Genomic DNA, 118,657 nt, shown 5'->3' with positions numbered 1-118,657 from the left:
CTCTGGCCATGGAAGGTTGCTGCAGAGGCTTGGACCTGCCTTTTCTCCAGGTATACAGTGAAGGAGGCAGTTGATGGACAAGAAGATGCATTCTGTCAGGGCAAGCTGGCAGGAGGAAGAGGTCTGCCCTGTCCATTTTCTTAATCTGCCCATATTTGTACCTGATTTATAGGAAACATCATAGCACACTGCCAGCTGTAGATTTCCTCATTTGGCCCAGGCTCTGACGCCATGCTTTCTCTTCAGTGCTGGATTCTTCTTTTTTCTTTCTTTTTCCCCACGCCATCATGCTTGAGTTCTAACCAGACCTCATTTCTAGACTGTATCCACAGTTACCACGGGCTTTTCTTTAGTCTTTGTGTGGTGGCAGGCAAGTGACACCCAGAGGGGCAGGCCAGAGTCAGGTCCAGGGTATTTTGAGGTTAACCTCATGAGTGTGCCAAGGGTACAGGAAAGAACCAAATGCCAAGGACTCCCACAGGACCGTGGCCCTGCTGGGGCACACTGTGCTAGCGGTGAGTCACGGTTATCCCAGCCCACAGACGAGCTCTAAGGTTCCGCTGCTCCCGGAGTGGGTCGCTGACCCTGCTCCCGGCCTTCACAATCTAGAGGGGCTCTCAGTTGCCCAACTTTCCCATCCATAAGCTCCCTCCCAAACCACCTCTTCTGTACCCAAAAGGGGAAAAGAAAGCTGGGCCTGGCCACCCGAGTGAACATTTAGGAGGAACACCAAGCGGGCACCTTTCACACGGCACGTCTTAAACCACCAGGGGCCTACAAAGATGATCTGCTGCTGCTATTCCCTCGCAGGGCTGAGAATGGTCCTCAGCACGTGCCAGTTCCTGGTGGATTTGGAGATGAAAACAGCATCCCTAACTGCTTTTGGGACAGCTGTCCCACACATGCAGCGAACACCTGCCAGTCATCTAACCCTTCCAGCACAGTGGACGGGTCACCTTTACCTGGCTTTTCTCTCCCCTGTCGGGTGTCTGTGGTAAGGATGCATTTCACACTGCTCCTGCTTTTCTTGGCCGAGTGCACACAGCTGTCCCTGTGGTCATCAAAGATGCTGCCTCACGTCACCAGTCCCCTAAAGCAGAGACACTGCATAGTAAAGCCAGAGCAGACAGCAGACCAGCTGCTCTTTTTTTCAGCTGAACCTGAAGAGTGTTGCCTCCGCTCACAGGGACATCACTCCACTCCCCCACCCCACCCATTTCCATGACCTCTGCTGTCACTTGGGAGAAATGATCGTGTAGACATATAGAGCTGCGTCTTGGATCTGTAGGCCTGCGCTCACTGGACAGGAGCAGTGAGCATCCTAAAGGGGCATTGTTTACCGCTGTCTCCCTCACAGGAGATGGTGACAAATGTGCCAGCGCCCCTCATTTTGATGCCTTTAATTCTCAGGAGGATTAACTAAGGGAAGGGCAATATCTTACCTTATCACTGTACCTCACGTCTTCCTGTTTTGAGAACACAAAGAAACATTACTTCTGAGCCATACTAAAATACACCCTAGAAATGAAAGCTATGCAGGAAGAGCTTGATTTTCAAGTTAAATTTAACCCCTACTTTGAATACATACCTGGCCATGCCTAAAGCCTAGAGCATTTGAACCCTAACAGATGACAGGTGAAGACCTTGCTTCACGGAGCCCTCCCGCCCCATTATAATAATCCACGCTCTCCCTCAGTATATTTCTGAATCTGTTTTTTTAGGTCTGGTCCTTAAGATTCTACTCTACAACAGGGACTGAAACCTAGACTTTTCCAAACTCAGAAATATGCTAGGTTCTCCCCCTTTGCTGCTTTTCCTACAGTTTATTTTGTTTCAGTCTAATTTTCCTTGTACTTTGAAACCAGTACAACTAAACCCCAGGAAACAAGTTCAAACTCACAAAAGACCATAAACTGCTGGTTGCCAACAGCAGATTTTTTTTTTTCCATGAAACAATTTGCCAGTGTTTTTCAGAAATGGAAACTTCCCCAGAAACGGTAAGCATGCCCTTTACCTCAGTACTGTCTGTACCTGAAAGCCTTCATCAAACACTCCAGGGAAAACTGGTTCTTGGTGCTGGAGAGATGGCTCAGTGGTTAAGAGCACTGGCTGCTCTTCCAGAGAACTGGGGTTCAAGACTCAGCACCCACATGGCAGCTCACAAGTGTCTTCAATACCAGTTCCAGGGGATCTGATACCTTCACACCAATGCACATAAAATGAATTAAGTATCTGAAAACAAACAGGTTTTCACGGAGCTCAGGCTGGCCTCGGAAACCTATGTTGCTAAGGATGACCTTGAACTCATTACCCCCCTGCCTGCCTACTGTATACTGGGATTATAGTCATGTACAAACCCCACTTGCAGGTTATAAGGGCCAAATCTAAAGCCTCCTGCATGCTAGGCAAATACTACTATCTCCAGGCCCCATAAATGCAACTTTTTAAGTTTCAAAGTAATTTTGGCAAACACAAGACATTATGTAGTATTCATTCATATATAACTTTTTATTAAGAAAATGAGCAAAATACATTCTTTCTTCATATGTACATTGCATACAACATAATTCTACAACTTACATTTGGCAGAGATCACTTATTTATTCACAAAGTAGTAATAACATGTACCAAACCTGGAGTCCAAAATTTACTTTCACCACAAAGAAGTCCTAGAAAGTCCACAAGGATTGGATAAAAGATAAACCAGCGAGGCTCATGTAAGTCCGGGGATGGACGATTGTAGAACTCAACAGAGCCAACACCCACATGCTGGAAGAGATCAGCCGAGAGCTCACACACACTGCCCTTGCAGGTAGCTGGTAACGCTGCTGACTCTACAAATCCAACTCCTGCACTGTCACAGGAAGGGGGTGGGTGGGGTGGAATGCAGAGCCCAACAAGGTGATTTTCTCCTCCCACACCAAGAGGAGGAGTCTAACCCCAAAACAGAGGTGCCAAACTTGGAAGCCTTCTGGCTCTCTAGCTGGTGTTTACACCTTGTTTTTTAGGCATCTGTTTAGCATGATAAGGAGCTCTCATTCCATGGAAACCAACGCCTCATAGTCTGTTTATATTGTGTTCCTTTTGCTTTCAGCCTTTTAGTTTTGAGTGTGGGTTTAATTATGTGCATATGAAATGGTCATCACCAACAGGAGTCTACTCATGATGTTCCATATGCCTGTGACGATGCCTAACTATCATAAAAATTCAGTCTTAGGTATACGATTTCTACTAGAAACACCGTCTTTCCCCAAAGTTCATCACTAGAGATACATAAGGAGACTACTTTTCAAACTTTATGGCAAGACAATACTTGTGGAAGATAAGCAGGGATAAGCTGTACACTTGCAACCTGGTCCTACCTGTACATCTGTAGCAGAAAACAGAAAGGATATTAACATTTGCGTAAAGGCGCTGGAGAGATGGCCCAGAGGTTAAGAGCACTGGATGCTCTTCCAGATGTCCTGAGTTCAATTCCCAGAAACCACATGATGGCTCACAACCATCTCTAATGAGATCTGGTGCCCTCTTCTGATGTGCAGACATACAGACAGAACGCTACATACATAATACATAAATCTTCAAAAATTAAAAATAAACCATTTGTCTAAAGGCCTTCCTTGGCTTTGTTCATTTTGATAATGAAAAATAAGGGGAAAAAAGACTAAAAAAAAAAAAAAAAACAAAAAAACAAAAAAGGTTAGCCACACCTTTAATCCCAGCATTTGGAAGGCAGTGGAGGGTGACTCTCTATGAGTTACAGGACACTCTGGTCTACAGAGTTCCAGGACAGCCAAGGCTACATAGTGAGACCGTCTCAAAAAGACAAAAGGAAAAACAAAAAGTGGTTTTATTATACTTGGTTATGTCCTAACTTTCTGTAATAGGCATAGTTTTATAATTATAAAATCAACAAATGTTATTAAAATTCAAAAAGGTTACTTAACACTCCCTAGCTTTCAGATAAACTGATGCCAGTGTGTCCAGGTCAGATGCCCTCAGTGGAAAGGGCCAGCTGCAGACTAAGGTAGGCATGGGGAGATGAAGCTGTACCACCCTTCTCTACTGCGATCAAAGGCATATGCCACCACTGTGATCTTTCTTAACCTAATTTCCACCCAAACTTTGGCCCAGAAGCTCTTTATCAGACAGCATCTTAATTTTCTGGTCACTAAGTACTTCTAACTCAAAAAAGCAAAACAGCTGACTTAAAAAAATTAACATTTGTCTCATGTGGATTATAAATCTGTCTTCTCCAGAGATGGAATACTGCATGTTCTCAGGACTAAGGTAAGAAAAATGTCCTCACTGGGTGGTGGTGGCCCACATCTTTAATCCCAGCACTCAGAAGACAGAGGCAGACAGGATCTCTGTGAGTTCGAGGCCAGCCTGGTCTACAGAGCTACACAGAGAAACTCTGTCTTAAATAACCAGGGAGGGGAGAGAGTGAGTGAGGGAGGGAGGAAGGGAGGGAGGGAGGGAGGGAGGGGAGAGAGTGAGTGAGGGAGGGAGGGAGGGAGGGAGGGAGGGAGGGAGGGAGGGAAAGGCCCTCACTTAACTCCCCGTACTCTTTGGGGGCCACAGGGTCAGCTGTGCGTAGCTTTAAAGCAGTGGTAAGGGAAGGAAGAAAATGTCTTTACTTCAAAAAGAAAACAAAATCTGCTCACAGGGGAAAAAAAAAAGTGCCACATTATTCTGCAACCTCTAAACTGAGCAGAAGGCTAGACATAAAGGATAATCAATACTATACAGTCTAATTGATTTCAAAAGACATTGCACACATGTCAAAAGGCAGACAAAGAACACAGCAGTGTTGGTAATGGTTAGCAACACTGTTAATGAGTGATCTCTGGAAGCTTATCAAACACATTTTTCTCTCATGAAACAATGACAAAAAACATTATGTATCGGGGCTTCCGATTCCTGAGTGCCCCCTGCTGCTCGGCCTTCCTCTCTGTGTGCCTTCTGCATGTGTTTCTTCATCCCAATTCAAAAACAGATCTCCCCATAGAAATTTGCTCATACATAATCTCAGATTTTGGAGTTTGACATTTACCATTAAGTGGGCTGGGCTGACAATTACTTCTCTGTGTTCTCACAGGCATGACTGGCTTTTATTTATATGTGCAATTAGGCCAAGACTTGCGAAGGTACAAGAGCTCTATGACTTCAGAGGCAGGCACATTAAAAAGTGAAAAGCCAGGCATGCCTCTGCTCTCAGTAGCCACTGCACCCGAGAGTGTACAGACAGCAGTCAGTCACTGGCACATACAGGCCACCATGGCCTGAATGGTTCCGGTCACTGGGTGCAACTGAGTCTACAGCTTTGACAGCTTGAAGGGAACTGCAACATATTTTAGGTTCTTTTCACAAACTTAATCTGCATTTTACAGATGTGTAGAACTCCTAAATGCATAAAGTTATCAGAAACCCACAACACTCAGGACAAATAAGTAGAACTGCCAGGATTGGAGGATTCATTTTAAGGCAAAAATCCTGTCAGCTTGAGTCTATATGAATCTAAAGTACACAATGACCACTTTCTTCCTATTTAGGGGCTTAGTAAATGAACACCAACCTAGTAACATGAGCTAAGTTTAGGACTTGCTTGAGATCTGCTGACAAGGTAGAGAAATAAAGTTCCCAAGAGTCTCTGGACTCTCACTTGTACGCGTGGTCCCACTGCATATGGAATGTACTATGTCTCTGCTCTACCAACCAACTTGGCATCCACTAAACAGGAAATGAAACTGAAGAATGATGTCTTCAGGCTGATTTTCTGTATGGTAGCCAGCTCAAGTATGGAAACTCTTTGATGGGCTTGAGGCTAGCATGCAAGATGGGTCAAGGCTATGTTGGAACAAGGGCCAAGAGATGACAGATAACTAAGCAAGTCGTTTGGAAGCCTCCAAATTACACATTGAAATGTTTCTAGTTTTTTCCCTGTTGGCTTACCAAGGGACTAGTCATATGTACGGAACTACTTACCTAGTTCTAAACTTTAAAGATTACTCTAGGCTGTTTTAAGGTCTGTATTTGCAAGAAGAGAAAAAAGGTTAATTACCTAGGAAATGCTACTTTCCCAAGACTATTCAGAAGAACACAAGCTTTGACCCCCTTTGATAACTTTTTTTTCTTGAGCCCTGACCCCACAGAATTATTCTAGGTTAACAATGAGAAGCTTTCTGCCTTTCTTAGGTTTAGGAACTTTCAAACTCCTGTTTTTTTATTTTTCTAGTACACTTTCGTTCTCCCTTGTAGCTCTCTTCCCGAGGGTGACACTTCTTGGGACAGTGTACGTGTATGTGTAACAGTTTACTGGGACTCCCTGTGTAACACAGAAAAGGAAGACATCATTTCATAACCCTTAGAACTGGTCCCCTTCCCTACCTGACACCTCAGTACTGCCGCTTTCTGTTGTTGATCCCAGAGGCCGGCAGATGGCATCCACATAGAGTTGTTTCCAAGCAAGCCTGGCAGTGTTTGGGGACAAGACTGCACATTTCCAGATCTGATTTACAAACAGCTGGAATGCAGAAGAGAAATTAGAACCATCCTTCGCTTTCTGTGCTGAGAACTGGATTCTAATTCAAGAGCTGTAGCTTTCAAAAAAGACAGTAACAGGAATTTTCCAGGAAGGTATTTCTCTGTGAGTGCTAGAAAGTTTAACTAATTTACTGTACCACCTAAGGACGACCTAGGTTACTGTCTGACGATTTTATCACTGGCTTTATGGCCGAGAAAGCAACTCAGTCGCTTGGGATTGAATCTTAGTTCATACTCTTCCTCATTTAATTTGTATGTGTGTGCACATGTGAAGGTCCGAGTCAACTGTGGGAAACAGTTCTCTACTGCCATGGTGTGTGTCCTGGGGGATGAAGTCAGGCTGTCTGTCAGCAAGGCTGTCATCCCACCTATCCTAAATCCATAATCCTGATGATTCATTTATATCACTTCATTATTTCTATTTAAGGAAATATGGGTATCAATTACTTAGTGGCAATAAAAGCCATTTCTAATATTCAAACTGTATCAGAAATTAACCCTCCCGCCTCAAACCTTGAGAGGGGGGTCTCACTATGCAGCCCCAGCTGGCCTAGAACTCACTGTGTAGATAGACTGGCCTTGAACTCAGAGAGATAGATATCTTCTTGTTTCTGCCTCTCAAATGCTGGGATTAAAGGTGTGTACCACAACACCACAAGCCAATTATTAGGACAAATTTTAATTTCAACAGAAAGTCAATACCTCTGATGGAGGTAGAAACAGAAAATAGGCTGGCTAAAAATACAAAACAAGAAAGGGCAACAGCAGATTTAAAGTGTGGTAGCACACTGATCTCTGTGAGCTAGCTTTCTTTCAGAACCTGTATTCTGCTAATAGTTCTGTGACAACTGTTTCCAGTATCAGGAAAAGAAACTAAACCATGCCTCGCAGTGAAAGCTGCCAGAGCTGTGATCACTACCCACAAATGAAAATGGAACACACATTTTATAGCAATATCTAAATGTTATTACTTCTTTACCAATATATATGTATATATACATTTTTAATCTCATTATTCTCTTATCATAAACAGGAGCATATATGATTTACAATTATTTGACTTTTTCTTTTTAAAGCAATACAATAGTTCTAAACACTGCCATAGAAAAATCTAGGAAGTAATGAATAAAATTAAATTTAGCCAAGGAAAATAAATGGAAACACAATTCACAGTAACTGGTGAGTAGAATGGATTTAAGGTTAAAAAGTCATCTAAAAATAAAATCTGAGACAGCATTTATTATGAAAACAAGAGCATCTGGTGATGAAATCAATAGATTGCAGTAACTCCACCCCAGAAACAAGCAACTATCCATGTTATTCATTTCTACTAGTCAGCTCCTTGTAATTTCAACAAACGTAGAAACTGACCTTCAATTGATACCCTATATAGAGATTTTATATAATACACACACATACACACACATATATATACCTGAAATATACTAGAACCTTTGGATAGCCAAGTCATCTCAACATTAAGACAAATTACAAAGACTAAACCCACAGTCAAAAGCCACATATAAAAATTAGCATTATTTGCCTAATACAGAAAACAAAAATTGCATTAAAGAGCCAACAACTTAATCTGTAAATATTGTCATATATAGACTTCTATGACATATCTCCAGCAACTATAGCATTTTTTTTTTTTTCCTTGTAGAGCCTGCATATCCTAAACCACAGACTAGCTAAACTTGGTGAAAATCCAGGCAAGAATTTCTGCAAAGGGATGAGATTGTAGACAAGCAAGGGTTTTTAAGAAAGCAAATGTTAGGAAGGGCATTTTTAAAGGGCTTTGTGACTTTGTCTAAAGTGCACACTGTCATGACTTCCTCTTAAGAAGTCACATTAAATGAGAATTCCCAACTGCCATATACTATCATCAGCTAAGAATTTCACACTATTCCACTCAGAAAATAAATGACTCACAATTATCCAACAAAACAATTACAAGGTAACTCTTATATATATCTATATATAATTACCATGAAATTTAATATAACCCAGAGAATAGTAATCAGGAACATTCTTTTAAGTACTTTTTGACTTATTAAGGAACAATCTCAATGTCCCACTAAATGGGTAAGTTCCTCAGCTAGCTTTTCTTTGTACAGATTTTAAGCCTATTTTGTCACATGGGACTGTTACTGTCTATTTCTATATAACACTTTTTAAGGCAGGTGTGGAGAGCCAGTGGAATGACAAGCTGCCAACACTCACACACAGAATACACATTTCACTCAATGTGGTTTCATAAAGAAGCAATGTACTGCGCCTTACATCTGACATACTTTTCTACAACAAACCAGTGACTTTACTTTCAATGTTTTCTGTTTTTACTCCCTGGACACAGAATGGTCAGTTTTAGTAGAAATGGAAACCATATCAAAAAGGGTGACTTTGATAAAGGTTAATATTGTTTGTCAGCTTGAACAACACAGAGGTGGGAATCCAACTCTAAATTACTTTGTGTATGTAGAAACACGACATAACTCTGAACCAACTGGCGACCAAGTGAGGTCTCATGCTATTTCATAAATAAAATGGAAATGCATTTGTGAAATGACTTGCAATTAAAATTGCTACAGAATACAAGAGTGAAAGTAGCATCAGGTATCTACAGCTTATTTCTGATCGAAAGCCATATTCTCTGCTGGGAAAAGGCAGATGGAGATGGAGGGAGGCTGAAATTGAGGATTATGTCAAGGGAACAGTTTCCCACTAACTAATGTGTCTAAAGCTAAATGTTTTAATTTGGGACTTAAGCTAGACTATGAAAGAAATTTTAAAGTAGTCAAGCACACATATTTGGTTACTTAAATATTAACTTTATTGTTTAAATTATAATATTCTGCTGTTACTCTTTACTAAATAAATATCTATACAAGTTCTAAATCTGGGTTCTGATGCGAAATGTTGTGAGCAACACATCAATCTTGGTTTTGGACACAAAAAACCCTCCACTTTCTGAAATTATCCCTGGAAGTGCCCAACTAAGTCCCCAAGGCACAGATTCTAACTTGACTAATCAGCCACGCCAGTTATCTCCTCAGTTAGTGACAGCATCTCAGGCAACTAAGTGGTTTCCTATGATCCAACCACTTAAGCATGGTAATGAAAAATGAAAAGTTCCAAACTAAATAAAAGTGAAGGAAGATGGAATTAAAATAGGCATTATAAAAACAGAAAAAGCAGTGATGAGGAAAAAAGAATCACTCAACACACACACACACACACACACACACACACACACACACACACACACACACACACACAAGGGTGGCAGGCAGGCAGGCAGGCAGGCAGGCAGCAGAATTCCATTTGGTTGTACTGTAGAGCTGCCAGAGCTCGAAGTGCTCGGCTGCAGATCTCATATCTTGGCAGTTTCCAGGTGAAGCTCTTTTTGCCGACTACTGATTTGCATCTGTTTTCGAAAAAAACGAGATCCACCAGGCTACACTATTAGTGACACAGTTTATGTTCTTCACTGTTACTCAGGGGAATCACTTTAGGGAATTGCAAAAGCCTTTGAATAGCATGGATTTACTCAAATGTACATTTAACTGATTATTCTGTATTTATATAATTTGGCACCTGCTAGACTATACATATTTTTCACAAGATAAAGTATTGACTTACATGTTTCATAAATTACTACTGATTGCTTTGGGAGGCTTATAAAGCTAAAAAGCCACGATTCTATCCTACAACTGGCAAAAATATATTCCCACTCATCCTTAAAAGTAAAACCATTAAGTAAAGACAGAGGAAAAAGACATGTCAAAGTCTCATTCCTATACATGACGCTTTTGGAAAGTACAGGTCAGTTTCATAGTCACTCACTATTAATAGCTGGCACGTGGATATTCTACATTCTGCTTTCAACACAGTGTGTTACCAGATGCAAATGGCACATACTTTGAGCAAATGTGAACACTAACTAGCCAGATGTGGGTTTCTCCCGCTACATTCCACAACACCTAATAGGAAGGTATGCTCCTCTGTTCCTGCACACACAAAAATGGAACAATGAAAAGGGTAGTTTGTTGTACTTTTCTGTCTAGTGAAAAACTTTTGGTATTATTATTATTATTCCCTTTTGTCCATTTAAAAAAGCCCAGGTCACATGCTTCCTGAAATTCTTGACAGCTGTATGCCATAAGACAGCCACAACCCATCACCCATCAGAACAACAGGGAAACATACTGGAAAAAAGTGAAAGCACAACTCTGGGACCCATTTTCCCAGGTAAAACTGCGGCAAAAATATAACTCAGAGGAGGATGAAAGTGCTGGTTCTGCGTCTCTACCAGAGGAACATCATATCCTTCCAAAGTCCCTCAAAGACATCAATGCAAACAGTGAGCAGGACAGGACCTGTCCTGCTGGCCGTTTGTGGGAAACATCCTCAACTTTCGGGGTGATAGCCCTGGGTCAAATTTTCGTGAGTCAAAGCCAATGGCTACTGTAATATCTACTACAAAATATCAATACAGAATACCAATTCTGATCAGGTGTCTGGGGCAATCTTGAGTTTTACTTTCTGGTATGAAAACGGAAGCCCTCCAACCCTCTATCCTTTAGTATAATACAAGAAAAGTCAATAGTTACATGTATCAGCTTAACATAAATGCACTGTCCCACAGAGACATACACCTGTTAAGAATGAAGATGTGAGCCAGTGACACCACTTACAACAGTTGTGATGTGAGGAAAAGTAAAAGGGAAAGAGGAGAAAAGGTAAACAAAGGCCAAACAACCCAACAGTAAAACCCAAATTCCTACAGCTCCAAGTCTACTAATAGTGCTGTTTTCCTAACTAAAAATAAAATCTAAACAATTGGAAAGCAAAAGCAAAACAAAAAACAACAACAACAAAACAAACCCTAGTTTTCATTAATACCTGTTAATTCTTAAAAGCTAAAGAAAAATATACATAATTAAATGGGAAGTATATCAATTTCACTTTATTAATCTAATGCAGGAATATGAGGAGAAGGGGATTGAGGTCAGGTACGAAGGACAGGGTTAAAACTTGTGATAGTAAGGATCCTTCAAAACTCTGATGCAGTCCTCGGTCACTGCTGTGTCACCTCTGCCCACGCAAACACAGAACTCCGAATCCTGTCTCCACTTCTGAGCCCAGCAACTCCTGACTTGACTCCTCAGTTTACAGAGTGATGAGGTCTACCAGATTGCCTTTCGGAGGAGTCATGCTGTCAGGAAAGAAGTTTACTAAGGTGTCAAAGAGCTGAGTTCTTTGCGCATAGGTGTGATCCACATCAGAAAAGCCTGGAAAAGAAAACAAATTTACATATTATTTCAAAAATTCAACACAAAACAGAAACGTTAATGTGACCAAAATCAGGACAGGCTTCAAAACTAGCTAAACTCTACCAACGCGATCCTGGTTCTACCAGCTCACACTTAGTGCAATGGTTCTCAACCTGCCTAATGCTGAACTTTTTAATAGTTTTTCATGTTGTGGTGACCCCCAATCATAAAATTACTTTCACTGCTACTTCATAACTGTCATTTTGCTGCTGCTATGCACTGTATTGTAAAAGCTGTGCTTTCTATCGTTTTAGGTAAACTCTGTGAAAGGGTTATGACCCTCAGGTTGAGAAGCCCAGCCTTGGGGAGGGATGCAGACGTGTGATCTGGACACTGTCAGCCTCCTTGGCACCCAGCACCCACTTCCTCACAGACATACATCTGTGAGACCCTGTTCACTCCAGACTTCTGTGCAGATAAAATGCAACTACGTGAAAACACCTAGCAGAAAGATTGTTATTTCAGTAATTGATACTGATTTCTCTTTCATATCTCCCTTGCTAGATTATTCTTTCCTCCATTTATATCAAGGGACATTTAATTTTCATGTTCATACCTACCAATCCCCAATTCTGGTCAGTTTTTAAATGATTCCAGCTGTTTCTGACTTCTAACATACAAATTAAATACTTCTATGAGAAATGATTTTCCTAATACTGAATGGCTACCAGGGACAGGTTAGCCCTGTTGAATGCCATCAGAAAAGGAACTATGGCTGTGATAGTTCAGGAAAACACAAATTGGCAAATTGGACTGATTCCACATAACTGTTTTAGATCCAATTTGTTTTAATCTTGTAAAGAATAGAAATAGAACATAACATTGTCAAGGATACCAGCTTCCTGAAAGGAAATAAACAATGCCTTGAGAATAGTTCATTCCTTTTTATTTTAAAAAAATTACTATTATTGTTTTTTTTTTTTAAGTTTGCAGGGGAAATGTTTCTTCCTTTGAGCTCAGCTTAACAAAGCCTATTATCATATCACAGAAACAAATAGAAGGAAATACTGCAAAATACTAACAAAGCTTACTTGATAAGGTGAGATTATAGCACTTTTTCTTTTATTATGCTTTTCTGAATTTTCCAAATTGCTTTACTTCCAAAACATTGCAAACATACAGATGTTTCAAAAGTACGATGAGTATTCAACTCAGAGACTTCATTTTAATGAGTCTGTTGGGTGAGGAGACTCTAAAGTCTGTATCTATTCAGTCTTATACCATTTAACTACATGTGTAGGGTAATGGTCCTCGGAAGTATCTTTACTTTTATCACATTTACCAATAAGGAAATCAAAACCTACACTCACATCAGGTGGACTATGAAGGGTCCTTAGAATTCTTTCATAAGGACAGAGCAGATATATACAGCATAGTATCACAAAAATATTTCAAAGCCACATGATTAAATAGAATATGCTGTACAGTATGTGTTCACACTATTTACAAGTCCAGAGTACTTATATGCTTATATATGCATATAAATATGAGCTCTTGATTAAAGACTATATTTACAAAGTCATCTAATCACCGAAATGTACTTGTAATCCCACAATCAAGACTTGCCGCACCATTGTGAATATTTATACAGTGCAGAATGGCAGGACATTTGAGTTGCCAGAAGCACATCCCCAGCAAAGTCTGCCTTCTTGTTCCTGGTCTCATATTATGTAACTGACATTTCAGGTTCTGTTTGGAGCCACAGTTTTTCGAATTATGTGGTGTTTGATGGTAACTCCACCATTTATAGTGGCCTGGAGATGCAGTCTAGTGTTTCTAAGAGTAATTAGCTGTGACATGCCTTTCAGAGACAGGAGGCTAAACAGGCTTCATTCAGGCAAGGGCTTTGGTCCCCCTGCCCATGAGTTCAATGTAAGGATTCACTGAAACTCAATTCTCTGAGATTCCCCAAGAGTAATGATTCACCTTCACTAATTCATTGTCCCTGTGGTTATGAAACATAATTACTTTGAATAATCAGAATCAATTATATTAACTTCTCTTTACAGAGCAGTGTCAGGCAAAGACACACCAGGTAAAGCAGACTGGGAAGCCACGTAAAGAGAAACTCAGGGTTAATCTCAGTAGTACCCCGCCCCCCATACAGGTAAAAGGGGTAGGAGCCCAGGACACTCACTGACAATGCAAAGACAGACGCAGCAGCTCGGGAAGGGTGCTGCTGATGCCATCCCTCTTGTTCTTACTTCTACTGCTCTCTACTAACCGTGACTGAAGGCAAGGGCTGCTATAAAGGCATGGGGGTCTACTAGGAACGAGCTTTGTTTATACTGCTAGGAAAACAAATTGTTTTTGACAAAATATGTCTTCTGGCAGGGAGCAGGGAAGAAACAGAAAAAGAAGAATTAAGCTAAATGGTAAAATATTTGCTGACACAGTCCCAACCTATTTAATCACTGTCAAGAAATTCTTGTTTTAGTGGCTAAACATTAACCAAGACAGGTCAGTGTTGACCACCAATAAATAAAATAACGGCCCTGGGCTTGTGGTATCCGGACACATCAAGGCATGAATGCTTTTAAACTGATGGCAGGCTCACAATTTGGTTATCACTATATATGCTTCAAAGGTTAAAACCCAGAAAGGCATGGGCTTTCTTTTCTAGCAATGTTTGTACTTAGTTTCTCCATTTATCAGGACAAGGCTGCCATTTTTGGCAGCCTAAAGACATATGCACTAAAATGGTGTTCATAGTGCCTGCTAATCTAGCCTGCACAGTCCAACGTACTTGGAGTTAAAGACTGCCAATTTTCCATATTTTTTTCCCTTTCAGCTTGATCTCAAGCTATTCCGGAGTCAGAAACGAAGATCAGAGTTGCCTAAATCATTAAAAAAGCCTCAATTACTTGTTAATAGAAAAGAGAAGGCAAAAGTCCCAAGGAACATTGCTGTTCTTTCCCATCCCAGGGCATAGCACCAGAATCACACAATTTATGTTTTTGTTTTCTTCTGAGAAGTATTCCCTTTTACCACAAAAGGACAACCCCAAGGGTCATTTGATTCTAAATAAGAGCAATGTTTATCATGCACACTGCTGTACAACTCTTGGGTAAGTACTAACAGCACTGGCATCAACAGAGTTAGTATATACTCATGTAAAACTGCACTTCACAATGACAAGTTCAGAGCTACAATTTCTCATGTTTCAAAGATCACTCTTTGAGGCCAAAGAATCTTGAGTTCAAGCCCACTGTGGAACTTTAAAAAAGTACAATGCTGTCAAAAGACTGACACTACCTAGCATGAATTGTTCTAACAAAAATATCCCTGAAAATTCACCATCATAAATCTCTGGGTTCTGAACCTCTATTATAGACTTGTCAGACTTACTTTTATGATAGCCGAGTTTAGCTGCATGTGTGTGTGCATGCACGTGCGGCATGTGTGTTAATTTAATGCTTAATTAGCATATAAAGTAACAGGCTTCCTTTTGGGGTTTTGGTGCATTCTGGGCTTTGGCTGACAGCCACTCCTCTCAGGCACCTTCTTGCCATGTTCCTGCCTGTGGCCTTGAGCCCCCAGAATTTCCCCTTCAACTTCTACATCACATGTGTTCCCTGGCCTCTCCCCACCCTCACTGCACCATAAAACACACACACACACACACACACACACACACACACACACACACACACACACACACACGGAATTAGAAAGCTGGGATCCACCATGACAAACATAGTGCTTGTCTAGAGTCACCTCACTTAGTGTAACATTTTCTAGTTCCACCCATTTTCCCGCCCGTTCCACTTTTCTTTCTGGGTGATTAGAAGGCCATGTGTGCACGCACCACACTTCCATCATCTCTTCATCCACTGACAGGCATTTAAAGCGGTCCCATTTCCTGCAAACACAGCAGCAATGGAAAGGGATGTGCTGGGATATAGAGTCCAGTGGGTACAGGCACAGCAGCCACACAGCTGGGTCACAGTGTAGCTTTATTTTTAGCCTTTGAGAAGCCTCCATACTGATTTCCACAAGTCCACCAATACTGAAGAAGGATCCTCTTTCCCCAGATCCTTTGCCAGAGTTTGTTTCCATGTTCCCTTGAGGACAGCCATTCTGAAGACTGCAGTGAAATGGAGTATGAAAGTAGTTCTAATGTGTACTTTCCTGATGGATAACTATATTGAAAACTTTAAAAACATTTATGGGCCATTTGTATTTCTTTTGAGAATTGTCTGTTCAGTTCATTGTCCCTGTTATTGATTGGCATCATTCATTCATTCATTAATTTAGGTTTTTGTGTATATGTGCTTAAATTTTTCAGTTCTTTATACATTCTAGATGCCTAAAATACAGCTGGTAAGGATTTTCACAGTTTACTATGTTGACAGTGTTTTGCTCTGCAAAGGCTACTTGATGTAATCAACTTTCAATTCTTGTGACCATTTCTTATGCTATTGGGATTCTAACGTAACTTTAGTTACGTTAATCATCCATTAATACCATTCAATTCCTAGCACCAGATCTTTTCAACTTATTTATTAATACTAAATAAGAGTACTTCTTCTTAATGAAGTTTAAGGGGGAAAAATCTTAAGGGAACGCGGGGAATTAATTTATCAACCATTAACAATTTTCACTTCTAAAGAAAAATTTATTTACTTTTAAAACATTTCAATCCCCTCTCCTGACACCTCCCCAAAGAGCAAAGAGAAAACAGGCCACCCAATTAAGTGTTATTCCAAAGCAGTGCTACAAAGACTGGTTTATTGCCAATGTTTCTACTGCCATCAGCCTGCATCGGGGCAGATGAACTGCAAACTCTGTAAGCAGGAACTGGCGGACAATGCCCGAGAAGCAACCTTTTAACAACTCCTAGAAACTGCAGGTACTTGTTTGAACGTGCATCTCACCTAATGATACATACAAGAGACCAAAATCCAACCAAATGTTAGTGCAACAAGTAAACTTACCTAGAGCTGTGAAATCTGAGCCAGATTTGAACAGAGCTGAGGCTAGGAGTTGAAACTGTAAAGAAATACAAAAGCAAATTAGCAGGCTGACACACTTAAGAAAAATAACTTTGTGATTTTTCATTTATCAAAGTCTCTGTTCTTACACATTCATTGCACAGATCTAATACCAAATATTGGCAACTATACCATCTCCTCAGAGAACTCCCTCACATTCTTCAAGTCTGTGTGCAAATCTAATTTCTACTGAGGCCTATTATGACGAACCTATTTAAGACTTCAACTACCCCAGTTCTTACCCGTATAAATTATGATGTCTTTTAGGCCCAATCCCCTGCCCCTGGCTTTCTGACACAGGTCTTATGTAGCCCATGCTGGCCTCGAACTCACTGTGTTGCTGAGGGTGATCTAAAATGCCATATCCCCCTGCCGTCACCTCCCCCAAAAGCTGCTCCATTACACTTCTTAGATTACACACTAACAACCAATTTATTATTGCAACAGACTGTAATTTGCTTACTTAAGATGTTTATTATCTTCCTTAAAAGGAATTTAGCATCTTCTGGACAAGGATCATTCCCTTTACAAATGTATTTCCTATGCCAAGAATACCTGGCTATGTAAATGAGAACAATATTTTAGAAACATAAAAGAATTGTATAATTAGTACAAAAATATGGTCTATTAGTTGAAAAATTATTTTCCCCATTCCTCTATTATAATGTCCTTTATGAAAATGACAGGGTTGATTTTGGCACTTTTTTTCCTCAAGCCTTTTTAGAAAAAAATAAATAAATAAAACATCATTTGTATTAGCATATGCTAATTACATATTATAACAATGTTTCATCGGACATTTTTATACATGTATAGTATATAAAGCATATATACCTAACCTTTCTAAGGTCCCCTCTCACTGCCGTTCATGCGTTTTTGTTTTCTTTTGTGGGTTCTTGTTTCTTATTATTTGGTGGTTGTTTGTGAACTACTACATTTTATTAGTTTTGAACAAACAAACAAACAAACAAAACACAGGATCCAGAGGGGATTATTTAAAAAATCATGGGCTCAATTTAATTTTAAGTTTATTGGAAGTTCAGAACCAACAGTCTAGAGACTGAAGGGAACAAAGAATCATGTTTTGATTTACAATGGTGGGCAACTGTGACTGTCCTAATACCAGTTATAATACAATGATGAAGATTATGATAATTTCTATATCTCAAACATAAAATACTTTAGGTTATTGAGAAGTTAATTTATGAAAAATTAAGAGAATTAATAATGAGAAAATATATAAAGCAGGGAAAAAAAGGACAACCCAGACTGCTGGGTTATAAAGTAATTTAAAAGTTAAACCTGCTCATCCATTTTGAAATCATATTATAGTCTGGTAGATCCAACATTTCCAATATCAAGTGTTTTCTGCGTTTTGTTATACAAGCAAACAGAAGAGAGGGTAAGGGCACAATCTTAGTTTGGAGATGATTCTAGTGTTCACAAACACATACCATCTCACTAACTTCTAAGGCTAAGCAACCATTGCTTACACTTTTAGAAAATGCAAAGGAAACCTGCATCATACAAAATGAGGACTCACAGAATAGTAGAGCCAGCCTCCAATACTTTAAAATAGCTGTCTGAACTTGCAATAGCTCCCTGTCCTGATTTTTCCCATTAACTCTAAGGACAAACTGTTTTATTTGACCTACTTACAGCTCCCACAGCTGAAATTATTTACTCTGAAATATTTTGTTTTGGTCTGGTTTTTAGAAATAAGGGGAAAATAAGTGTGTCCAGCTATGGTGATTTTATATAGGACTTGGTGAAAATCTATTCAGGACTCTCAAATGCACGGTGCAACAAAAACGTCCATTGATGTATTTTCACAGCTACATAGTGCAATAAATCATGAGATCATTCTGTTTCTCAGAAAAACTATAGTAATTTCCCACATTTCAAATAGTATCAGGGATCAGATAAACATTCAAAGAAAAACAACTTATTGTCCCTACACAGAGGGTTCTAAACTGTAGTGTGTTCATTGTATATCCAAGAAGAACTGCAACCAACACTGAGCGAGAGAGAGCCAACATATTTCACAGTAAGCTCTGAGGGTTTGGTGTGGAAGACATGCAGGCTGTATTGCCTTAAAAACACAATGATCGTTGTGCATGAAAGAATCTGACATTAAATCAAAATCCTGGTCAACACCGAAGGGAGAAAGTGCTCAATGTTGCAGCTATGAAGCCAAAGCAAGGCAGCATTAAACAAGGACACAGGTGTAAGGGACAGCTGTGACCTTCAGCGTCAGCTGGGAGTAGAAGGACAAGATGAGGGCAGCTGAGGTGCTGCTAAGTGAGAAAAGGCACACGAAGGACTCTGAAGCGCAGAGGGAGACCGTAAGATCCAGTGCAGACATGTCCACACACTGCATAGGACATGTGCCTGTAAGAACAGAAAGCTTGAACATTTGCTTCTACCTCAAGGAACAAAATCCCCACACTCATTTCTCATGCTTAGGAATTAGCTGAACGAGGTTAGTAGTCCATAGCCAAGTTATACTGCTAGAACCTTCTTGTAAATAAATATTAACACTCAAGTATTCCAAACCTACCTCCCTCTCTCACTCCTTTTTCCATACAAAAAGAAGTTTTATTTCTCTCTTCAGACACAAGTGCATATCGAACCATTGTATACAATCCTTGATGATCTATAAAAACTAAACCTAAAAAATTTCCTCCATAAATACAGAACTAATGTCTAATTTAAATTCTAATACCTAAAAATTCTTTTTGAATCAATCAAATGCGCCTGCTCAGTTTCCTTTATTTTCTTCCTCTTGGATGGAGGGTGTTATGAGAGATAACTTGTGACTTAGATTAGCTTTTAATTAGGACCCTCCTGCCTCAACCTTCCTAATGTTGGGAGTACAGGCATTCAGTAACACATCTATCCGGCTCTGTCTGTTCACTTCTCTCTCTCTTTCTCACCCCCCCCCCTTCTTTTTTTCTTTTTTTCTTTTTTTCTTTTTTTTTTTTGGAGTCAGGGCTTCTCTGGGTAGCCCTGGCTGTCTTGTAGACTACCACACTGGCCTTGAACTCACGGAGATCTGCCTGCCTTTGCCTCTTGGGATTAAAGGTGTGTGCCACCATCATCTGGCTACCTATTGCCTTTTTATTTCACACATTTTTATTATCCTCACGATCAGAGCATCAAATCTCTTCATTTTCCTTTAGGCACTCAAACTAGGAAAACATTTAAAAGAATAGCCCATCCCTGAATTTGACTCCCATCTTTACCTCTTTTGTCTCTTCTGGGTCTGAATGATCCACAGTTATATAAAGATCATTCTGTAAATACTTCAGAGCACTAAGAGGATCCATTTGGGCCTTTTCTTCAAACCTAGAAAATACAAAAGAGGGAAACAATTACTTTCAGTTATGAGAAATGAGACTTGAAGAAAGGTAAACTGCTTAGAGATGAGCTATTCTGGGTATCCAAAAACCTTGTGTTTGAGCATCAGAAGAATAAGAATTCTCCCATGCACGTTAAGAAGAATAAGAATTCTCCCATGCACGTTACAGATGTGTCAAGCCCATAGAGATGCAACAGAAATAGAATGTCTGTGCAACATTTTTTACCTTCCCCGTGAACAGCGCTGTGCAGAATGGCAGGATGGCTGGGTGGATAGGGCTGAATTCAATCCTCAGAACTGACTTCCCTAAGTTGTCCTCTGTCCTCCACACACATAGTGTGTAGTGTGTGCACTCACATACCAACTTTGAAAGACCCAATGTGTCACATCAAAACCAAGTAGACAAAGACTAGCTTTCTTAGACTAACAGACCAGACTTTCTGATGACAGTTTTGACAGTTTGGAAGCTGAAATAAATAAGGCACTTAACAAATCAATGTCGTTAATTTAAAAAATTTATGTGAGTGTTTTGCCTGCATGTATATATGTGTACCACATGTATGCCTGCTGCCCAGAGGCTAAAAGGTGGCACCAGATGCCCTGGAATTAGAATTACAGACAGCAGTCCAAGTATGGCACTTTTAATAAGTACCATTTACACATGTTAGATTTCTTTTAAGTTGAATATTTACCTTAATATTTTAATTTTCCAACTTTTCCCATGATCCCCTACTTCCTCTGGAACTGATGGCCACTTTCTCTATGATGATTATTGTTACATACATGTGCATCAATATATACAAATAAAGCCTGCTAATTTCTTTTAGTGTTGCTTATACGATTCCAGGGCTGACCGACCACTGGTGTAGGTGATCAGCTCGGGGCCATCCCTGAAAAAACTCATTTCCTCACTCTCAGCATCCATTAGCTGCCTGCAGCTCTTTGTTCCCCTTTGTTAGCCTTCCCATTAGCATTGTGGCTGTTCAGGTCTTGTTTAGGAAGCTATATATTGTTGAGGTATCATGGATGTCATTTCCTTGTTATTCCAAGGAGACACACTCTCACAGAAGATTGCCTGGTCATCTGGCTCTTACAATCCCCCGCTCCCCCTTCTTCCATGATGTTCCCTGAGCCTTAGGTGCAGAACTTGTGTAGCAGATGTATCCCTTAGGGCTAGTCACCCCACAATAAGTTGATCTCTGTTTCTACAGCACTTATTGCTAACAATAATAGAAAAAAATACAATAACAATAACAATTAGTAAATTGCTTAGTAAAGCATCTGAAATGTGCTTGATATTATTAGGTATTTTACACATTTCATTTATCCTTAAAATAACTCTCATAATATGGATATATTTTTCACCATACCATCTGTAAAGCAAATAAGAAATTAAGCCCTCCCCCCTCCGCTAAATTGTGTCAAGATAAGAGCTAGTAAATAACAGAAGCAGAATCAAATACACATGTGAACAACTGCACAGCTGAATCTTCTTAAGTTAAAGAAAATCATGGTGGTCCATGCTTTTGATCTGGCACTCAGGAGTAAGGCAGATGAATGTCTATGAGCTGGAGGTCAGCCTGTTTTACAGAGTGAGTTTCAGGCTAGCCATGAGACCCTGTCTCAACATACATACATACATACATACATACACACACACACACACACACACACACCAACAAAAACAAACCCCAAGTGTTTCTATCTACTTAGTGTTTATTTGTGACAATATAACTATACAGATGTTTATATGTGCTGTCTTTGAAAATGCTATGTAGTTATACAGAGTACTTAGTTTCCTCTGGGTAAGGAAGATGATGAAGACCTTTCCCAATGGGGTTCAGGTTGATACTGCTTCAATGACTATTTCTACTTTAGGCAAGGACAAGATTAAATGTGAAACATTATTGTTCTCTTGTACCAGGTACTGCTCAGATAAGAGACCCCTCAGCAGAGGTCATATTACCTTACCAGTTTATCCATAACCGATGCAAGTATTGGTACCTGAGCCATAGGCAATTGTCTTAAGCTTGATCAGCAGTTTATCAAGTGGTTTGGCAGAATCCTTCCCAATAGGGTCACTCTTTAAAGAACCCTCTCTTAAGAGAACCAAAAGATAGATATATAAGGATGTGGTGGTTTGAAAGAAAAAGGTACCCAAAAGGGAGCGGCATTATTAGGAGGTGTGGCCTTGTTGGAGTAGGCGTGGTTTTGTTGGAGGAAGTGTGTCACTGTGGAAGTGGGATTTGAGGTCTAATATATGCTCAAACCAGGCCAGTAAGACAGTTCACTTTCTGTTGCCTGCACACCGCCATGATGATAATGGACTGAACGTCTGAACTGTAAGTCACCCAATAAAATATTTCCTTTATAAGAGTTGCCTTGGTCATGGTGTCTCTTCAAAGAAACCTTAAATAAGACAAAGGGCATATAAAAAGCAGACACAGAGAAGTAGGCTGAAGTCATAAAATAGTCAATCAGCCACCCTGCCTGCCTGCCTAGGCTCTGAGACCTAGGGAAAGCAAAGTCAGAAGGAGCCAGATGGACAGGAGGACACACTGAGGCAAACAGAAAAGCTACTGGAACTGTTCTAGCTTCACACACAAGTCTCCATTTGCCCTCATTACTAAAATGCAGAGAAGGTACCTTAATGTCTGGGCTATTGCTAGAATGACTGTTTCAACTAAAGTATCCTAGGCATACCCCAATCCTCTGCCATGTGAAATAAACCCAAGTTAGCACCTAAGACTGCCAGTAACGCAAACAACAAGCACATTTCTACATTTTTCGTGGCTTGCTACTTGCTAAGACTAAATTATGTCTAATCAATCACACCATTTTAAAATTATTTCGCAATTGATATTTTTTTCTATTAACACTTGCAAAATTTTACTTGTTTATTAAGAAATTAGCACCTGTATGTACCCTTTGCATCTTCCTTTGTAAGAAGAAAGGAAAATGAAGAACAGACACTTACTAGCTTCTTCGACAGTCCCACAGCTAAGTCATACCAAGAGTAACTGACAATGCTAATTAAAGATTTTTAGTGTTGAAAACAAAAATCTTTTCAGTCAGGGTATCACTATGTAGCTCTGGCTGTCCTGAAACTCACTATGCAGATGACACAGTCCTTGAATTCATGAAGATCATCCTGCCTCTGCCTCCTGAGAAGTAGCATTAAAGGTGTGAGCTACCACACCCAGCTGGTAAATTACATTTATACCTGTGTTTTCTTATGAGGTACTTGCAATGCCTCAGTAAGTAATCTTTTGAAGGTCTACACAACTTCAGTGACCAGAAGTCATCTAGTCTCATCTTTGGAGAGCAAGATTTTCCTGGGTTTCCACCAAATAAATAATGAACCTATAAGAAACACAACAAACCAGAATTTAAAGAACTCATACATACTAAAGAACCCTACAGAGCTCATAGGAAATGTCTTTTATCAAGAGTACATGATAGTTAATTCTCTTTGCCTTATTCATTTGACAATTTTTTAAACTGATACATTCTTACCAAAGGTTTCCCATGATTTTTCTCTATTCTATTTTACGGTAAAGATCTTTCCTAAACTACATGTGTATTAAAATCATACTATTAGAATTGCAATGATAATGGAAAACGAAACAAAAACCATGGAAGGAATAAGATAATCCATCACACATTTTAGAGAAGTACAAATAAAAGAATTATCTAATTATTTGCTATCAAAATAAAAAAATGTTACATTCAAAAGAATTCTGACATAAATTTTAAATAGAATCATTCAAGGTCAAGAGCTATTAAAACTTTAGTAATAAACTTTAACATCTCTGACTTAACGTAAATGCCAACTAGTAAAAGACATATATAACTTTCAGAATATTATTCCATTGTTCAATTAATACTTACATGAAACATTAAAACACTTCCCTGAAAATTTGAAAATATTTATATTCACTATACTACAAAATAAATATTATTTCTAACCTACTAAATGAAAATTATTCCTAGCCCACTGAACGACAATTCTTCATTACCCTCTTAATCTGGAAAACTCTAGGAGTAAGTTTCATTTCCACGTTACCCTTTATCTGAAAGTTTCAAGATAGCACTGATTTTAAATGTTCAGCTATGGCTTAAACAGAAATTTGTTCTGCTAGTAAATTTCAATACAATCTGAGTCCAGTTGCTAAATTACATGTCAAATTTAAGGGGGAAATAGTTATAGAAACTATTTTCACCGTGCCAGTAGACAGAGGTCACTTACACAAGAAATATAGAGATGAAACAGCTTCTTACACAATTGGAAAATTTAATGCCTGGGAGTTAAACATCTGTTCCTTTTCAAAATGCAATAACTGCACTTTATACCTGAATATCCACAATATATACACAATGACACATGTATGTTCTATGGAGTGAAAAAGAAGTCACTGACAGTTTTCAAAATAGGAAAAATGTCATGGTGTGCACCTGTAATCTCAACATGAGGGAGGCTGAGGCTGAAGAATCTTCAGTTTGAGAATAGCCTGGGCTACCCCATTGCAGAGGAAGTAAAAACCAAACATAAACGATGAAAAGTGACAAGAACTGTTATGGACCATACAAAAGGCTTGTCCTCTTGAAGACTTTTGAGAAGAGCTGGGGCGAGTGAGATAGTCCTGTAATTCTAGCTACTTGGAAAACTGAGGCAGGAGGACTGCAAACTTTGCTTTAACTACAAAGTGAGTTAGTTCAAGGACAGCCTGGGCAACTTATCCAGTGTCAAAATAAAAAGTAAAACATGAGGGTTGGGGACAGATATATAATGCAGTGTTAGGGTGCTTGCTTATTATGTGTGAGGTACTAAACTCAATCGTGTGTGTGTGTGTGTGTGTGTGTGTGTGTGTCTGTGTGTGTGTATGTGTGTATGGTGTGTGTGTGTCTGTGTGTGTCTGTGTCTGTGTGTGTGTGTGTCTGTGTGTGTGTGTGTCTGTATGTGTGTCTGTGTGTGTATGTGTGTGTGTGTGTCTGTGTGTGTGTGTGTATGGTGTGTGGTGTGTGTGGTGTGTGTCTGTGTGTGTATGGTGTGTGGTGTGTGTGTGTGTGTGTGTGTGTGGTGTGTCTCTGTGTGTGTGTGCGCTGTGTGTGTGTAGAGCGGCAGGGGGTGGGATGGGGAGGAGAGGATGATACCAAATGCCTGCTACATATTCTATTAAATGTCTGCCTCTGTATTCAAACTTTTCATTCAAATCCACTTAAAAACAATCAGAAATAAGATCTATTCAGGGATATTTTCAGACTGTATCCACTGAAAATGTACAAATCAAAGTGGTTAGCATACCTTGTGTAATTCGTCATACACAAGCTGATGAGCAAACCTTGGACATGGTTCTTCTTCCTGAAGACTTTTACTTAGATTGTCTTTTGCAGCTTGATCGTTCTTATAGACACAAGACCTGGAAGACAATGCTTTTAAGACACTGTACTTTTGAGGATCAGTAGCAACCACACTGTTTATACAATCATAGCCAGTAAACTAGCTGCCAATGCCAAATTATCAACAGGAAAAAAAAAATGTTCACGTCAAAGTGGAAAATCAGTAACTCTCATAAAGGGACATGCACTTGTTAGAACTAGTTCTGACATTTCAGCTCACTTCAGAAAAACCTATCTTGTGCTTGGAAACAGGAATTGTGCACATGAAGGGTTAAAAGTTGAAGAGGTGTTTTACAGTGCACTCACAGTGGAAGACTCAAGCACAGCTCATTCTGAATGCAAACAAAATGTCTCACTCAGAAAACAACAGATCCCACAGTTGCCTAGCATATTGCCACAGAAAATGGAGCTGGTTCTTGGAAGTGTTTCTGTTGTCACTGATTATGAGAGCTGGATCTTCCGCAACTGTTTCCCAAGCAGAACATGCGGCGTCTGCTCTGCCAGATGCTCTGGGACAAGCCTTGGCTTGGAAATGCTAAGTCAAACCTACCCTTCACCAGCACTAGGACACACAGGGATGTTTGCAGAACATTGGGTTCAACTTTACCTAGTTTCTTGGTAGTAACCTAGAGCAAAATACAACTCTTCAAAGCTCCAGAACAGGAAGTATCAGAAAGTGAACAACAGTAAAATTCCACTTATTTAATGTCAATTGTACATAAGTACTCATCTTATCTAGGGCACTGATTTCTTTAAATTATTGATATTTTAGGCCAGGTGGGCTGGCTTACACCTATAATCCCGGGCAGAGGCGAGCAAATCATGAGTCTCAAAATATGTTTAGTATTCTTTCAATATTACAAATTAACACACACCTCCCACTCTGCTAATTTTTAAATAAACCAGCTTCATGTAAATATCACTGGGATTGTAGCACAGGCAAGAGTCCTTACCAGCTATTCCTCACAATGTCATAAATCCAGAATGAATTTCTGACGTTCTCTTCCCTCTTTTCTTTGTCTTTGCTGAGTCCGGATAAGACATGTATTTCATTCAGTTCTGGATCAATAGTTGCTCTCTGTGTGAATCCTGTCATTGGTACTAAAAAAATGGAAGAAACATATAAGATAGCAGTATTTACAATAAACAGCAGATTAGTGCTAACTCATTACACATCTTCATTTTGCTCTATCTGCCCACTGTATTTATCTTTTAACACACCTCACAGCAACAGGCTTTGTTTACAGCTTACTTCCCGCTCTAGAATGTGAGTGACATAAAGGCAGAGGTTGCTTTGCTCGTTACTTTGTTCTCTGTGTCTAAAGTAGAACATACACATAACACCCACACACATTACACAGAGAGGGGGAGGGAGAGAAGGGGAGGAGAATGGAAAGGGGGAGGGGAGAGGGAGGGAGGGATGCAGAGAGAGCACACAAGTGAGCACGTGCACAAGAGCGAGCAGCAGGAGTGCAAATGACCTTAAAAATGGAAAGGCGACTTACAGAACGAGAGCACACACCTGCAAGTCATGTATCTAAGTGTCCAGGCTAAGTAATTTGGAATTCATTCTTAATTTAAAACAAGTAAAGCATTTCCAAGGATATACTCAAGTGGTCAATAGGCGTAGTAAATGGTACTCAGTATGGTTAGTCCTTAAGAAGTACAAGTCAAAACCATGACACAATACCACTTTATGTATGCAAGGTGACACACACCCCTACAAGCCTAGTCCTCAGGGGCTGGAAATGAAGACTAGGGCTGAGGGCAGGTGGGGGCTGTGGCCACCAGGAGTGGCTTTCAGAGTACTTAATGTCCTCACTACACACATTATTTCTCCCGAGGAACCTTGCCCTCATTTGATCACAAGGTCAACAGAATGCCTGCGCTCTCTCAGTTTTGCCGTGGTCTTATTATTTATGAGCTCCCCTAATGTCTATACTGTCACTTTTCTTGTAAAGTTACATGTGTAAGGACAATGAAACAATTCTACGCATGTTTTCTAAAAGGCTACAGAACATGTAGCATACACTTCTGAGTTTGTTCATTTGGGCAAATTACTGGAATATGGAAGTTCTGGCTAACAGGCCACCATGCTTACTTTGAATTCCTGGTTCACAGACTTTGCTTTGGATCACATACATTGAGTTTATGGATTTTTTTTGGGGAAAGCTCTAGTCCTCTAGTGTCTATGCATGTTGGTTTGTAAGGAGGTAATGTTTCTCAGAGATTGAACAATACATTCATTTGGATAAGATAAGGGTGAGGAGTTGGAGGCCATAGCTGAACAGGGACTAGCATCAGTGAGTTTATGGGGAGCAGCGGAAGGGCCATAAGAAACAGCCAGCCACGCCTGTGTACGAGCAAACCCCTATACAAGGGTTCTTTCTGTGTTTTCAGCCCTTTAGGATGAAAGGCGGCAGTCACTGAAAAAGAGCAGAGCAGGAAACATGAACTAGTGAGCTCAGATGTCACTGCATGGCTGCTTCTATCAACTCTGGGCCCCCCGAGAGTCCCTGCTGTGGTGGTCTGAGTGAGAATGGCTTCCACCAGCTCCTATGTGTGACTGCTTCATTCTCAGTGGGTCAGTGGGTGGGACTGTTGGGGAAGGACCAGGAGGGGTGACCGTGAGGTTTCAAAAGTCCACACCATTCCCGGAGTCTCTCTGTCTCTGCTTCCCTCTTGTGGACCAACTCTCAGTGACTACTCCAGTGCCATACTTAGCCGTCTGCTGCTAGGTTCCCTGCCACAACGGTCATGGGCTCTACTCCTCTGGAAATGTAAACCCCAAATGGAGCTCTTTCTGTTATAAGTTGTCTTGGCAATGATGTTTTGCCAAGGCAACAGAACAGTAACTAAGGCACCTGCATTACATAATGCTGCTCTTTGGATTCTGACAATGAATGTCCAAGAATTAATAATTCAAAGTAGTTCGGAGAGGTTTTGATCACTTAGACTGAATTTAGACTCCATTTGCCTCTCATTTTACTACTCCTAGGTTGAATTTGGGTAAAGAATTTACCAGAGTATGCTAGTTTACTACTTTGTACTACTAAAACATCCTACATTCTTTAAATCTTGCTTTATTGATTTTATGTATCACTTTTTTCATAATAATAAAACTAAAAACTGTATTAAATAAAAACAGCATTATCAAAACTCCAAAAGACCCACAGGTCAAAAAAAAAAAAAAAGAGTATTTCACCCTAACATACCACAACTATTAATCTGGTCTTCTGTATCATTTCTTTATCTTTGCATTAATAGGCGGAAGGGCAGTGTTGGCTTAATGTGAAAAGGTCAAAACCAAAGCAACTTCTTTCATCTATTTGCTTTTGTCAATGTCAATAAGCATAATAAGACTCGAGTTGGTGGCACACACCTTTGATGCACTCAGGAGGCAGAGGCAGGCAGATCTCTGTGAGTTCGAGGCCAGCCTGGCCTACAGAGCTAGTTCCAGGACAGCCTCCAAGGCTACACAGAGAAACCTTGCCTTGGAGGTGGGGGTGGGGATGCGGTGTGGTATGTGTGTGTGTGTGTGTGTGTGTGTGTGTATGTGTGTGTGTGTGTGTGGTGGGGGTGGAGCATAGTAAACAGAATGGACAAATTTAAAGGATGACTTTGCTCTTAAAGTTTCCATGAAAATAGCCTGGTAGAGAACTCAGATGTTGCAGACATTACTCACACCACCCTGGTGTGGTGGGGAACAGGGTGAAATCTAATACTTCAGGGACGGAGGAAACTGAGCTCGGTTGGCCAACCCTCTCATTTTCAGATGAATAATCAGGTCCAGAGAAGTTACACAATCTTGCTAGTGGTGGAAACCCAAATAAATAGAACTGGTCTTTTGATTTAATGTACTGTATTAAATATATCAATCTGCTACAACAGCAAGAACACAAGGAATGAAGAGTGGCAAGCATGGAAAGGCAGAGGACACAGAATTTAAAAACAGGTAAACAGGAAGCCACTGCATTAGAGGGACAAGACGCTATGAGCTCTGTCAGCAATGCTTGGTTCAGTCTCTGTGACATCAGGAAGGCTCCACATACATGGCTGGCCTCAAGTAGCCAGAAGCAGCTGAACACAGTAGGTCTACAGCTACGTGTGCAATAGATCGTCTACACATAACCCTCAACTGCTGGTACACACAGAACTAACCATGTGACAAGTATGCTAAACAGCTTGTGCTCACAGCATTAGTGCCAAAGGCAATTTAGAAATAAACCAACTTTTAGCATACTGAATTTTGATGTTAAATACAAAGTTAAAAAATATCTTTCTAAGCAACTGCCATCTGCTAATTTAAATTACAATTTTCGTCTAAGGGAAGTGCAACATTGTTATACATAAGTTAGAAAATAAAAAAACTGAACCAAATTGCATAATAAAAATGTTAAGTTTTTTCTTTTTTAAAGATACTGATGTTAAATCTAAGACAATACATTTAAATAATTATAAAGAGAAATGGTTGAAGATGTCACAGTACTAGACACATGGAAAGCATCAGTAAAGAGCACTAATTTTGCTATTAAGACATGTGTTGTTTATAACTGGGAATCTCAATTGCTAAAACATTTGCTCTATGATTTCAAACAATACAATGTAAAACTCACATTGTAATGCAGTTTTAATCAAATAACACACAAGTGAAGCACAAACATGTAATTATATATTAAATCCATCTCAAGTTACAGTAATTAACTGAAATACAAATGCATCAATACAAGACAGCTAATAAGCACCAGAATGGTTTAATGCATCACAGAGCATCTACATAGTGGGTAAATTGGTGTTTTCTAGGAACATTTGATAATGTGGGAATTTAAATAGTGTTTTATCTCATTACTAAAAAAATTCTAGTGCTTTAAAAGAGTGCCCTAGAGAGATAAAGTAAAATTTAAGTGTACACTAGTTATAGTGAGGTTAAAAATAATTCTGTGCAAACACAATACTTCTTGATGTGAGGTTTTCTGACTAATCTAACTATCTGCAGTATATTTTAAAAGATTTAGGGTATCAAAGAGTCTGGATGGATGCTCTTTTAAGAAATTCTGAATAAAACATGTGTCAGTCTCCTAGTTTTGCAAAGTGTCTGAAATGTAGAGTCAAGGTTGTACCTGTAACAGTGTTAGTGTTAGAGATTAGGGCCAATCATACTCTTTAGTTCCTGACCTGGTTTAGTAAGTCTATATAAACAACAGCTCCTGGGACTAGGGATGAAGCCTAGTGCCTGATCACAAGCCCTGGAATCATTACTAGCACGGCCTCATAAAACTAAGAAATGATGATATCAAAAAACATGTGAGTTAATACTGTTCATCAAAATACTATTTACTAGCTGGGCTACAAACCCTGAGAGAACGTAACTGCTCCTGTTCCAGACATATATCCTCTCACAGCCGGAGACAATACACTACAGCTTCCAGTGTACTAGCCTATCAGTTACTACCCTTGAAGCTGTTCCAGGGAGAGCTGAGTCTGTCTCCCACCCACCCCAGGGGACACCAGGGAAATCTAGAGTAGCTCCTGTAAGTCAGAGGTGATGCAAAGTTAATGCATCTCCACACCATCCTCCTGCAGCGACAGGAAGGGAGTGAGCAAGCAGAGTGAACCACTAGGACAGGTGAGTATAGTATCAGCCTCCCATGCCCCTGTTCTGGGTCATAAGCGGAGGCTGCTATTTCAGATATCACCAAATGACTTCCTGTCTCAGTAAACTTTGACTCAGTAAACTAATCATAGCTTTTGTATTATATTGCTTAAAAACATTCCAGCATTTGGGAGGCAGAGGCAGGCAGATCTGAGTTCAGCCTCATCTACAGAGTGAGTTCCAGGATAGCAGAGGGTTACACAGAGAAACCCTGTGTTGAAAAACCAAAAAATAAAAAGATAACGTGAAGCTTACTTTAGGGCCAAGAAACTCACTGTGGTGATGTCTTTTCTTAAAATTTTGTGGGGTTTTCCCTTTTTCCTATTATGTTCCTATCCCCAATCTTTTATATCACATGCTATCTGCCTATTAATATTTTTAATGCAAATACTCAAATGTATCATTTAAGTCTACTTTCACCTGGGACCTCCATGCCCTGCTCCTCCTGCTCACTGGACCACATCCTGGGAATCCCTTTTGTTTTCCTACATTGGATTTTCTTGTTTTCCTAGCTTCTTTTGGTAGGTTTTGGTAAAGTATCTTCCTAAAAAATGGTACATAGAAAGGCTGTTGTTTTCATATCTTGAGACAACAGCCATTTCCAAACCCTTTTCCTTCACACCCTCATATACTGCTCCCAGACTCTCCAGGGAAGCCTGACTTCACAGTTCTAGCCAATAAAATCTAAGCAGAATCCCACCTGCAGCTGTCAGGACAAATCTGCAGTCTTGCCAGTTCCGCCCAACAATCGAAGGAGTGATGTTCGAAGTGAGTCCAGTAACTTATCTCCAGGTAGCTAACACCTTTTATTAAACACAGAGCAGCAAAAAAGGCAGCCTGGGTCCTGGGGAGAGCCCTGAACCACTGCACCAGTCCCAAATGGCCCTCTCTGGACTTCTTGTTCTTAGATGACTCTGTAACTGTTCAAACTGCTGTCTGATGGGACGGTTCTAAAAGGCAAATGTGGATTTACCTGTAGATCTAAAAATGCTACTTCTTTTTTCTCACTATTTTGGCTAAGAAGAAAATTTCCATTTAGTAATTTCCCATGGTTTTCAGAAGCTCCTCTCCTTTGTTGTGACATATCTAATGCCACCGAGACTTTCTATGCCATGCTAAGTCCTGCATCTCTTTAGTAACTCATTAAGAAGTCCTCTTTCTGCCAGAATTATAAAAATGCACTAAAATGCACAATGATCTACCTTAACAGCAGGGGAACTTGTTGGTTGTCTGATGACACAGACAATGGTTTTTTGTAGAGTACCATTTATAACCCGAAGATCAATGTTTTTGAGTTTGAGGAAATGTAAGTATTTACTTCCACTTCCTCCATTTACTTTAGTGTCTGCTGTTGGTAAAACCTCTAGGCATGTCTGGCTGTAGACCTGCACTGAACACTAACAAGGCTTAAGACCAGAGACTTACTGGTGGTCATGGAGAAGAGACCACAGGAAACACACCTGTAGCCTGTACTCCAGCAGGGAAGGTTTTATTCTTATTCAGAATTATTTCAGTTAAAGTAGAGGAAGTGTGATGGATGGTTAGAAAGAGGAGGAAATGGACACTGGTTTTTCTATAAGGAGTAGTTACAGCATGAGAACTATTCTTACCCATTCCAGAGTCTTTCTTGGTGCCGTCTGAAATTATGTCTACATGATCAGAGTCCACATCATAACTAAAGAAATCATTCAAATAGGTCTTAGATCGCTGGCCACCAAATACATATAAGCAACGATTTTTCTAAAAAGGAAGGAGAAAACGAAGAGAGTTGTCATTTGCAATGAAGAATTCGGGATGGCCCTTCAAACGTACCATGTCTATAACAGCAGCTTCATGAGAGATCCCACACCACAGTCGTATGCTGGAATGAGGAGGAAAAGAAGCTCTCTCCTCACTACCAAACGCACTCCCGAGGCATGGCACACTACTAAAGCCAAATAGCAAGGTTATTGCATTTTGTGTGACTACAAGGGAGCAAGAAATGTTTGCATAAATCAAAACATAATGAAGTACAGCCACACATAAGGGAGGAATATAACTCCTTCTTATGCCTGAAATAAAGCCAGTTATCTAAAAGTACCTTGACTTAGTTTATAACTATATGCATGCTTTTATTAGAATATTACATTTAAAAACAGAAAAACATCTACATATAAAGCTATAACTTTATGTATACACAGAATTCTAACCACACTCAGAAGATTTTTAAATTCAGTTTTTTGATAATATATTCTTATGGCCTAAGTCCTAAATTAAAAATTCACCAGAAAACAATTTTAATTTTGGAAACACTAGAGATTTTGTTGTTAGCTTTGACAACTGGAACATTTTTCACAGATGAAACAAGTAATGCAATCATAAAATAGGATTTTTAACCTTAAAAAATATAAAAGTATAAAAATCAAAGTCATTAAGTAACAGGAAAAAAATAATTTGAGTTAGATTTATTAGTGAGAACTCTTGACTTGTCCTTTGTTTTATCAAAACATAAATGTGTATATATGGAAAAAGGGGAAGCTCCTACTGGCCAAAGACAGATTAAAAAAAAAAAAAACAATTTTAAAAAAATGATATTCACAAGCTCATAGTTACAATGTTTTTTACTACCTAACAGGTTAACTTTGGAAACTGAATTGATTAACATGCAAATCAACAAAACAATCATACATCCATCCATTCACTTAGATTTATTTATTTTAGACAAAGTCTTACTACAGTTCTGACTGTCTTGGAACTCACTATGCAGGCCAGGGTGGCCTTGAACGCAGACTTTCCCACTGCCTCTGTTCATATTAAAGGCATGCGCTATCACACCCATGGTACATTTAGGTTTTGTTTTTTTTTTTTTTTTTTTTTAAGATAAGGTTTTTCTATGTGTTCCTGGCTGGCCTTGAACTTGCTGTGTGTAGTCCAGGTTGACCTCAAACTCATGGTCTGCCTGCCTTAGTCGCCAAGGTGCTGGGTTCACAGGTGTGTATCATCAGGCCTGGCCCAGGAATCAGATGGTTTCATTTTAGGGTAACCAAACAATTCATGACATTATGATGTTTTGTTGTTCTTTTTAAAAGAAAAAACAAAAATAGAATTACAGTTAATAAATGCAGAAGAAACAAGAACATCAGTAAGAACACCATTTTGTGATATCTAATGAAATCTAGACAATACCCATTGAATGTCAATAGGTAAAGTTATAGGAAATTTTATAATTGATCCATCAAACTAATAATTCCTAAACTCAATCTCTCTCTCTCTCTCTCTCTCTCTCTCTCTCTCTCTCTCACACACACACACACACACACACATAAAAACATGACAACGTACATGGTGCACAAGTAGGTGTATTTGGGATCCCAACCTGAACAAACCAGTTGTGGAAAGGTATCATTCAGGCCATGAGAACAACATGAATGCAGACCAGGCACTAGATAATACTATAAACTGCTTTCATTGTGATGGGTATGATAATGGTGACACCATTTATAAAGTCTGTTCTGTCTGTCACACACTGTGCTATCACCATAGGTGCAATTGGCCCTCAGTATCAGTACAGGTGACCCCAAATCACTTAGGATTTGCATATAACATACACTTATCCTCTTAAGTACTTTAAATAATTTGTACATTAACTTTAATATCTAGTATAAACTTAGGGCATGAGAACACTTGTTCAGTAAATGAAGTTTTTTTTTTAAAGTCTATACATGTTCAGTGGAGATAAAAAAATTCTTTTAAATATTTTTAATCCATGATTGTTTGAATCTGTGTATGCATAATCCACAGATATAAAGGGTCTCATAAATAAAGACATTCTAACTGAGGTCTCCCTGAAAATACTCCCAATGTATAAAATGTAATAAGCTCTAAAAGGGACAGGGAATGTAATTAAAGTACATACATTAAAAAAACATACAGATCATTTACTGACCAAACTGATGGATATATGTACACAGGAATTCTCTATTATCTCTTTCTTTGCTCTTTATATAAAGAATATTTTTAAAATATGCATGTTAAATAACCTATTTTCTAGTACTTTGTTCCCACAAAGAATTACCTGCTTCAAAAAGGAGAAGTCTTTTTGTTTTTTTGTTAGTAAACTCTTGTTCTAACTCTATAAAACCAATCTGTAATTAATTGAGAGTAGCAACAGGGAAAATAATTCAAAATTACCCATCTGTTAAGAAATGTTTGCAAATGGTTAAGTCCTAAAAATGAGAGCTAATTATACAATAGCTAGGTAACCAGTAAAGTCAGTAATAAAAGCACCTACCTTTATCTTCAGGTGACAATCACTTAGGAGTTACTTTCTAAGTTAATGTAAATGACTGAAAGGCAGCCTGCTAATGCTCTGTTTTCTCTGTCACTGCTGTATTAATCATTTATTTATTTCTAGGAAAAAGCTTTTTTTTTTTTTTTTTTTTTTTTAAACTAACTCTTTCCTATAAAGACACACATGACAAAATAACAGAATGCAGAGAATAGTCTTACTGAGTGGAACAGCATGCAGTGTCCAATTCGAGACTGGATATCCTCCGGGCCAGCATTACAGGAGTCTTCTCGAAGAAGCTTCCAGGTTTGACACTGGCAGTTGAATGCAAACAAGCCACTGAATTGTGGCTCACTGGCCCTGCTGTCATCAACACTGCCATTACAGGTCAAAATTCTACCACCGAAGGTGTAGATCATATGTTTTTCTGAATCCATACACATCTATGAGAACAAGGCAAGATTGAACAGTTTTAGTTTGTTCCTGTCAGATGTGCCAAAATGGAATCAGTGTATGGTTTCCCACTCTCAAAGATGCCCTGAACTTTGCTCTTAAAGATGCTAAATACATCTCTTAATTATTGTACACACATATTGTAATATTGTTCAGAAATTCAGGACAGCTTTCTGAACACCTTTTCAATTTTCATTTATTACAATTAAAATGAATATACTGAGTTAAGGAACTTGGTTTTCTTGATGCTATGCTACAAGACTTGTACCAGAGTCAACAATGAATCATGGTATATTGGATCTCACCAAGAGTGCATACTGATCCTAACTCTGTGGGTGACTTGTGATCGATCATATGCTCCTCTCCATCCTCTTACCAAGAGAGCAGATTCCCAACCACCAAACTAGAGTGATTCAGCTAAATGAACCTCTACACTTATTTTACAAAACTCTTCAGATTATGTTGTAAAGTATACCAACAAGCCAGGAAGTGGTATTGCACACCTTTAATCCCAGTACTCAGGAGGCAAAGGCAGGTGGAGATCTCAGAGTTCGAGTCCAACCTGGCCAACAGAGTAAGTTCCAGAGAAACCCTGTATTTAAACAAACAAACAAACAAGCAAGCAAACAAAAGGCATTTGCAAACATGTCTACAGTCTGACTTTCATAGTGAGAACTATGACTTTTTATATTATAAATATAATTTTCAATTAATTAAGCTATGCAATTCATGCCAACCTTGATATTGTTTTTGTTTTTCAAGATAGGGTTTCCCTGTAGACTAGGTTGGTCTTGAACTCACAGAGATCCACCTGCCTCTGCCTCCCAAGTGCTGAGTTTAAAGGTGTGTGCCACCACCACCCAGCTCCCTAGCTCCCTACCTTAATTTTTACACTCCTTAAAATAAAAATATACCTTCCATAAAATAACATATGAGGAAACAGCTGTTTGTTACAAGATAGTATCAAATTCTATCTCAAAGTCAAGCTAGACTTCAGATACCAAAGCCAGTGGCGCTTGCGGCTATAGAATCTATTAGGCACACTAAACAGCTGTGCTTTAAGTGAAGCTGTTACAAACGTGTGTGTGTGTGTGTGTGTGTGTGTGTGTGTGAGAGAGAGAGAGAGAGAGAGAGAGAGAGAGAGAGAGAGAGAGAGAGAGAGAGAGAGAGAGATATCCACCTGCCTTTGCTCCCCCAGTGCTGGCATTAAAAGGCATGCACCACCATGCCCAGCTGACATCTTCAACTCTTCAACAGGGCTCTTCCCTGATACACCTGGCAAGTTCACATTGCACTTCTAGTAATCCTTTCCCCCTTTCCTTCCCCCTTTCTTTCCCCTTTCCTTTCCCTCTTCCTTCCCCTTTCCCCCTTCCCTCCCCTTTCCCCCTTTCCTTTCCTTTTCTCCCTCCTTCCCTCCCTCCCTTTCTGCTTCCGTTTTTTGAGACAGGGTTTCTCTGCAGAGCCCTGGCTGTCCTGGAACCAGCTCTGTAGACCAGGCTGGCCTCAAACTTAAAAGATCCACCTCCCTCTGGCTTCTTCTGAGTGCTGAGATTAAAAGCATGCAACAACACTCCAGTAATTTCTTAAAGTGTTTATATTTAAAGGGCAGTTTGGGTCAGATCTTTTTTTGTTTATTTATTTTTTTGTTTGGTTGGTGTTTGTTTGTTTGTTTGTTTTGGAGACAGGGTTTTTCTCTATTGCTCTGGAGCTTGTCCTGGAACTAGTTCTGTAGACCAGGCTGGCCTCAAACTCACAGAGATCCTCCTGCCTCTGCTTCACTTCCCAGGGTGCTAAAAAGCGTATGCCACCACCGCCCGGCTTAGTCAGATCTTTAACACTTGGCTCACACCATCTTTTCTGAAGACCTTTTATGATACTGCTCTTTTGTCTCTTAGCATTTGCTACAGTCTACATAGAGGCAGTGGCCGCTGACGGTTTGGTACCATGGTGGCACTTGTGATGAGGTGGGGGTGTGGCCTTTGGACTATGCACAAAGAGGGCTATGAGACTGGGACCTGCCCCTTCTCTTCAGTGTACCTGCTCACATAAGCACTCTGGCCCTGCCACGTGGCTGTCATTATGTGTGACCTTACCAGAATCCCAGAGCAATGATGCCACCTGATCTTGGACTGGAACCTCCCCAACCATGAACCAAAATATGTCTTTTCTCTTTCTAAGTTAAACGCCTCAGATATTTCATCATAGCTATAGAAAGGCAAAACAACACCGAAAGTAGATATTCAACTGTCATTTTAGTTCTGGTGGCTTCATAATTTTGTCTAGTGACTAAAAATAGTGTGTTTTAAATTTAGGGTTATTAATATGCCTTACAGGTAGCTGGCTGGATCTCATTTGCCTGTCTTCTCTGTAATGCTCTCACAAATACTTTCAATTTCTGTTTTGTTTTATACTGATCCCTATTCTTGTCATAGATTAGTCTCCATTTCTGAAAATGGTAACATGTTCTCTGTTTTTTAGTATTACTTTTACACTGTGAGGAGGCAGCATGTATGTGACACAGTGGTCAGGGGACAACTCTATAGGGTGGGTTCTCTCATTCATTCATCTTTACAAGGGGTCCGGGGATCCAACTTGGGTTGGCAAGCTTAGCCACAAGCTCTTTACCCACTGACTCATTCTTCAGCACTCATTTCTTTGTTGTATGTAGTTTCTTGCACCTGCTCTCAGCAATTGGTTATCACAACTGCATTTTTCAATTTATACTTTGTAGTTGTCTTCAGTTTCAAGCTTCATTATATTGTTAAGCTGTTAGAAGGCTGAAATAGAATTCTTACCTACTTTTGTATGAAGGAAAGTATTTTTTCCCTCTATTATTTTCTTTAAAGTATTTCTTAAAGATCTGGTGCCTGTTACTGTTTATAATTTCTCACATTTCCTTGGCCCCAACAGCTTTCAGAGAGTTCCTATGGAAGAGGGACAGTTGTGTTTAAGGACCCTGGTGCTACTGAATGGAGGTGGGCTTCTGTGAAGCCATGTCTTGTCTAATTCTGCAACCTCAACTGGTTTAAAGATGGTCTACCTCAAGGTGTCTTTTAAAAATCACAGTTGACTATTTTGACTCTGTACGTGCATGTTTATATACCTGTGTGTGGGCATGCCTATGCCAGGGTGCCCATGGGTGTCAGAGAATAACTTGTAAGAGTCAGTTCTTTCCTTTTTTCCTGTAGATGCTGGAGGCCAAACTTGACAATAAGCACCTTTACCGGATAAGCCATCTCACTGACTTGTTCTCAACATCTGAACTTCCCTAGCTCACTGGCTATTGCATAAGAAGCCCATGTCCCCACCTGTCAAAGTGTTTCTTTTTTAGAACAAGCTGCTTTCTTAGCCCACTGGGCTTTCTCACACGGCTACAGGTTAATGGTCTGCCTCCCCCTGTTGCTGCTCTGTTCTTGTCTCTTAGGAGTCTGCTGTACCACTGCAGGCTTCCCCTGCATCTCAAGCTCTCTGGCTTTAGCACATGGACCAAGTTTTTCTGTTGCTTTTGATTAAACTTACAAGGAACTGTGAGTTTTCTCTGGCCCAGTTTTTTTTGGGATATCTGCTTTACATATGGTCTTTAGAAACCCTGCTGTTCGTGAGAACTAGGCGAAGCAACAGCACTCAAGGTTTGAGAGCTAAGGTGAGCTGAGCTGCCAAACGCTCACAGAAATATAAGTCTTTGAATTTTAATTTTTCAATGCTAAAATTCAAAATGGAAAAATCATTTTTAAATGTGTTTATGTTTTTCCCTTGTTCTTCTAAATTTTGAACACAAAGTACTAAGCCCTAAAAGATCATGGTCCTATAAATAATGTTTGTAGTGTCATGAGCTCGTTAGTAAGTTCTAACTTACAGCTTTATTTGCATGAAATCAAATGCACACTGGAGGCTTAGACAGATGCTGCCTGCTCCGTAGCACAAAGCATAACTGTTAGCTGAATTAGGACCAAATTCTAGTTTCTTCCCCTCCCTGGTTCTTTTATGCCATGTGATCAGTTGAAAACTTAGCACTATTTATTTAATAGTAGCCAACTTCCAAGGAGAACCCTGTTTTATCATACTCAAGACAAACAATGGTCATATACAACTGTCTTATTTTCAACCCATACAAGTAATTTTTGCAAAATTCAGTATTCTTTGGCAAAATATTAACAATTTTTTTTTTATCAAAAGGCTAAATTGTTCCCTAACAGTATTACCCGCTGACAGTCTGTTCTTAGATGAGCAGAGTCAGCCTAACTTCTTAGACTTCTTTTTCCCAAAAGAAAACACTGAGGCTGCCAGGAAGGATGAGCATGGCTTTGGAAACTCAGTCACAAAGACGGAACATTTTTATTTTCTCCCTACAGTGCTTGATGTAGTCCCTCTTCACCATTCTTTTATACCAGTTATGCATTAATAAACACACGAAAATAGGATCATTTCAAAGCAAAGCAAAGCAAAATCTATGAATAAAGAATAAATAAAGGCCTGGGATTTGTCTACTTCCTATTTCCCCAGTAGATGCAGTAAAACACATCTTATCTCTTCAACATGCTACGAGCTATTGTAAACAGGTTAAGAAGAACTGCCTGTTTGAACAATTCAAAGCAGTTGTTGTTTTTTCTATGATCAGGATGATGAGGAGAGGTACAGCCACAATAATTAAAGTGGTTTCCATGCCACTCACTGTTCACAACTGTCTTGTCCATAATAATACCATTACATGCTGAGTTTAAACTTAATCTAGAATGTGCCAAATTTCTACAGAGCTTTGTAACAAGTTTCTAACTACAAACAAAACAAACTCAATAGCAAAAAATTTTAAATTTCTTCCAGGAAAACAGAATAAAAATATTAACAGGGTAAGTTTTTTTTTGTTTGTTTTGTTTTGTTTTGTTTTTGTTTTTCAAGACAGGGTTTCTCTTGGTAAGTTCTTGTTGTTGTTGTTATAGTTTATTTATATTTATAAACCTCTAAATTTGTTTTCCTAACATTGATTCATCTACTCTCTAAAGTTTTAAAGAGATTAACAATTCTGTAAATGTTAAGATTAACAGCTTAATATTTTATTCTATACCAAACAATAAAAAAATGTTAAGAATAACCTTATACTTCCTGAAATAAATCTTCATTACCTACCAACAGCGTCACCATACACCATATAAACATCTGAAGTAGATACTAGTTAACGCTACTATCATTTAACGGCATCAAACCTGATGATCAAACACCAGTTTTGGTCCACCATCAGCAGCAGTATCTTCACTCAGTAACATCCAGGTATTGGTGTCAATGTCATAACGGTAGAAGTCACTTTTCAGAGATTTGCTGTTCCTCACAGAGGAATCCAAGTAACGGCCCAATGTGTAGATTTGCCTCCGTTGAATGTCAATGCACATTTTATGACATGACCTGGCACTAGGACCATTCTGGAGAAAGAAGGGTAGAAAGATAAAAGGGGTGTCAAAAAGCAAAGAGCAGAAATGCTCTCCTCTATTTCATTAAATAAAACTCCTAACAAGCCAACTAATGTGGGTCTAACATCCGGCTTATAATAAGTCTCTAAAGGAAAGCAAAAGAGGCAGTAGGAGATTAAACTTTACCCTAGAAATGTTTTAAATCTGCCAGGAAAAAGGTATGAACTATTTTATACTCTCTGGCACTTGTTTTAACATCCATTGTATCATATGCCATATTGTGTTTTATTTGCCTTGAACACAGATCAATTCCCTATAAAAAAAATCTAGTTTAAGGCATATTGTATTTTTAAAAGAATTGCGGACAAAGAAAGAAACTTAAATAATATGCAGGTATGGTCTTATACATGTATAAGATGTGTGCACATGTGTGTGGGTCTGAGGTCAACATCAGTGGCCTTGCTTTGACTGTCATTAACCAATGACTCTAGCTTGTTTCAAACTGACATAAAACTTGCCAGCACATTTTCTCAAGTAAGATTCCTTCTTCACAGATATCTAGTTTTGTATCAAGTTGACAAAAATCAACCTTCACACTTGCTAAATGCTATTTACAATATAACTGTGGATAGATGGGTTTCACTGAATCCTTACAAAAATCCTATAAGGAACCCATTTTCACTATTTTATAGTCTAAAATACTTGTCTAGAACCAGAAATCTAGGAAGTGATATGATATCTAAGCCACTATAACCAGATTTGAAAACACTATAAAACTCTGTTCTTTTCACCTTGACAAGCAATTATTTTTTTTCCTCAGAAGAGAGAAATGAGCAAAAATCTAACTGCTAATAAAATTTATATGCTCATGACTGAGATGATGAGAAATAAGAAGCCCACTGAATGACTACCAGGAGACTGGGTGTGATCTGTAGGAAATAGAAAAAACTACTATAAGTTCCTGGAGCAAGACAGAAAACAAAATACCAATATTATACAAGAAGTAATATAATGTAAATAACTTGATTAAATGTGGGAATGTTTTACTGGAGGAAGGCTTGACATTACTAACAGTAATAGAGAAAATAAACTAAATGTAATCACTGCTTTCATATTCATACCAATTATTCTAATATGTTATATGGATTTTTTTTGCTAAGATCTCATAGATAAGGTAGAAATATTATTTAGGGGAAGGTTTCCCCATGACTAGGTAACCTCAAAAACAAAGATAGAGTTATATACAGTAAGCCCATGCCGTATTTCCATTAGTATGAAATTTTAATTTTTAAAAGAGAGACAGAACCTCTTGCTTCAGTCAAAGTAGCACTAATACATTAAAATAACAAGAAAGCTACATCCTATTAAAATTGAAGATAACAGAAATTAAAAATGAAGATAACAGAAATTAAAATAGAAAACAAGAACCACAAAATTTTAGTTTTAAAAGAGAAAAGTCTACCAACTTTAGAAATAAACTTTAAAAGGAAAATAATGTTTATTAAGAAAGAGCAAGCATAATTTGACAGCAGTTAAAAGTGTAGGTAAAAATCTGACAAATGAAATATGCAGATAAAACAGACAAAGTCCTTGAGAGAATATAACCTACCAAATGTCATGAGACATGAGGTAAAAATGGAAAGTCCTTCCATCTAAAAAGTAAATTTATCATTCAAAGTCTTCCTACAACAACAGACTCTGATAACTGCCCTGGTAAATTTTATCAAGCATTCATACAAGAAATCATTATTAATTTTAGACAAAAATTTCAGAAAACTCCATTTTGAACTCTGTTCTATTCCACGTCTAATACCAATACGGAAGGAATTTTTGACATAGTTCACACATGTTCATGATTTAAAAAAAACAACAGCAAAACAGGAATAGAAAGAAAATGTTCCAATCTGATCAAGGATGAAGATAACATTAAGCCCAGCTTTCACTTACTAGTAACACATAAATGTTTTACAACTAAAATCTGAAGCCAAGGATTTTTATCCTCACTCTATAGTACTTCAGGCAGTCAAATTTCTTTTCATGGAAATACTTAAATATTTGTCTCTTCATTCTCTATGAACATGAGCAGAAGTCCCCAGAGGCCATGTGATTTTCTGGTACACTGAAAGTCCGTATGCGGAAGTAGAGCTGATGTAACTATTTCCACTACCTTCTATCACATCAAACGTCAGAGACTTTAAAAGTACAAAGCAAGGCCAATTTTGTGTATAATGGTTGTCTCAAAAAGTGTCTGTAATTTTTGGAGTTCCAAGTTCAAAAACAGAGGTTTTTCTCATGGACTATGTTGGGAGAAAAACCACACAACTAGTCGAAGTATGCTTACTCTGCTGGGCATAATAGCACACGCCTTTAATTCCAGCACACAGGAAGCAGATGCAAGAGGATTTCTGTGAGTCTGAGGCCAGGCTGGTCTACAGAGTGAGATCTAGGACAGCCACACACATCTACATTAGTGAGACCCTGTCTCAGAAAACAACAATGACAACAGAATATCCAAATCGTGTACTAATTCAGAACAACTCCATACAATAAAAATGTAATTGCCTAGCTATATAAACAATTACTTTCTCCTTAAGAGTTCAGACTTTCTACTAGCTTTTGACCTCTAAGTGTGTTACTAGACATAAATACAAGTGATTAAATCAACATTGCTCTTTTTGATTGTCCAGCATGCTTTTAAATTCATACCCTGAAATACCACCACCAACAACACAGAACCCATATACTCACTGGTCTAAAAAATTAAGTATGCAAAATAGTAACAGTAGAATATTTGGAACAATGGTCTGCAGAGAAAGAGAGAGAGAGAGAGCTCAAAGCCCACCCCCCCCCCCAGTGACATACTCCCTCCAACAAGGCCATGCCTCATAATCCTTCTAAAATAGTGCTACACCCTGAAGACTAAGCACTCAAATATATTAGCATATAGAGGCCATTTTTACTCAAATCACCACAGGCATCTATATGATGGAGTAACAAACTATAATAAACCTGAGCTCCAGTTCTGAAACATTTTATTACCTTCAAAGTAACAGAAAATGTTCTCATCAAAATAATCACTGTGATTTTTTAACTTCATTTTTTCTTATCACAATGTATATCTACAGTAAAAAATATAATAAAATGAGCTGGGCACAGTGACAAATGTCTATAATCCCAGCACAGAATATGTAAAGCCAGGAGGAGGAAAAGTTCAAGCATATCCTTGAATTGGAGGCCAGTCTGCCCTACTTAGTGAGATCATGTCTCAAAAACACAAAATATTTGTACTATTTGTAAAGCATAAATTTTGTATTTATCATTCCTTTGTTTTACTCCAATACCATTTTTTAATTTAATTTACTTTATCTGATTATGTATAAAAGAGTAAGCATGTCTACTACTTCTTTAAAACACATAAATTCTAAATAATATGCTTCATTCCTATCAGGAATTCAGACTCTAGGTGGGAAAGCAAGAGTACAAACCAGTCAGGTAAAGGTGGGCGCACCAAAGGCTTAAATTCTGCTTAGAGAGCTTCAAGAAAGGCTCTATATATTGAACAAGGGAAGTCTAAATTGAGCATTAAAGAACATACATAGACATGGAAGATCTGACTGAAAGCACTGGCAAATGGGACAAAAAAAAAAAGATACTGCAAAACTGCAGAAATGTTCAGTGCGCAGGTCAAACACAGTCAGGGCATATGGCTGGCAAGTGGGTGAAGGCCAAACCTGCACAAGAACTGGAAGCTTTCTCTAAATTAAAGAAATCGAGGTAGACACATTCTTGTACAAATACATGGACTTTGAACTTCCCTGACTCCTTTTGACAAAGGAGACAGGAACAAACTTGGTGCATTATGCATGGCTATTTCATCCCCTGGCAGCCCCGCCTGTAGTCACACCTTCCTTTGGGCCACCAGCTCACAAATAACAACACAGAGACTTACTATTAATTATGAAAGCCCAGCCTTAGCTTAGGTTTGTCCCATTAGCTCTTATAACTTAAATTAACCCATATTTTTGCTAATCTATGTTTTACCACATGAGTTTTTCCTCTCTCATTTTGTGTGTCCCACTTGTTCCAAGTCTCGATGGCATCCTCGATTCATCTCCTACTTCCTGTCTGCCTGGAATCCCACCTATACTTCCTGCCTAGCTATTGGCCATTTGACTCTTTATTAAACCAATGACAGCAATATATCTTCACACAGTGTACAAACATCCCACAACATCTGCCTTTGCAGATGTTGCAAGTCCAGGTTAGCCTACAGAAAGGCAAACATTAAATAAAACACAGCCATGTAGTCTCAGCTGAAGCAACCTTAAACCAGCCAACAGCTGTCTCCCAAATGAGTGCTCATACCAAGAGAATGACCCAGCCAACCTACTGACCCAGCCAACCTACTGCATCACAAGCCAATAAATGCTTACTACTATATGCCATTAAAGTCCTATGAATGACTAATATTAATGATTAACTCAACAGGGATCAAAGACAAATGCTTCTAAAAGATAATTCATTTAATAATTTTGTGCGTTTAGAGGCAGGGTCTATGTATGTGTCAAAGGTTAACTTGGAACTCCTTATGTAGACTCAAGCTTAGAGCAACTTCTAAGATGGTCATGCATTTCTGTAATTCCAGGAAGATGAAGAAGTATCACAAATCAAGGCCAGTCTAGGCAACGTTTTAAGTTGGGTAGGGTAGGGAGTAGAGAGGAGAAGGGAGGGAAGGAGACAGAGATAAAAATAGCATCAAAAGGATAGAGACGAAAGGACATTTGAAATACAGTATTGACATCAACGGACCTTTGGCATAAATTTGACACAATCAATGAATGGGGGAGATTTTAAGATTGAACCCTATGCTTACTGAAGAATAATTACAAATGTAATTCACTCAATACAAAACAACCGAGAATAAATAAATTCTTTTAGATGTCTTTATTTTTGTTGAGGATAGAAATAACCATTTAAAAATAAAATGTCACTTTAACATTGAAAATGGAAGACCATTTTTATGTAGCTGGGATTAGAAAAAGAAATCAGAATTTCAAGGTCTTATGGAAAAGTATTACCCAAATGATTAATCCTTGGAACAGACTGAGTAAGAAAGAACTCAGTTTTGAAAGATTGAAGGCACATCACCAGATCTTTTCAATCTGCCTTCCTAAACAAAAATCAGTATGCTTGACTTGGGTCCTGTTCTCTTTTGCTTTCTTTTTGTTACAGTTTATCTTCTAATACACAGTCTGAAATAGCTTAGATGGGGAACGCAATAAAAGTTCTACAACTTTTGGGGAAAAGATGACTAATATTTGCTCCCCCTGCCTATAATCATGTAATTATTTAATTTAAAACCATAAATCAAAGCTATTTTCATTAAAGAAATGCTTCATTTATACACGTAAAGGTACAAACATAAATACATGTAGTATTTTAATCAAAACAAATATCACTTACAAAAACTGGCAAGTATAGCTTAGTGATGAGAATTCATTCTGAGAAATGCACTGTTAGGTAATTTCATCATGTGCCAACATCCTATACTCTATCTACATGAACACATTTGTCTGTGACAGCCCTAACTATATCTTAGGAGCCTACCAGCATGGGCGTGAACTGTGTAGTGAAACAGTGAAGGGTCACACAGAGACAAAGTGGACAAATGAGACAAGGGGCTGGAGACGGCCAGCAGCTAAGATCAGAGCACTGGCTGCTTCTGCACAGCACCTGGATTCAGTTCCCAGAACTCACATGGTGGCTCAGAACCATCCATAACTCCAGTTCCTAGGGATCCAATGACCTCTTAAGACCTCTCTGTAGGCCCCAGACATGCATGTGATGCCCATACATGCATGCTGGCAAAACAAAACAAATATATATATTTTTAAAAAGCTAGACAATGTAGAACTAAAACATCAGAAGCCTGTTTTTCCAGAGGAAATACAAATAAGATGGTGGGGGCTACACTAGCTCAGTGATACTGCACTTTCAGGTCCAGGTTCCATCCTTATCAGTGCAACGGGAAAAACAAAATAAACAAAAAACCAGATGAATGCTGGAAACAACAGTATAATACTGAGGCATGAAAAAATATTATACAATTACATTTCTAAGGTAAAGTAGTTTAAAATTTATATATTAAAAAAAACAAAACAAAAATAAAAAAACATTGCTATATAACATAACAAAATAGACTTGGCAATATACACCAGTAATTGCTGAGCCAGGGATAGAAATTCAAATGCAAGAGTTCTTAAATCCAATTTATTTTCTGACTGCAAAATTCTTCTGCACTACCACTGGTGGTGAGCATCTGAGAAGAAACAAGCATGCAGAAGTGTATCCGGTACACACACTCCTACTGTGACACAGACGAATGAAAAGACTAGGAACTTGCCTCTTTCTCAGTGTCTCTAGAGATACATGTCCACTGGTTCTCCTTCACACTGTATGCCCAGAAGTCAGCAAGATCTTGTGTTCCATCCCAGCCACCAAACAAATAAACAGTCTCTATGAAAATCAAAAGAGTATGTATTAAAAAAAGCCATAGGGACAAAGGTTAAGGCACCAGACTCAATTGTTTCAAAGAACATGTAAGAAGGTACTTTTCATATTTTTATAGTATTATCTTTAAACTTGTAGCTTTCAAAAATGTATTCCAGATGCTCTTAAACCAAAGTATATGGAATGACTACTGTAGAACCATATTTTGAGAAATTTATTTAAAAATCAGATTACTAGGCCATGTTCGCCAAGATTCTGATTTCAAAGTTCTTTAGTGGCTAAAGAGTTTGTAGTTTAAAGTATCCAGGATGAATCTGGTGCAGACAGTTAAGAATTGGTCTGCTGTACCATGTACAGTTTATATTTACCAGCTTCTTAACAATGTGGTCACATTTTAGCCACTAAAGGCTGACAGGATTACTCAAAACAGTAAAAACTCAAAATTTAAAGGGATACAGACACAAAAGAATAACATGAGGACACATAGCTGTTACCGGGGACAACGAGAAAGGCTCACATTAAAGGTGATGTCTTCCTGATTAATGCCAAAGCAATGGTTAAAACTAGCAGAAAGTTCAGAGTAAACTGATATAAAACAATAGTAGTCCCAAGAAAATTGAGTTCATATTTTCCCAAATATATTATAGTGATCTTCCTTTTCAAAGATTAACCTAATACTTTGAGAAATAAATTTCTTGTCACTCTGAAATGTCTATTGCATTTATAGACCTTATCACTGTGACAAAATTATTTGTTTCAATGAACAGTGAATCTTTATACACTATACTATATCATAGAGCCTTCCCTATACAATGCCTTTCCTTTTGTTAAGTATTTCCCCCTTTTAAACACGTTATGTCTACTGATTACAAACTGTCAAGCTGTTGACCCTTTGAAGCCTGTGTTTTAAGACTATATACATAGCAGTTATCATCTAAACTGTGATCATAAAGACACAACTCAAAATGTGGGAATATTGTTACACTAAGAAACCTCTTTCCATTCATGTTGGTCTGTCATATAATATTCTGTCATGTTTTCGTATAGCTTAACATTTTAAGCAAATTTCTGAGTAAAATATTCACAAATGTTTCACTGCTTTCAGAGTAAGAACAACTTACTAGAGGAAGACTCAGTTCTAGTACTAACTGGACACTATGGCTTAAAATACCCCCCATAGCCTAGTCTTGAAGGCTTGGTCCTAGCTGGTGGTACTATCTTGGAGTTTCTAGAAATCGCAGGAGGCCTTGGCTGTAAGACTAGGAGTGTGTCTGCTGAGACAATATGCTGTCCTGGCACTCTTGTCCTCTTTCCTGGCCACAATGATGTGATTAGTTCTGCCAATCCCTTCCTACACTGATAGACAAAAAATCCTTAAAAATGTAAGCCTGCGCCACATAAAAATGTGATGCTAGAGGAATAGGGCTGCTGGTGACTAAGCAGGCCACAGGGTTCTTTGGAACTGGTTTGCAGAAAGAGTTTAGAAAGTTCAGAGAAAATGGCTAGAAGAAACTTAGGATGCTAGAAGAAGAATTAGTTGGCAATTCCAGTGGAAGCTCAGAAGGTCAGATGACCACTGTCACTGCTAGCTGCTTTTAGCCAAGTTTACAGAGAAACTGGGAGCAAAAGGCAGACAGATTCGAAAAACTTGGTTTGTTTAGAAAAACTTTATACACATTTCAGACTAAGGAAGATGGGGTTTCTGAACCACTAAGGGCCATTACAAAAGAAGCCAGTTTCTTTTCAATAAGATAACAGGGAACGTGACATAGAAGCATCTCAGGAATTGGCCAGATGACCATCCACTGCAAAGAGAAAACAAATTAGAAGACTGCACTGAGCAATTAGCGCCTCTGCGGCACCCTGACCTCACACTGTATGAAGGAATCTCCCAAGGATTATTTAACCATGCTGAGCTACCCAGGCACTGAGCCCACTTAAGCTAGCAGCAGACTTCAGTGTAGTTTACCTGATGTTGGTTTTTGCAGACATATAGAATGCTAGAGTCACAGAAACAGAGGGTTTCTACTCAGATTTCAAAGTTAGACTGAGAAGTGAGATAATATGTACAGAATTCCTGAGAGGGAAATGCATGAAGCTGTGGGAATGAACCAGGGAGTTAAGAGATTTCAGGAACAGACAGTGTATACTGAGGAATGCCACAGACCAACAAGAGAAGCTAGCCTCAAAGACTGGCCGTGCGGGTTGGAACCATCAAATGGTGGGAAGCAATCCCTTTTAGAGCTGGGCTCTCAATGCTGTTTCTACACAGCCTGTCTCTTTCTTACATCATACCATCATGTACTCAGATACTGGAAATAAGTTACTGATTTCATTTCTATGCCTCTGTTCTTCCATTTTGGATTGGAAACAGCTATTGAAGTACATCTAACTTTTTTGTATAGAGGCTTACCTTCAAGAGTCTTAGCAGACTTTGGGTTTGAACTTCTGCCCCTATATACTTACTCTTAAATGCCCAGTCACAGCCAGAAGAACTACTTTGGAAGGTTCTGGAGCTTTAAGATAGGGGCATAGCTACTAGATGTAGGTCACTGGAGCAGTGTTCTGAAATGCAGTATCTTCTCCTTGTTCTGACCTCCTCCCTTCCTCTCTGCCTCCAAGCATACCACAACGTACTAAACCATGAACAAAACACTCTCTTCCCCTAAGTTATTTTTCTGAGGTATCTAGTAACAGTGGTGAGAAATTAATACAGAATGATCAAGCATAAGACACTTTATCTTCCTCAGTCTTAGTTTTTTTATTTACCAAACTCTGTTCAGAGGTCCCTCAGATACAAGTTACACAAATTGTCAAAAAATGCACATTTCTATTTTAAAAAGAAAAAACAAACAAAAATGTCCAGCTATCTTTCAGTTCCTAAGTACCTCAGACACATTATTACTATACTATACTTCAAAATAACCACTACCTGGAAGCCCTTTGGCACAGTAAAAATATGAAATAATGGCAATTATTTTAAAGCACTAAAAATCTGTCTTATTTCATAACTATAAAACAATCCATTATCATTAGTTAAATAACATTGTTTCCCAGATGGCATACAGTAATGTCCCAACACATAATTTTACAGGAAAAAGAACAAAGAATTTTCATCTGGCTTAAGATTATTTGCCAAGACCGCACTATAATAGCAGTTAACCCTGTTAATTTCTGAAACTTGTAGAAGGAGGCCCATATAACTAAAATAGCAATAGCAATTGACCTTTTGTTTTATAGTACTTCTGGGCACTCTCTGGATAAGGTTACCCTGGTTCATTAACTTTAATAACCCTTCCTCTTGGGCTCTGAGTTCTCAATGTTCTTTCTGAAAAGCAGGTCTCTTTGTACGCATAAACTCTCACAGCAAAGAAAACCCACATTTCCACAACAGCCTCATTGATAGCTGAGAAAAATAAAATCTGGCACAGGGCAAGCATCCCACCAGAATTAAGCAAAGATGTCATTCCTGTCCATGGAAGCTTTGTGATCCAACTGAAATAAGAGTACAATTAATGAATTTTGTTGAAACTTATTCTTTTAATGCACCTGAATAAAAAAGATGCAACAAAAACTTTAATCAAATCATCTCATCAGTTAAGTCTCACAAAGATGAATCATGTAGAAATAAGTATGAAAAAGTGTCATTAATCCATAAAAGTCAAAAAGGCTTAGACTGTGAAGCTCTCTAGAGAGAACTGAGGTAAGAAGTAAGGAGGAGAAAAGGCGGGAAAGCTGGGATCTTAGCAGGAGAGTGGGCTACTGGAGACCCAAGCCCCCACACACAAGTCCTCTCACAGCTTGCCTGTATCCTAGGCAACACAACCCTCCTCAAGCAGCAACCTTTCCTTTCCATGTTTCCCCCTTACAGGAACATAGGCTAACACAGCCACACATTTGTCCTAGCTCTTCAGCAGAATCTATTTGGTAAGTTTTAAGCACTGACTGGAACTCACAAACAACTGTAGGGAATAAGAAGAAAGATGGAATAGTCCCTTGTCCTTGAAGAACTTACAATCAAGCACAACTATAAAAGGGTATAGAAGTCACCACAACACATAAGAGATCAAGTGCCACACGACGGCAAAAGGCCCCATAGGTGTTCTAACGGGAGGCACATGTGCGGCTGAAGATTTGTGGTAAGATCAGTATCTGTCCTGGGGTCAGAATGTAACTTTGTATTCTGGGAAGTAGAATGTGGGACAGAAAAGAAGCCTTTCAAGCAAAGTAAAATGAATAACAAAAATACAGAGAGAGAACAACACAACAAAAGTGTTTGAAAAGCCGTAACTCCAAAGTCAGGCCTCAACCTTGGTTCTGTAACTATAGCTATGTGAACGCTAAAATTCCTTAACCACTAGTTTCCTAATCTCTAAAATATAATATGCTAATCTTTCATAAAGATACATTGAAAACTAAAATTACACATTGCATGCAAAGAAATTAAACTGTGTGATAAGTAAACTACAGAAAATGTTTAGGATATCAGGCAACAAAGGTAGTAGGCAGACAGGATGTTTAAAAAGATAGTGACTAGATCACAGTCAACGTTCAATTATTAGGGTTCCAAATTAACTCCACAGACACTGAAGGAACTATAAGCAATCTTAAGCAGAGGGGTTAGAATCTGAACTTGCTGCAGAACTGACTGAAAAGGAAAACATAGGGAATGAGAGATTGGTAGTAATATGGTTAGTAGTAATTTAAAAATTTCAAGCCAATTTCATTTAAGGAACCACACCAGGTAATCATCAATCAATCAATCCATCAATTATTATGCCACAAATATTATAATTCAACTATTGTTCCTTGGTACAAAGTTTACATCATTTGGTACAATGGATCTACTTACTTCCATACTCCCAGGAATACGATTTACACATTGTACATGAAATAAAAATGAGGGAGGTATATTTGGCCTTTTACACCATTTTCACACAGTTTGTAAAATAAAAAGGGCTTTTTCTGCTTGAAGTGCTCAGCTGTAGTATCTACCACTTGTCTCAGTAAATCAGATTGCTCATTGTATAAACCTCCACAAGATGGCACACTATTCATAATTAAATGAGTTTGTCCATTTCGAAACTACAGACTATCAAATATGTGCTAACAGAAAAAGCCAAAAAATCAGACACAAATCAAGTGTCAACATGAAGACAGGAGTCAGCGAGATGGCTCAGCAGGTAAAGTCTGATGGCCTGACTTCACCTGACCATACAAAGCTGTCTCCTAACTCCGTGTGCACATCTTGACACGGACACCCAAACAGAAATCATACACACAATAAAAAGAAGCAGAAATAGCCCCATCAAAGTTTGATAGCGATTAACAACCCAAGCGCCTCTTTATTCACTTCACTGAAAACTTAACAGCAATAGCCGGGCAGTGGTGGTGCTCACCTTTAATCCCAGCACGGGGAAGACAGAGACAGAAGGATCTCTGTGAGTTCAAGGCCAGCCTGGTCTACAAAGTGACTTCCAGATCAGCCAGAGCTACACAGAGAAATCCTGTCCAGCGGTGGGAGTGGGGGTAGGGGTGGGGATGGGGAAACCTTCAAGGAAAACCAAGATACATTTTGTTTGCTTTGTTTTTAAAAAAGCACTCTAATGTAATTGCTATAGAGGTAGTTCAAGGTTCAGAAACTTAGAAAGAACAGGTTTGTAAATGACAAATCCCCAACAACTTCTTCAGGTATCTGATGGGGGAAGTCCTTACGTATATATGTTTCTCTTATTGGTTGATGAATAAAACACTTTGGCCAATAAGGCAGGAAGATAGGTGGGACTAAGAGATGAGGCGAATTCTGAGAAAGGATGCCATGTGGAGACCAGGAAGATAAGACACACTAGGCATTCTCCGGTAAGATAAGGCCATGTAGAAATACACAGACTAGTAGATATGGGTTAGTAATTAAGAGAAAGCTAGTCAATAAGAAGCCTAAGCCATCGGCCAATGGTCTTATAGTTAATATAAGTTCCTGTGTGTTTATTTGGGGCTGAAGGGGCTGTGAGATAAGGAGGGAAAGAGAAACTAACAGCAGATATCAAATAATGGGTATATGTTGCCCAAGTCTTTACCCAAAATTCAGTAATAATTACATAAGAAGAACAACCTAACACAAGACAATCCATGCTGAAACAAAATCTCTCCATATAACTGTTTTACCTAAACCACAGCTGAAACCCAATTCACAATTAAAGACTATTAAGCAGAGAGGTGTCAGTTCAGACTCTACAATCAATAAAACTAACATGCAGTAGGCCAAAGCACCATATTTGCCTGCTCCCGTGGTAGGTACAATATGATTCTCACATGATGGAAGGAGTTTTGTCAATTAAACTATAAAATACAAGCCACTATGCATTTTTATGGTTACTCAGTCCTTGGATCTGACAGTGAAACAGCATTAAGTAAACATATAACTATTGACTGGAACAGGGAAATAAAAATTAGGAACTATTAGCCTTAATGTTTAAGAAAACAAGATATATCTTTGTTGCATGGATGTGGATCATTTGGGTATATGCCTAAGAGGGGGATTGCCAGGTCCTGTGGTAGATTAATTCCCATTTTCCTGAGGAACCACCATACTGATCTCCAAAATGACTGAACGAGTTTGCACTCCCACCAGTAGTGGAGGAGTGTTCCCCTTTCTCCACATCCTCTCTAGCATGAGTTGTTACCTGTGTTTCTAATTTTAGCCATTCTGGCAGGAATAAGATGGTACCTCAAAGTTGTTTTGATTTTCATTTCCCGGATAGCTAAGGATGTTGAGCACTTTCTTAAGTAAGTGTCTTTCAGCCTTTTTGATTTTCTCTATTGAGAATTCTTTCTTCAGTTCTGTACCCCACTTTTAAATAGGGTTACTTGGTGTTTTCTTGACTAGTTTCTTGAGTTCTTTGTATATTTTTGGAGATCAGCCCTTTTTCAGATGTAGGATTGGTAAAAATCTTTTCCCAGTCTGTGGGCTGCCATTTGATCTTGTCCACTGTGTCATTTGCCTTACAGAAGCTTCTAAGTTTGAGGAGGTCCCATTTATTAATTGTTGATCTCAGTGTCTGTGCTACTTGAGTTATGTTCAAGAAGCAGTCTCCTATACCGATTTGTTCAAGGGTACCTCCTACTTTCTCTTCTAAGAGATTGAGTGTGGCTGGATTGATGTTGAGGTCTTTCATCCATTTGGACTTGAGTTTTGTGCATGGCGACAGACATGGGTCTATCTGCAGTCTTCTACACACCCTCATCCAATTGTGCCAGCACCATTTGTTGAAGATGCTGTTCTCGCCCCATTGTACAATTTTAGCTGTTTTGTCGAAAATCAGATGTTCATAGGTGTGTAGGTTAATATCAGAATTTTCTATTTGATTCCATTGGTCTACCTGTCTATTTTTGTGCCAATACCAGGCTGTTTTCAGTACTATAGCTCTGTGGTAGAGCTTAAAGTCAGGGATGGTGATGCCTCCTGAAGTTCTTTTATTGTACAGGGTTGTTTTCACTATCCTGGGTCTTTTGTTTTTCCATATAAAGTTGATTATTATCCTTTCAAGGTCAGTGAAGAATTGTGCTGGGATTTTAATGGAGATTGCACTGAATCTGTAGATTGCTTTTGGCAAGATTGCCATTTTTACTGTATTTATCCTACCTATCCAAGAGCATGGGAGATCTTTCCATTTTCTGGTATCTTCTTTAATTTCTTCCTTTAAAGCCACAAAGTTCTTATTATATAGGTCTTTCACTTGTTTGGTAAGCATTATTGCACGATACTTTATGTTGTTTGTGGCTATTGTAAAGGGTGATGTTTCTCTGACTTCTTTCTCAACCTCTTTGTTGTCTGAATAAAGTAGGGCTACTGATTTTTTTGAGTTTATCTTGTATCCTGCTAGTTTGCTGAAGGTGTTTATCAGCTGTAGGAGTTCCCTGGTAGAGTTTATTGGATTGCTTATGTAAACTATCATATCATCTGCAAATAGAGATAGTTTGACTTCTTCCTTTCCAATTTGGATCCCCTTGATTCCTTTGGTTGTCTTATAGCTTTAGCTAGAACTTCAAGTACAATATTGAAGAGATATGAAGAGAAAGGGCAGCCTTGTCTTGTTCCTGATTTTAGAGGAATCGTCTTAATCTTCTCTCTATTCAGTTTGATGTTGGCTGTTGGTTTACTGTATATTGCTCTTATTATGTTTAGGTATGTTCCTATTATCCCTGATCTCTCCAAGACCTTTATCATGAAAAGGTGTTGAATGTTGTAGAAGGCTTTTTCAGCATCTAGGGAGATGATCATATGCTTTTTCTTTTTCAGTTGTTTATATAGTGGATCACGTTGATAAGAGTTTTGTATGTTAAACCATCCCTGCAACCCAGGGATGAAACCTACTTGGTCATGGTGGATAATTTCTCTGATGTATTCTTGGATTCAATTTGCCAGTATTTTATTGAATATTTTTGCACCGATGTTCATCAGGAATATTGGTCTGTAGTTTTCTTTCTTAGTTGTGTCTTTGTGAGGCTTGGGTACCAAGGTGATTGTGGCCTCGTAGAAAGAGTTTGGTAATGAACCTTCTGTTTCTATTGTGTGGAACAAAGCATTATTTGTAATAGCAAGAAAAAGCATTATTTGTAATAGCAAGAACCTGGAAGCAACCTAGATGCCCCTCAACTGAAGAAAGGATAAAGAAGATGTGGCATATCTACACAATGGAATACTACTCTGCAGAAAAAAAATAATGGAATCTTGAAATTCGCAGGCAAGTGGATGGCACTTGAAGAAACCATCCTGAATGAGGTAACCCAGTCACAAAAAGAAGAACATGGTATGTACTCGCTCATATATGGATTTTAGACCTAGAGCAAAGGACCACCAGCCTATAATTCACACCACCAGAGGAACTAGGATACAAGGTGGATTCTAAGAGATTCATATATGGTCCCTCACAAAAGGGGGAAGGGACAAGTTCCCCAGAGCACAGGGGAAGTGGGGGGGGCAGTGAATGGAGAGAGAAGTAGGAGAAAGAGAAGGGGAGGAGAGGAAAGCACATGCGACCAGGAAGATCAAGTCAGGGTAGGAATAGAAGACAGAAGAGAAAGAGACAGGGGGGGGGGAAGGGGGGAAGGAGGGGAGAGAGAGAGAGAGAGAGAGAGAGAGAGAGAGAGAGAGAGAGATATGACATAAAAGAGGGAGCCATTATTGGTTTGAGGAGAAAACTGAACCTAAAGAAAGGTCTAGAGACCTACAAGACTGACTCCAACTAACAATTTGAGCAACCGTAGAAAGGCTACCATAAATGCCCTTCCTTGATAATGAGTTCAACAACTAACTTATCCACCATCATGGAGCCCTCATCTAGTACCTTTTGGAAACAGAAGCAAACTCCTATATCTAAACACTGAGTCAAACTAGAATCCAGATGCAGAGACAGAGGACAACACCAGGTTGTAGAAACACATAGAGACAGCTGACCTGAACAATGAGGTGCTAGCTCAGACTGATAGCTGGGAATCCAGCATGGGACTGACTCAGACCCCCTGATCATGGGTCTTAGCTAGAAGGACTGAGCAGTCTAAGGGACCTCAGACAGTGGAACCAGGATGTATTCCTGGTGTACAAAAGGACCTTGTGGACACATCCCCATGGAGAGATACTCCCTTAACCTAGAGACAGGAGAGAAGTCCTAGTCCCTACTTCAAATGACTTGACAGATTTACATGACCCCACCTGGATGGCATAGCCCTACATGTGGAATGGGGGTGGGGGGATGGGAGGGGAGGGTGGTCAGGGTGCATGTGAGGGGGCAAAGAGGATAAGAAGGAGAGAGGGAGGGAAGGAAGGAGGGAGGGAGGGGGAACTGGGATGACATGTAAAATAAAATTAAAAAAAAAAAAAGAAAAACAAAATATAGGAAACACTGGGAAGCAACAACTGCTTTGACATTAAATAAGCCAAAATAAAATTTACTTAGTTTTACAGGCATGTCCATTATGCCTACTTATGCTTTTAATTTCTTTCTAAACCTGACTGACTGCTATTTGTGGTTCTTCTGTGTTTTCCTCTTTCTGTCGTTCTGGGAAAGAAGCTATTGTATCTGGGTAGATATTCTGCTGCTGATCAAAATGACGGGTACTGCTGTGAGACAGCACAATGTTCCACTCCATTCACCCTTGCTCAAACCCCAGTAAACACATATAAACTCTAAGACTAGGAGAAACCTCAATGATGAATAGATTCCAAGCAGGTGAGACAGGGAGGCTCTTAGACACCCACACACCAGCAGCAGAGGAAAACAACATAAAGACTATTACACTGTACCTAGCTAGGAAGGACCTTAGCACGGCTTACTTCTATCTCCTTTTAGAACATGCGTCATTGACCACACCAGAGGAATAATCATATGACTAGAATCATAAATGGAAAGAGAAGTATGTCCACTCTTATGAAGGATTTTAAACGTAGGCCAATGATACATTTTGGCATATAGTATCTGAATTTACTGCTGAACTCTACTGACACTTCAGCTCTAGAATTCTGCTGGAACACTGCTAGTGTGACTCACCTGTCTGAACATCGATAACCATCTGATGGCCCCCTCTCATTCCTGGTCGGTTATCTTCTCCATCACCTGCAGAAGAAGAAGCATTTTCTATAATGAGATAATAAAACTTGCAATTCTAGGAGAAACCTCATTTGTAACTCTATAAAAGATAGTAACACTCCATATGTACACCATCAAAGTATTATAAATAATGAAAGGAAGAATAAAGGAAGAAATTTCTCTGTTTCAACTATTCAAAAGGTTACAGGGTTCTAGGAAATGATGTGTGTGTGCCGAGGGTCAAGCCCACGACCCCACAAAGGACAAGCAACTATTCCACCACTGAGTTCTACTCTAGGCCCTAAGATTACAGGATTCTAATATCACATTCAATATGAACCAGAAAGCCTGAGGTTTTCATCATTTATCTCCCATTAGCTGAAATAAATTATTTGGCAAATGAACTTCCTTGATCTTTATATGTAAAAGTGACATCATCTAACTCTGTACCCCTGAGTTTCACAGGGAAATGAAGTTTTTATACAGGTGTGAGTTACTGATGAGGAACACTTTCTGAGAAATGCATCATTAGGCGATTCTGTCTTTGTAAACAAACGTCAGAGAGTATATTAACCGAAATCTCCATGGGATTTCCTACTGTACACCTACATAGGAATGTTTCAGCTCAATTAAAAGCTCATGGGATTACCATTATTGACCAAATGAAACACATGATTATACACAGAAATAGAACATGAAGCCAAATCACTGTACTCAACAATTCTTCTTCCTTCTTGATAGCTAGGTGTCTATCACTGAGATCACAGGTCACTATCACTGAGGTCACAGGTCACTATCACTGAGGTCACAGGTCACTATCACTGAGGTCACAGGTCACTATCACTGAGGTCACAGGTCACTATCACTGAGGTCACAGGTCACTATCACTGAGGGCTCACAGGTCAAAGGTCACTATCACTGAGAGAAGAGAAAGCCTTGGAAACATAGGAAGACCACGAGAAACAACTGAATACCTTGAGAGCCACCTTTCTTCAATGGAAGCATGTGCAGTAAAACACTGCTCCAATCTGGCAAGAGTGAATGCACACAATAAAGTAACAAAAATTTGCTCTCACAAAAATAATGGGTTAGTGAAGAAGACTAAATTCTGAGTCAGATTTTGACTTTTGAAAAACAAAACAAAAACAAAGCAGTCCCTATTAGAAGTAAATGCTCCCTAGGATCTGTGTCTCCAAGAAATGTGCATGAGATGTGGTCACTAAGGCACTAAGCCTTTAAGCTTCAACTATACGGTGATTTAATTAGAATTACTGTCAACCTTTATTAGTATCTGTGTATAAATTTCTTCATCTGTCCCTCTTATTCTCAAAGGTCCTGCTATGTTTAGTGAGCGAGTCTGCAGATCTTAGGTTTCCAGGAACACCTATGGCGGCATCACAGATTCCCATCATTTTACACACTTCTAAGAAAGTAGTTTGTGACAGCGATTTTTTGTGAAGAACAGACAACCTTGATCAACGTTTTGTCATAGTGATGAAACAAGAATTTAAAAGATAATTTTAATACAATAACCTGGGGCTGGATTTGGAGCTCACTCGTAAGAGTGCTTACCTAGTATGTACAAGGCCCTGAGTTCAGTCCCTAGCCTCAGGAGAAAAAAAAAAAAAAAAAAAAACAAAAACCAAAAATGATGTATAATAAGCCACTCTGCCACTTAGCTAAGGAACCTATGCTCGCTCTATGAGAAAGCCTGCTCTTTATGAACAGATGCTTGGGCCATCCAAAAACAGGCTGTAAAGACACAGAGAACAGTGCAGCTCACCTTTGGTGCTCTTAGGAATGATCTGACTCCACCTCGGCTTATACTCCTGCTGACTGATGTACTGATTGAACAAGCCATCTGCAAGTGTCAAAAATAAGAATCAGAGCTCAGCTGGCTCTTCAACCTCCCAGTATGCTCCCCAAATATAAATAAATAGTAAATGGTTAGTTGACACAACAATAGAAACAAATTGCATCAGCAGCAGCCCATATTAAGCTTGTTCCCATGATTACTACATTAGTTGCTATAATTTACTACTGCACTCATGAATAAGTATGTGACTTCAACAAGGACCCTGGAAGAAGGAAAACACGGAGAGGGAAAAGTCAAGGTGACAAGTCAGGGCTGGAAACCAGAAGCAGCAGAAAATAGCTAATAAGTAATCTGAAGCATGGCTGTATACACCTTAAATATAATTTTTGGCATCAACATAAGTACAAACAGAAAAAGAAAGAATATTCAAGGCCAGAAAAAACATTTGCTTTCTGGTGATTTTCCACTACAATTCATTATCTTATTTCCTTACCGCCCACAATGAATATATTATTGAATTCCAGTGTCTTCCCCTTGAAGACTGCACAGATTTTGTTACCAGATTATCAAAAACAAACAAACAAACACACAAAATGCACCTAAATAAGGAAATATGAACACCAACAGCTTTGGTGTAGGCACTTTATAGTACAACCTCAGAGAAAGAGAAAACCCTTTAAAATGCAAATTCCAGTTTTCTTTGGGTACAAAGTGGCAGATAAAAGCACCGCCAGAAGCAACAGAACTGTATTTAATGATTCTGCCAAATGTTAAAATCTGTTTTGTCTCAGTTTAAAACCTTAATTCTAAGATAGACCTAAGAAGGATTTGCATCTCCTCTTCTAAGATGGAGAAGTACACATTTAGAGAATTAAGGAACTGTATCAAACTCACACATACCTTAGGTAGTGGAGCTAGCTAGCACTTGAGTTCCACTTTGCTTTTCTTCTGAACGTTTCCTCAGTAAACTTTTCATCTACTCTCTGAGGAGGGAGTTTTACACTAGTAATCACAAGTATATGGAAACTGTACTTCCCATACATCTACTCTACTCCAAATGATTATTACACCCTACACCCATGCCGGTCACAAATTTACAAATGATGTACAGAATCAAATTCTGGGTAACAAAACAGGAAGAATCTTCTAGGTCTTCTAGAGGACTTGTAAGCAATGTTTCAGTGCTTCTGAACAGACATACAGCCAAGAAAAAAAGGTACTTTCATCTTCTGGACACAGTTTTATTTATTTGTGTGTGTGTGTGTGTGTGTGTGTGTGTGTGTGTGTGTGCGCGCGCGCGCCCGCGTGTGCACTCGTGTGTGAGTGTGTATCTTCTAAATCCCATTCTTAGAGCTAGAGAAAGAGTCAATTCTATAGTAATGACTGAACAGAGAAATATAAAGAAAGCAGATCACTGAATCGACCAACCAGGAAAGCCACCTCGTCCCTGGACTTCTTGGTAAGTCATGCAATGACATTTTCTTACCAAGCTAGAGTTTTCTTCCACATGTACCCAATAGATAACTGACACTGTGCTCATTCTCTTATCACTTCTGTCCTTTGACTCTGATTTCTATCAATGAGGATTTTCCTGTGTCACTGAAACAAAGCCATATTCAAAAATGCTCTCTTTTCTGTAACTTGCATGCTTGGAATTTAAAGGACCTCCCTTTAATTTAGTGAATGGACCTATGACATAATTCCATAATTTTGGAGTCTTGCTTTATTCAGGCTTCCTGATCAAAACCTCCTTTGTCATAGGTTTTGGGAATCTTTCCTCCTCTTCCACATAAAACATGTTGGACTCCTGTTCATTCCTGTTCATTGCAGCAGTGGTAATAGAAAAATAAAGCAACAACAACAAAAATTAACCATAAGCTCAATACTGCATAAACACAATTTTATTTAGCTTTGAAAGGGAAATACAAACGTTTTTAAAAATTAAAAAGAGTGTAAAAATCATTAGAGAACGAGGCTAGCCTGTGGAAATGGCTCAGTGGGTTAGTACGAGGATGAAGCTTGAGTCACCAGAACCCAAGTGAAGCCAGGTGTGTGAGGCATACCTGTAACCTCAGTGCTCTACAGGCAGAGGGGAGGTGGGGACAGCGCCTTGTGTGGCTTGTGGGCCTGGGACCCCGGCACAGGCAGAAGGGGAGGATTGACACCGCAGTTTGCACCCCGATACATTGAACCTGCTATGCACATCCCCATCATACAAACTCAGGCAATAAGACATGTGTAACACAAAGACCTACACTTTTAAAATATACATTATTAATTCTACTTATCAGCAGAGACTGGGGAGGGTGATGTAAATATATACGGAAAACTGAAGGTGTGCAAAACACAAAGTTAAAAAAAATCAAAAAACTACAATGGAAAAATTGTAAATTTCACTTTTCTGTTTGTTTTTTGAGACACTACCTCACTATGTAGCCTTGGCTGGCCTGGAACTCACTATGTAGAGGAGGCTGGCCTAGAACTCACAGAGATCCCTGCCTCCGCCTCTGGGTGCTGAGATTAAAGGTGTGGGCCATCATGTCTTTTCCCATTTTCTGTTAATTTTTTAAAATTAGCATGTATTTCTTTCTCTGTCCCCTTTCTCCTTCCATTGTCCCTTTTTGACAGAGTTTATGTATCCCAGTCTGGTCTCAAACTCACTATTTAGCTGAGTATGGCCCTGAGCTCCTGATCCTCCTGCTGAGCAGACTATGATTACCCATGCCTGTCCTCTGTGTATGGAATACTGCATGACACTCAGGGCTTCGAGCATGCTAGACAAGCACTTACCAACTGATGTACCTCAATGAGGAATTTAAAGATGCTTTAAAAGAAATCACATCGGTTTTAGGAGGTCAAACAGTTACTAATATTTCAGTAAGTTTATTTCTGACAAAAACCTGAAACAGGAAATCAGAAGTCCAACAAAAGTAAAACAACCTAAAGAAATTGAAATATCTCTCAGAGAAAAGCACACTAGTAATAAGTTGCTAATGATTTTCCAACTATTTAACTTAAGGGCCTCAGCTTCAACCCCACTTCATGTTTCCTGGGACTGTGATGAAAAATAAACACAATACAGCCTTCACTGGGCACACAGAAACACTTTAAAAACATCTGATTAAACATGAGACCCAGGACAACTTTTTACCAAAAGAAAAGTATCTAAACTGCACCAACAATTAAAACAAGGCCCAGAACATCTTTACAGTACCATTACCTAGTCTCAAATTTAGTTTCTCATCCAAATAGATTACACTGATAGAAATACCTAAGAAGCTAGCTTACAGACCATACACTCCTTTTTTGGTCATTCAAAAAATATTTTACAAAATTATTCATTTTGGCGGCCACACTGGTGGTGCTGCTATTAAGGAACATGCTAGATAGTTTTATGTCAACTTGACACAAGAGTAATTTGGGAAGATTCCCAACTAGGGGGAAAAAAAAAAAAAAAAAAAAAAAAAGCCTCCTAAGTTTGGCCTGCAGGCAAGTATGTAGTGCATTTTCCTAATTAATGACTGATGAGGGAGGGTCCATCCCCCATGTAGGGGGCGCCACCCCTGGGCTGGTGGTCCTGGCTGGGTGCCATAAGAAAACAGGCTGAGCAAGCCATGGAGAGCAAGCCAGTAAGCAGCATCCTCCATGGCCCCTGCCTCAGCTCCTGCCTCCAGGTTCCTGCTTTGAGTCTCTGCCCTGACTTTCTCTGATGATGGATTGTTACCTGAAGTGTAAGGTGAGATAACCCTTTTCTCCCTGTGATGGCTACTCTTGGTTGTTAACTACATATGGAATTAACTCAAAGGCAAATGACTAGGCACACCTGTGAGGGATTTTTTTTTTCCTTAATTAAATAATTTGAAGTGGGAAGGCTCACTTCTAATTTGGGTCTTTCAGGTGAGAAGACCCACCTTTAATCTGAACCACACCCCTTCAGCTGGCAGCCTATGCACAGGGCATGGGAGAAGGAAGTGTCTCTCTGCCTGCTTGCTCTCACTCTTGCCAACAAGTTCATGGCCTCATGGCATCACAGCCTACTTCTTTAGGATTCTCTTATATACTGAAGGGGACATCGAGCCTTGTAAGTGAACTATTACTGGATTCTTGGAACTTCTGTTCATAGGCAGCCTTATTGAATTAGCTGGACCACAGATTGTAAACCATTTTAATAAATCCCCTTTCATTCTATATGTTCTGTTCCTCCAGAGAATCCAGACTGATATACTCCACAAACTGCTGTTGGTTGTGGTGTTTTATCACAGCAACAGAAACCCTAAGACCGCAGAGTACAGCAAGTGTAGGAGGTTAAACCTAGTCAGAGGAAGTAGAAATGTCTCTCTGAAAGTTACACCTAGTCCACCCCCCCCCATTCCTATTAAGCCATGAGGTAAGTAGCTTTTACTGTATGTTCCCACCACTATGATATCCTGCATTGCTACAGGCCCAGAATCCACACAGTCAAAGGACTGTGAACTAAAACGTTTTGAAACTGAGATCCAAAGTAAATAATTCCCCACTTGAGGTTTATTTCCATAACAGAAATTACACATAAAGTAGCTAGCTTACAGAAAGCTAACTAATTAGCACACTGAACTAGTAAAAATTTACAGCAGCAAAGCACAGCTATTAAAAGTATAAACATAGGTAACAGACTATGGGGGCCCAAAAAGTAGTTATGCTATCATAGCAAATCGATTATTCTCCTTCATTTAATATAAGGGCAATGATAATACTACACATACCCCAGAAAGCAGGTATGACAAAGTTCATATAGAAGAACTTAAAAAAAAAATACAAGGTCCATTATAAAACTTCAAACATATGCTGTGGTGGTGGCAGCAAGCAGCAGCAATAACAATGTTAATGGTAATGATGATGTAGTATTTGTAATTACACTTGGTACAAAACTATTAATCATTTAGTACGCCAAATGAGAAATATGGCACTCAGCCAAATAGGAGTTAGAAGATGGAAAGAATACCTGGTAAAGAATAAAAGAGGCTATCTGGAAAGAACTAGTCTTGGAAAGAGAATATGGCAAAAACAAAGGCATGTAGGCAGAGTGAGAGGGAATTCTGAGATGAAGCCATGTTTCAGGAAGCAGATTGGTGGTTATGTGGGAAGACAAGGTAGTTTTGCATTATTTAGCACTGCAGAGAATAAACGGAATCCAAGGCAAAAAGAGTAAGGAAACTAGCAACTCGGGACAACAGCTCTAGCCTCTGACTCATAAGAAGCTCCTGAAAATTAGCTAGGGGAATCCTGCTCTATCCCAGACTAGTTTGTTTTGTTCTCCCCTCCTGAGTGCCAGGATTAAAGGCAGGCGCCACCCACCACACCTAGCACCTCTGAAGATTATTAAACCCATCTAGATTAGTAAGAACCAGCACAGATTTATGCTTAGATATGAAAAAGGAAAGGCAGATGCAGGGCAATAGATGAAATAGCTAAATTAAACCATGAATGTAAGAAGGTAAGCAAGCCTTGACATAAGACCTTAGCACCCAATAGACATGAATGTTGAAAGTAGAGCTGATAGACAGATAGAAATGGTAGCATAGCCGAAGACATCAAACATGAGTTGTCACAGATGAGAGAGTGAGAAAAGAAACCGGGAAACATTACAGAAATGAAGACAAGTGTTAGGAGGAGATGCTAGTGATAACGATAACTGAAATGGGATAAAAAATTCAAAGAAGCATGAAAATTAAGCAGAAGTGTCAAGCCTAACAGAAGTTAAAAAATGAGATAAATGAAAGCAAGGGTAAAACAAATCACACCATTTTTAGCAGCTGACGAGTTCAGCACTGTAACTGGAGACAACTCTACAAAACAAGCTAAAGTGAAGATGGACTATTTAAACAGTCCAAGAAAAACAACAGATTTCTTTCAAAGAAACCGGTAGAAAAATAACAACACACTTTTCTCAACAATGTCAACGGGTACCAGTTAACAGTGGAATAATAATCAAAATATGTTTGAAAGAATAATTACTATCCAGTGGTGGTGGCACACACCTTTAATCCCAGCACTCAGGAGGCAGAGGCAGGCAGATCTGTTCAAGTCCAACCTGGTCGGTCTAGAGAGTGAGATCCAGGATAGCTAGGGCTATGCAGAGAAACCCTATTTAAAAAAAAAAAAAAGAAGAAGAAGAAGAAGGAAGAAGAAGGAGGAGGAAAATTACTAGCCAAAAGTTCTACATCCAACAAAAAATGCACACCTTTAGGAGAAAATGTTTCAGATGAACAAAAAGAACCACCCTGGTTATTATAAGAATTTCTAAAGGCTGTACTTTAAGACAAAGGAAATAAAATCTTAGATGTAAGATAAAAAGCATACACAGTAGTAGAGAGAAAAGAAATCAGTATGGGGGAAACTCATGAACTCTGTATATAATGAAGCAATTTTACAGGGCCTGAACTAAGCCATCGTAAATGACAATGAGTGCATGAGTTGTGAGTAAATAAAATGGAAACTCCACTTATAACCCTTGTATTAGAAGACAAAAAGGCACTGACCAATTTTGTTAACTGTATACTTGTCATAAATTGTATCAGAAATATAATGTGAAATATTTTAAAGCCAATTAACAAAGGGAAACTGAAAATATTAAAAGGCAAGAGATGACAAGCACAAAGAAGGAATAAAGAGCATAACAGAGCAGAAATTAAAATGCCTGGCTGTGAGCACCTACAACGCCAGGACAGGGTGCAGAGGCAGGGAGAAGGGGATGGGTGTTGGGGGCGGGGTGGACACTTGGGCGGGCACCCTAGCTGAAAAGTGAGCTGCAGGCTCACTGAGGGACTGTCTCAAGAGAGGGTAATAGAATGAATGGCAGAGGAACACACACATCTTCATCCTCCAACCTCTGCATGTGCACACACAGGCACTCACACCACACACACAAAAATTAATAACAATATAGAGCATAAGAGCTACTTCTTTAAAACAGGATACAGAGAGGTTGAAAGTAGGGCTGGAGAGATGGCTCAGAGGTTAAGAGCACAGGCTGCTCTCTCAGAGGTCCCAAGTTCAATTCCCAGCAACCACATGGAGGTTCACAATCATCTATAAGGAGATATGGTGCCCTCTTGTGGCGTCCAAGCAAACTTGCAGACAGAACACTTTATTATATAATAAATTAATAAATGAATGAATGATCCTTTAAGGAAAAAAAAATTGAAACTAAAGACTGAAAAGGGGCCAAAGACTGTAAGACTGTAGTTCAACAAGTGCTTGCCTGACACGCACAGAGCCCTGGTTAGCAATCATCTGTAATCAGAAAACGGAGGCCAAGGGATCAGAAATTTCAAGTAATCCTCAACCACAAAGCAGCCTGGGCTATGTGAGACCATGTAATAATGAAAAATATAAGTAGTGCAAATACTATATGAAAATGGGTAATAAGCACATAGGGAAACAATTAAAAATGAAAAAAATTAAGATGTTTTACTAAAAACATGGCAACAAAATATTGGTAAAAAATTAGAACTATACAGAGACATGCAACCCAAACTTAACTTACATGGAAGAATGTTAAGATACATTCTTCTCAGTAACTGAATCAAACAGAAACTACTGATAAAGTCTGTGCAATGTGATTAGCAAACTGACGTAATGTGTGTGTGTATGTGTATACATACACATACATATTCACTGCCCCCCACAACTACTCAAATATGAATATTTCTAAAAGCTGAACAAATCTGGCCATATTGCAAGTCTAAGTTTGAAAGGACTTGTAATCATTTAGCATATGTATCTGACCACTATGCAATTCCATTAGAAGTCAGTAACAAAGACAATAACCCAAAAATGTGATATATTTGGAAATTAAAAATAATGCTTCTATAAAACTATGACTCACAAATGAGCCATTTCATTACATAATGAAAATACTGGACCAGACCATAATGTAAGTAGATACAATTTTACATCCTTAATGCATGTGAGAAAATTAAAAATTCTGATGATTTGCTAGGCATCCAACCAAAGGTGTTATAAAAAAGATACAAAAGCTAGGCATGGTGGTGCCTGCCTTCAATCCCAGAACTCAGGACAGAGCAGAAAGATCTTTGTGAGTTCAAGAGTAGTCTTGTCTCTACTGCAAGTTCTAGGCCAGCTAAGGGTACATACTGAGAAACCCTGTCTCAAAATAACAAACAAAGCACACACACACACACACACACACAGAGAGAGAGAGAGAGAGAGAGAGAGAGAGAGAGAGAGAGAGAGAGAGAGAGAGAGAGAGAGAGAACCTCAAAGAGAAGGAAGAGGTAACAGTAAACAAAACATAGAAAATAACAGCAAAGGGTCAAGTGGTGGCACATGCTTTTAATCCCAGCACTTTGGAGGCAGAGGCAGCTGGATCCCTGTGAGTTTGAGGCCAGTGTGGTCCACAGAGTGAGTTCCAGGATAGCCAAGGCTGTTAACACAGAAAAAAACCTGTGTGTGTGTGTGTGGGGGGGGGAAACAGAAAGGATTTAAAAAAAAAAAAGAAAAAGAAAAACCCACAAGTTAGTTATCTCTAAATGACTTTTCTATTGACAGTGATATTTTAAAAAATTATAACTAACAAATACAAAGAACAAAAAGAAATAATCCAGGCAATCCTGCAAACATTAAGTAGTTAATAACATAGTAAATACATCTTTATCTCCCTAAGTTTTAAATTTAACATGTTAATAGACAATTCCTAAAAAATAACTGATTAAAACTGAAACAAACAATACTGATTGAACAGGTAGATAGGCAAGGTGCTCCCACTGGGCCATTCCAAGACATATGACCTAACTCTAAGCTCTTCCAGTAAGAAAACAAAAAAGAATTTAAATCTTAACACAGAAAAGAGATTAACTTTTGAGTTCACTAGGTGAAATTAAAACCTAAACCTGTAAGAAATATAAAGGACAGAAACATTATTTGGTTCATTATTATTCATCAAACATTATTATTTTTTCTTAAGAAAAACAACTAGAAGAATTCAAGATAAATGTTAACCAATCTAAATCTATGTCAGACACAAAGAAATACATGATGACCAAGTTTAGTATATCTGAGAAATACAAAGTCAGCTTAAAATTTGAAAAATCAGTAACTGATTTCCTACATTAATGAGTTAAAACAAGAATAATTCATTAGCACAAATGGCAAAAAAGTAGTAAAATTCAGTATTTGTCCATTAATATAAATTATTAGCCACTTGGGAATCTGATGCAAGGCCCTCCAAAATGTCACATAAAATATAATATGTAAGAATAATATGTATTATTTAACCATTAAGCTTCTGTAGACATCTTCCAGACTGAGGGAATTTCTACCTCTAGTCTGCCATACTCTATCAAGAACAGATGTTGTATTCAGCAAATGTTTCTCCTGTGTTTTCTGAGGTGATGATAAACAGATTTTCTTCTGAGAATACAAACGACACCAAAATATATGTTGAAGGTTATACCTTCAACCATGATTAGATACCTCAGCTCAAAGACTTCAACATAAAGAGAAAAGGAAAGGAGGCTGGGAAGAAAGAAACTACCAAGGCACAAGCTGAGCAAAACATGAAAACAGTATAACAAAAGTTGTCAACTACAATTAAAGCAGTACTAAAAAAGGAAAAGTTTAACACAAAATGCCTGCATTATTTTAAAAAGAACAGTAAGCCGGTGGCTTCAACATTCATGATAAAAATCTAGAAAAAAAGGGGAAGCTGGAGGCACAAAATTGGAATTCTAGCACTAGGAATGCAGAGTCTGGTGGATCGACACAAGATCAAGGCTAGCCTCAAGTTACAGGTCAGTCAAGGCTTCATAAAAAGACCTTGTCTCAGAAAATGAAGAAAAAAAAAAAATGAAAAAAAGAACAAATTAAGGAGAGAGAGAGAGAAAAAAAAAGAAGTCATAAAGAGTAAGTCATAACATAAGGATTCAAAAAGAAAAATTAAAAAAAAAACTACAAATAACTTTATACTGATAAATTTAGTAACTTAAATGAGGTCTGCATATTCCTCAAAATGCATAAATTACCAAAACTCCCTCAAGAATCCAGAATATAAAGCCCTTTACCTGCTAACAGTAAAAAGTGTGAAGTTTCAAAGTCCTCATAAAATGAACCTCAGGCCCACTTCCCACCATTCATCCTTTTTAAAGTCCGCTATGGTACTATTAATTCTCTATAAACAGCTTCAGGAAATTAAAGAGGGACTAATTCTCACCTCATTCTTCCTGTAAATACCAGAACTACCCACACACCAGAACAAGGTTCACACTTACAACAAAATTGCAGGAGAATCCAAACTACTCAACTATTTGTAAAAACACTCAATAAAATTTTGTAATTCAAATGTAACAAGACCTAAAATGAGTATCAAACAGGGATTTTCATATTATTGCAAAGTTAAATTTAAAAATTAAAATTAATATAATTTAAGATCTGAGCAGTTGAAAACAGCAAATTCTTTCACTACCTCAAAAGACACAGGAAACATATTTGATAAAATGCAGTATCTATTTCTGATAAAGACATAACAAACTAGATTCCCTCAATCTGGTAAGATGCCTATGAAAAAAATCCTTACTAACATTTTACTTAATGACTGCTTTACAAAGCAAATTTACCTACTGTCTCCACACTGCTCAATAGTCTATGGAAAGTCCAAGCTGATACAGTAATTAAAAAATTAAAATTATCAAGTCTGGATAAAAACATGAAAAAGGGTCTTATAAAAGTGATGACATGACTAAAAATTCTACTTAATCTCTCAAGCAGCTACCCAAGAGAATTAACTGAATTTAGCAAGGCTGCAGGGTAGAAAATCACATAAAAACACCTGATTTTTTTTCATATACGTTAGCAATTAACAATTAGAAACTGAATTTTAAAAATACTACTAGTAATAGGAATATAAAACGTGAAATACTATGGAACAACCAACATACACATCTAAGACCTAGCTGCTAAAAACAAAAGACAATAAAATAAACGTTAAAAGAACTGTAAAAACAGTTCTTACTTAACCATGCTTTAAGTAAAACACTGAACATGAAGAATCAATTCTTGCCACGTTGACCTATGAATATACTACAAATGAAACGAAACCACAGTAGACAATTTTTTGGACACTTTGGACAAGCAGACTCTAAAATTCATAAGGGCACTCATACCACGCAGAATTGTCAAAACAGTCTTGAAACAGAACACTGGAAGACTTACACTATTTGAGCTGAAGACACACTATTAAGCTAAGTAATCAAGATGGTGTGATACTGGTGCAATATACTGGATTGTCAAACCAGAAATTATTAGATTCCTACCTGGTACCATACACAAAAATTAACTCAAAAGGATAAATGTAAACATCAACTATGAAAGTCTTGGAAGAAAACAAGAAGTTCTGATCGTGCTCAGATTAGATGTCCAGAGCACAGTAACAATCAAGCAGATGGAAGGACTCTTACACAAGGCAAACTTCTGTGTTCTAGCACACAGAAAGAGGATGAGGAGACAAGCTATACACTATAGGTTATACTTTATTTTGTTTGTTATGACTGGCCTCTAACCTGCTCTACATGTGTCCTGTCTCCTCCCACTAAGTACAGAGATTACAGGGTCTGTACCATCAGAGCCTGTGAAAGCATACTGTCTTATTTTCCCTTTTTAATTAGCATATATTAACTGTACAAAATAGTGGGCTTCAACATGACATTTTAAATCATACCCCATTAGAATCTTGTCTCCTCCATACTGAAAGAATATATCTTCAAATTCCTTACATATTTCTAACAGAGCTGGAGAGATGGCTCAGTCATTAATGGTTAGGCTAACAACCAAAAAAAAATCTCTCTCTAATAAACATCTTGTCTCCAGATAGAAGGAGTCTCAAATGCAGACATAGGAAAACAATTCACTAAAAGAATGGGCAAAGGATACAAACAAATGTCTCACCAATGAAAACACAAAGATAAAAATAAGTCTGTGAAAATATGCTGAGCAACATTAGTTACTATAAAACTACAAATCAAAACCAGAAAATATACACATATATCAGAATAGCAATATTAAAATTATTGATAGATGTTACAATATATGGACAAGAAATGTGTAGCAAGTAGTCAACTGTCTTTTTCAACATCTATTATTTTCTTTTAGAATTGCAAACATGAGTACTGTTACATCATTCCCACCAACCGCTCTTCCCCCCAGCTCCTCCCATACCCTCTCAATTTCATGACCTTGTCTTAATTACTGTCACACAAATGGAATTTTTATACACTACTATGTGAATGCAAACAGCAATGACAGTTTAAAAAGTTAAACTATACATACAACATGACACACGAAATTCTATTCATAAGTATCTACCTTAAAAAGTCAAAGTGTTTTTCCACACAAACACTAACATACAAATGTTCATAGCAACGGTTCCTCGCAATAGCCCACAAGTGTGAGTAATCCAAATACCCATTAACAGATGAATGTAGAAGAAAACTAGTATATCTACACCAAGTACCACTTAGCAACAAGAAAATGAGTATCACTGAGTGCAAGAACCTAAAGAAATTCCAAATAGTTAAGCCGAGTGAAAGTCCAAGAGTATAATGAAACTGTCTCAAAAGAACAACAGAAACCATGCAGCTTAAAAACAAGTGTTTGATTTTTAAAAGACGGCTTGTGATGTTAAAAAACAAACTTGACTGAAGCCATCATGATATTTTCTTAGTTAACAAGAACCAAAATATAACTTCAAAGTCATCATACATCTATCTCTAAATAAATAAAACCCAAACTACATAATGCAAACTCATCTATAGTGACAGAAAGTAAATAAACAGTTGCCTAAGAATGGAATTCAGGCAATGAAGGAGGGCTAGATTACAAAACAATGTGAGAAAAATTTAGGGATAGTCAATGTTTGTTACTGCGAGTATAGTGGTAGTGGTGTCAGGCATGTGGGCACACACACATACATGTCAACATATACCAAAGTATGCATTCTAAGTATGTATAGTTTGCAGTCTCTGTGTGTGTGTGTGTGTGTGTGAGTGTGTGTGTGTGTGTGTGTGTGTGTGTGTGTGTGTAAAACTCTAAACAGACAAAACAACCCTGCTATAAAGTTTAGTCTTATTCACACATGAAAATTTTAGACAGGTGTTAGATAAAGGAAGAAGAAATACTCAAATGGAGATCACACTTAGGATCATATTAATGAGGACATTAAATATAATGGAAGAAGTTTTTGTTTGCTCCACTGTAAGGAGCTTGATAAAGGATAGTTCAGTGTCCTTCTTTCCTCTTCAGTGAGCAAAAAGTTCTTGGCCTCATCTACGTTTTCAGTGGAAGAGAAGCCAAAAAATTCTGCACTGTTCTTTTCCTTATTTGTTCAACAAATCATCATCAGTGTAGTCAGCAGCAAAGTGAACAACCCTGAAAGGAATAGTTATTAACTACGTGTTCCACGGCAACGGAAAGCCCTTAGCAGTGAGATGATGTGGCTCTAAGCTTCAGTTACAATTGCTTTTGCTAAACCAGGCCCCCTCGAGAGGCAGAAGTGCAAGTAGCTATTGTAACCAGACGGGCACATACTTTGAACGGCTTCTCCTAACCAACGGGCATACAACTGAAGAGACAGTTTTAAAACATAATTATCATCAGCCTCACAATCATTGAAACTACACACGGCAGTTGCTGCTGCTTTATATCATTAATACAACAAAATTAGATGCCTTAGTGGTGAAGATGTGAAACAAGCCAACCCGAAATCATAAAATCACCTATATACTTTCCTCATACTGATTAGAAAAATATATAAACTAACTTTTAGAAATGGAGACATATTTATGCACTTTCATTGGTAACATTTTAATAGTTTGATATGGGACTATCAGTGTTCTTAAAGTATATTCAATTTCAAGACTATCACTTCTTTATTTGTAAGCATGAATCATCAATTAAATAAATGTACAAGGCTTGGAGGTAAAATATAGGAAAGCAAAGGACTAAAATACATTATTATTCCCTATCCTTTGTATGAAAAGACATACTGAATTCAACCCTGCAAATCTGTTTGTTGGTTGAGACAGTCTCACACAGCTCAGGCTAGCCTGGAACTTGCTATGTAGCTGACGATGACTCTGAACTACTGATGCTCCTGCCTCTCTCCACAGTTTATGCATGGCTCTACCAATAGGTAGAATATATATTGAGGATCTATAATGTTCTTTGTCACTATGAAAACGACTGTAGAAGAACAAAAATGAGAAACGAATTAAAAAACAAAAACAAGTCCTCATTCACTAAGGGATAACTTACTTCAAATAACTATAAGACCTTAAATATTCAAATTCAAAGCATTTCATTGTATTATAAACACATGTTAAAAGCCAAATTACAGGCCACTTAAGAAAGTCAGCAATTCTGTAAGAAAATCAAGGAATATGTAGCATCACTCATATTACAAACAAAAAAACTTTTAATACAAATTTCCTTGTCTATTACATTTACTAATAATTTTGAATATACATACAACCCCCTCCTATCCAAACCACACTATTAAAAAATGAACACTGGATCTGGGTGGACCTACCACACATAAAAGAATTCTCAACTCCAAGGAGCTAACAAACTTTACAGGGGAAAAAATAGAAAAGAGTAATAGCCAAGTAAGCAGCATATGTTCTTTCTAAAAGTTTCCTGTAAATATTGAAATTACCCTAATAATCCAAGTTTCTAAGTTTCTTACCATTTACAGCTTTTTCAATCAACTCTTCGCAAGCATCAAAGTCACCCTTCAACACCAGCTTGTCATGCATGTCTGTCAACATTGGGTGCTCCAGTGCAATCTTGGTTTTCTTTTGCAGGGACTCAAAAGCCTCAGTGTAGTTGTGTTGTCTGAAGTGTTTTAGGCAAAGGCGAATGGCTTCTTGTTCACGGTACTACTAGAACACAAGAGAAGGAGGGGGAAAGAGATTTGCTTAGTGGCCGCTGTGGGAAACTGTAACAATAAAAATAATTAAACTGAGCATTTACTATTTACCAAGCACTATATTTAATCTTGTTCATTAGTTATCTTATTTTCACCTGTCAAGTAGTAAAACTGAAGCTTAATGCTACTGTAACACTTTGCCCAAGGTTGTAAGTATGTTACAAAAGGAGATCAAACCAGACATAATTCAAAAGTCTAAACTTGGGGAGGGGGCAAAAGGCAACGTATTCTATGTTAAAAACCCTTAAGGTTATACATTTTTGCAATTCCCAGGACAGCAACTAATAACATTACAGTGCAGGTGCTAAGAGAAAGGACAGCATGAATTTGAAAGTGAGCCCTCAATTTACGAATCACTCTCTTTAACAGGGTGAATGCAGACATAGATACAAGCTCAGAAAAATAATATGTTCTGGGATTGCCTCAAATTTTCTAAGTATATTGATTTACATTAAGAGGAAAACAAAAATATATAGAAACAGTATATGACAATTGAAAATAAAAAAGAATTACTCTTGAATAAGACAGGAAAATAAGACCCCAAAAGACTCGAAAAACAGCTAGTTTATAATTATCTCACTTCTCAACTAATAAAAGGTTATCAAATCCTTACTGCTTATACAAATATAATCACCAATATGTAACCTCATCTAATACCAGAGTGACTCTAATCCCAATAATTTTACTCCCTTCCCTTCTTTGGGCCTCAAAAACAGATTTATTATTAACTATCTATATCATAGATATATAAAGAGAGACATTTAGCTACCATGTTGACTTTAGGCATTTCAATCATGTTCAAACATTAAACTTTCTGTCAGGTTGTGAAAGTAACCCAGTAAAAATTATATTCCAAATATTCCCATCACTTTATATTAAAAATAAAATTGAGGGCTAAGCGAATATTGTAACAGCAAACTGTAGAGCCCCGTTGCCTGAGTCCAAGCTCTTTACAACTGTGTGAGCCTCTCTGCTTCATTTCCTCTTCTATGAAATAATGAGGATTGATAATTACATCTCATAAAATGGTAATGAGTTAAGTGAGTTATGAGTACCAAACAGCTGATGGCTGTTTTAACCATTAGCTGGTTAATCCTAATTTTTACTACTATTCCCAACATCCCATATCGGTCACAATGAAGACCCTGGCATATTTCTCCCTCACCAGGTATCAAAATCTAAATGTAAAGCACAGTCCTACCTTGCTGTACCAGTTCAGACAGGGCTGCACTATATCAGGATCATCAATGCCACTAAGTTCAACATACCAGATGCTAAAATTAAAGCTGGGCCCCCAGGACAACAGTGGAACTTTAAGGAGGAAAGGCAAAAAGAGGGGGGAAAATTAATATAGTTCAAATAAAGTTCATATAGTTCAAACAAAGTACAAGTACTAATATACGAAATAAAATTTCTGCATATGCGCCATGCACCTACATTTTAGTCCTCTGAAGGCTATGGCAGGAGGAACAAGAATTCCTAGACCACATAGTGAAACTCTGTCTCAAAAGAGCAACAACAAAAACCATGCAGCTTAGAAACAAGTGTTTGATTTTTAAAAGATGGCTTGTGATGTTAAAAAACAAACTTGACTGAAGCCATCATGATATTTTCTTAGTTAATAAAAACCAAAATATAACTTCAAAGTCATCATACATCTATCCCTAAATAAGTAAAACCCAAACTTGATAATGTAACAGAGGTAGGTGATCTTACATATAGCAGATAATAATACTTTTTTAAAAATTATATCCAAGCATAGATTAAAACTTCTATTACTTATCAATATATAATCCCGAAAACAAAGTCAAAGAAAAAATACTTAAAGTCCACCTCAATTATGAATGCATTCTCAAATAACAGGGGAAAGATGCAACAACAATAAAAAAATATCTCATAGGGCTTCTTTATTAAATAAAAGGCTTCTTTCAAGGAGTACAAGATGATTCAATAAAAAGAGATATAGTGATACAATTTGTCATGTTCACAAAAGCTAAAAGGAAAAAATGTACCCAGTTACCTTTAAAAAAAATCATCTTTAGCCTTTAACATTAAACCTGAGGAAAATATTAAGTACTCTTGTTCAAATCAGAACAAGACAAAGAAGCCAATTTCTTTACTAATCAATATTTCATTAGATGTCTAACCAGTACAATAGGGGTGGAGTGGACACAGATCAGCAGTTAAGTTCCCAGCTCCCACACAGCAGCTCACCTACACCCATAATCCCAGTTCCAGGGCATCCCATGCCCACTTCTGAGCTCCTCATGCTCTAGGCGCATAGTACATAGTGCACATACGTACATGAAGAAAAAGCATGTGCACAAAGTAAGACAAAAAATAATTTTAAAAAGATTACAGGAAGTAAAAAATCATCACTTGAAAGTGACATGGTTGTTATCTGAAATTTTAAAAGACTTGACTGACTATCCAATATTTCTGCTAACTATGAGGTACACAGAGGAAATTTAACTACAACGCATGTGCTTAAAGGGCTTTAATAAATCAATGTTGTGTTGGGACTTGAATAAATACAATATTCCTACTGCAGTCTTGAGGGTCTCAACTATTCCTTTTGAGTCTACTTGAATACTATTATTACAAAAAATTCTCTAAAGTAAAAATGTGGGATTCCGTTATTGTTCTTCAATAACAAGCATGATTTGACTCCAATTTTAATATTAAATACTTCTACAGGTTTGGGGCAGAGACAGAAATCCAAAGTCTCTGTCCTTAACATCCCTGCCCTCTAAATACTAAATCTGAAGGAACACAGGAGACTCTAAGAAGCCTGGCTTGAAGGATGTTTTCAAGCACTTTCCTAAGCTAAAACACTTGCTGGTAAATATATGCCTTAAGACAGTATTTCTGAACTGTGGTTTGCATATCATTGCTGACATGTGGCTGACAAGTTTAACCAGAATTTTACATAAAAGGTGAAATACACAAGAACAAAGCCAATGATCACATTATAATGCCTTGGAAAACTCATCAGGGTTTGGTTTCAAACCTCCATGAATAATTAAGGCAATCAGATCACTACATCCCATAAAGTCTTGTAAGAACCCTTTCAAAAGAGAAAACACTTGGAAAAAATATACTCACTAAATAACTGTCACTTAATAATGATTAATAAAGCAACGGTCAGCAAACATTTCTGTAAAGGGACAACAGAAGTCTTTTAAGCTTCATGGGCTATGTGATCTCTTTAAACTATTCACTCTGCCTTTAGGGCACAAAAGCAGTCAAAACCAGTGCACAAACTAAGGGCGCAACATCGCTCCTATTATAAGCTACAACATAGGGACATAGAGAAACCTGGTCTGTACACTAGAGTCTATGAACCTTTTAATTACAAAACACCAAAACCTTACCAATTTTAATGAACCGACAAGGAAACATCTGTTCATCAATTTTATGTTTCAAGGTAAATGTCTCTTTGTTATAATCATTCTTCAAACCACTGTTGGGGCAGGGAGAGAGAAAAAAACTACATGTAAGCAAACAGGATTTCATAATTTAGCAAACACACAAAGACATTGTAATCTAATACTCGGATGTTAAGCTTTAAGCCAATGTTCACACTGTATATTCAAGACAACATAATCAAATAACTGAACACAAGAACGTAAGTCAAAATATGCACATCCATCAACTGCAATCTGTTGTGATTTTTAAAACTATACAAAAGCTAATGAAGAATGTTCCATATCAACTAGAGAATGTATGGAAATGTGTGGCTGTCTTTAATGTATAATTTAGTGGGAATTTTTTTCAAGTACTAGGAAAGGGATTAAAAACAATACAGTCATTTCTAACAAGCTCAACAAGGTTAAATACCAGAATGTGTCAAAGAATTACATTTCTTAATTATCTTTTCATCATTCTCAAATTGTCCAAGACAATCTTGGTCTGCTGATTTAATACCATTTCCCTTTAACCCAAATAAACACTAACCCATATCACCTCTTGCTTAACCAAGACTGATACAAGCGCTTACAGGAAAACCCCTTACCACCACACTACCTTCCTCCCTAAAAATTTTCTATGACTTAAGTCAGAGCACACAGCTAGTATTTATTTCAGTATTTTCTTAATTTCACAAATGCATGCTAAATCTGCATGGTTTTCTTTCCACTGGCTATATGACTTTCATCATGCTGGGATTTAACTCCAATTTACTGAGTTCTATCCAAATGACAAACACTGTGCTACACGCTGTCACATTTTGTTTTGTTTTCATTTACTGAAACTTCTCAATTTTTCATCTCTAGCAGCAAAACTCAGAATAATATTTTGGATTGGACAGTTCATATTTTGAATAAGGGTTATGTTTTCCAATAGCCACGGTTTTTGCCCTTCCACCACAAATGGGTGGTTTGCTCTGGAAGTGCTAAGGACCAAAGCCAGAGATTGTTATTAGAGTAGAAAGTATTTCTAAAGTGATTGAGAGGTCAAAATTATGAAAAAATTTTGACTCTTTCTCCATTATTTAAAGATTTTAACTAGTAATCTGGTAGTTTAAAACAAACAAACAAACAAAACCCCACCAACTTAAGCCACAATGTTAACAAAGACACTAGGAATAAAACCAGAGAAATGTGCTTCTCTGCTTCCTAGGAAAGAGCACACAGATCCACCACAAAGAAAGCAGACTGGGTGTGCAGAGTGCTTTCAAAGCAGCACTTACTTCCCACAACCAAACCCACCTAGACAACAGTTCTGTCATATTTTCTTCATTCATTCCACCAAAGACTTTGAATTTCTTCAAATTGCAGACATGGGTTTTCTCATATTTTCCAAATGTAATATTCTGAACTATAGCAGGCCTTTCAAGCTTCAGAATCAAGTACTGGAGAAAAAGAAAGAAAGAAAGAACAAACAACAAAACTATACCCTCTGTTTAAAACACATGACGAGCTTTGGATATTTAACTTCTGATAGTAAACAGGACAGTAAGTTCCACCATAGGGTAGAAAGCTGGAAGATGTTTCGTTTCGTTTTGTTTTGTCTTAAAGCTATAACCCTATAACGACAGTTAGCGTTCTTCACTCAACATAGGCCACCAACTACACTCTTCTGCATGTTGGAAAAGACTGAAAGAAGTGATGTACATTCTGGTCAATGAATTACACGGAAGACATCACCACACTGGAATAACCAGATCAGCAGGGTTAAAATGCAAAACTAGCAACTACCCACTGCCATAAAATGAAATTGGTAGATCCAAATCTCATTATATATATAACACACACACATGAATATATATATATATATGAAAAATATATATCTTATTATGCACTTAAAATTAATCAAAATTTATTAAAATTAATTTCTTAGAATAAAACATTTTGATGTAATTTAGACTAAAACCTAGAGGCATTCCCCAAAAGCACAGGAGTAAATTTTTATGGTATTAACTACCATAAAGTTTCACATACAGATACCCAGCTTTCCCAACACCAATTGTTAAAGAGTCTGCCTTTGCTCTAATGACTATTTTTAGCATTTCTGTCAAGAACTAGGCGGTAGTAGCTGCATGGATTTGCATCTACATGTTCTATTCTGTTCCACTTATCTATATTTCTGATTGTGTCAGTACCACGCTTAGTTTTGGCTCTGTAATATACCTTGTAATCAGGTATGGGGATACCCTGCTTACTTGATTGCTTTCTTTCTTTATTCAGGAGTGAGGGAAAGAGGATGGATTGGGGTATCTGGAGATTTTGTGTTTCCAAATAAATTTTAAGATTGCTTTTTATATTTCCATGTAGTATGGTGTTAACCTTTTGACTGGGATTCCATTCAATCTTGTAGACTACTTTTGTTAAGATAGCCATTTCCACGATTCTTCCAGTCCATGAGCACAGGGGTCTTTTCATCTTCTAGTATTGTTTTCCATTTCTCTTTTGGATTTTTAAAGTTTCCATTTCTTTCACATCCTTGGTTAGATTTAGTTCTAGATCATGAGTATGAACTGTAAATGGGACTTTTTCCTTAATTTCTTTCTCAATGTATTACTAGTGTAAAAGACGACTACTGATTTTGTAGCCTGGTACTCTTCCCAGTGTTTATCAGCACCAAGAATTTTCTGGTTACAGCAGGATCTTATATGTAGAATCTTATCATCTCCAAACCTTTCCTATGTGTATGCCTATGTCTTACCCTCTAGCTAAGAATTCTAATATTATATTGAATAAGCGGTGAAAATGGACACCTTTATCTTGTTCTTTGATTTTAGTGGAAATGTTTTGAGCTCTGCCCCATTTAGCATAATGCTGTATATAGGCTTGTTGTATTTTAAATACTGAGATGTGTTCCTTCTATTTCCCAGTTCCTCTGGATTTAAAAAACAAACATTTGAGTGCTTTGCCTGCATGCACACGTGTGCACTGTAAGTGTGCCTGGTGGCAGTGAAGGCCAGAAGAGGGTGATGGACCCTATAACTGGAGTTACAGGGGGCTGTGAATTGCCACATGGGTGCTGGGAACTGGACCCAGATACACTCCAAGTGCAGCTAATGCTGTTAACTGATGGGCCATCTATCTATCTATCTATCTATCTATCTATCTATCTATCTATCTATCTATCCAGCTCCCACTTCAGGATTTTTATCATGAAAAGATGAGATGATCATGTGAGTTTTGCCATCGAATCTGTTCATATAACATATTACCTGCACAGGTTTCTGCATGTTGAACCTTGCCAGCATCTCTGGACCAAAGCCAACCTGATCAGCACGATGCTCTTTACTATGTGACCTATACTCAGTTTGTGAGTACTTTGCTGAGGAAGTTTGCAGTTACCTACACCAGGAGATCAATTAGCTGTGTATGTTTATGATTTTGATATCAGAGTAATACTGGCTTTAATAAAGTTTTCTTCATTTCCCAGTCTATGAAAGAGTTCCAGAAGAATTACTTTTTAGTCAGATTTTTTTTTTTTTTATTAGTACTTTAATCTCACTGCTTGTTAGAGAAGTGTTTTGTTAGGTTACATGAACCTAGAAATGCATCATTCTTTTTCGATTTTCCAATTTGGTAGAACACACATGTATATACATACATATGTTGTTTTTGAGATGGGGTCTCATTAGATAGACCAAACTGGTCTTGGACTTAGAGATCTGCCTGCCTTTGCCTCCCTAAGAATGCTGGGTTAAAGGCAAATGCCATCACACCAGTGAGCATATGTTTTTAAAATACTCCTTTCCCATCTCTAAATCTCTAATTTTATTAATTTGGGATATCTTTTTTTTTTTTGTTTTGTTCATTTTGTCTGAGTTTAAAGATCCTGTTTATCTTTTCAAAGAACCAACTCTGTTTCTGTGATTTTTTTTTTTTGTACTGTTTTTGTTTTTTAATTTCTGATCTGAACTTTTTATTTGTTGTGTGTATGGGGAGGTAGTGTATAGAGACTAGAGAAGGTATCAGGTGACCTCCTTTGTTACTTTCTACCTTATTCCTCTGAGGCAAGGTTATTCCCTGAACTTGAAGCTCAATTTTTTTTCAGTGAGGATAGCTAGCAGCCAGCAAACCCTAGTCCCTGCCCCCTCAGAACTGCAATTAATGTCCACATAGGACTGTGAGTGAGTGCAGAGATCTGAACTCAGGGCTCCATGTCTGCAGAGCAAGTGTTCTTACCTCCCGAGTCATGTCTCCATGTTCTTAAGCATTTCTATTTATCTGCTGCTTTTGGGGTGTACTGGCTGGTTCTGTGTGTCAACCTGACACAAATTAGAGTTACAGAGAGCACTTGGGAGACAGAGGCAGGTGGATCTCTGTGAGTTCAAGGCAAGCCTGGTCAGGACAGCCAGCGCTCACAAAACAAACAAAAAAACAAAAACAAAAACAAAAAAAACAAAAAAACTTGTCTTGAACTACTCCCCCCACCACACAAAAGTTGACAGAGTAGGGTAATGAATCACCTTGTACTACTATTGTACTGGGGTCAAGCTGTGTCTTTACACCTAGCAAAGTGTTTTATAAAATTGGGCTCACCTGTGTTCATTGCGCATGCCTAGATATTTAAAACTGTAACATCTTACTGGATAGATTCTCACTGTTAGTTCTTTGGGAAGTTTGTACAATGCATTCTTATCATAGTCATTCTCCCAGACCCACTCTTAACCACACAACTTGTACCCTTTTTAAAAGCCCTAAGCACTGTTTCTGCTGCCTATAAACTCTAGGGTGGGATGTGTGGCCTTCACTAGAGGATGGTCCACCTACCAGGAGCCACACACCCTTGTAGAAAAATGACTCCCTCTGCCAGCAGCTGTCAGCTGCAATAGCTCCTTAGTTAGAGGTGGGAATTCACACCACCTCTCACCTCCATGTTGTGACTAGTCTGGCCCGAGCCCACATACGTCTTTTGAATGCTTTCTAACTGCTGTCAACTTGTATGTGCAACTTCCCCACTGTGTCCAGAAAACTGTGTCCCTTTAGTCATCCACTGCCTCTGGCTCATACAATCTTTTTGTCCCCTCTTCCCAAATGATCCCCGAGCCTTGAGAAAAGGGGAACTACACAAATGTCCCATTCAGGGCTGAACATTCCTCAGTCTCTTACTCTCTGTACCTTGACCATTGTGGGTCTTTGGGTTTATCACCATCAAGTACAAGAAGCATCTTCCCTGATGAGAGGTGATGGATGTGCTAATCTGTTGTAGGTATAACAGGAGTCCATTTAATACCGTGTCCATTTAGCAGGGTAATAGTAATAGACTCCCTCCTAAGGTCTATAACCTATATAGCCAAAGGTTCCTGTCTCTGATAATGATGCCATACCTGTGGAGCAGGCCTTAAATCCAAACAGGAATCTTTCTTTCTAAGGGTCTACTCCCATGACATGTGTGCCACTACTGTACAGCAAGCATGTCTTGCCAGATGGATCATCATTGCAGATTAGGCTAGTTTTTTTTTCTCAGTGGTGGCCATTATGCTGGGATTGTAACTGGGGGGGGGGGCATGTTACCTATTGTTTTTGCACTGGAAGTTAAGCACCAGGAATTTAACTGCTGATTTAAGGCTACCTTCATTCATTTTCCAATGGTATGTCTGCAGTTTTGGGAAGGACTAGGTGGCAGCAAGGATGAGGTCACTTTCCTCTGTTAAAAGACTGTTCAAGGTATCAAATTCTATCCTGAGTCCTCTTGTGACAGTAATCTACCAACTACAACAACAGACACCACCCAGGGGCAGACTGTCCTGACTTTTGAGTTCTAACTGGCATCTCTTACAATCCTTTCCTAGTTCCCAGAAGGCTGTCTTGTGCTGGCAGCTCCTCTGTGCATCTACTTCCTGCACACTCTGTATCTGAATCTTGGTTTGGCCCAGACTCTGGATCCAGATCAAGGTTCTAGTTCTGGCTTTGGAATGATATCCAGAAGTCTCTGCAAGTAGATGCTTAACTTTGGGAATTAGTTTCTGGCATTCCTGCAATGAATGAATATTTGGTTCGTGTTCAGTGTTTCCTTGCCTTAGCCGGTCTTGGTTCAGCCAGGAGTGTGTAAATTCAGCCATGGAGATAAGTGGAGCCAATTTATGGTTGAAGTAGCTGAGGTAACCCCAGTTCCAGTAGCTATCATACAGTCTCTGACCTCACAGGTGTGTTTCCAAGATTAATCTTAAGTGATTACTTTAACTCAAGCCAAACAAAAACGCATTACTGTGCCATTAATGTAACATTCTGGCACGTTGGTTCGTGGCTGTAATTCTAGCGCTCCGTAGACTGAAGCAGTAGCATTAAGTTGAAGACCAAACTGAGCTACATAATGAATTCCAAACCAACTCGTTCTATACACCAGATCCTGTCTCAAAAAAAGAAAAAGGAAGGAAGGAAGGAAGGAAGGAAGGAAGGAAGGAAGGAAGGAAGGAAGGGGGAGAGAGGGGGAGGGAGAGAAAATGAGTGAGAATAGGATAAAATGAGAACTATAAAAACTACAAAATGCAATGTACAGCGAAAGAACACAATCTGTGGACGCCTAGAAACAGAGACGAGGTGGGTGGGTTAAAGTGGTACAAAGGAAACTTCCGGAGAGAACAGGTATTTTCTATCTTAAATATAGCAGTGTTTTGAAAGGTGTACATCAAAACTCACTAAAATTATATCCATTACATACCAGTAGCTGTTAAAAGATGAATAAAAGACAATGCTAAGGAAATGAATTGGCAAGCCACAGATGAAAAGAAACCCAAAAAAGGACTCCTGTACAAGATATGTAAACAACCTCCAGAGCTCAGTACTCAAAGAGAAAACAATGCTCTTTTTTTAAAAAAAGGGGAGGGAGGGGGAAAGGAAGGAAAGGAAAAAGAAGAAAAAAAAGAAGAAAAGGAGAGAGGGAGGAAAGGAAGGAGGGAAAGAATTTAGCTGTTTGTTAATCTACTTCAGTTACCTTCAGGCCTCCAAAGTAAATAACAATATTCAATAATCATACATTCCCTTAAAACTACTTTGAAAGGAACATAAAATTACAGTAGAAATTTTATGAAGTAATCTAAAGTAATTAATACCCCTCTAACTGAATCTACATTTTAAACAACCCCAGTATTCATAAGTCCTCTCATAAACATATTTTCTATGGTAGCATTAACAAACACTATAAAATGTATTTGATTTGAAAAGGGTGAAATACTATCCTAAAGCACTGACAGGCTTTCACTCATGCTTCATTTAGTCTTTATGGATGATTCAGAAGTAACCTGAAGTTTATCTTTAATGGACAGACTGGTCAAATGGAGTTGTGGTTATGACTGTCAATTATAGAAGTTTCACAAGCTTCTTTCACAAGTCAACCAGACTATGTCTTACAGTTTCCTATTCCTTGCAAGTATCTTTTCATCATCTAATGACTGACTGTTATAATTCCAGTGTTATTTAGTACTTTTAATTCCACAGCTACAGCTTTTGCAGGTTTCTACTACTTTTTATTTGCAGGTACTGTGTTTCTGGTTCTTGCTGCATGCATATGGCTCACTTTCCTTCAGTAGATTTGTGGCAACTACCTGAGGCCTAGGCATGAAGGCAGCCAGCCCCAGGGAAGCCACTTCTCCCTAAAGCACTGGCCGTGCACTGTCCCTTATAACCAACCACACTCTCTGACTTCGTGAGGTTCTGGAGATTCGGTCATGCCAAATATGACCAAGACCAGCACTCTGCCATGAGTCCTCACAGATAGGACTTCTTCATCTTGTCCTGCTCAATAACACTGCAGCTCTTCCTACCATGTCCAGAGCCAAGGGTTTCTCCTGTCGTGTTCTTATCCTAAGACTGAGTTGTTTTAGGGTCCTAGCTTTCATAAACCTTAAGCACACATGCAGCTTTAAATCAAGTCCTTTCTGCAGTCAATAACAAGCTTTACAGCTGACAACCACTAAGAGCACAAAACTTCTTGCTATTTATCTACACACCAAAACTGTGCCTACTCTGTCTAATAAGTGAAACTAGATTGCTCATGTCCTTTGAGACTGGCCACAAGGAATCTCAGATTCGGGTCATAATTAAAACTAAGACAAACTGACTACATGTTATTACTTTCAAAATTAAATTAATCATACTTAATTACAAAAGCTTTAGGTTACTTCTATCCTAGGACTCAATAGATGGAATCTAACTGAACCAGGGTTTTGATTGATTCATCAAAAACACAGAAAACATCACATAGTTTTACTACTTGGTACCTCTTGAGTACTTACTAAATAATTTTTAATGAATGAGAAAGAAATATATAAACCTATTAAATGATACTACCTTTAAAACTAATTAAAAAATTATCATAATTTCAGTAATAATGTCAAAGTAAATACAGTCTTCAGTCTGAGAACATAACATTTAACACACAACATTTTGAAATAAAATATGAAATTATCAAATGACCCAAATAGATAAAGCAACAGACAAATAAGAAGAAAAGGAAGTACAGAAATTAGGCTCCCATGAATTCTACTGCAGTAAGTATACCCCCCCTACTTTCAAGGATATTGATACTATAAATGTACCTATTACATCATAAGCATTATACACTAAAAAGTGTATAATGAAAGAATGATCCCTTTTAATGATAGCACTACCTACCAATAAAAAAAAAAAGAAGAAGAAGAAGAAAAAAAAAAAAAAAGAGTATGACTGAGGGCCATAACACCTTCTAAGTATACTATTTTAACACAACAAACTGAGCCAGAGAGATGGCTTAGCAGGTAAAGTTCTTACAAAGCCCATGTGATGGAAGAAGAGAACTGACCCCCATAATGCATCCTCACATCTCCACCTGCACATATGCACGTGCGTGCGCGCGCGCACACACACACACACACACACACACACACACACACACACACACACACACACAGAAATGTCATCTTTAAAAGACTACCAGGGTAATGATGTAACACACTACGTAAACTTTTCTCGAATGGCCCCTCAGTCAAACTCCACTTACTAACATATCCCTTCAACGCTTACAGAATGACTTGAGCATAACGTAACTTTGGCTCAGATCAGGATTACAAGCACTCTAGTCACTTCTTGTCTAACAACTTCCTTGTAAGGTTTTGTTTTTGTTTTTTATCTTTTAAGAACAAAATACAAACAACTTAATTTTACATCCTTATTAATATATAAAAACTAGGCAAGTTTTCATTAGGAAGAAGTAAAAGTGTCTCATCAAATCCCACATTGTTTTAACCTATAAACTAAAAATTTTTAACAGACCAAAAAGACAATATACCTCATAATCCCAAAGACAAAATGAACTAACTCTCAATAGTTTTTAACTAGATAACTGGTTCCAACTAAGCAAGTGCCATCTATTTTGACTTTTAAACAGTCTCAGATGCTACACATAATCTTACCTGTGGAGGATAGTTGCTCTCTGATGACCATCTGGAAGATTGATCATTTGGTTTATCCACTAAAATGTTCCTGGAATAAAGAAAGGAAAAAGAAGCAATTAATTAAAATAGTAAGTGGAAAATCAATGGGCAAAAAAGGAGTAATCCACCATTATAAAACCACAGAGACTACCACAAAGTTATACAATGTTTGCAGTTTGAAAGAGAAGAGCATATAACCCTTAAAAAGAAATACAGAGTGGCTGGAGAGAAGGCAGCACTGGCTGCTCCTCCAGGGGTCCTCAGTCCAATTCCCAGCACCACATGGTGGCTCCCAACCATCTCTAGTGGGATCTGATGCCCTCCTTCTGGCATAAAGGTGCACATGCAGATAGTACTCATGCGCAGGAACAAAATAAAGGCGTAGCATGAGGTTATAACAGGAAGTCTGAAATAGTACCCAGAGTCCATATCACTACAAATAACCCTAATATGGCCATAGGAAAAACATCACACAAACGCAAACCGAGAAACTTTGAATAAAATACATGATTAGTATTCTTCCAAACACTGTAAAGTGAAAAATAAATAGGATGGAGAAATGGCTCAGTGATGATGCAGAAGAGCAGTGCTCAGCACCCGCTGGAGGCCCACAGCCACCCATGACCATAACAGCTCAGGGAGTCTCCACAGGCACTAGACACACAGGCAGGACACAGACATACATGCAAACAAAACACTCACAGACATAAAAGTAAAAATCTTGAGACGTTTAGAAAACAACAAACAACGGAGACATTGTCAACTATCAAGAAGTGAAAGGAAACAAGGCAACCAAGGGAAATGCTGTTTCTTGGACAGGACCCTAGATGAGTAAGAAACACTTCTGGGGAAAGTAGTGACATCCAGATACAATGTAAAGTTTAGTTAAGAGTAACAGACCAATGTTTGTAGCTTTGCTGTGTTAAATTTACCACAGAAATATTAAATGCTAGCAATAGGAGAAACTGCTCAAGGGAAATAAACTGTACTATCTTTGCAGCTTTTCTGCAGTCTGTAATTATTCTAAAAATAAATCGTGTATTTTTAGAATGCTTGCTGTATACCTGGCAGAGAAAGGTGGCTAATAAATGAGTGAATAAATTATGTTTATTTATACTACCACAAATAACAGACTTATTATAACAAGTACACGAGTGAACCACTTTTTTAAAAAAGATTTTACCTCATATGTCTGGGTGCCTGGCTGCATGTATATATGTATGTACGCCACATGAGTGTCTGATCATTACAGAGGACAAAAGAGAAGGTCAAAATCAAACTGCAATTACAGGTGGTTGTTAGCCACCATGTGGGTACTGAGAAATGAACCCAGGTCCACCACAAAAGAAACACTTTAACCACTGAGCCATTTCTCCTGCCCCAGATGAAATTTTTAAATGCACACCATAAAGAAAAGAACTACTTATATATATTCTACAAAGACATTAATACATATAAAAGAAAGAATTCAAAATAAATCGGTAAGAATAAATACAGGAAACAAGGTGCAAAAAGTAAATAAAAATATTTAAATTACTTAAATATAAATAATCACATTACAACAGGCAAAATCCCAAACATATAAAATCAGTATTAACCAAACCAAACACTGGGGATTCACCTGTCCTTAAAAACTGGCCACATCATCAAGAACATATACTTCTGAATTAAAACGTCAATTACTAGCTAAAGCTTTCAAAATGTTACTCTGTTTTGTGAGTAGGTATACATATTAATAGACCTTTACAAGACACAATTCTGACATACTCTATATCAAAAACAACTCAAACATGCACAGCTGTAAAATGAAAATGATGAAAACTACAGCCATGATGATAAGGTGTCTAAATATTCTAACTGCTTTCTATGTATAAACTATCTTCTTTAAAAGTACATACTTAGAAACTGAACATAGAAAAATGGAGTCTGACTCAAGGGCATTTGATCACATACAAAGAATCACTCCAGCTCCTGGGACTGAACCTATAAAGCACGCTAGAAGGCATAAATCATCCACATTCATCACAGTTCAATTTAACAGCAACTGTAAGAAGCTTAACAGTTGAGATTAGGTAAAATATGACATTTATGTTATACAACACCAAGTATCCATTATATAGACAAAAACCTGACTTTAATCTTGGAAAATGTTCACCATATAGTAGTAAGCAAATGCTGTTCATACATGAAGAAATCAAGTATTGTAAGAAGTAACAGCATTCATATACAGAGTTGTCACATCCTTCATTCAGGGTACCACACATAGTCTCCACCCTATACAACAGCACACAGGAAACAAGTTTATCTCAAAGTAAAAAGAAAAAAGTTGCCAGGACCTGTGTAGGTCTGTGGAGAGAGGAAGGCAGAAGGATGGAGAGAGCATGGTTAACAGGTACAGGGACGTAGTTTCTTAGGAAGAACACCTTCTGACCAATACAGCAGAGTAGAATAACTACAGATTACACCATTTAATATTAAAAATCATTACAACTGTGGATGTTTCCAAAAAGTGATGGATGTCTGAGCTGACAGGCATGGCAATTCCTATATCCAAGCATTATACCTCGTATACCTACACTGAAATACACTGTATCCCAAAAATACACACAGTGACTGTTGGCAGTTGGTTTTGAAACAGAAAACTCTGTAGCCTGCATTGAGCTTGACTTCCTAAGAATTCTTCTCTACAAGTTTTCCAAGTGCTAGGATCACAGACATGAGCCACTCTGCCCCTAAAACATATTTTCAACACAAGGAGTGAAATAAACCATACTCACAAAGATAGGCACGTTTTCTCTCATATGAAGAATTTAGAATTTTAAAAGGGGAGAAAGTAGAAGAGGATAATCTGGTGAGGACAGGGGGTGACTGATCGAAGTACACTAGACACATCTGAAAGCCAGTGAACTGGAATTTGAAATAAAAAATAGAAATCAGAGAATAAAGATGCTGCATCTCCTTTATAAACAGTTATACACAATCAATGGGTTATAACAGAGCTTCCATACTGATGAACATTTTAAGGTAATGCCTTAAAAAAGAAAAATGGATACCTGTGGACAAGGAGATCACAATCTGTTTTATTTTGTTTGGTTTGGTTTTCAAGACAAGGTTTCTCTGTGTAACTTTGGAGCCTGTCCTGGAACTTGCTCTGTGGACCAGGCTGGCCTCAAACTCACAGAGTTCCAACTGCCTCTGCCTCTGCCCCCACTGAGTACTGGGATTAAAGGCATGAGCCACCACCACTACCACCACCCAGCTTCACAGTCTGTTTTTAATAGCATAAAACTGAATTGAAGCAAATACTGTATACATACAGTATACAATAACATACTTTGATTCTTAAGCAAAATAAGGCCCAAACCTTAAGTCAACTTTTATTATCTCTAACTATCAAAAGTGAAGCCTACAGCTTTCCTCTGAATCAAATATCTGTTACTGTGGAAGTTTGGATTCATTTCCAAATATTCTGCAATTTTAAGATGGAAAGATACTAAGGAGTCTACCATATGCTAGACTTGTTTATTTCACAAATATATAGTGAGTCTTACCTTGGGCAAAGCAGTGTACTAGGTTCCAAGCATACAGCAGTAAATGAAATGGACAAGGCCTGCACTTTTCATTCAAATGATGACAAAATGAACAAAGCAGAGCTATGAGATAATCACACACCGTTGTACGCTGCTGTGGAATAACCTTTTGTACACTGTGAATATGTCTTTGACAGTATGTGTCATGATGCCTCTGACTGGTTTAATAAAAGCTAAATGGCCATTATCTAGGCAGGAGGAATAGGCAGGAGAGGCAGACAGAAAACTCTCAAAGAAGGGCAGAGTCCCCATTGGGCAAGAGGGAACAGACATGCAAGAAAACAGGTAAAAGCCATGAATCATACAGCAACATGTAGGTAAACAGAAATGGACTAACTTAAGTTATAAGAGCTAGTTAGAAACAAGCCTAAGCTATTGGCTGAGCTTTCATAATTAAAAACAAATCTCTGTGTGTTTATTTGGGAGCAGGCTGGCTGGACAGAAATATCCATAAACAGTATTTAAACAAAATGAGTTCTCAAATACGGTCTAAAACTTACACACACACACACACACACACACACACACACACACACACACACACCTGTGGAAAAATGCTAATTACAGTAATTACAAGAAGCCACTACATAAAAACAAAGGAAAAGTCTATTTTTCACAAAGGAATGAACAAGTTCAAATCCTAGCAACAGCAAATAATCTGAGAACTAGATAAAGTCAGACAATGTCCTTCACAGGCTCCAAGATGTGGATAAACACATGAAATTTCTAAGGGAACTGGACCACATTTACTTGCTGACCCTGAATTTCTAATGGTCTCTAACTCTGAGAAAGACAGGGACACACCCAGAAAAGGGACGCGCAGGTAAAAGGAAACACAAAACCTACGAGAAGCAAAAAGAATGAGAACTCAGAGTCCAAGTGACAGTCTTCAAATCACAAATACTAATGGAACTCTTCAGAGAACAAATACAAAGAAAGGGGGAAGAAATGCTGTATGATATCCTAAAACCGAGAGTATAAAATACTTTGTAACTTAGAGGTAAGGCCTGGAATCCCAAAGCTCAAAACTATACTTACCTCTCCCTTCCTCCTCTCCCAGGAAAAACAGAATGAGATGAGAGCCTACCAGAAGACACTGGAAGAAAAGCATCAAAAACTTTGGAGCAATCAAGCAAAGTGGAGATGAAAAATGTCCCTTAGTATTTTTGAAATAACCTAAAAGAAATGAAGAAAACGGCAGCAAACCTGGGCTGGAGGGATTGCTCAACCGTCACGAGCAGGCTGCCCTCAAGAGGACCTGGGCCCATATATCCACCCACAGAGCAGCTCATAAGCATCTCTAACTCCAGTCCTCTTCTGGGCTCCACACGCACTACACAAAAGGAGTGCACCAACACAACACCATATACACAAAATAAAAATAAATTTTAAAAAAGAAGTCAAAATGGAGCATCTCAGAAATGTTTGGCCAGACAATCGGAACAGTTAGTGAAAGTCACAAATGGGGGAAGAAAATTTTTTTGTTTATTTTATTTATTTTGCCTTTTTAAAAAGCAAACAAAACCCCAAACTAGATAGATACATAGATAGATAGATAGATAGATAGATAGATAGACAAACAGACAGACAGACAGACAGATTTGTCTTCCCAAAAGTACTCCCTCAAAAAAATCCCAGAAATGCCAGTCGGTGGTGGTGCATATCTTTAATCCCAGCATTTGGGAGGCAGAGGCAGGCCAATCTCTGTGAGTTAGAAGCCAGCCTGGTCTACAGAGTGAGTTCCAGAACAGTTACATTGAGAAACCCTGTGTTTGTGTTGGGGGGGGGGGTAGAAAGTAATGAAAATAATCAAACATAAGCAAAGGAAGCAAAGCAAGAAATAGTTCAAGTCATGCTTCAAGCGAATCTTATCAAATCAACCAAATCTTCTAAATTAAACTCGAATCCATGGTAAAAGAATACCCAACATGCTAGGGAAACATACCAAGAAGGTGCCACACAGGCTGTTTGTTTGTTTGTTTGAGACAGGGTCTATGTAGCCCTGGTGGTCCTGGAATCCACTACGTAGACCAGGTTACCCTAGAAATCAGATATCCACCTGCATCTGCCTCCCAAGCCCTAAATAAAGGAATGAACAAACCGTGTCCTACTTGTCATTGTTGATGTTTGTTTTAATGTCTTTTGAGAACTAAGGTAAAAATGTCATGACATTTATAAGAAAAAATACATCAAAAGACTTTATGACTATTTTATTTTAGATCCACAAGAAATATAAGCCTGGGGCTTCATAAATAGTTAAATTGTCTTTCTAGTTTTAAAGATATATTTAACAACATAGTTTTACATTGTTATATTTATATTTTAAATATAAAAATGTATTTAACAATATATTTTCTCCTGAAAAACCACTAAAGAACAAACTATGCATATATATATCCTGAAATGACTTGAAAACCTAAAACGAATTACAAAGCTAATGAGGATTTGACATGACAGAATGCAAGTATGCACTGCAAAAATGTAGACATAATTCCAGCATGGAGACACAGAACTGTAATCCCAGCACTCAGAGGAAGAGGCAGGCCTCTGTGAACCTAAGCCAGCATGATCTACATGAGTTCCAGGACAGCCAGAGCTACATAGAGACTGCCTCAAAACAAGTAAATGCAGGCAACATAGTTCTCTCTCTCCCCTTCTCCCTCTCTCTCACACACACAAAGGGAAATGAGGGGTGGAAAGGAAAAGGTGGATGTTATATCCTTGTTGAGCACTCAAATATTAGCTGGAAATTAAGTTGGTCACTTGAAATTAAATATAGGAGGAAAGAAAGTGAGAAAGTGTACAGAGATTCTTAGTTAACTCCTTCGGATCACCTATTACAGAAAAAGGAATTGAACTGAAGGTTACCAATGAACATAATTAGAAAGCATGCTAGTACTGAACACAGTAGCAAGCAAACAAACTTGGGGCCAGCCTGGGCTGCACAAGGAGATCAGACTGGGAAGAGAGGGATGAAGACAAGAGAGGAAAAGAGGGGAGTGGAGAGGAGGAAGAGTCCTAAAAAGTCTTTTTAAAGTTTGAATAGAAAATACATTAGAACCAGACTGAAGTAAGACAGAATTTTAGAATTATCAAAGGCTAGGCTCACAACCAAAAATAGAAGAAATGTTTTTAAATAACTATAGTTATAGTTTAAAAGAGTTTAAATAACTATAACTATAGTTATTTAAAAGAATCTAAATGAATAAGCAAATAATAAATAGGATAGGTGGATAACATTAAAGAAAGAATCTGAGCTTGAAAATCCCCAAACTAAAATATCTAAGGCAATAGCTGAGAAATTTCAGAAGCCAGTAACAGACATTAAACCACCAATCCAGGGAGACGAGACAAAACCAAAAGAGACAAACATAAAAAAGACAAGAGAAGAGAGGAGAGGAGAGGAGAGGAGAGGAGAGGAGAGGAGAGGAGGAAAGAAAAAGAATCCACATCTAGGCTATATTGGTTAGGTTTCTTTAATGCTGTGATAAATAACATAACCAAAAACAAAAACAAATGATGGAGGTTGGGGAGACAAGGGATGACACAGTTCATCTTTAAGGAAAGTCAGGGCAAGAACTCAAGCAGGGACAGAGGCAAGAACCATGGAGGAAATCCACAACCCGGCTTGTTCTCCACAGCTTGTAAAGCTACTTTGCTTTTTCATACAACTCAGGATCACTTGCCCATGGTGGCAATCAATCATTAATGGAGAAAATGCCACACAGACATGTCGATAGGCCAATCAGATGGGAGCAATTTCTCAATGTGTGTTCCCTCTTCTTCTTAGGGGAGTCTAGGTTGTGACAAGTTGTAAGTTATTTCTCCCTGAATAAACATCTATTCGGCCTATTTGTTTCTCCTGATCCTTATTAAGTATCAATAACTCATCTACAGAGAAACAAAGTTAAGAGCTACATTACAGTTCTCATCAAAAACTCTACAGGCAAGTAAAGGAACTATTTAAAGTGTTGAAAGGGGAAGGGGAAAGAGGACCAATCTTGATATGTGATCTGAAAGTAGAGAGAAAATACACAGTTAAAGGTTTAAGTGGGGAGGGTCACAGTGGTGGATGGAGGAAGAAATGGAGTTAACGGAAACTAAGGATGTATAAAATATTCTCCACTACTGTAAGCCCTTAAAAAAATTGTAAAGGGATTTGAACTCAAGCTCCCTGCAAGGGTGGGCAAGGCTTTCCCTGGAAGGCATGGGTTATTACATGAAAATCTTAGTGCCATGAGTGGGATGCTTCTTATGAGTTATTCATCAAGAAGGTATTATAGGTGCCCCTCCACCAAAACAATACAGGCTATTGCCACTGCTCTTGACTGCCCACAAGAACTAGATTCTAAATACCCTACTGTTGAAGACACAATACATTTTAACCGTAGAGCACACATAAATCAAACTGGAACTAACCTGAAAACTTTCTCACAGATGGCTAACCGTCCTAACGCTGGAAGGTGCCATGCAGGCAGGTAGAAGAGTCAAGTCATCAATGGTATTACCCACAGTAATACACAGTATACTGTATACTGGATGTTTCAATACTGAGTTACCAGGTAGGAAGTGCCCACCAGTGCAACAGTGGCATGAAGATTATGGGGGTAACCAATCACTTTCTGGTTGGCTCTAAGGCCTGCTCCACAGAAAGGAATCCATGCCTGCCACTGTAAACCTGGTCAAAAGGCCATAGGCTCTACTAAATGGGTATGTAGTCAAATTGCCTTTTGGTATTTGTCTATGCCCATAGATGAATGCTGCTCTCAATCCTGATGAAAGACTCTGCTTCTATAGTGAGCAGCAATTAATGCAAAGACTCTAACTAGGTCAAAGTGCTCAGAAAAAGTGACTAAGTACTCAGCCCTAAACAGGACATCTGTGTCAACCCTGTTCTCCCAAGCTCCGGCAACACAGTGAAGAGGGTAGAAAGAGTGTCCAAGCTGAAGGACGGAGTAAAGAGTTGTGAAATGCAGTCTTCTGGGCATGACAGGGCTGCAGCACTCATGAACTCACTGCAGTCAGGATTAAATGCACAAGATCAAGCCAGCACCATCAGTCTGTGCTCTAGTAGTCAGCACTCACTGGACTCCGTGGATTTAAAAAAGGAGAGAGCACAAAGATGGGAAGGATACATGTGGCATTCTGAGGGTGGGGAGGTTAGAACAACACACACATGTGTGAGATTGACAGAAATAAATAAAATATTTAAAAAATTTTAACTTCCAGAGATGAGCAGTCTTAAAAACAGACTCCTGGCTGTATTGATTTCATTATAAATTGTGCATATCAAGACAGAGTTCATTTAGAAAGGATAAAGTGTCCTTCTGTTACCCTCCTCCCTCTCTCTACCCTTCTGCCATGAGATGTTTTAGACAGAAGACCTTTTTGCCAGGTGTTGGCCCCTAAAGCTTGGATGGCTCACTCAGCTTCTAGAATTATAATCCAATAAATGTCTGTTTATTACAAACCACCCAATCTGATATAGCCATACAAGAGAGGAATAAAATATATTCTGAAAAATCAGTGTCTAAACTACTCAGAAGCAGTATAATGTTATTTAAAGCTAGAGTTAGATTAATCATAAACATATTTTACAAACTCTAGGATAGGCACTCTGATGGTTTGAAAAGGCATTTTGACACTTGTTCCCAGTTGCCGGCACTGTGTGGGAGGTTTAGGAGGGGCAGCCTTGCTGGAGGAGGTGTGTCACTGGAGGGTGTGCCACTGGAGGAGGGGGTGTGTCACTGGAGGGGGTGTGTCACTGGAGGAGGGGGTGTGTCACTGGAGGAGGGGGTGTGTCACAGGAGGGAGTGTGTCACTGGAGGAGGGGGTGTGTCACTGGAGGAGGGGGTGTGTCACTGGAGGAGGGGGGGGTGTCACTGGAGGAGGAGGGGGTGTCACTGGAGGAGGAGGGGGTGTCACTGGAGGAGGGGGGTGTCACTGGAGGGGGGTGTGTCACTGGAGGGGGGGTGTGTCACTGGAGGAGGGGGTGTGTCACTGGAGGGGGGGTGTCACTGGAGGAGGGGGGTGTCACTGGAGGAGGGGGTGTCACTGGAGGGGGGTGTCACTGGAGGAGGGGGTGTGTCACTGGAGGAGGGGGTGTCACTGGAGGGGGGGGTGTCACTGGAGGAGGGGGTGTCACTGGAGGGGGGGGTGTCACTGGAGGAGGGGGTGTGTCACTGGAGGAGGGGGTGTGTCACTGGAGGGGGGTGTGTCACTGGAGGGGGGGTGTGTCACTGGAGGAGGGGGTGTGTCACTGGAGGGGGGTGTGTCACTGGAGGGGGTGTCACTGGAGGGCGGTGTGTCACTGGAGGGGGGTGTCACTGGAGGGGGTGTGTCACTGGAGGGGGTGTGTCACTGGAGGGGGGTGTGTCACTGGAGGGGGTGTCACTGGAGGGGGGGGTGTCACTGGAGGGAGGGGTGTGTCACTGGAGGAGGGGGTGTCACTGGAGGAGGGGGTGTCACTGGAGGGGGGGGTATCACTGGAGGGGGGTGTCACTGGAGGGAGGGGTGTGTCACTGGAGGGGGGCTCTGAGAGGAAGGAGCCTTGCCTACTCTCAGCTGTCCTCTCTGCTCATGCCTACAGTTCAAGAAGTGATTTGTCAGCTTTCTGTCTGCCACCTGTTTCCATGCTGTCCCAGCTGTTAGGAAAGTCAATCTTCTTGATCTGTAAGCCAAAATATATTCCTCTATTAACACAAGCACTAAAAAATATGTGAAAAATATACACAAGAAAGTAAAGTCACACTGGAGGCTAATTTCAAATCAGAGACAGGAAAAGATGCAGGAAGCACATGTATGTATAGAAAACAGTTGCAAATATGGTAGATGGGAACCCAACTGTATCAATAATCAATTTATATGTGAATGGTTTAAATAAACCAACTAAAAGAGAGCATTGGAGTGGGTGAGAAAACCCACATAAATATGAAGAGCATGGGTGAATGTAAAGAAACAGAGGACGATACATCATGATTTAAAAAGAAGGTGAAATAGTTGTATCCATATCAGGCTTACTTAAGTAGAGGGGAAATCATCAGGGATAGAGGGGCATTAATGAAAATGTCAATTCTTCAAGAAGACATAACAATCCTTAATGTGACTGCACCAAACCAAAAAAGTGTCAAAATACTTGAGGGGGAAACTGTCAGAATTGCAAGAAGCACTATTATAATTGGAGACATCAACCTTCCACTTTCAGCAAGTGACAAACTCAGCAGGCAAAACTTCAGAATGCCATTGAACTGGAAAGCACCATCAATCAACGAGATCTAACTGACATCTATGGAACACCTCACCAACAACAAAGTGCATGTCCCCCATGCTCACACAAGGACACTTGCGGAAAAATACAGTTTAGTAACAAAAGAACAGAAACTTATACACAGAATGCTCACAGACCTCAGTGAAATTAAATTAGAACCGTTCATAAGAGGTAGCTGGAACCTAAAGTGTTTGGCATAAACAACACAGTTCCAAATCAAAGACACCTCAGGAAAAACACAGAAATATTTTGAAATAGATAGAAAAAAAAAATTGAGGGGAACCCTACAAGTATTAAATACACATTAGAAAATCATTAAAAATTTATAATGAATCACCCTAAGCAGCTAGGATTGAAAAGAAATGTAAGCATGGATATGACAAAAAATAACAAGTAAAGCAAAACTCCAACAAAAATGAGGAGGGGGGAAGAGTGCAGTTGTTTTCCACTCTGTGACTCTTTGCTCTTTGGAGGTCCAGCGCCCAGCTCCCAGGTAACCACACATGGAGGCTTACTCTTACTTATAAATACCCAGCGTAGCTTGGCTTATTTCTAGCCCGCTTTTCTTAAAATCCCATCTGCCGTTTGTCTCTGGGCCTTTTCCTTTTCTTACTTCTGTAATTTTACTTTCACTCAGTCTGTGGCTGGGTGGCTGGCCCCTTCTTTCCTCATTCCTTGACCTCTCTTCTTGCTCCTCCTTTCTCTAATGTTCTTTTTTTACTTATTCTCTCTGCTGCTTCACTATTGGCCATTCAGCTCTTTAGCAGACCAATCCAGTGTTTTAGGCAGGCCCAGTAACACAGCTTCAAGGAGTTAAACAAACAAAGAATGCAACACACTTTTGCATCATTAAGCAAATGTTCCATGGCATAAACAATCTTAAAGTAATATTCCACAACAAAACAATGAAGCCAAAGCAGGGCTACCTTTAAAAACTTCTAGAAGCTTGGTTGTTTTTTGTGGTTTTTTTTTTTTTTGGGGGGGGGGAGATAGGGTGTATGTATGTGTGTCTAACTAGTGGCTTAGCTCTTAACTAGGTGTGTGGCTAACCAGTGGCTTACCTCTGTACTCTGATCTTCAGCCAAGCTTTGTTAGATTACAAACAAAATATCACTACAGGAAATCTTAACAGAAATTACCACTAGACTAAGAAATTACCACTAGCCTGAAGTACTAACAATGCAAAGTACATTATACCACCTACATAGTAGCCTTTTTTAAAAATGATTCAAAATATAATTCCCATTATTGTTTAAAACTAGAGAAAGTAGTTAAATGCTACTATGAAAAAGCAACTAGATATACATAAATATGCAAGTCTATTCAGGGCAAATGACACAGTTTCCTCAAAAGGGTCAGCTAGCAAGGCTGGGGATAAAGCTCTAGTTGGTGGAGTGCTTGCCCAGCACACACAAATTCCTGAGTTGAATTCTTCACGTCCAGGAAACCGGGCATGGTAGCATACACCTGTGTTTCCAGCAATATGAAGGTGATCAAACAGGTCAGAAGTCCCAGGTCATCCTTGGTACATAATGAGTTTGGGGGCATCGGACATGAGACCCTGTCTTAAAATGAAAATCAAATTTAAAAAATTAGTGGGCTAAAGAAAAATGGCATTCTTATAAAAGAATTGTAAAGAGACAGCATTACAATGAGTGTTTATAGATTCTGATTCAAACTGAAAAGAAACAGCTGGACATGGAAGCAACACCAGTTATTATTAAAGCATCACTGTAAATCTACTAAGTCACATCAACGAAATTATAAGGAGAAAACATTCAGAGAAGCAATTTAGAGAAGGCTCCAAGTGATTTCTACTCCTTGGTATACACACCTTCATATAATCTGTCCCTGGTGTAGGATGGCCTAGGGACTTCATTCAAACTAACAGAACAAAGTGATGATCCTGTGGTGTCTTTTCTAAACCTCAGATACGTTAAGTGTGACTTAGACCATACATGTTAGAGGCCTCTGACCAACAAACAGCACTCAAGGAACTCCAACTACAGAAACCTAAAGTAAATCACTCCCCACTCAAGCCTTCAGAAAAAACTGCTGCCGTGGCCAGCACCTTCACTAGAACCTTCTAAGAGACTTGGAACAGAAGATCCTTCTAAACCATGCCCAAACTCTTGATACTTAACTATTATGTAATAAATGTATTGTTTTAAGCTGTAGTTTGTGGCAGATTGTTACCGAGGCAAAAGGGTAATTAATGCAGTCTGATCTTCTTCATGCATATTGAAGTATTTGGAACAAAACAACTTAGTTTAAGAAATACCAGAAGAGAAACAGGTAAGTGCAACAGAGACTGGGCATTTTGGGATGTTATGACCCTGCAAACAGTAGTCACTATAGTACCTACTTAGCATCACACAAAGGAAAACTTGATTTGGCTTATTATCACCATGGAGTTGAGAATGTTCGAGCCTGCAATAATTATCTCTAAGGATTCAAAGTACCCTAGGGACACAAATGTACATGCATACCCCACATGAGCAAACAGCAACCACTGGGGAAAGCATGCCAATGAAAGAAAATAAACATTCCAATGCAAATGATGGATGAGGAAACTCATTGGTCAAAAACCAAACTGAAAAATCACCTTATGTGGTTTGGCATCTCAACAACAAATTCCAAGGAAACGCAGTAACTATTCATATAAGAGAGCTTTCATTTAGCAGACACCCCAAAGGGCTTAAATTACAGGGCTAACGACAAGGATCAAGAGTTAAAGAATGAATACTGTTCCTGAAGAGGACCTGAATTTGGTCCCCAGGACTTATGTTGGGAGCCCACAAGTGCCTGTAAAAGCAGCTTCAGAGGGATCTGATGCCTCTGGATTCTGAGAGCACTTGTGTACACATGCGCACACCCATAAGCAGGTACATACACAGGGGCACATGCATACACACAGAGAGATACTCACACACAACGGCACTTTGCACATATGTGCACACACCCACATACAATTAAAATAAATCTTTTTTTAAAAGCTTGAATTATCAGTCTTTATAGAAAGTAAATGACTGGCTCTTCAGAATATATGCCAACACTAAGAACTGCCCCTACTTCAACCTAAAGCAAAAATGATTAAATGTGGACATGAGTTACAAAAGGCTTACTGTTTTTAATATATGCATTCTCCTGTATTAGACAAAATAACACTGTATATACACTGAGGGTTTATAAAGTCACCCTAAATGATTCATTTATATGTAAATAACTGTATTAAAATAATCACAATCAAACTGTGATTTTATCAAATCCTCAAATTACCTTTTCTGGGCAATAATTCAATACCTACCATTTAAAAAGTATTCTAAAGTTTCTTAAGGGAGCTGTGATGTAGAGAGTAAAGAACTATAGTGGGAAAGGAGAAGTAAAGCAAACTGGAAAAAAATGTAGCAACTGGAGGTGGAGAGTCCAGGAAAGGGCACTGAGGGGGGTAAATGGGAACAAGGGTAATGACACACAGATGGGGAAGCAAAATGAAACCCATAACCAGCCTAAAATCAGAGACGTTTTCTGTTCTACCAACTCTATGCTGCCTTTGCAAAAGACCATAAACTCCTAAACCCCTTATACTGTATAGGAATAGAGTCCTTGGGAAACTGACCGACTGATCTAGAATTACCAACACCAGGAGTGGCCCACAACTCCTCCTTCTTCAGTGTCCAATCACACTGCACTTCTCACTTTCCATCTCCTCTATTCTAGAACTAGCCGTCCTTCCTCAATGGAGCACAGTAATGTAACTGCACCAAGGAGAGACTGAGCCTACTTAAACCAATCCCACACTAAACTCCCACTGAAAACACATACTAAGACATAGTATCTTTGACCAAGACCACAGTCCTACGATACATTTTTGATAGTAGAGTATATTTCAGTCTTATTCCTCAGAAATACTCCAGAGTACTCACAAACATGTTACATACTATACTAACCATTCTTAAAAAAAAAAAAAAAAAAAAAGATTTATTAATTTATTTAATGTGTGTAGTGTTCTGGCTACATGTATGCCTGCAAGCCAGAAGAGGGCACCAGATCTCATTACAGATGGCTCTGAACCACCATGTGGGTGCTAGGAATTGAACTCAGGGCCTCTGGAAGAGTAGCCAGTGCTCTTAACCATTGAACCATTTATCCAGCACATATATAGACTAGTCTTATCGTAAAACCATTTGAAATAAAAAAATTTCAAAACCATATACAAAACCCTACTACAGGGGAGACCACAGGCCATAAAAACTTTTGTCTGAATTTTGTGATAGCTTTCAAATAAAATTTCAAGAGCTAGGCTTATCTGCTGTCTTTTACAACATTTTTACGTGTGTGTGTGTGTGTGTGTGTGTGTGTGTGTGTGTACATGCATGACAGTGGGACATGTATGTGCTATGCCGTGTGTGTGGAGGTCAGACGACAATTGTGGAGTCAAATACCCTTTCATGGGTTCTTTGGATCTAACTCAGGTCTTTAGCCTTGTGAAGCAAGCGTCTTTACAGACTGAGCCATCCATCTCACCCAGCTATTTACAATATCACCAAAAACTTTTCCTAAATGTGTCAATGAATAAGTTCTTTTAAAAGCCATTCTACAAGTCTACTCCTGTAAAATTAAATAAGTCCATAACTAGATCATACTCACTTAGGATTGGACAGAGCTATTCAACTATACTGAGGCTAAGAAATGACAGCTTAAAGACTGGGACTTTAACAGGCTGAAAGGCCTCAGAATAAACCTCAGAATCATGATTCCTCTGACTCTGTTTTCCCCTTCCCAGCACGCAGAGGCTTTCTGCCACGTCCACTAGCTTCCCACCCTGACTGTATCTGCAAAAGGGGCCAGAATTGCCTTCAGTCCCTCACTGAAACCTCACTAATTAGCGAAGACTAAACTCTTACCACAGGGACAAAGACTGAACTCTGTCCACACACCAAGACAGACTTTTCAAACATCATTGTCCTCTATTTTAGCCCCATAAGGAATTATTAACAAACCACTAACTGTTCTGTAGACCCAGCAGTCTTTCCACAGGCCACAGTATGTTCTCCAAGCCCACTGAGTTCCACTAAAACTTATTACTGTTTTCCTAAAATTGACATCCCCCCCTTCTCCTTTATAGAAAAAGAAGTACATATATCATGCTAGAGTAGTAAGTAATCACAACGGTTTTCCCCAAAAGCTGACTTTTCCCTTTTGCATATTAATAAAATAGCAGGCCTTTTCTCCTACTAGATTACTGCAACAAACCTTCAACGAACAGGGGAGTAACTTCCCAAGGCACATAAAGTGTTGCCGCCTTCCTCATCAACCACTTTGACACCTCCCACCACCTTGATTCATTAAAAGGACTCTCAAAAAAGAACTCCTGGAGTGTGGTGTAGTGAAAGAAAATGGCACCAAAAAGGGTGGTACCATTAGAAGGTGTGGCTTTGTTGCAGAGGGTGTGGCCTTGCTGGAGGAAGTGTGTCACTGTAGGGGTGGGCTTTGAGGTTTCCTATGCCTATGATACCGCCCAGTGCCTCAGTTGACTTCCTGTTGCCTGCAAGCTGTAGGACTCGCAGCTCCAGCACCACAAGTGCCTGCACACCGCCACGCTCCCAGTCGCTCCCAGTCATGGTAATGGACAGAACCTCTGAAACTGTTTTCTTTATGACTTGTCATATCATGGTGTCTCTTCACAGCAACAGAAACCCTAAGACACGGCGCTTGAGTCTCATGCTTGTTTGGGCGCTTGAGTCTCATGCTTGTTTGAGCCTGTGGTGTGTACTCTATGCTTTTACTCTCACTTGTACTGAATTTATACTTTCATCTTTCCCTTTTAGTATCCTGTTCAATGCTCTGTCCAAGATGCAAAGACCCCAAAATCCCCTAGTAACAATTTTATTTTCCACAGACTGCCATCTTTATAGTTCAGTATTCATTTCTGCAACTTTATTTACTTTATTGTGTCACTCCTTATATAAGAATATATGGAAAATAAAAAATAAAAGCCTATCAATATTAACCAACTGAAACTCTAAACTGAGCCTTTACTACCTTCAATTAAGCCATTCTACTGCCTATGGACGGAAGGGCAGCTAAAGGGCACTGCTCTTTACAGACGACAAAAAGTTGTAAAATGACTGTAATAATAGTCACATTTATTTCTGAATATATTAAAACCCAACGATTTGATTACGTAGCTAAAATGTACTGTTTATAAATTGTATGTTAATTTACAATTTAACAATGTTAAATTTATAAGTTAACATTATATTAAAAGGCTAAAAATACTTATAATCAATGGAACTAGAAGAAACCATATCCTAAAATTAATCAAAATGTTGATAGTGTAATCTAAACTATTATTAGGCAAATCAAATTCTGCATTAAACTCAACTAGAAATTTCAAGGTATTTTTAGAAATACTGTCTATAAAAATTTTAAATAACTTAGTAATAAAAGTCTCAAAGTTACAGATAAGAAACACCCTATTCCAAGTTCTTCCAAACATTATATTCTTGCACATTTAAGATACTCTCAGACTCTGCTGAAAAGCACTTAAGATCTTTAAAATAAATCATTTTCTATTTTGAAACTGTCAACATGTCCACCCCCAAATCAAAATTACACTTAGAAAGAGAAATGTAATTAAAATGGCTAGTTAATTCACTCATCTATTCCTTAATAAACATTATGCTCAGATACAATGATAGGGGAGCATTCCTTACTCCCTATGACGCTCATGGTCCAGCTGAAGGGAAGAGCTATTAGACAAGTAGTCACATAAATAGCTGAAATGGCTGAAAATTGTAATACGTGATCTATCAGACAGGCACATATCAAGTATTCAACCACAGAGGTGGGGATAGGTGCCAGGATTATGGAGGAGAGTGGGGCAGGCAGGCTGTCCTAGTAAGACAGTGTTCTGAGTGACATCTGAAGAATAGGATAAAGTCTTAGATTGCTCTGGTGGGAACAACCTAAATTAAAATGGGAAGTGGGGAAAAGTGGGCAAGGAAAGGGAAAGGAAGGGCATCACACGGAAAGGTGGCAAGAGTGAGTGAATGTGCAGTTTTCTTTATGTAAATCTTTTCTGTTACAACAAACACAGGGTGGTAACACTAAGACCTGTTTCTGTTACTTTCTATTGCTGTGAAGAGACACCATAACCAAGGCAACTTAAAATGAGAACTAGGTTACAGTTTCAGAGGGTGAGTCCATGACAATCATCAGCAGGGAACATGGCCACAGGCAGACAAGCAGGGCCCTGGAGTAGTAGCTGAGAGTTTATATCTAATCTCCTGGTTGGAGGCAGAGAGAGAAAAACCCCGCCTGCCATGGAAGCCCACCCCAGTGACAGACCTCTTCCAACAAAGCCACACCTCCTTATCCTTAAACAGGTCACCAACTATATGAGACTAAGAGGGCCATTCTCAAACTACCACAGTCACAATTTTAATAATAGATATACTAGTATATATAGTAAAGAATATATGGGTGTTCTTAGAGTATTAAATTCTAACAGTCATAAGTCAAAAGACTGACACTAAACCCAATTATATCCCCCTAGACATGCCTTAGCATAGATTCCCACAAATGTTTTCAATAAAAACACAAGTAATATAAAATCATACAACAGGAATGAAAAAATATTATATATTTATAAAAAAGAATAAATTTTCTATTCTAGATCCCACAGAAAACAAGTATCTAAAGAGATTTATAGCTCAACAAAACCAAAAGTAAAATGCAACTAAGTAAGTGCTAGTAAACAGGTGCTAAGCAATGCTAAGATGGACACAGGCCTGCAATCACAGAAAGAGGCATGCAATTAGTCTTTTTAATTAATATGCAGGAGGAAAGGAAAATCTGAGCCAGCTCTAACAGGAAGATAAAATACTCAATCTTGGAACAGCAAGATGGCTCAGTGGGTACAGGTACTTGCCACCAAGACTGGTGACCCAATTTTAATCCCTGGAATCTACACAGTCTAGAAAAAGGACCAACTACTGAAATTTGTCCCCTGATCTCCACACATGTGCCATGGTATGTGGTATTGTGTACACAAACATACACTCTCTCATTCATACTTTCTCTCTAAATAAATGAATGACTAAATAAACTTAATTTTGAAAAATGTGTATGTTGTAAATAAGAAACAGACCTCAAATATGAAAACACAAAACACAGTAAGAGGAGGGCTGGACAAGCAGCTGCCTAGCACGCATGAAATCTTGGGTTCCAATCACCAGCACCAGCACCAGCACCAGCACCAAGGAAAACCTAAGTAAAGCTTACACCCAACAAACAGCAGCTCAATAATGCAGATGGAACCACACTACGCAGATTTTAAAGGCAGGAAGCACAAAGTATTATTAGAGATAGAAGGGGGAAGGCCCAACCTGCTAGGGAGATAAAGCTATAGATTTGTATAGCTAAGGGGAGGGGGAGGGGAGGGGAGGGGGAGGGGAGGGGAAGGGGAGGGAGGGGCAGGGAGGGAGGGGCAGGGAGGGGAGGAAAGGCAAGGCAAGACTGCTAGCATTTAAAGTCATCTACACCTCCAGACTAGTGACCTGAGATTGATCTCAGTTACCTACACAAAGGTCAAGAAGGAATGGATTCCACAGTTGTCCTCTGACCTCCATACAGGCTATGGCACACACACCATGCAAACACACAAAATAGTAAAACTTAGGTTTAAAAAAACTCAAAGGACTAGAGAACATTTGAACAGAATAATCCACAAACTTAACTTTCTAAACATACAAGGTTGTCTGTAATAGAGTAAAGTCTTTTCAAGTGTACATAAAGTTTATCAAAATGCTGAGTCATAAAACTAATCTATGCAAAGGTATGAAATCGTTTGGAGCATGTTCTCTAGCCATAGCAAAACTAACAAGTCAACACAGCTACAGGGACTAGTGTGGTGACACTCCTTTAATCCCAGTACTCAAGAGCTAGAGGCAGGTGGATCTGAATTCCAGGCCAGCCTGGTCTACATAATGCATTTCAGGCCAGCCTGGTCTACATAATGCATTTCAGGCCAGCCGGCCAAAGCTATATAATGAGACTTTGTCATCCCCACCCCCCCCCAAAAAAGAAAGAAAATAAAGGTAAGTCAGACATAAAACAAAACAGAAGAAAGTAATAGAAGATCCCCCATGTTCAACAGTAAGAAATAAAGCCAGGCATAGTGGCCCACACAGGACACTGAGGCAGGAGACTTGCTTGAATACAACTGTTAGAGACCAGCCTGATCAATATATACATAACCCACTAGGGGCAGGCGACAAAAGATGAAAAGACAAATTCTAGCCAAAGAATAAGTGAAAGTGAAATCTGTATACTGTTATGGTTAAATGGTAAAGAACTTACACCTAAACTTAAGGGGCTACTAATCTGTACACACAGAAAATTATACAAAATTCAACAAACACATCAGAACTAAACAGCTTCATTTTCCAGTTCTCATTACCTGTCAATCCAAAATAAATATGCTAGGGCATCTCACTTATCGGCTACTCAGCAACTTCACAAGGGCAGATTTCAGACTAAATAATTCCACATGAAGATTAAAGAGGCTTTCCTTTCTGTATATTTTAAAAGATGGATAAATCTTAATGGGTAACATTTATTTTATCATAAGAAAAACCCCATTTAAATAAACTGTGTTTGGGAGCTGGAGAGATGGCTCAGCAGTTCAGAGCACTGGCTGTTCTTCCAGAGGTCCTGAGTTCAATTCCCAGCACCCACATGGCAACTCATAATTGTCTGTAACTCCACCTTCACACCAATGCACATAAAATAAAGTTAAATAAATTAAAAAAAAATTTTAAAAAATAAATAAATAAAAATAAACTGCATTCTTTTTACCTTAGCATACATGCATGCATACATACATGTAAAACAACCTATAAACCATTATTTTTACTTGAAAGATTTTTACAAATATACATAAGTCATGAAGTTTATAAACAAGTGATCTTTCTAAGAGAAGCATTATCCAAAAGTTCACTGATGAGAAAAACTATTCCCCCAAAGTACACCAATATTAAAAACAACAAACTGTTACATTAGTGGGCCACAAAGCAATGCAAAAAAAGACACACATATGGGAAGGGGATTTGCTGGAGAGGGCGACAAGAATAAACAGAATCACCATAGACATATGTGAAATTGTCAAAGAACAAATTTCATAAATCTTTACTTAGTTTTAATTGTTTTCATTATATGTATGCATGTTTGTGTGTATGTCATCTGACAATAAGTGGTCATGGGGCCACCATCTCAACAGGTGGTTGACAGCTATTATGTAGCTGTTGGGGATTGAACTTGGGTCCTCTGGAAGAATAATAAGTGCTTTTAAACCACTGAACTATCAACTTATAATACCACTAAAAAGAAAATAGCAATAAAACTGACAAAAGAAATTTATAAAAACTCTAAAACATTGAAATAAAGAAAGCATAAATAAATGGCAAAACAAAACAAAACCAAACAATAATACCTATAGCATTTAAAATAACTTGAGGCTTTGGAGGTGGCTAGCTGGCAAACTGCTCCTACACAAGCATGAGGAACCTGGGAAGCTCAGAATCGCAGCACATGCAAACACATGAAAGCAGATGCAGCAGCTCTGGAGGGGAAGGGAGGTGGGGCCATGCCAGCAGCTCACTGGTCAGTTAGCCTGGCCTCAGAAATAAGAGAATGAGAAGATGTAGGGTGATACAGCTCAGCAGATGAAGGTGCTTGCCACCAAGCCTGACCATCTCAAGATCCAGAGTATGCCCTCAGATAATTCAGACAATGTATTGATAGCCTATATTCAGTCTATAGAAATGGATTATTTTATAAATTTTCTTCTCTAAAGTCCTTTATCACAGACTTTCATAGCTAGTATTATGAATAAGCAATAACCAGAGATCTTAACTTTTCATTCTTTGAACCATTCTATACATATTAAAATCCATAAAATCTCTCATTGCTAAACCATCAAGATGGCTCAGCAGTAAAAGCACCTGCCAAAAATGCGTGACCTGCATTTAAGACCCAAGACCCACACAGTAGGTGGAGAGAACTAACTCCCCCATGTTGTCCTGCCACAAACACATCGTGACACACATGTGCAAGCATGCACGCACACACAGAGCAAGAATAATGTGACTTTAAAATAAAACCAGACAATCTCTCATTTCCAAAGGTAATTCCTGACAGACTGAAATATATCAGAGTACCATAGTTATTAAAGCATTGAAATACATATTATCTATATATGAAACATCAAGAACTCCCTGCATCAGGTCCAAAAAAATATTAGAGCATTTGTTCCTCTACCAAGGATTTGTTTTCATACTCAGGATCTCATTGTATTTACTAGCTGGCGTCAGAATCAGAGATCCTCCTGCCTCTGCCTCCCAAGTGCTCAAGTTAAAAGCTAAGGCAAGAATGTTGGCTCAAGTTAAAGGTCAGTCTGGATTACACAGTATATTCTAAACCAGCCTGGGCTACAGAGTGAGACCTTGTTTCAGAAAACAAATGAAGCTGGGCATGACAATGCCCACCTTAGTACCAACAGTCAGAGTTAGGAGGCAGAGGTAGGAGGACCTCTGTGTGCTGGAGGTCAGCCTGGTCTACATAGTGAGTTCCAGAACAGCCGGAGCTACAAAACAAAATAAAACAAAAACAAAATAAAAAGGCAAAATTAAAAAACAAACAATGTTATTCTAAATTAACAAGAATGTTAATAAATTGACCAAGGTACCCAAAATTCAACTGTCTACAGAGATCAGCCAGTAGTCTTGCTTAAAGTACCTTTAATCTAGCCATTTAACACCTAGGAACTCAGAACAAATGGGTTTCCTTTTTTGCTTCATCAGTCAGTACTAGGTGTAATGCATCTTGTGATCCCAGCCACTGAGAGGATGAGACAGGAGAATCAAGAGGTTCAAAGACAAACTCAGCTTCACAGCAAGTTCAAGGCTGGCTGGGCTATGAGAAAACCCAACTAAAAAGCGAGTTGAAGGCAGGCTGGGCTACATAAGCCTGTCTTTAAAAGAATTTTTAAAAAGCTCTACCGGGCAAACAATCTCATTATTCATAGTGACCAGAGGACAGCAAAAGCAAACAATGAAACAAAGCCAAAAAGTTTCAATGCCCAATAACAGAAAACCAATTAAATAAAAACCACTGTCTAGAATATAAATGTATCCATGTAAGTGAAAAAAGAATATTTAATCTCATAAGAAAATGTCTATTATACAGACTGAGCATCCCTTACCCAAAAAGACTGGGACACAGTATCTCTGATTTTGGAGTTGTTTCACATTTTGAATTTTAATGACTAAGAATCTCTAATACAGAAATTGAAAATCCATAATGTCCCCAAATCCATATATTCTAAAATCTAAAACAAAGGTGCTCAAAAGTTTCGTATTTCAGAGCTAATGGGTTTGCAAATTAGAAATATTCAATTATACTTAAGTATACTGAGGAGCAAAAAAAGGACATTAAATACTAAGCTGAAAAGACAAGCAGACATGGAACGGCGCATCGAAAGGATGGAGCGTCCTTGCATGGGGACGTAGGGGAGTTTACATTTGGTCCTGCGGATAGTTATAAAATATGCTAACTACAAACTTTGGGCCTTTTTTGCAATGAGAACAAAACACCTACTTATTTTTTTTTAATGTGAAGGTTTTTAATTAGCTGAGCTGAAATAAATTCAGCTATCCTAGTCAAATGTTACCATTAAAATTATTTAATTCATCCAATAATAAAATAAATCTGAGAATCATTCCTCATCAGTGGAATTACCAAAGATGTAAAGCCAGTTTTAAAGAGTCAGGTTTCATGGCAAAACCATAAATACCAAGATAAAGCACCCCTCGCTGTTCTACCTTTAGAGCAAATCTTGTCTGCAGACACAGAACAGTCACGTTGCATACAGAAGCAGCTACAGGAGCTTGTTAGGGAAGTCAGAGAGCCAAGGATCAGAGTCCTCCTCTGACCTGAGCAAGGGAACCTCTAAATCTCAGGTTCCCTAGCTGTAAAATATATACCACATTTATCTCGGTGCTTGGGCAAAGACTAAGTCTAGGAACACATCTAACTGCTTGGTAGAGAAGGGAAGACACTCAATACCTGCTTGTTATTGGTAGAGCCAGTATAGAGGGGGTTTAAATAAGAACTTGCCAAGCCTCTGGAGAGTTGTGTGATGTGGGCAAGTATCTTATATATTGTTCTCAGCTTCCGCAACTGCAGAACATACAGGTTTCTGCTCAAGAGTAAACAAAACTACATGAAAAAAAGCATCTCAGGGTTCTATAGCCAACGTCATCACAATCTACAAAGATAAATGCCAAAAAAAAAAAAAGGGGATCATTATAAAAGGTTTTTACATGTAGTATGTTCAGTTCTATCAATGATCACTTACATGTACCTCCCTTAATTCCCAAATTAGGTATAAATTTTAGGGAAAAAAAAGTAAAATACAGGTAAATTAAACACTGGAAAATAAAAGGTCGGTGTTAGTTTCAAAGTAAAATGAATGTGTTATCTTTAACTAGACTACTTGAATATTTTAAGGTTCATATCAATCTTGAGTTAAAAGGAGAAAATGGTTTTCTAGAGAGAAATCTGAGATTGGAATTCTTTTCATGACTTCATGGTGTGGGGCCAGTCCTATGCATACGTGGTGTATGTGCACCTGTATGTACAGATAGTGCATGTGTGCCAGCGTGGCCAGGAGGACAAAGGCATCCTGTGCTATCACTCTCCACCTCGTCCCTTCCAGGCCAGGATTCTCACTGAACTTAGAAGTAGGTTGGTACCCAGTTAGCCTCAGGGATCTTCCAGCCTCTACCCTACCGAGAGCAACGGGGTTCAGCATACAAATCTGTCTGTGCTATGATCTGAACTCAGGTCCTCATGTTTGCACAGGAAACACTCACTGAGTCATCTCTCTGGTCCTTTACATGACTTTAAACAGTATAACACAATGTTGTTACTAAAAGAATTCTTTTCAATCAATGATTCCTCATACAAAACAAATACTTGTACAGAAGAACGCTGGCTAGGATCATGGACTGTGGAGCCAGATTCTCTGGATTCAAATTCTGGCCTCTCCATGCCTATTTCCACATCTGGAAAATGGAGATCTGGGGGGGAGGGGGCAGAGAGGAACAGCACAGGTCTTACATAGCCCAGGCAAACCTTAACTTTACTAAGTAGCTGAGGATGATGGTAAACTTCTGATTCTCCTGCTCTGCTTCCTAAGAGTTTGCATTACAGGTACTTCCTGCCAGGCACAGCCTTCTGAGACTCTTTAAAAGATTGTTAAGGAGTAAATGAGTTAAAACACTTGAAGAATTCATAATTAAAAACTGGCATAGTTCTCACCTTTTTTTATTTATTTATTACCACCACCCCAAAATGCCTAGGTTTCTGTCAATACATATTTGTTGTTTTGTAAACAACAACAACAAAACTGTTTGGCAACACCTACAAAAAAAAAAAAGAAAAGAAAAAAAAAGAAAAAAAAATCACACCTGCTAGAGACATTACATAATGTCTTTTACTGTCTCACCCCATTAGAGATGATTTTTGAAACCCCCCAAAAAAGTCAATTCCTTTCTTAAACTTCCCATCATACAAAGTTATAACACACTTGCTAATATAAATTCAGAACCAAAAATTTTACAATTAAAGCAGATGCACACTAACTTACCTGACAAAATTCTCAAACTCAAGCCGGGTTACACTCAATTACTGTCCTTCAATGGAAAACTTTCATATTACTGAGCTCTATAGTGTTTTAAAATAAAAACTATACTATTTTTTAATGCCATTGGTATCAAACAAGATTCACTCAATGAGACTATATATATCATACTACTTTCTCAATGGCCTTAAGAAACCTACAACAATGGATTTCTCCCAGTTACATTAACTGCAACAGCAGGTTCTGTCCCCTCCAAATCTGAGTCTGGTTAAAGCCACTATCCCACCAGATTAAGTCTGTTTAGAAACACTTTCTTCCTCAACGCACCCACACAACAGGTAACTCAAGTGGGATTTGGGATATCCAAATCTCATGCCTACACCAGAAGTTTAAAGGAATGGCAGGTAACCTAATCTGTAAGGAGCCTCACTCCAGAGCAGAAAAAGAAAAAAGTCATCAGAGGTAGTGAAGCACCACCAACTCTCTAACCTAGACACAGAAAATGTTGCACAGCTTCGGATTCAAGCGTGTGCGGGCACACGCGCGCGCGCGCGCACACACACACACACACACACACACACACACACACACGAGGTTCAAGTACCTACAGCCACACGTCAACTTCAACTGGAGGTTAGTGTTTACCTCGCTTACCCTCAAATTAAGAGTTGGGTTCCAACATCAATCGGGGATGTGTACCATAGGCCGGTAGCGGCCGGATGAGACCACAGGTCAGCCTTCACTGGGTCAGAGCTACAATGTCTCAGTGCCAACCCTTGACCTGGTGAATCCGAGGGCAGGGCAGGGCGGCAGTCAGGGAAGATCCCTCCACAGGCAGCTTCACTCTGAGTGCCCTGCCTGACTTGACTTGAGACATGAAATATGGACAAACGTAAGGAATTTTGTAAAACATAAATGGAAAAGAACCAATTGTTCAGTACACTCCCGAGATGCAGTCATTTTACTTGTCTAGCAACATTAAATATATATATATGCCAGTTCCTCCTCTTGCTCATAAAAAAAAAAAAAAAAAAGCCATATTTCTGCGGGGACGGTGGTTCCCTGAGACGAGCTGCACCCCTCCAGACCGGCCTCCCTTCCCCATCTTTTTCAGAACTTCCAGCCCCAGAAGCAAAGACGCGGCTTTGCCAGCCTCCAAGTTCCTGCCAGGATGCAGATGGGCTCGGTAACTTCTCTCGCCACTCCACTCGTGCAGAGCTAATAAGCACTTTCAGTGCGGGCTCCGGAACTCGGGGGCCCCGCACGTCCGAGCCGCGCTGGGAGGACCGGGCCCCCGGCCGGCGCCCGGGCCAGCTCTGACGGCGGGGGCGGCCGGCCCCGAGCCCCGCTCCAGCCCAGGCCCGCCTCGCCGCCGCCGCCGCCGCCGCCCCGAGCTCGCTCCCGGGCCCTCACCCTGGCCTCGGCCCGCCAGGCCGGAGCCCTCGGCCGCCGCACCGAGACGCTCCGCTCCCGAGGCCGCGCGTCCCCCTCGCAGGCCCCGCCTGGGCCTCTCGGCTCCGCTCTCCTCCACCGCACGCTCGGCCCGCCCGCGCTCCCGACAGCTCGAGCGCGGGGCCCCGCACTTACTCGGGAAGGTAGGTGGAGGAGAAGGAGCTCCACTTGTGCAGCGCGTAGGGCAGAAGCCGGCACTCGGGCGCCGCAGCGACAGCCCCGCCAGCCGCCATCTTGTCAGCACCGTAGCGGCCGCCAGCGACCGCCGGCCCCGCCAGGAGGAGGGCGGGGACGTGGCCTGCTCTTAAAGGGGCCGCACCGCGAACCGCGCCTCGCTGCGCCGCGCCGGGCGGGGCGGGGCCAAGCGGGCTGGCTGGCGGCCGCCTTCTCCGGGTTCCCACGCTGGCCTTGCCCGGCTGACCGTCCCTCCCGAGCAGGCTCTCCTCGCCCGTGAGGCTGGAAGAGGGGTGGCACACAGCACTTGGCTTCCAGGCGCAGGTAAAGACAAAGCCGAGAACGTTTCGATGGGGGGGGGGGGGGTTCCTTAGTTGCAGAACAGGAAGGGAAAAATGAGATCCGCTTTGCAAAGGGAATACCTTTCCCTCGTTGGAGCCCGCTGCCCTGGCCTGCTTATAAATCCTTCAAGGAAACAGCCCGAGGAGAGCTGAAGTGCAATAACAATGTGTGGCCTTTGTCTCTGCTCTTGTTCTGAGGTTTAAAAAAAAATGTCCCCGTCACCGTGTTCCAGGGTCAGGTGGAGGCGAGAAAAGGAAAAGCCTGTGTGTTCTGCTTCTAATGCCCTCCACTGTAAACATGTCTTGTGAGCCCTCGCCCACTAATAATATTCTCATGGCTTCGTTTTTGTTTTCCAGAAATGACCCTCACCCATATACCAGGAAAACGTCCTTAGGGTTGGGAAGCTGTGTCTCACCATTTGTTCCGGTTGGTAAATCTGCTTGCTTTTGATTTTAGCTTAAATGTAGCCCAAAGGTTTGGAAAGAGGGATGCTTGAGAAAAAAGACCACGTCCTCCTCAGACGGAATGGTGAGCACACCGGCTGCCCCCGGCCTCTCCCAACACAACACAACCAGAAGGGTATCGTCCCAGCTTCTTATCACAAAAGGAATACCGGGCCTAAATATGTGACAAAGTTAGGTAATGCTCCCATCCAGTACCCGTTTGTCAGGGTTATGAATATGTTTTTCCAGGCCTAGCCATTGACATTACCAAAGCTGTGTCACTCCTTGCCCAGGAGTTTGGGTTCCTGGGAGCTTGGACAGTGTCGTTTTGTCAAGCAGAGAATGAAGAAACTCAAGCAGAGTTTCTCAAGAAATGATCAGGTGAATCAGCAGTTATTATACTCTCCTTGGTTGTGATAATCAACCTGCCCAGCAGCTCTCTCCAGTTCTTGGCTGGATTCATTTACACCGGGGAAATTTTTGAGGCGGACTCAAATAGGACACCATTAGAAATGCCAGCTAGGCCCTAAGTATAATCAGGCTTAAAGATTCCTTGTGCTTCCAGTGTGACAGTAGGTTGGGAAAGGGCACGATCATGGTACAGTGCTCTAAGCCAGTCACCTGAATTAGAGAACTAAGTGCCTGATATGAGGACGTTCACTACAGAGAGATTATCTTGGGGCTTGACTCTAAAAGGGAGATGAGAAATGGACTCACTTACTCCAGCTAGCTTGAGGACCCACAATTTGCTAATTCCTCTTCTTACCTCAATCTTAATAAGTCTTTTTTTTTTTTTTTTTAACTTCTCCAGGCACAGAACTGTATAGTTCCTGATCAAAACTTTGTGAAAAACAGGTATAAACCAATTCTTAATATTGAGATTGTAATTTGTAATTTAATTACATTTCTCCCTTCCCTTTCCTCCCTTCAAGCTTCCCATATAGCCGGCCCTGCTGTCCTTCAAATTCATGGCCTCTTTTTTCATTAATTGTTATTACGTGCATCCATGTACTTACATATAAATATTTATTCCCAACTGCAACCTGTTGGGTCCATATAATGTTACCTGTTGCACGTTTTCAGAACTGACCGTTTCTCTAGGGAGGGCCACCCCTCCACCTGCCAGCTTACTCAACTACCTGTAGTTCTTCACATAGCTTTGAGACCCCATGGGCTGCCTTCCCTCCACCCCATCCCCACCTCCATCAGCTAAACCAACTCTTCTTTTTCTCTTTCTTTCCTTCCTTCTTTCCTTCCTTCCTTTTTTCCCCTCTGTTTTTCAAGACGGGGTTTCTCCGTATTGCTTTGGAGGCTGTCCTGGAACTAGCCCTGTAGAACAGGCTGGCTTCCAACTCACAGAGATCCGCCTGCCTCTGCCTCCTGAGTGCTGGGACTAAAGATGTGTGCCACCAATGCCCAGCTTAAACCAACTCTTAAGTGTTAAAATTTCCTGTAACTTTGGGAGGGGGGACAGGAAGGGGAAATTGTTGTGGCTGTTGTCATTTTCACGATAGAATCATACTCTGGCTTTGAGTCTGCAGAGGGCCTCTTGCCTCTACTTCTCTTGAGTATTCTCTTCTATGACCTTCTATACCTTCTACTATAAATGGTACAACAAGGGGCCCTTCCTTATCCCTCCAGCACTGCTCAGGCTCTCTCCTCTTTCTGTTCTCTGTTATCCTCCCCCCCCCCCATTCCTCCTCAGCACTCTGTTCTGGCCACACTAGACAAGCATTCCAAATCACTACTTATATGGCGTGCATCCTCTCTATCTCCAAGGCGTAGTCTATTCTGGCTAACCCCATATTTTACCTGGCTAACTCTGCTTGTTCTTCAGATCATTTTATCTTGGAAAAATCTTTCCTTGTCACCTATTATAAGATTATTTGACATTTTCTACATCTCCCTTAATACCCTGGGTTCCCCTGCCTTAGCTTACCACTCATCACAATATGTTTCTGTTTCTTTTGTATTTCTCTGCCCTGTAAAAGATAACTCCCATTGTGGCAGGAGCCATGCATACTCGGTTCACAGTTGTAGCTAGTAGATGCTCAGTAAGTACTTATTGAAGAATGAGTAAATAGAGCTAAAAGAGAGTGTCAATTAGAGGCAAATGTACTGCAAAGGGAAAAGAATGTCAAAACACTTCATATATGTGTCCCTTAGGTATGATTGCCAAGCACAGTATAAAGACCTAGGAGGGCATGGTTTCCCTATAACACAAGTTTCACAAATGATGAAAAATTTAAAGTATCTCTATGTTAACAGAAATACAAACAGATGTATTGATACTCACTCCCAAATTTGTCGGAATGTTAAGATAAAACTGGAATCTGCAGGAGATTCCTAACAGCTATCTGTACTTCACAGATGGGGCCAGTTTTACCATCGTGGAGCATTAGTTTTCAGAGGTCGCAGTGCTGTGGTGACACACAGCACTAGTGACCCAGTCCTCTTATCCTCCAAAGGCCTCTGCAGTGCGCTTCGCAGATACTTCTCACTGGGGG

General features: G+C 39.1%; 1 protein-coding gene and 1 non-coding gene across 2 annotated transcripts; one reads left to right on the top strand and one right to left on the bottom strand.

Moving 5' to 3' along the window:
* Window positions 1–11,488: 11,488 nt before the first annotated feature.
* Mkln1 (muskelin 1) lies at window positions 11,489–115,489 on the bottom strand. Its single transcript, XM_051175857.1, has 18 exons — window positions 115,327–115,489; window positions 88,152–88,221; window positions 80,011–80,153; window positions 78,676–78,764; window positions 76,503–76,612; window positions 75,059–75,251; window positions 60,292–60,369; window positions 58,470–58,535; window positions 47,816–47,928; window positions 41,212–41,424; window positions 35,779–36,000; window positions 32,901–33,030; window positions 26,591–26,738; window positions 25,543–25,657; window positions 23,461–23,600; window positions 20,122–20,224; window positions 16,820–16,874; window positions 11,489–11,840 (listed from the first exon to the last, which is right to left on the bottom strand). Exons 1-18 carry the CDS (start codon window positions 115,422–115,424, stop codon window positions 11,719–11,721), a joined length of 2,208 nt encoding a protein of 735 aa, XP_051031814.1. The 5' UTR covers window positions 115,425–115,489; the 3' UTR covers window positions 11,489–11,718.
* LOC127215482 (small nucleolar RNA SNORD45) lies at window positions 58,369–58,459 on the top strand. The gene has a single exon (XR_007833958.1). It is a non-coding gene; the product is annotated as a small nucleolar RNA SNORD45 (small nucleolar RNA).
* Window positions 115,490–118,657: the final 3,168 nt, after the last annotated feature.

The sequence above is a fragment of the Phodopus roborovskii genome, unplaced genomic scaffold (genome assembly GCF_943737965.1).
Source record: "Phodopus roborovskii unplaced genomic scaffold, PHOROB, whole genome shotgun sequence".
NCBI lineage: Eukaryota > Metazoa > Chordata > Mammalia > Rodentia > Cricetidae > Phodopus > Phodopus roborovskii.
The sequence above is the reverse complement of the archived record's forward strand: the minus strand, read 5'-3'. Positions and strand labels throughout refer to the sequence as shown.

What these genes read in the sequence shown, in the direction of transcription:
- Mkln1 (XM_051175857.1), bottom strand. Translation starts at nt 115,424, where the DNA reads ATGGCGGCTGGCGGGGCTGTCGCTGCGGCGCCCGAGTGCCGGCTTCTG. An exon ending in ATGACAGAACTGTTGTCTAG is followed by an intron (nt 78,765 to 80,010) that starts GTGGGTTTGGTT and finishes CTGCCCCAACAG; the next exon opens with TGGTTTGAAGAATGATTATA. An exon ending in CTCAGATTTCACAGCTCTAG is followed by an intron (nt 11,841 to 16,819) that starts GTAAGTTTACTT and finishes TTTCTTTTCCAG; the next exon opens with GCTTTTCTGATGTGGATCAC.